Raw genomic sequence first — 144,179 nt, 5'->3', positions numbered from 1 at the left:
AGACAGCTCCCGACGATCACGTCCTCCACCAGTCCTTCTCTGTTTGTGAAGAGAAGGTCTAGCGGGGCACCTCCCCTGGTAGGCTCACTAACCAGCTGCGTCAGGAAGCTATCTTCCACGCTCTCCAGAAACCTCCTAGACTGCTTTCTCAGGGCTGTGTTGTGCTTCCAGGATATGTCAGGGAAGTTGAAGTCCCCCACGAGTACAAGAGCTTATGATTTTGCAACCTCTGTCAGCTGCCTGTAGAATTCCTCATCCGTCTCCTCATCCTGGTTCGGCGGTCTATAGCAGACCCCAACCAGGACACTAGCCTTGTTGTCCCTGCCGATCCTAACCCAAAGGGACTCGACCTTGTCATTCCCAACCTCGAGTTCTACAACCTCGAAAGACTCTTTAATATAGAGAGCCACACCACCACCCCTTCTATGCTGCCTGTCCCTTCTATAGAGCTTATAGCCAGGCATTGCAGCACTCCAGTCATGAGACTGGTCCCACCACGTCTCCGTGATGGCAACCAAGTCGTAGCCTGCCTGCCGCACGATGGCTTCCAGCTCCTCCTGTTTGTTACCCATGCTGCGTGCATTGGTGTAGATGCACTTCAGCTGGGCCATTGCCTTATCCTCCGGCCTTGCCATTGTTCCCCCTGGCACAGCCCCAACAATCCTAGCCTCAGCCCCATCCCCCTTCCTACCTAGTTTAAAGCCCTCTCAATGAGCCCTGCCAGTTCCTGGCCCAGGATCCTTTTTCCCCTAAAAGATAGGGACCCGTCTGCGGCCATCAGGCCAGGTGCTGAGTAAAGTGCCCCATGATCAAAAAACCCAAGATTTCTGCGTTGGCACCAGCCCCAGAGCCACGTGTTTAACAGGTGGGCTTTCCGTGTCCTCTCTGAACTCCTCCCTGCCACCATAGGGATGGACGAAAACACCACCTGCACTCCCGCTCCATCCACTAACCGACCCAGCCCCCTAAAGTCCCTTTTGATAGCCTTGAGGCTTCTCTCTTCGATGTTATCACTGCCCGCCTGGACTATCAAAAGGGGGTAATAGTTAGAGGGGCGTACCAGGTTAGGAAGCTTCCTGGCAACGTCCCTGACCCTGGCCCCAGGGAGACAGCAGACTTCCCTACGGGTAGGGTCCGGCCGACAAATAGGGCCCTCTGTTCCCCTAAGAATCGAGTCACCAACAACAATAACCCTCCTGTCTTTTTTGGTGGAGGCAGTCCTGAGGCGCGGAGTCGACCTCCTCGCTCCAGGCATCCTCCTGGGAACATTTGCTACCTCTTCCTCACACACCGGCCTCTCAATCTCTATTAAAATTATCAAATTAAGAACTAGAGGAAGTCTGGGGAGAAGACAACAGGAATAATACCAGTTTCTTGGACCTCTGAGTGCTGATTTCACTGATATACCATACCAGTATGCCAACCACTGGATTAGGTTGAGCTCATGCATAAATTAGACCTCTTGTCTCTTTTTTTCTCTCTTTTAGAGATTAAAAAAAAAAAAAAAAAAAAAAAATCTATTCATACAAGAGCATTTCTGCTATCATATCAGCCCAACCTGGATCTCAGAGTTGATAGTATCCTGTCCTGGGTGACTGCTGTTGCTCAGAGCCAGCCCCTTTGATGTACTACTGTGTGTCTATCTACACTTTCCATCTACTTCTTGGCACTGCACAGTTAATCTTCAAGAGTCTTTTTAGTTCAGATGTTCCCATTCTTTCTTCCCCCATTTTTTTTTCTGTACAAACAACAGATTGCATTGCATCTGACATGTTGGTTTGATCTACAAAGGGAAAAACAAACCAATAATGCTGCTTTGCTGTTCCTTCTGTCAGGCCTCCTATGCTTCTCTCTTTTGCCAGATGTTTATTCTTGGACTTCCTCCTAAAGTTTTCTGTTTCATTTTCTGTACAATTATTTAACTTGGCTTTCTAATGACTGTCTGTGTTTTAGCACTTCTGCAGTGCTTTATAAACACCCTGTTAATTCTTCCATTCTCTTTTGAGCAAAGAGATATTATTCCCATTTCATATACAGGGAAAACGAAGGAGGGAGGTTATGAAGTTCATAGAAAGTACTCTGCTTGCATCCACACCACAAAACCACAGAACAGTCTTTTACTGTTGCTGTAACCAGTTCTGTGTCAACCCCTCACTCCTAAATTTCCTCTTCTGAGTATCACAGACACAAAGACTGCAGTGACTGTATCTTGTGGTCCTGACCAACTTCCTTTGAGTCTGGCAGGCAGTGAACTTCATAGGTCAGGAGGCGCGCTATGTGAATCTCTTATTGCCTGGCAATGCAACTGCAAAATCAACTACAAGTGCTGTGCCCTGGGGAAATGAACACACTCTTTTGCTTCTCTCCGCTTTATTTATTTATTTATTGCTAGAGCAGTGCAGTCTTGGAGGCATAAAGGCATTGTTTGTTTTTATTTTTTTTTTATTTTTCTTATTTTTCATTTTTTTACCAAAAGGAAGAAGAGAGAAGTTTCAAGAAATAGAATAGGAGACAGCAGCTACTTCAGTTTAAAACACTTGATTCTAGAGCTAATTTCTGTAGAGATGATTGAAAGCACTAACACATAAAGTAGTGTGCTTTTGCTGATTAGATAATGTATCTGTTTTTTGCAAAACTGTGTTCCAAAACACTGTTACAGCTATTACAAAACTAGTTTGCTCTCATCTCTGTAACACTCTCCTCACCTAAAAATAAATAGATAAAAAAAAAAAAAAAAACTCTTACCAAATATATATATACTTATATATATATATTTATATACACGTATATAGATAGATAGATAGATAGATAGATAGATAGATTCTGATTTCATTTCAAACCTAAAACCTGTCAGTGCTTACCCATGGAGGGATTTCTCTTTATATATGTTATTCCCTTTATACTTTTATACTTTATACATGAGATTGCTTTCTGGATGCTTAACCAAAAATTGAATCTCATAATTGGTATCCATTGTGGATGCCTCATCCCTGTAAGTGTTCAAGGCTAGGTTGGATGGGGCTTGGAGCAACCTGGTCTAGTGGAAGGTATCCCTGATGATGGCAGAGGGTTGGAATCAGATGTTCATTAAGGTCCCTTCCATCCCAAACCATTCTGTGATTCTATGACTCTACGAAAGTCTTCTACAATGGAGAACAGAAACTATATTACTGCCATGACTTCACCAATTCACAACTAAATAAAATGGCTAAAATTGAACTTACTTCTATGTGATCCCTAAAGTAAATGGCACAAACTGAAACAGGCTTTTTGAGAAAGTTTGAGAAAGATCTGTTCTTGGACATTTCAGAAACAGGAACTAATTTCTCAGATTAAATTAGTTTTATTGGTCCTTTACTAATAATGCATTCTGGACAATCCTCCTATTTGTGGTAAAGCACACAATTCTTATTCCACTCACAGTCAGGTACATTCCATTCTTCTCTTAAATTATATATAGAGAAAATACTTGCCCTATTAAAATGTCATTTTTTTTAAGGATTTTTTAAATCTAAACCCTTTTCTAAACCCTGTCTGTGATGCAGTGTGATTGAAAAGGCTACTTTGTCTCCAGAAATGCTACAAACAATTTGGTTGTCAGATTTGATCTGAAGATCAGTAATGAAGTGATAAGTTATGGGAAAGCATTTTCTTTCATCAGCAGTCTCTCATTTTACCTTAATCTACAGCATCCAATTTTGTATTATTTTGCAAACAAGTTATATTTATCATATACCTAGCAATATACAATTGAATCAACTTTCTAGCAAAATCACCATTAATACTGGTAGTCATTGAAAAAAAAATCCTTCTAAATAATAATGGAGAATCATTAATTATTGAACATCTGAGCACACCGTGCCTGTTGCTGACTCATCTAGTCTTTATGAACATTTGTATCCCCGAAATACAGATCTTCTTTCTTTGTGTTTTTTAAAGTTGAATTTATAAAATAGACATGCATAAAAATAGTGTCAGGTCTGACAACCTGAAACGAGACACACATCTCTCTAACACAGTTCTACAATGCATCAATGCATAGAGAGCTCTGAGCACTCAAATTACTGCTTTTGGCAGTAGAAATGTACTGTCATGAAATCTCTGTGGCTTTCAAAGGTTTCTCAAGATTAGATAAATTGAAATAAGAAATTATTATGTTTTCTGAAAAGAACCTGTCATTTCAAAGATTCAGCTAGCAGAAGGACCTGAAAATCCCACAGTACTCTTTGTCTTTGCAGCTACTAATGCATCTAGTTTTATATCTGTTCCCAACACTATTACTGTACTCATTGTTCCAGAGGACTATATAGTTAACACATTTCCTGTTAATATTTTCTGTGGGAATAAGTTTCAATTACATTTGGCACTGAGGATTTTCCCCTGCATACAAATCTTAGCATAGTGACGGTCTGTGCTGAAAAATTGACACTGTGATTGTCATGTTCCAATAAATCTACAGCAAGAGAGCTTTCACAAATTTCTGCCAACAGTCTGACTGCACAGCAATCTCTACTATTATCTAATGTGCATGCAAATGAATGCAGTCCTCTCATGTTGTTGCCCTAGGATCTGTCGTTGCCCTGGGATCATGCTACTGCAACTCCTATTTATCCATATCCTCAGGATGCTCAAAGACATGGTGATGTTTGCCAAGACCACTAATGTCTCGAAGCTGGTACTAAAAAATGGCACAAAAGCTGTTAGGCTAGGTTATTCATGAAATGTTTATGTTGTGCTCAACAAATCCGAACTTTAATTTCTTGATAAAAATAGTTATCTTCCATGTTCAATTCCATTTAAATTTAAAGTAAAATTTCTCCCAGTTACTTGCAAATGTGACTGCTTGTACTTGGTATCCAATAGCTGCACTGTCTGGGTGTTTTTTATTCTTTTGTCTTCTTGTTTTGTCAAAGCAAGTTTTCGGCTATGTAAGGTGAACTTGCATGTAGGCCAGATGCCTCCAACTGGGAGGGTACCAGGATGGCCACAGTGCCTGTGTGGTTGATGGCTTTGTCATCACAAGATGGTGAGGCTCACAGCTCAGAGGCTGGCAGTAAAGGTGCCTACCTTCGCAGACCCTTCTCTGTAAACTTTCTACCCAGGACATCTGAAAAGGTGGCCATGAAACTTCCTCCAGTACTCCATTTCCTTCTGTTTATTTCCACAAAACCTGATGAACACAATGAGATCTGCAGCAGGACTCACATGTATAAATAACTCTCTATCTGGTGTACCTATGTTGAAGCATCCCCAGAGACCCAAGTACACAGTAGACAAAATTTTTAATTAAAGACCAACATCTACCAGGAAGGTAGCTGGAGCAAAGCTTTTCTGTGTTTTTACAAACCTCCTTTCCCTCACCATCAGTGTTCCTCTTCCCTGAGCCCTCTAGTTGTTATTTTATTTATTATTTACAAAGTGGTTAAAATATCTGAATCATCTCTCAAACAAACAAAGACATAGCTGCTCACATCAGGAATTCACAATTTAAATAATGAAGCCCTGGGGCCAAATCCATTGCTGACACAGGCAGGCAGAGCTTCACCGAGTTCAGCTGAGTTGTGCTTGCATATTCAAGCAGCAAAAGCTTAATCTTGTGTTTGCAAAATCAGATGTTGGTACTGAAATAGTTTTGATGTAGTGAATTTGATTAAGTGATTTTATAGCAAGAAGAAAAGATTGCTTTGCTTTGCAAGTGTCCTTGCCTGCTTGAATGGAGTAACAACAATGATCTAAAAACCCAAGCAATTAGATACTTGCTTCAGGATGGGCATGTAACATAAAAATCAGATTATTCATACTATTTTCTTCTTTAATTTGGAAAGTGGGGGTCAGAAATGTAAAAGGTAAAACAAAGTGAAGTTGAAATGGTGTAATCTATGTCTTCAGGTGAGTATGTGAACCAGAGCATACTGTGTGATGATTTAGACCAGTCATTTTTCTTGAATGGCACCAACCACCTTGACCCACCTTTCAGCATATCCTTCTGCCATTAACCTGACAGATGTAAAAAAGGTTTCATTCCTTATATTCCTTCTGTTGTCACTACACACTTAGTATTGCAAGCATAAGCATTAAACTTTGAAATGTGTAGACATCTGTGGAAATGAATCTCTTCTCAGTATCCACACCACTGAAAAACAATAGATTTTAGGTATTTCTTACTTGTGGTGGAAATACATAACCATAACTTTCAGGACAACTGTCTATATGTGGGAAACAGTAGAATGAAGAACATGTATTTTTCAGATCAAGTCTTCACTGTTTGATAGTTTTGGACAGTTACAGTTTGGTTCGTTTAGTGTTCACTTTTTCCTTGATAGCAGAGTTTATTTTTATTTTTGCGTCAGATTTTGTGCTACATTTATAAACAGTGATATAAAGGTTGGTCTAAGCCAGGTTTAAGCCAAGCTATGGAGCAAGCATTTAAGAAGATACATCACCATCTGCTTCATGGTACTGCAGTGACTTTGGCTGTCCAAAGAGGTATTTGGGAAATCAGGTGCAGTGAAGGAACACAACAGAGCTGTTATGACACAGACAGCTGGAACTAGATGATCTTTGAGGTCCTTTCCAATCCAAGCGATTCTATGTTTTTATGAACCCTGGCTCAGATGCTGTCCTGGGATGTCTAGGCAGGGCCATGGGCCCAGGGGTGTGCTGAGCCTAGGACGGGGTGGGGGCCTGGTTTGAGGCCATGGCTGGGTAAAGACAGCGCAGCAGGGCAAGAGCATCTCCCCACTACAAAGAGCTCCCTGAGGCCACCAGGAGCCCTCAGACCAGAGTCCTGCAGCTGTGCTGGTGCCAAACTGTCCCCAAACCCCACAGACAAAAGTCCCAGTGGGGAGACATGGTAAAGGCCCAGACAGCAAGAGCAGTGCTTATCACTGCTTAGTAATGTCAGATGCCTCAAAGTGGAGTAGAGAGGAGATCCTAGAGGACACTGTAAATGGTATTTCGCAGAACAAAGCTGTTTCCCCATCTCTTCACCATTTTTTTCTCTGCAGGGGATAAGGTGGTTCTGATTCTCAGTCCACCCAACAGAAAACCCAGCTGGAGCATGTGGCTGCACTGGCTGGAGACAGTGCCACAGGAAGTCACTTCAGTGGCGAGCAGCTCTGAACAAAGAGAAGGAGTCTTACTTACATCTCACTTTCTTATATTTAGTGCATTTAGAATAGTTTTGTTGTAGAGCAACAGTGGAATCAATGGTGAAATCTTCCCTGGTAATATGAGTTCAAGTCATAGGGGTTTCACCATAGAATTCTGAACTACAAAGACAAATTTAATCTTTCTTATACCATGTAGCATTTGCAGCTATTTTTCAGACTGTCACTATTCCTACGGGGAAAAAAATAAAAATAAAAATAAAAATTATACCAAGTCTTTTTTGAGTCCTTTCTTAAGTAGTCATATATTAAATCAAGAGTGACAAATGTAATCCCCAAGTTCTATCAGATTCTTCAGTCACTCCCACCCCTGTGGTTTTTATTACTTTTTTTTTTTTTTTTTTTACTGAGCATGAAAATATAAAACTAATTACATAATGCTGAAAAATATGCTAAATTAAATTAAAAGCACAATTATCAATGATTTTTTTGTGATTTTTTTTCTAATTAGAAAGAGCATAAATCTATTGTCCTGGGATCTACCATGCACATTTACATTCTGCCAGCTGTTACTATTGGAGACTTAAACCACATGATTTCTGAGCCTAGTGCTGGTGGAAATACTCCCAGAATCTGGAGGGCTGTGTGAGTGGCAGCTGTGTTGCCCAGCAGGCAGGCAGGCAGGCAGGCAGCACTACCTCCCAGCAGAGCTGTGCTGTGCTGGGAGGTGTGCCTTCTCACAGTCTCTGGGCGTGCAGAGCTTGTGGCATGTCGCATGTCTCACACATGTTATCCACCCATTGAACATAGTTTGAAGTCCTAAGTGGTTGTTACTCAGTATGGGCAAGACCAGCAAAACCTGGCTCTGAATGAGCAGACGAAGGACCTTTCTCTGTCTCCTGGGTGCAATTCCCCTCAGTGCAACGCCATCTGCTTAAGCCAGTCCCAGACTCCCTCACGCCAGCATGAACTTGGCCAGTGGTCAGATTAGGGTTTTGTCATAATAAAGCACAGATTTCTACATCTGCAACTGAGCACAGACTCTGTCCCATGTGCTGGTGAAATCATCACATTCCACACAAGTTTTTAGATCATTTCTCTTCAAGGGTTTAACATACTTGGCATCCCAGCAGCTAGAAATATTTTTTGTTTGTTGTTGTTTTGTTTTGTTTTGTTTGGGGGGAGGTTTTTTGTTGTTGTTCTGTTTTTGAATGCTGAATTTAGAGATTAATCTCCGCCAGCATTTGGCCAGCATGATATCATTTAGGCTAGAATCTCATCTATTGCACCATCATGTCTCCAGAGTAAATCTAAATGGGCTCAAAGAGGCTTACAACTGAGCAAAAGCATGTGTATGTAAGAATGTTTATGCATATTTTGATGAACAAGTGTTTAAATCATATTGGAATTCAATTCTCCTGTTTGCATTCTTAATGTGGCTGGTAGATACAGTATGCAATTAGAATCTTATTTCAGGTTTTGCTTTGATCTATACATCTCTTTTCCTGCAAATTAGATCAAAGCCTGAAGGATCAGGAAAAAAAAATAAAAATGAAACAATATAGAAAAGTTGGGCTGATTTTCTGAAGATTTTTCTATTATTATTTCTACAGTCGGTTCATTTGAAGAGATGGGGAGATGTGGTACGCATACACAAACAATGTATAGGTCCAATTTATAGCTAATTATGGGTAGAATCTGGCTCACAAGTCTCAGGAAAACAGCAAAACGTAAGGCCTTTCCTTTTATTTTATGAATAACATGTTGTACTTTCTGTTAACTCCAAAAGAAAACAAATACAGTTTTCCTGCAGAAATCTTGATGGACTGGAAAAACAATGGAGGGATGATCAGAAAAGCAAACAAATTCCACCAAGTGGATGTTGATTTTACCTCTCTCTGAACTGTGTCCAGGAATTAAATAACTGAACCATGATGTTATAGCAAGTAGCTGGAACTCCTTAGAGCTAGATACAATCATCTTTGTTTCCATGCATTTTCTAACCTGCAGTTAGAAATTAAAATGAATGAGTAAATGCAGTTGTTCACAGAAATAGGTTTGTGGTGTGTTTGTTTTTTTTCTAGCAATGCTTGCAATTCATGGTCTGTGGACCTGGGGGACCAGCCAGCTATTTCTAGCATTTCTGAGATAAGGAGTTTAGTTTAGTTTGGTCACTCTACAGTCAATTAGGTTTATTTTCTATTGATATCCCTGGGGAAATTCTTAGCAATCCTGAAGCTGCACCCAGTAGAACCCTAATTCTCTATATCCCTGAATGAATATATCTCAGAAAAGACACCACAAATAAACATCAAAATCGGCCATGGTTTGAGTTTTGGAGTGCTGGGAGTGTTTCCATGTTTCCTTTTCCTAAGGAACAGCACTCAAATCAACATGCTCAGCCCTAGGGCAGGTTTGTACAGCAGTATAAAATACCCAAGTCCCCATGCAACCCTTGCATGCTGCCTTCTTACTTGCCAGCAGTGCGGTGCATACTCCTGCTGCATGTGTCACAGCTCCTCTGCAAAGCCAGGGTGTAGCCCACGGACTTTCAAGGTCCCTGGTTCCTGTCTCAGACCCTCAAAGTCCTGCTGCAGCTAATGCCACTGAGGTTTTCTCCTAAGCCCAGTATCCCCTGACCTCTGGTGTCCTTCCCCTTCCAGCCCACTGGAGAGCAGAAGGTTTCAGCCTGCAGGATGTTGAGATCAAATGTCACATTAAGGGGTGTAGCAAATTAACCATTATGGGTCTGGTCGCATTTGGGGTACTGAAATATCACAATCACAAATTCGCCAATAACGCATTAACTGATATGGGTCTGGTCAGATTCAGTGAAGTGTCTCCACACTGCTCTACGCTCCATGCTATTCCTTACAGTCAGCACACCATGTTCCCCAAATTGATATCATCTAAGGTTGGAAGCCTAAGGAACACTCAGGTAATGCAGCTGTGCCCTACCCTGAAAGCCTCTTCAATGTTGTAAATTCTCTTTAAAATGTAAATATTAGTTTTATTTTCCTAGTTACTTTAGGCAATTACACCACATAATCCACCCCATGACTGTGCACTTAGTCACATGGTCTGAACTTTTGGTTAGACCTGTGTGGTGCCAGGAGCTGGACTAAATGATCTTTATGGGTCCCTTCCAACTCGGGATATTCTATGATTCTATGATTCTATAGTCACACAAGCTTCACAACATTTGGAATATGTCAGGGATATCACATACATTCCCAGGATGAGGTTTATTGAGTGTATGTACATTGTGCAGGGATGCTAAATGTTTCACTATAATCCGAAGTTTAACATACAAACTAATTGTAAGAATCTTGTTGAGGATTCTTGTGGCAACTGGCGACCATCCAGTGTCCCACCAACAGTGTTTTTCATCTCTCTTTACTCTCTCCATCACTTTGATGTATTTCTTCTATATCGTGGTGGACAGTAATCAGTCTTTCATCCATGATCTCTAACTTGTTTCATCAGCTGCTTCAAATCTTCATGTAACAGTAATTTCTTCACCAAGGTAAGGTTTATTCCAATAGGAGTAGGCAGCAGATCAGGAAGCAGAATATAATTAGACGCAATAAGCTGATGAGAGGTGGCAGGAGCTGAGTAACTAAAATCACATCCTAGAATTTTGGTAAAATTACAAACACAAACTTTATAGTGATTACTGGAATCTACAATAGTATTATTTATGACTGTAGAATCACAATAGGTTCTCATACAAACACAGTCTTTCCCGATATATACAAGTACAGTTTCAGGGGTTTCATTAGGATATATGTCAAAGTGGCAAATATTTTGTCCAGTGTCAAGTCTTGGGCTTCAGGTGTGCTACTCTCACACATAAAGCCTTTTTGTTCACACACAATACATGCATTTACATCAATTGTTTGCCACTTTCCTCTCTTTTGATGGGCTCATACTTTATTCTCCTTAGGATAAAGTATAGTTCCATCATGACTGAGTCCTAATGCAATGTTTGGATATACATTGTATATTGTGGTATTACTTATGGTAAGTATAAAGGCAATAATTATATCACTTTCTGCATAATAGGTAAAGTTGACTAATTGCCACCACGTTTGAAACTCCTTTTCAAATCTGACGCATTATCCCAAATCAATTTACAAATGTTAGTGGGTAAAGTTCCTCCTTCTCCCTCTCTAATAATAGCTGGTCCTACAGATTGTATCCATAACTGTGCTTGGATGCTGCTCAAACCAGCCGGTGTGACAGTGCATGGTTAGATGTCACGGTGAAACACCTCAGCTCCATGCACAACCACAGTAGCTAAGCTTAATTTTTCCTTCAAGGCCTGTGTTTCCAAAATTCCAGTGTATTTGACATAGCCTTCAGACCACAGCCATGCTGGGTCTCCTTGGCTATAAATCAGAAGGGATTGCATCAAGGTCAGGGTAAAGAATAGTTTTATTAACCCAAACTGTTGATTCATCATCCTCCAGCTGTTCATACGCGGTTCACTCAGGATTCCTGTGAACACAAAAGAAAATAAAATATGCTCGGTTGTATTCAATGAGCAGGGTTAGAAAGAGGGTGAAAGAGTGATCTTTGACTTCCCATGGGTAGAGATATTTGGGAGCAGTTATCACCATTGCTACTGTTAGATGCACAGAAGGCTTTCACTATCTCTGCCACATTCGGAACTGCGGCAGTCAAAGGTGTGGTGTTAGCATTTAGCTGTCTGTAATCCACTGTAAAATGCCATTGCCTGGTTTGTTTCTTTACCAGCCACACCAGTGAATTGTAAGGTGAATGAGTCCTTTTAATAATGCCTCTTTCTTCCAATTCTGTTACCACCCCCTAAATCCTCATAAGTGCTGCTGCTGGCAACAGATATTGCCGAACATTAGTGATTTTAGCGAGGGGTAAGGGTATGGGTGTTTGTAACAGATTTAGTCTCACTGTGTCCGAATCCCTTTTATGTGTTGCAAAACTCCATACTGTTCCATCAGGAGTTTCCACACACACCCATACAGTATTTCAAATCCTAAAATATTAGTATATGCAGCACCAATTAATACTTCTGCTCTAGTTTTTTGGTTTTTTGTTTTTCCCCTAGCAGCCAGAGTGAAATTTTTGCAGTGGGGCATTGTTTTTCCACACCAGTGATTCCCATGAATTTAACCCTGTGTCGACCAGGTGTTATGCCCAGGGTTTGTGCTGTCTCATCTGTAATTACTGATATTTGGGCCCTGGTGTCAATAAGAAAATTTACTAATATTTTTCAGGGTCCAATGGGAATGGCAATGATAGGGTCAGAGTGTTCATTAACGAGCCATTGAATTGTTAATACCCACTGAGCAGGGTGGCTCACAGCCTTCCCCGGGGATAGGAGTTTTTTTGATGAGATTCTGTATTGCCAATTAGGCTGGGTGCAGAAGGGGTACTTTCCTTATGGATTGGTTGTTTTTCAGTTAGGCAATTGTCCCCAGCTGGAATATTTTTCTTCCCCAGAGATCGGACTAATATATGGAGGCCCTCCAAAGAGGCACCATGCAAGAATGGTCGGGGTGCACCCAAAGCCAGGGCCTTATGCCACAACTCACCCTGTTCCCTATTGGTTTGAACCTCTCTTTGAAGTTGGAGTATCTGGGATTTTGAGTGTGGATTTGGCAGACTTGCTGAGGGTGGTCTTGGGACTTAATACTGGATGAACTAAACCAGCCCATTCAGCATTCATACTTATCTATGTCTTGTATAAATTCACTCCAGGTGGGAATGAGGGAGTTCAGATTTTGCCTATGACCACGATCACCATCCCTACAAGCAGCTTGTATACGTTCCTGGGTATTTGCTACAAACATCTTAAGACAATCAGAGTCCACTGATGAGAGGGGTTACTTGAGTTGGGTCGATAGGAGCCAACATCAGGGATTTCCTGAATTCCTCTCTTTCATATATCAACTGAATACAAGCTGCTTTCTGTACTGCTACAGCCAGATCAGAATACTTTGTGGCTCTGATTTTCAGGGGTTCCCCTCTCTCCTGGAGATCTATACCACCTGCCCAGTATGCAGCCCGTGCAGTTATAGAGTAATTATGGTCTCCTGCTATGATAGTTAAAAATAATACAAGTCCCCAAAAGTCTCCTGCCTCTTCCTCACTCAACATAATTCAATCTCCTCCTTCAAGAGAAACTTGCCACACATACTCAACTTCCAATTCCCCTGACCGCCTTGAGAACTTCTCCTGTATTTTAACCAACTCTGCTGGTGATCATGGAATCACTCACACAGTAGTGTGGATTTCATCATCATCATCATCAACAGTAGTCTCAGTTTTAACCAAAGGTCTCGAGGACATTGACTGAGGTTCAGAGTCAGCAATCTCTTTGACATCATCATCACTGTCAAACCAAAAATCACCATCCCAGCTTTCAGGGTCTGCACTATGTATCAGTCTACGAACCTGTTTACCTGGAGCAGAAGGCTGTACTTTATTTAACAGGTGATTAAACCTATTCAGTAATTGTTCAAGATAAATATTCTCATTCACAAGTTTATCGGTTTCAGTCACAAGTTCGTTATTCTCATTCAAAAGTTTATCATTTTTATTCAGAAGTTTATCACTCTGATTCCTAATATTTTTCCTGTCTCCCTTTCAAAGGCCAATGATGATTTCAGCACCTCAATCTCTGATTTCAAAGCTGTATATTCCACATCAGAAATTAGTTTGGGAGGAGGAGTTTCCTTAGCTTCTTGCTGAGCACAAGACAAACAGGCTTCTAACACAACACAAATCACAACTTTATCCTTTTGTTGTCCGATCTTTCGTGAAGTCTGACATTCTATGCATTCTACCACTTCCTCTTGATTTTTCCAAAATTTTTTGACCCACACCTTCCCCACTTGGGAAAGGACACATTTGCATTTCTGCAGCAGTTTATCCGCAGCAGTCCTGCCAACTGCACCAATTTCTCTGTCACATTAAGGGGTGTAGCTGATTAACCATTATGGGTCCGGTCAGATTCGGGATACTGAACTATCACAACCACAGCATATCACCAATAATGCATTAACCGATATGGGCCTGGTTGGTTTCAGAGCACTGAACTACCACGGTCACAGATTCACCAATAACACATCGCATCCTTACTCTAGTCACATTCAATGAGAGCTATCACAGCAAGGAACAATGCAGTTTAGTGCAATTTATTACAGCAACAGGTACAAAAGTTCCTTGGATTGCCAGCGATAATTACTGTCTGCAAAAGCAAGCTAGCATGCACAAAATACACAGGTGCACAGCCTGAAAATTAACACATTAAAAGGCACAAAGACTCCAGAGAGATTTCTAAGTTTCCACAGAGACACACAGTATAACCAAGTGTTCAAAACTCACCCAAAGGCATCCCATAGTGGGGGGAAGAGAGGCTCAGCCCATCGACTGATCCCAGGAGTCAGGAGGCCTTCATGAAGGTATATTCCCTCAAGATGGTATCTCCCCTGATGATGCTATCTTCCCTAACTTCCCTTTTCTCTTAGGCCAATGTATAGTATTTTCTATCTTTTAGGTGGAACTTGAGTGACTCTAGTCAAGCATATCTTAGTTACGACTGCTGAAAAGTTTTCCCATCTCTGTTTAAAGGAATAGGCTCTGAGAAGTTCATAGTGCATGCTCAGTGAGGGGTGGTCGCACGTTGGAGGCGGGTAGCTTTTGGGATGGAGGTGTGTTTTGGTATTATAATGATATTATAATGAGCAAAAGTACATTTGAGTACAGCATTTGTCAAAAAATGACGGGTCATTGGCTCAGGGTAGTAAATGTGCAGCTTATTGGTCTTGGTGTGAACAAGAAAAACTGAGTCCCCACCTGGTCACAGAGCCTAGCTGTGGTGTCTCCAATCCACTCTACACTACGTGCTGTTCCTTAGAGCCAGCACACCAGGTTCCTCTAGTGCGAAAGCATCTAGGGAACGCTCACGTAATGCAGCTATGCCCTACCCTGAAAGCCTCTTCAATGCTATACATTTTCTTTAAAATGTGAAAATTAGTTTTATTTTCCTAGTTACTTTAGGCAATTACACCACATAATTCGCATGCTAAGAAGGCAGCAGGATAATCAGGATGTGATTTCCGCTCTCCTTATTTATGTGGCACAGGGTTGCCAGCTAAGGAGGAGAAACCCTCTTGTACTACATGTGTCTGCAGCATATGATTTCTGTATTCCCTGCAGCCTGGAGCTGTGTGGCCCAGCCAAATGTCAGAGCAGAGTCAGTGTGTAAACAAATGCAGAGAAAATTATTTTTTCTCTTGTAAGGAAGAGCTGCAACAGCTGTGTTTGTATTTGCTCTGTACACGTATGACTGGGTTGTGGTGGCTAGATATCTGGGGAGGCTTGGGGGGTTGTTTCTTCTGCTGTTCTTCCTTTTCTTTTTTTTTTTTTTTCTTTTTTTTTTCTTTTTTTTTTTTTAATAAAGAGCAATGAATGGCTTTAACTTCCCCTTTACACTGCTGTTGACCATGCATTATCATTAGTTTTTTTTTCAAGCCTCTTTATGCATGTCATCAGATATCTAAGAAAAGAACATTATTACATTTTGCACACTTTCCCAAAACATGGAGAATTTTCACAGTGTCAAGGGATGGGATGTCTTGAAAACATGATGCCTTCAGAGTCATCATTTCTAACACGGAAAGAGAACGTACTGTTGTGCACAGCAGGATCCATGCAATGCTTATACACTGGAAATGTGACTTCACGGATAACATTTTTTTAATTACTTGCTTGTTATATTCTATTAGTATTCCTTAACATTGGAAGAGAAACCCATGCTACTCACATTCTGACCCAGAGAAATATTAAGCTGTTCCCAGAAGTCTTGTTTTCTATGTTGCTCATTTTTAGTGTATTGGTATTTATACACTAAATAGAGACTGAGAAAACATACATTGGCTGAGAAAAGTAATGGAACTAAATTAGCTTTTTCATGTTAAACCTCAGTTTCTGCAGAGGATGGTGGTGTAGAATATAACACCAGCTCAGACCCTGAGCTGTGTGGAACGTCTCCCCCATGAAGCAGGGTAAAACTGAGTTCATTAAAGGGTGCATCACCTCCCTTCCTATCACATCTTTATCTTCTCTTGAGAAAAACAAGGCTTTTGTGTGCTGAGCTGCTTCGTGGGAACCATGCATCTGGCACTAACCTCCTCCCTGGGTAGTTTTTTTACACATTGCCCATACCAAAAAGATTGTGGAATGCACAGTCCACCATTTATTTTTAAAATTATGACCTAAGCTGAACTCCAGCTGTCTTATGTTACTGAAGCATTGTCATTAACAATGTTTTTTTTTCAGCTTATGTTTACTTAGTTGGCTATAACTTTTTAATTTAAGTGAGTGTTCAGATATTTGAACCCAGCTAAGAATTAAGTTCAGGAAGAGTTAGACAGACAAGAATAATTAATATCTGTTCCTAGAATACTTCTTTGAAACATAAGTCCTGTTGTTCTGGTAATTTTATTTTTCTTTTCCTTTTTTTTTTTTTTTTTTTTCGTACTTTATGGTCAATCGGAATTTGCAGTTATGTGTTTGGAGCATTTGTCCACAGTATTTTTATTCATAACAGTCCCAGAAATAATTTAATTATGGAATATTTGAAATAGTAGCATTTACAATAACATTTTGTTATATATATAATTAGATGCATGATAACTGAATGACATAGAAACAATAGCATTAGTTCCTTGTATTCATTCCAGTGCCTGGAAGTACTGATTAGGTTTGTCCTGGCATATTACCTCGCATGACTACATCTGAAGAATGTTCATAATCTAATCCAATCTAATGGGAGATAATTTAATAGTATAGGTCCTTTAAGAAATATTTAATCCTCCCAAATATATGTGAGGCTGATAACTATTTCATTGCACATGTGCATGTTATCTGTACATAAGAATGTTCCTGAAATTACGTAATATCCATTAGATCATGTCATAGAGATTACTGAACTCCAATTATGCAAAAGGAGTGGATTAGTAATCTGAGGATTTTTTTTTTTTTTTTCACAGAAAACTTTAATTTTTGTTTGTTTGAAAAATAAAGTGTTTTGACTACAAGTTGGACTTGATGATCCTTATGGGTCCCTTCCAACTTAGGATATTCTATGATTCTATGATTCTATGACTAGAAGAGGGAAAACTTCATTCACTGTATATATGTGCAGTGAAAAAATGCAATATTTTGAAGGAAGTTTATCATCTCATGAAAAATTATGCTTGCAAAATCAAAATGTTTGATTAGAAGCTGATGATGAGTTTCTTTAAAGGACAGATTCTTTAAAGAATAGTTACACTGGCTGAGATTAGAAAATAGTTTACAAGGTGAAAGTCGTTGCTAATGTGATAGTCCAGAAAATCTAGCTCGGGGAATTGTTCTTAAGAGACTGATGCATAGCATGATCTAAAGCAGTTTTGAATTCTAGCATCTATAATTGTGATTTTTTTTTTCCTTCTTTTTTTTAGAGTTTAGACTTACATATCCATTATCAAGGAGCTCATAACAAATTTTTGTGTAATTGATTTGCATTGTCTGTACAACTCTACTTAAAATGAAAAATTATTTTATTAGTGAATTTTCTTTTAGATTATAAAGGCTATTAATAAAACCCACAGTCTGGCTGACTGATTAACTACTAACCTGCAGAAGAAATGCTTGCTCCTGCTACAACGTGGTATTTTTTACCTGGTGAAATTAGTGGGTTCCCCACTCCCCATTAGCATCCACACTCCCCATCTTCTGAGCTCCGTACAGAGTTTGCCCATAAGACTTACTAGTCTTGAGCAGTCATTGAAGCCTTTCCACAATATGAATGCTTCCCATACTCCTCTTTGGCATAGTCTTTGGCATAGTACAAGTCCTTCTCACAGTTGTCCTTGGCAGAATAAATTAAACTGCACAGTGACACTGTTGATGTAACATAAATGTGACCACAAGAGGAGCCAGAGCACAAAAACTGTTGCATTACACCCACTCTGGACAATTTTCTTTAGTAATGTGCCAGACTGAGACATACAGTGCTGTAAGAAAATGCAGAAGCTACAATGCATTTTTGCATGATGAGGGTGACCAAAAAGAGATGAGCAGAGTTCTGTAATTTTTTTTATATTATTTTTTATTTTTTTCCCTGAGCCAAAAGCATTCCCAGCTGATGAGATGAGAGTTGTAATCTGCTAGGTGAGGCAAGGGATTTACAATCCTGGCCACCTGTGAACACATTTGAAAGAGCTGCGACCTTACTGCTGGTGGCTCATGTTCCAGACTGCTTATTTTTGTAATGCTATGACATTGTGTGATTCCTGTTAGGATCTCTTGTCTAACATGTTGCACTGCTAAGGCCCCAAGATACAAGAGACTGGACCATAGGTTGTGCAGCTGCTTTTGTGCCAAACTCATGTAACCCTACAGCCCAACCTGAACTTGACATAATTGCCATTGTGGCATTTTTGTAAAGCAAGGCAAAAATTCTCACTGTCTTTCACATTTCACCCAGTGTACTTATACTGTTAAAAATATTGCAATCAAGGAAACTTTATGGAGATGGGCTCGGTGGAAGAATGGAGTGTCTGGAGGTCCCAGGATTAGTGGGAATATGAAGATGATCCAGTACCATCTTTGTCGGGGTTGCTTTAGTGATTTGTATCACTGCTTCTGCTCTTCAGCTGGGGAGGAGCTTCCACGATTAAAGCACATCGTTTTGCCTGGCTAGCACAGCCAGCCTAGCAGAGATTCTTTCATAACACTCAAATGATTTACAGCAGCAGCAGCAGCTATGACTACAACTGGACTAAATCCAGTAACCAGCTCTTAAACCACCCAGTGTAAACCACAGCCAGATTCCACATACCACTTAGAAAATTCACACAACATAGTGATCATCCAAGTGCTTAACTTGAGTGTTCCGATACCGACAAATATATTCAGTTATTCCATTTTAATTTGTTGCAAAGTTTTGGCAGAGCTTGAAATATATTCACTTCCAGACGCAGAACCACTACAGCCTGGGGTAGGCAGCAGATAAGGCTCTGTTCACACGATACCTTTCAACACCATCTATATTTTTCCTTGGGTTGTGAAGATCTAACTTGCCTATAGTCTGAGAATAGCCTGTTGTTTTTAAGTTTTAAAGTGCTATTTATTATGTTTGGAATAAGACAGATTCTCTGCCCTTGTTTCACTGTTTTCTTAACTTAGACATATATATGCATATATATGCATATTTAACATATATAACATATATATGTTATTGCTGCCGACACAAAAATATTTTCATTAGAACTTCATTTTAGATAAAACCTAAACTTTTAATTAATTGATTTCCTGACAATTTTCTTAGGTTAGAAGCACAAGATGTATATTGTGCAATGCTCATCTCTTGCAACTACAGAGAGGTCTGAGACTGTGATATACACCACTTGCTCGGCAGGAGTACTCACGGTAGCTGTTCAAGACCTGTTCTTCATTTCCTATTAGTGAGAAGGGGTTTTTTATTATTTTTGTGTCTTATAGTCCTTGCAGTGCAGTCTCTGATTCAATGTCAAAAGCACTGTAAGTTTCAAACCAGCTCTGTGCATTAGATTATTTTAAAATAGAAAAAGACATAATTTTAGTCAAATCATTATAAACTAAGAGCTTTTGTATCCCAGCTGATCCAAGGGCTCCGTGACATCTTTGTATTTGTGAAGACAGGAGCAGATGACTCTGCTGTGGACTAATGTGGTTGTGAACTAAAGCATTTAAATATTAATTCAGATATAACTATTTATCTAAACAGTCAACAAAAATACAACATGAGCATCTCATCATTCTTTTTTCTGCACAGCTGAAGATTGTCCACTTAGAGAGATTTGCAAGTCTCATTTAAGAAGAAACCTGTGTGGTATATTGGAGTCACATATTGATAGCTATGCAGATGTGACACAGGTTGTGATAGAGGGGCCTATCACATTATAACAAACTTCAGCAATGTTACTTATAGTTACATGTATATTTACATATATATATGTGTGTGTGTGTGTGCATGTATTTATAGTTTCAAACAAGAAATGTCACCTTCCTATTTTCTTGGTAAGAAACCATTAAAGCTTGATAAGGGTTACGCATTAAAGTTAAGACAGACTATTGAAATGGAAGGGATTTGCTAAAATATCAAGCAGCTTCCTGTTCTAGTTCCCTAAATGGCAACAATCACATGCTGGGCTATTTCAAAAATTGGGCTCCATTATGTAAGATCTACACTTGTAGGCTGCAAGAGTCTTTGCAGGTTTACTCTGTGCAGTGAGTGAGCACAGGGATGCTGACATTTATTTTCAAAGCCATGTGATTCACTTCAGAGATGTGAAAGGCAGGGCGCCTCTGCTGAGTCACAAACTGGTAGAAGCTGGAGGGAGCTTCTGGAGATAATCTGGTCCAACCTCCTGCTCAGGAGAGGGTCACCTACAGCAGACTGACTGCTCAGGGCCATGCACAGTCACATCTACAAAACGGAGACCCCAGATCCCCTCTGAGCAACCTGCTCACTGATCTATGTGTACCTATAGGCTTTTTCCGGAGTAGAGATTTCACTGATGTCAATAGTACATTTTCTTGTAGTCCCCATGGACCTAAGACAGCAAAAGTCATCTGAGATGACGAACAGCCAGCTAGGAAAAATTGAATAGTCCCCAGCCATGCATATTAATATCAAAACAGGGGAACCAATTTGCAACATTAAATACTTAAAATTAAAAAGGTATTTTTAGATGCTGGCTGGGAAGATTCTTTTATAATATATAAATGCAAACTACACTTTTGCTATTGCTGCATTCTGCTGCGAGTTACATTATTTTTCATCTATATCACAAGCTTTAACCCTTTAATTTCTGATCTTCTGTGTCTTTTCAAAACTGTTTCATCCCCAGTCCAGCTGGTTCTTGGTTAGAGATATACAAGACAAAACTACAAATGTTTTCTACTAAGAAGTATATAATACGCTATCTCAACATTTAGTCTGATTCTAAATCTTCAGCTACTTCAGCTTTTATGGTTATCAGGGCAATTTTCTGGATGGGACGAACAGAAATGTTGTAAAACACAATGTCTTTAAAGCTTTTTAAAACCATTTTTTTCCGTTATCATGGTCCTGGAATTTGACAGTGTTTTGCAACAACAGCAAGAAAACTCTACCCATATATCTCAGCCCTATACATGAAAGCTTCATAGCCCATCACTAGACTCATGATAACAGCAGCTTGGTAGAAAATACCTGCTTTCCTTCTAGATACATAGGGCTTATTGATTTAAAATGTAGCAATTTTGAAAAGTCAATAAGATCAAGATTCTGTCTTTTGTTTCAGCTTTTAATGCCAATTTCTTATGTTGTCACTTGTTACAGTCAGCTCCAGGTACAGCCAGCAACTTTTAATAAAGCTCTTTTAAAATTAAATTAAAACAAGACATTACACACTACTCTGGTGGTTTTACTCGGGTGGGCAGCCGAGCTCCACCACAACCGCTCTCTCACTCCCCCTTTCCTCAAAGAGGAAGGGGGAGAAAATACAACACAGGGAACTCGAGGTTTGAGATGAGAAAAGTTTAATTAAAGGGAAAGGGAATGGGGAGAAAAAGAAACAAAAGAAACAATAAGTCCACGTGGAAGCACAGAGAGAGGGAAAAAATATTATTCTCTACCTCCCATCAATGAGCGATGTTCGGCCATGTCCTGGGAAGTAGGGCCTCAAAACATGTAGTGGTTGTTCAGGAGGAACAGCCCCCTCCCCCATGAGAGCCCCCCCTCTTATTGCTGAGTGTGACATCAGGTGTTACGGAATATCCCTTTGGTTGGTTTAGGTCAGCTGCCCTGGCGATGTCCCCTCCCCATCACTTGCCCACCCCCATCCTGCTGGCTCTTGGGGACTTGGAAGGAGTCCTGATGCTGTGCCAGCACTACGCAGCAATAGACACAACACTGGAGTGATACAAGTGCTGTTCCAGCTACGAGTGCAGGGCACAGCACTGTGTGGGCTGCTGCAGGGAAAAGGTGACTCCAGCTCAGACAGACCCAACACAACTACAAATGACCAACAAAATGACCTATTTTGAATGAAATGGACTTTTTGTGTGTGTGTGAATCAGAAAAAAGGAATAACTCATTGCATTTTTTCATGCAAAATTGTGTGTGAGAGATGACATTTCCCAATGGGAAAAATATATATATATTATATATAAAATTATTATATATAAAAATTATATTTATATATATATATATATAAAATTCTAAGATGGATAAGCTGGCTGAAAACTCCTGCTAATGTTTTCTAAATTTGAAAAGAAAATTACAGCAAAAGAGAGAGTGACTTTCCTTTTTAGTGACAAGACATGAAAATGGTATCTACATCCATTCCAGCTGGAGATATACCTGAATATTTATACCCATATCTAGACCGCTGTTCACAGTAAAAATGACTCTACAATAAGAAAACAACTTCCATGTGAAACATTTTCAATTTTACTAAAAATAGGATCAACACTTTGTCTTCTGCTCAGTTATTCTAGCCCCCTGTAAAATGGCTGCTGATGTCTGCAGAGCTGAGCTCTCGGGAGCAGAGAGCAGCAAGACACCAAAAGCAGAAGCAATCACAGTGGCATAAGTCACGCTTGCTAAATCCTGATAGCAGGAGTTTCAGTACAACTGTATTTCAATACAAATTTTCAGCCATCAAGGGGGAAATCCAAAGTTTTGGAGCATGTTTTTATGGTGGCACAGTCATTGAACTCAGCTTTTAAACCTGAAGTTTCAGTGCTCATGTCCAATGTAATAATTTATAGGCCAATTGCTATTGCTCTAAGCAGCCTTGCAGGTCCTTTTTTTTCTTCTGGTTTTTATTATTATTTTTTTTTCTCTCTCTCTCTCTTTTTTTTTTTTTTTTTTGTCAGCTTCAGAGTATGTTGAGGTGTCAAACCTAATTTTTCTCACCGTTCCTGCATGCCAGTAGTTTGCAGTTAGAAGAGCTATCGGACTGAATCATGATGCTATTTCCAACATCAAAATGTACAAAGTGCTGTAGGGGATAGTCTCTTCTGCAAACAGGTGGCAAATGTTTCTGAGAAATGCAAAATGTAGTGCTTCAGCAGGACAGAGTACTACAGAGTTTCACAGTCATCATTGTGTTTTATGCCGGTAGTTGTGTTTTACAACAATTACTTACAAAATTTATCAAAAGTTAAAAGTCCCATCAGAATGAAAGAAGAACTTGAGTTGTGCATGACCTCATGTTGCCAATTACATGTAAACTTCAATAAACGATCTTGGCAGGTGTTCGCAACTCTATTGTGTAGGCATTTTTAGGGCTTTCATCCGAATTTTGGCACTTCAGAGCTGCATCTGGCAGAGGGCCACAGCAGTACCAGGAATTCATGATGCTTTCTGTGTGTCTGTGCATGTACATGTGCATGCAAGGAACTTGAGGTCCCAATAGCACAAGTCTGCTCCCCTAGGTTTCAGCAGAGACCTGGACATGGATCACAGTGTCAATCTCGACTGTAGGGACACATGAACTGACCCTTCCCCAGCTATATCCTCTCTTTTGCCCAGAGCTTACCACCTCTGTGTGGAGGAAGATGCAGGCATGGGGGTTACAAGTGAGAATGAACCTCCCAAACACACAACCCCACTGCCTGCATGGGGATGGCAAGCCTCTGGCATGGAGACCAGCTTAAGCAGCTGGGACAGAAACACCTGAGTGTTTTCTGCAGCTCATTCATGTGGACTACCTCTGGCAGAATCCCACTGGTCAATGTCCATCTGGAAAACAACAAATGTAGTCTAAATTTTACAGAGCAGAATAATGCCCAACTATCTCTAAAAATACAGGTCCTTGTATCCATCTCAGGGATTGCTACTGCGAAAGACATCAAAGACCAAAAGGTTTTGTGTTACAGTGGCTACATTAACAATTAGGAGTTAAATAAATACTCAAGAAAGCAAGATATTCAAATGTAAAATGCACATCCTAAGAGAGCCTGTGCACCAATAACAAATGCCAGTTCATTGGTGTCTATGTAGGCCCTTCAAAACAGGTATGTGTGCATTCACTTTTGCTCAAGCTCAGAGAGGTGTGAAGGGGAGAGGGAGAGGTTGGGATGAGCGCAGGTCATGGGGGGAGTAGAAATGTTGTTACTACTTTTGTAGGCACGTTTTAGATGCCTTTAGTGTATCAACTGACAATTTTAATTCATCTCTGTGTTTAAAAAAAAGTTTAAACTAGTTTCTTGGTCATCACGTATCAAACAGATCTCAGGTGATGGGTTGAACTGCTAGAGTTGAGGATTTCAGAACTTTTCTGCATGAAGATTGTCCATACATGCATATAGATACCTAATTTCTTTATCACTTTCAAAAGTACCAGGATGGCAGTTTCTGTACATGCCTATGTATCTTTGCAAGTGCAGTGATAAAAACTGTGCATGTAAATAACTGTAAGTATAGGGATTTAAGCCTATATATCATTGTTGAAAAAAAAAAAAATAAAATGCAAAGATCGGGTTTCTATGGAGTGGCACCAAGAAAAAAAATCTTGCTCTTAAAGTGGTACTGTTTAAAGTATTTTTGTTTGTTTGTTTGTTTACCTTTATTATTTTGCAGACAACATAAAGAGAAGTGAATTTAGTGGAACAGAAAATAGGAGATAGAAAAAGTAAAAAAGCAGTACAGTTTATTCTGAAAGGAGATAGCAAATATATTCTTGTCTCATGTGAAAGTCAATGTTCAAGGACAAACAATCTGACCTATCCAAGAAAGCTTTAAAAGTAGGGAAGTAAGTAGATATGTACCTGCATGGGCACATAGACATACATGCATATAACTTACACATAGAAACATTTTCATGTGACAAGATGCAATTTAATCTGCTTATCTTGATGGGATAATGTGATGAGGTAGACAGGATTGTAAAAGAGATTTTGGCTTTTCATTCCTGGCCCTGCTACAATGCATTTCAACATCATTCTGTTTTCTTCTTACTCTTTGTTTTCTATTTAGGTAATAATGTAAATTGTAAGCTCTTGAAAGAACTTGCTGCATATTTGCAGAATGTTTTACTCTGTGGGTTCCCAAATTAGTTGAAATCTCTTTCCTTTGATGTAATAACAATAGCAGATAAACCCACCCTATAATTTTCATAAATGCAAGTATATTTGCATGAACTAAATGTCACAGTTTCCCAGGTGCTTTGCAGATGAGCTGTGGTATACTACCCAAATTTACACTTATGTTAAATTACAGATCTTTGCAAGACTTCTCTGATGCTTATCAAAGAAAACTCTGCACAATATGCAGTAGGTGACAGGAAAGATTGAACCAGCTTGCCAAGCTCATCCCTCAAGTGACAGATTTCAGCAGCATTGTAGGACAAATAATTTGATCCATTGCCTTTTGATCTAACTTTTGCTAATTCATTTTACAAAATTTTCACTGGAACCAACAAGACCAACAAGTTGTATGGAGTGATGTATCCCTTGGAGCAACAATGGGAAGCAGAACAGAGGCCTTCATATCAGGAGAAAGATTTAACAAAGCATAACTTACATATCAATGGTGTTTCTACCACTGAGGTTAATAAGTGTAGTGATAAAACTGGTAGCCTGAACAAGCTTCTGTGACTGAGGCATTTCATTCTCTGAACTACTAATGAAGAATAATTGTCTTTTGAAGTGTTTGTTGTCCTTTAAAAAGATGCTTGCTGGGCTAAACAAGACAATGAAATTAAAATGAACCTTCAGTAAATTTGAACCAAATAAAATTAATCAATGAAATCTGGGGAAAATAAAGACAATAAGAAAAAATATTCTTTGTTTGGATCTTATAACAAAGGTGATAAATCCTTAATTGCTAATGGGTAGCAACCTGGAACTACCGAGTAGCTGGTGAAAAGCTCTGTAAAGGAGATATTCAATACTTTCAGATACAGACTGTATAAAAACAAAACCCACATGTGTAACTTACTATCTCTAGAAACTAATTGTCTTGTTTCTCAGATGCACTGAAATTTACCATAACCTTTCAGAAGACTTAGCAGCCACTGAGCTGTTTAATTATGAATGTTTGAAAAATATTTTTAGGCATCAGTGAAGGTATCTTTGCCACTGATGTCATGACATAAATCAGATTTAACATGTAATGTCCAAGTCAGACAGGGTATAAACAGTTTGCATTTGCATCATCTCTTTGCATGGACTTTCTCTGTGAACAAAGAACATACTTCACAAAATGTTCAAGACAGATTCAGTTTGTGGTTTTATGATTTGGGTGAGTGCTTGGAAACCTAAAAACTCCAGACTTCCTCAGCATTTTCACAGGCAAGGCCAATGATTACATTTTCAGAAGAAAGAGGATGAGATACTGGAGGAAATTTTCCCATATGCTATCTCTAATGTGAGCCTCTCTCACATCACTTCTTTAAAATTATTGGTCAAAAACAATGATTATCTTCACTGCACCTTACAGCTTGACACCCTATTCTTTCTCCATTATTGTGGGTAGTGCCATACCTGACTGCAGACATTGGGTGACATCTAACTTGCCACAATCCATTGTACATTATCACCTCTAATGTGCTTAGTAAGATACATTTGTTTAATTTGCACTTTGAACTAATTCAGTACACCAGTGTATCTTCACATGAATACCAACACAAGGTTGAGAGCAGACTGTCCAGACTGTCTGCAGAGCCCCAGGGTTCCCTTGGTGCTCTGTCAGCATAAGCTGGGATCTCGCCAGCACACCCAGCATTCTAGCCTCCAACCAGGACACTCTGCATGTGCCACTGCCTGAAGTGTGGGGGGAGGGAAGGGTCCTATATTTTTATATTTTTGCACAATTCATTGGAGCACAGCTTCCCACCACAGTGCTGCTCTGTTTTAATTCTTCAAGGGTTATTCCCAAGAAGTGCTGCGCTGCAAGCTGTGCCTTTCCCAGGGGACTAGGAGCACAAGGAGCTCAAACACATGAAAGGGACCCTTTACATATAGCTTGTTTCCACCTCTCTTTCTCTGAGTGGCTATCACAGATATCCACTAAATTATATGCAATGGAATTGCTCTAAGCAGTTGTTACCTGCTGAGTAACAAAGTAAAGCTCAGGCCAAGAATTAGGCTAACTGATTTATACATCTTCAGTGCAGAGAATTGCTCTGCTGGCCTCAGAAGCTCAGAGGTCTTAAGAAAGTATACAGGTAGGCAGTGGGCATTAAATTTAATTAATCCATTGGCATTTAATTTAGGCTAGTGGAGCAAGGAATTAAGGCAAATTTAGACCTGGGGAGCATGGCCAAGGTTTCTTTATCAACTTGGCTGCTGTCTGTACTAGTAATAGAACTAAACAGAGGTGAAGTGTTTTTTTCAAGTTAAGTTGTCACTAGTTGTAATTATGATAGCATCAGTGACACTGCAATACCCAATAACTGATTCGTCGTTTAGGCTAAGGGTAACTAGCTTTTTGATCCATTCATTCATATTGGCAGAAAGTCAGCTGCTTTGACAGGCATGCTGTAGACTCTAACTCCTAGATCAGCACGCCACTCTTTGAGCTTATATCTGGAATATGATGAGCACACTCTTTTTTAAATGAGCCCCAATTACAGATTACTTTTCATTAAATTTTAATGTGCAACCAGAGGAGGTTGCTTATTTATGACACCTTGTTTGGTATAAGGCTCTTTCAGTAGGCACAAACTACATATTGAGACAAAGAGAAAAAAATAAGAACTGGGTACAGCTGCACATTTTGTCTCTGAGCTGATGAAATGTGGGATATTTCCAGCCTCAGAGCTCTCCTGGGTTGTCTGTTTTCTTGATTTGTTACTGTTGAAACTGGAACAGGCTTGGTCTTCACAACAGCATAGCCCATTGCAAAATGTCAGTCTGCAGGCTGATTGTGGTGTTGGAACTGTTGAATGGCTGCCAGAGAAACTGTGTCTCTGCAAGTATTGTACACACTATAAGGCTTGGGATTGACTAGACAAACTGTTCATTCCATTCAATCACATGCTACTCAAATTAAGCAGCAGTTTATTCTGCAAGTGTTCCTAATGTTTTCAAGAGGCTAGTCATGGCGTAAGTACTACTCAGGATGAGTAACACCAGTTTGGCTTTATATACAGAGTGATATTTTGCAGCTTTAGTCTTAATAAAGGAATTTCTTACATGAAAATTATGCAGACACTCTGTAGCTGGTTTTAGCACAACTTCGCTGTGTGGGTATTAAAGAATTCAAAATTAAGGCAACAACATCCAAAATTCTGCAATAACACTTTGACTATCTGAGAACTCTGTTCATCTCACATTATAAAGCTAGAAAATTTTAAAAGACTATTCCCCAAGGATGTTTGAAAATTCCATATTTAGACAGTCTTACCACGTATGTTTTGTGAGTTTTTTTTTTTTTTTTTTTTTTTTTTTTTTTCAGCTGTTTCTTGCACAAGTTTTGACAGACATATGATGAAATTTGTATTTCTGCCCAGAATGCAAAATAAGTCCCAGTTCTTAGACTGGCTTTCTGTGACTCCTTAAACTATTTTCTCTTCATAACTGCCGTTACAGTATTATACTATAACTTCCACACATATCTGTCATATATGTTAAGAAAGGTCTTGAACAATTATAATTGCAATATTGGTCTGCGTCAAGATGTGTTCTACTGTTAGAGGGCATTTCATGTTTTTCTTTCCTCTCAAAATTTGTGTCATTGACTCTTGCTGTCATGTTGCTGGACAGTTCTTTGTAGCTCCATATAAAATGTTACCACTGTAAATTCTGTGGTATTTAAGAGCTGCCAGTAAAAGAAAACACATGAGTTCTGGCAGGAAGGAATTTGTTTTGTTGTTGAACTATAAGCAGAGTTGAAGAACTTCCTTACAGCTTCCAAACAGCACTTTAACAGATGATTAATTTCACATAATTTTATGTCTTCAAAGTAAAATGTTATACCTTTTAAAATTAATTAATTAATTTGGCCTACGGGATACTATAAACTGGCCTGCCATTGCCATAACAACAGGAGATCAGGACTTATAGTGCTGACCATTGACTTGCTGGATGTGAGCAGAAGTTGGTTGGTTGAGCCCCTAAGATGACAGCAATACAAATAGACAAGACTAGCAGCTGGCACTGTCTGTTTGCCTTGTGTTCTTTGGGAATAAATATGACATTCAGAATGCTTTTATGTGCTAGCCAGATACCTTATTGTGCCTAGAGTCAGGGAGAAAAACATATTTATCAGAAAGTCAGAGAAAATAATCAAATTGTGGCAATAGAGGGTCAATTTTATTTTCCTACCAGTTGGAGTGAGAAACAATAAGGAGGAACTTGCCCTGATGTATTCTCAACCTCTGTTGCTTCATTCTGACATGAGTATCAAAATCATAAATAACTGTTGGAGTTTCTGGGGCTTTTTTTTTTTTTTTTAAGAGTTTCATTTAAATTATCTTAAAATTTCTGGTAAATTTTCCATCTAGGCAGGGAGCCAAAAAAATTATCACCTGGCAACACTGCAGTCCAGTCCTAGACCTCAAACATAATTTCAGTATGTCCCTGGACTATACTGTGATAGGATGTGATAGGATGTTTGTGTGTGTAGACACAGTGTGGACCAGGGCACTAAGCATATGGCTGGAAGCCAGGAGGAAGAAGAGACATGGTACCTTTGAGAATGTATACACAAAATTCCCAGGACATGACTGAACCACAGTCTGGGACACAGATTTCCTGGGTGCATTAATAACTTCTGGTGTTTTCTCCACTCAAATACTTCTCATTATACTCCTATGGGGAAAAAAATAATATATATAAATAATTATACCTGAATGGAAAAAAAAGTTATAAATAACTGAATGATTTCTGCTTTGTTTATGTCATATATGTCACATGTGTTTCATAGTACTTCAGAGAGAAACCTTAGCTCTGAATTTACTTTCTAATGCATTGAGGGTTTTTTTAATCTACATTTGAACTTTCAGTCTTCTAGGCAGCCCCACCTCAGATCTCATTTGGTCTTCCCTACTCTCACATGGTGCTAACAGAGACACCAGTATATCTGACTCTTACTCTGCAGTTTTCTGTCTCTGTTTGGCCATGGTGCCTTCTTGTCCTCCCTCTATTTAGATCTTTTCCTGAGACCCAGTTTATCTGTAATCTAACAGACACATTAATCAGCCGTCTTCACCACCCACATATTTAAGATGAAGCAAGTGAAAATAAGAATGGTGACATTTTCTATGGGAGTGTCAGAACATCCTACCTTTTCTGCATTTGTTTCCTAAGTAGTTCAGACAGAGAGACTTGGATCTCTGTTTTTGCTATACAACAATAAATTAACAAAGATCATCAGTAAAAATTGAATTGCTACCTAATTCAGAATAGTCTGAAGGTGTGTTTGGTGTTGTAAACAACATGCATGTTGTATTGATATATATGTATGTTGCATGCTGTGAAAATATGAAGGAATGTTTGTTATGAAACTCCCTGCCTCAGAGAGCTTATAGTGTAAGCCTTGTGTATATACTTATTTCTTTATTTACTTATGTAAATTATTGATAGGAATAAAAATCTGTGGCTTTAACACCAACCTAACAAGTGGTGATTTTTTATTTTTTTTTTTTTTCTGGAAAATGGGACATGTTGTACTGGCTGAGGCAGCAGGGACTTCATCATCTAATTCCTTGGAGAGTCTGGGAACCTCTGAGCACTCAAAGCCTACAAATCAGAGTAACTCTCACTCCAGCAGAAGAGGGTAAAATGTGACTCTTTCCAGCAAACATTATCACAATTTCTCAACAACTGCTGGGAAGAATACTACCAGTAAATAAAGCAGTTTAATTTCAGGATAAACCATCTCCCTGTTTTCTGACTTGTTGGGGATTGCGTGCGTCCTTTGAAACCATGTGTTTCTGCTGACAGTAAGGAGGACCATTCCTTTGTAGCATCTCCTGCTGCAGCAACTCCAGGAATGACTGCAAAGGCAAGGAACCCAAAACAGCTGCACATCAAAATCTTAAATCACAAAGTTGAAAATACTGTAACTTACTTGGAAAGTTCTTTCTACTACGGCAAGGATGCAATGTTCTATTCTGGGAGATGACTGTTTCTCCAAAGTGTTCTTGTTTGTCTAATGCACTTGCTGAAGGATAGGACATTATCTGCCTACGCATAAAATGCAGGAGCGGTGTTATTTCTCCAATTTGCATTATTCATCCAGAACAAGAAAGCTTTTCTTGTCAAGAGGAAGCTGGTTGGGCTGGCTTTCACTGTCTTTTATTAATAAATACTGAAACATCATTTTAGTCATCTAAACATAGAACAATGCGTTTTGTTTGTTTAAAAGCTAGGGCCAATTGAGTAACCAAAAGTTAGTTTTGGTTAAAAAATAAAAATAAAAATAATGATTAAAAAAAAAAAAAAAACAACAATAAGGTATACAGATAAGCGAGTTGGTTGCAACACATTTTCACCTGAAGAAAGGCAAGAAAAAGAAAAAAAAAAGAGAGAGAGAAAAAGAAGAAGAAGAAGAAGAACAACAACAACAACAACAACAAGGACAACAGAGTTTTAACTCTATGTAGGGCACTGAATCAATATCGTCAGAAAATAGCCTTTGTTAAAATAGCAGGGCTTGAAAGGCAGACTGGAGAAGAACAGGATCAAGCCTGTCCAGGAACAGGGCCAGGTTATCAAGTGCAGAATGGGCTCTCAGTCATTTATTGCTACATTCCCTAATGCTGGAATCCAGCAGCAGCAGTTCAATACACCTTATAAGACTGTGACGTTTGGCACTGGCAGGTTTAACATACGAAGTGTTATTTCCACATTGTACAGAAACAGGTATCAACGATATTCCTCAGCCTGCTATGGGAACTAATTGCACAGAATTTAAATGCTTTCCTTTCTGGTGTGCTGTATTTAACACCATTTTACTATTCTGCTTTACCTAATTAATTCAGAGTTAGATTTTGAAGGTGTGGGAAGAAACCTTCAAAAATACTAAAAGCAGCTCTTCTCCAAGATTATTTAACTGTGGCTTTGCCAACAGTCAGAAGAGACTAGTAGGGCTTTTCTCCCTTTGCTTCTACCCATTCACATGGTGTAACCTCCCCAGCGTAGCTGCAGCTGTCACAGCTGTAACACAAACTTCCTGAAGTGTAGGAAGAACAAGACTATTTTTATTAGTGGTGACACTGTCTTTAGAGTTCATCACATGCTAGCCTAAATCTCCCTTCTGCCAGTCTCCCTTCTGTAGTGTTAGAATTTTTTTATTTTATTTTATATTATTTGTGCAAGTGTTTGATATTTAAAGATGTAAGAGTTATATTAAGGAAAGTATTTATAATTATTATTTGATACTTAAACATGCAAGCTTAGGATAAACTGTGTTGGCCAAGAATTTTGTTCCTAACATGTCTGTCTTCTGTATTTCTGACAATCTGGTATACATATGTGCTTTTGTAGTTATGGTTGCAGTGATATGTTGCAGTGACATTATGCCTGTTAACAAGTTGTTGTGCCAGTTTTGTGTGACACACATGACAGCAAATGATTGGATAGATGAACCGCCTGCCTGAGCCTACTTGCACCAGCTTTCCAGTGGGAAGTCCCTTCTGTTTGATATTAATGTCATACTGGTGTACTGCGGCTTTGACGGTAGCTGTGAATATTCATGTGCTATTATGTATTTGTACTTTGGAAGGTGCTGAATTCATGGTCTGTAAGGATTACAGATGACTACATTTTATTTATTTATTTCTGTGAAATCTAATAAGAGAAATGACAAATCAGGTACACTGATAGAAATTCTGCAAAGTATGACCAATTTAAGCAATGCTTTAAAACAAACAAACAAACAAAAAAACTTAAGGAGTTATGCACTTGCCCCCAACTTCCTACAAAATATATATATAGAGAGAGAGAGAGAGAGAAATACAGATATTTTCCTCAAGTTAGCATATGATGTTCAGTGCTTTTCCATAAGATGATAAAAATTGTACTTTTTTATTATTATTATTCATAGAATCATATAATATCCCAAGTTGGAAAGGAACCAAAAGGATCCTTGATTCCAAGTCCTGGCTCCACACAGGACCACCCAAAAATCAGACCACCCAGAAATCAGATCATGTGTCTCAGAGCTTTGTCCAAATGCTTCTCAAGCTCTAGTGGGCTCAGTGCCATGACCACTGCCCTGGGGAGCCTGTCCCAGTGCCCAACCACCCTCTGGGTGCAGACCCTTTCCCTAACCCCCAGCCTGACCCTCCCCTGTCCCAGCTCCATGCCGTTCCCTCGGGTCCTGTCGCTGTCCCCAGAGAGCAGAGCTCAGCGCCTGCCCCTCCGCTCCCCTCGTGAGGGAGCTGCAGGCCGCCATGAGGCCTCCCCTCAGCCTGCTCTGCTCGGGGCTGAGCAAACCAAGGGGCCTCAGCTGCTCCTCATTCTTCTTGTCCTCTAGACCCTTCACCACCTTTGTTGCCCTCTCTAATAGTTTTATGTCCTTCTTATACTGTGGCACCCCAAACTGGGCACAGTGCTCGCGGTGAGGCCGCCCAGCGCAGAGCAGAGCAGGACAATCCCTTCCCCCACCAGCTGGCAGTGCTGGGCCTGGTGCACCCCAGGGTAGGGTTGCCCCTCCTGGCTGCCAGGGCACACTGCTGGCTCCTGTTTTTGGTCAATTTGCTGTTGACCAGAAACCCCAGACCCCTTTCTGTGGGGCTGAACTCCAGCCTCTCATCCCTCACCTGTACACATAGCCAGGGTGGCCCCATCCCAGGTACAGAATCTGTCACTTGTTCTTGTTGAACTTCATGCAGTTGGTGATTGCCCAACCCTCTAACTAGTCAAGATATTGATGCAAGGTCTGTGCCCTCAAGGTAGTAAACAACGTCCTCTCAGTTTAGTGTCATCTATAAATTTACTTAGTACACCTTCAAGTCCTATATCCAAGTCATTAATGAAAATATCATAGAGATATTGAAATGAAGCTCCGGGGAACCCCATTAGTGACTTCACACCAGCCTGATGCAACCCCATTTACCATAACCCTTTGAGCCCAACACATCAACCGGTTGCTCACCCATCATATTACATGTTTGTCTAGCTGTATGGTGGACATTTTGTCCAGAAGGATACTGTAAAAAACAGTATTAAAAGCATTGCTGAAATCCAAAAAGATCATATTTGCTGGTTTCAGGCATCACATATATTTTTCAATGCATTGAGTGGAAATAAGTCAATTTATATTTCAAGAAAATGGAACAGGTACAGTGAAAACATGTTGCAGGCTTTGCGTTCCAACATGCATAGTGATTGAGGACTGTAGTGGCAGGTCTAACCCTAAGATAAACATAAGACATTAATTCTTTGAGGAAAATTAGTTAAATAAACATGGTTATGACAGAAGCCACTCTCACAACTATGTACAAGTGCTTCTGTCTCAGCAGAGAAAAACACCTGTGTGGGGGCAGTTGCTGTGTCATCCTCTTGTCAGTGCCCACCTTCCACCTAGCAATCCCAGGGAAACAGATCACAGTTACTCCAAGGAAGCATCTCTGCTCAACACATTCAAGCCACTGCAAAGGGACTGAAAAACTCTTCTGATATTGTTTTATGGCTATGGCAGGGAGTTTCTTCAATGTCTCCATCCCCAAAATTCAGCAATACCATTCATGTTTTAGACAGATATTCATGCACATCTGTGTATGAGTCTTGAGTGAGTTTCCTCACTCACATCCTCATAACTACATTTTGAATGTCCATGGAAAAACTTTGATTAAAAAAAAAAAAAAAAAAAAGAATACGTGTTTTTCAGACTCTACCTACCATATCAAAGTTGTATCACGATGTATCAGTTCTGTACATGGATTTCCTTAATTAAGGAAGCAAGTTTCTCTGCTTCCTTACCAGGTCTCACTTTGACTTATCTTTTGGCTTTGGGAGATCTGTCTTTTCCTAGAATGGCCCTATTAATTGGCCATCATTGGCCATATCTAGAATCATAGAATTACAGAATATCTTGAGTTAGAAATGACCCACAAGTATCATCAAATGCAATTCTATGACCACTTCCTGATGAGTTTTTTCCGGTGCTATTTAAATAAATATTGTCTTGCAACAGGAAACACATTATGGTGTTACGTGTGCCATGTTGAAAATACTGTGGTTAATGCTTCCACTTCTTCCCTTTTCTTATGTAAATTTCCATCCAGCTCAAGGTAGCTAACGGAGTCAGTTGCTAGAGCACCTGATATGATGTGGAATGAAATGCAAGTGTTGACAGGCCAGGAAATTGTCTGAACAGTTTTTTAACACACCTCCATACTCTTCAAGTCAGAGTGGGAGTTGAGATGCCTTTCATCACTGTGAAAGTCCTAAAATGACAGTCAGAACAGACCTTTTTCTTTGCAGCAGCTTTATTACCCTTCATTGGCTTTTCTGCTCTTTCAGATATTTTTGGTGGGAAAGAAAATGACAGAGAAAAGAATTGAACAGGGTATGGTAATTCTGAAACAAACAGAACAAATAGGTTGTTATGGTGCTATGAGCAAAAACATCATTCCCCCAGTCTGTAGAACAGAAGCAGCTTCTGAGAAGTTTCTGAAGTCAACCTTGTATACCAAGTGATCAGTCTTCTCATTTTTCTGCCTCCCAGCTCTCCCATACTCAGTTGCACGTACGTTTGTCCATCAAGCAGTGGGTTTTTAAAGCACAGGTCTAGCTGGTGTGAGGAGGTACAATGAAGATACCTTCTGCAGCATTTCATTACAGTGAGAGTAATTGTCTGGAGACTTACACATTTGGACTTCACTGAGTGCTCAAAAGAGCACAGCAAGTCCATGCCAGCACAATTTCTGGGCGCAAAATCACATTGACCCTCGGTGAACCTGGTACCTGACTAATAAGAACAGCTAGAGCAAAGGTTAAGCCAAATTTTGCTCTCTTCTTTGGAACAGATAAGGAGTCTTATAAACCCTCAAGGAGCCCTGGCAGAGGAGAAGGCTCATAAACTCAAAGAGATCCTATGATTTATTAACAGTCTTACCAAGCAATTTAGTGATGGGGATGAAGTGAAGATTTTAAAGCAAAAGTTTTCCGTTTCTGCTAGTCCTGTGTAATACATGCATATGTTCATGAAAAAGAAGAAAAAAATCCAGTCTGGCAATCCACCAAATCACCAATGTGTGTTTGCTGATATGCCCATAAAAAGAATTGTGCAATCTTAGGTGTGTCAGTGGTGAGGAAATAAAATTGAATTTACTACTCTGGTTATTACATAGAATGGTCTATGCTATCAGAAGACAGCCTCCCAAATAGCCAGTACCTGAACTGGTACCACCTTTTCTTTCACAAACCAGAGCTTTTAATGTTCTTCAGCATTCTTGTTTATGAATTCTTTGAACATCACAGGGATCAGAAACTTTGGGAAGTCTTTAGGAAGATGTTTTCCTTGGAGTTTTGCTGCATGCAGGATGGTTCAAAATTGGCACCATGAAGTTTCAAAAGATAGAAAGAAGATAGGGATAAAGTTAGAAAGTGAGTGGATGAGTGTGAGTACGAGACAAAAGAAAATAATGTGAAATAATGTTTTAGGTAATTAACTATACCTGTCACATTTATCAGCCTCTGGTACCTCATTCTCCCAGTAAAGCAAATATACATATTTTTGTTCTATTAAGTCTATGCAATTATGTACTCCTGCTTTATGGTCTATCTAATTTATTCCCAACAATTTCCTTTCAGATGGAACTTTCCATAGTTGAATGGTTTATAACTTTAAAATTTTCACTCTGTTTCCATTCAAAACCTCATCAACTCATCTTTCATTGCCCCAATGACTCACATTAATCATTCAGTACAGGGGCAGTGCAAATTTTTGAATGAATGAACTGAAAATAAAGTCAAGGCAATTTGTCTAAAACAGCTTTTTCATTCGTATGCTCAAGAGAAACTTTCACAGATGATGGTACATTACCATTTTAATAATTAACCAGTCACTCTAGTGTACAGACTTGCTTTGGTTGCCATATTAATTGCCAGAGAGCAATAAACTAGGCATAAAATGCTAGCATTTGGAATTACCGCAAGCACTTTATGATACACTGCAATTTTCTACACCCAGATTAGCAATAGGAATTCTTTATCATCTTAAGTCACAAAAGTATCATAGAATTCAGGTAAATTGAATCCTGTTTTTTAAAATTTTTATTTTATTTTATTTTATTTTATTTTATGTTATTTTATTTATCACAATATTAGTTTTCATAATAAATCTATGCATTTACAGACTATATAAACATTGTTTTAAATGTCTCAAATGCCTGTTGAAAGAATGTTTTTGAAAAAGTAAATGAACTGTTTATCCAGGAAACAAAACACAGAAGTGATCAGTAAAATTAATGATATAACTTAAATATTATTGCAACTAGCAGGAAAACAACAAATTCCTTTAAAAAATAAAAGATACTAATAAAATAAATTGAAATGTATATATATTTTAGCAAATAAAATAATGCAAATCTCTATTAACAAAATGGTGTTTCTTCTCTTCCCCTATGTTTTGTTGTTGGTATTGAGTATATTATGTTTCTAAACATTGTATAAAAAGTTAGTTTTAATAAATGACAGATATTCAATTTTTAGAGGATAGATACTATCAAAGCAATTAGGCCAATGTGTTTCTGTGTGTTTATCTGAAATGAGTGTGCTTTAAAATATATATATATATATATATATATATATATATATATATTTCTTATACTGTGGCAAACATTCTTTTCACACACTCAAAAAGTGAAAGAACCAGTAAGTAGGATAAAATGTTTTGTAGAAGTAAATATGTCATTCTTCTACCGATGTTCAAAAAATGGAGTTCAGTTGTGCTATTGTCATCCGGCCTTCATGACAGCCTACTTTTAGGATTTATTTAATTAATTTATTGTCACTGTAAATCTATTTTTATGATTGGAGAAGGAAAGGAAGCTTTGCCTTTTTATTTATAGTAAATACTGTTTTCTTAATCACACTGTTAAAAATAGCTTCATGAATGGACAAGGAGTACAGAATATAACACAGTGCACTCTGAGTGAGGGTCATCAACAGATTACTGCCAGATTATCCAGATTATGTGATTACCACTGTGAAATGTAGCTGTGTTACAAATTAAATATTAATCAGATTTTACAAAAACTATTATTAAATCAAGATAGCAACAGTTGGTGTACTGTATTTAAGTTGTGGTGCTCTTTAGTGTGGATTTCGTAATTAATACAGAAAAGTGGGAAAAGGCTAGTAAAACTCCAATTCTTAAATTCATTTGAAAAGACCTTACACTAACTGTAGCAAATATTCTTGATGAAGGAGTTTTGTTGTTACCCAGTTCAACTCCAAATGAATTTCAAATATGTCTTTATCTTGACCGCTTTCCCCTCCTCCAACATTCCACCAACAGCTTTAACAAAGCCAACTTCATTTGCATTTGGAAGCTGAAAGTCCTGTTTTTTCCTGGAAGATAGTGCAGAAATATACACATTTTCCCAGCTATATGAAATTCAGCACAATGGGTCAAAATTGCAGCAAGGAGAATTGTCTTCTCTGGATACCCTCTTGTGAACCAAGATGCCCCTTCTGTAAGACCTCATGCTCTGACCAGAGGAAGTAAGCCTAATCCACAGGATTCTCAGAGAAAGTCTGACGCATAAAATAGCTCTGCTCACCAGCAGGCAACTGCAAAACCCACCGGATTTCTTGGGAAGAAATAACTTCAGGAAATTGTAGGGAAGACAGTTCTGCAATGTGCAGATATCTCAAAATCCACACTCTCAAACATTGAAATCTTTCCTGCATCTATCACAAGACAGAAGTGAGTCTTTGACTGGGGGACTTGAAAATTAAACAAAACACTCATTCAAAATTAAACTTGAAATTTGTTTTCATTCTTCACCGGGAACACACTCCATATTATGATGGTAGTCCTAATTAGTAGTCCACTAATCTAACAAGGATATGTACAGGGATATGTAAGCACATAAGTGGCCACTGTTGCTCTGAATCCACGTTGTGGAACCCATGCCCACTAGAGGAACTAAGTTTAAATGCGGACTGAGAAAGAAAATAACAAATTCACATTAAAACAAGTGTGAAACCAATAGAACCAGTCAAAAAAGCAAAGAAAGTGGAATGTAACATAAAATAGATGAAAATGATGTCTTCCTGTTTTTAATCATTAAATAGTTGACGTGAAAGGAATTGTATTTCTCCTGCCCAAATAATGGCCTCTCATAATATGTAGGTTAGCAAGGCTAATACAGAAGCACATTAATGGATAATGATGGAGATGATTTGAAAGCTCCTCCAGGCACGGCTAATAACTACTTGCTATTTGTTACTTACCTATGGATGATTTGGGATTTCATTACTTCTAATGCACTCTGATTAATGTTTACGTATTCACCCCGAATATTCTCTCTGTTATTTGTTTTAATCTGCACAATACCTATGACTTTGGAAAATAATATTCACATTCCCAGACACGATCATTAGGAAGTACTCTGTCAAAGGTGATGGCTGTAAGAGCAACCTCAGAAGTCCTGGGAGAGACTGAGAGTGTCACAAGTGATTCAGGATGGATTTGTTCCTATAATAGCCTGGTCATTATGGTAGCACAGTAATAAAATTCTTTTTTGTTTGTTATTTTCTCTGGTCCTGGAAAGAACATCCTCAACTCTTTTTGACTCACAGCCTTGCAAAAAGCACAGAACTTCCTAGTTATTTAAGCTTGGAAGTCTTCTGTAAATTGTAATGAATTAGGAGCCTTTAATCTGCAGTGTGGTAAGCTGCCTTGAGATGTTCAGTATATACAGCCAGCTCTCAGATATACCCAAAGAGTTTAGGAATGCATGTATATTAGTGGATGTACACAGAATCTTTCAGGATTGCCTCTTTGTCCTTAAAAAAATCCAAGGACCTGGCCTTTATTGCCACAATAGCTTTTTTTTTTTTTTTTTTAGCTTTTATGGGAAGAAAGACAGTTGTATATTTTACCGTTATGAAATATTAATAACTGCAAATAAAACATCATTGTTAAATAAATATATATGTATCATATGTTACTTTGTTGTTTCTTGATTTTTATTATCATTATTATGTAAAGGAAAAAATATTGGTAGACTTCCTCTGTGATACTTTGTGACTGTGGATAGGATTACTGATACCATTTCATGGCACCAGCACATACGTCTCCAGGATTTATAACTCAGTTCATGGCTTCTCTCTCATGGATTTCATCCAAGAGATGCTTGAGCACAGAGCTCTTGAAATGTCTCCCTTGTGGTAGTTCAACTGCACTGAGCTGCATCAGCAAATAGCATTGACACTCACCACGGCAGCAACTGTTACATTCCAGCATAGTTTGATTTAGTGCAGAATCTTTATAGATGTATTCTGCTGTAACCCTTTCTTATCCATTACTTAATTTATGCTAGGCCTAAAAATCAGTTTCATGGAGTTCAAAAGCCTCTGGTATTCCTCTGGAATTTTATCTTGCAGATATGTTAAGTATCAGCACAGGTATGGACTGTCCTATGAAGAAAAATAGAAACACATTTTTTAAGTCATGCTTAGCTGTTTAGAGGAAAATAGTAAACAATTTAATCCTAACTGTCAAAATATTTTTAAAGATACTTTAAAACAAGTAAGATCAAAAATCATTTCTAGAAGGTGAAGCATGGGACATGTACACAGCTGTGCATCCATGTCTGCATATTCAGTTTCGGTGATGAAACATGGAAATTGAATAGCATTTAGTAAGCTTGCTGCATGCATGAAAATATGAGATGATTTCATTCTCTCTGTGTGTGAAAAGTTGGGTGTGGAATTACAAAAACGTCATCAAGTTTTTGGATGTAAGTTTTAAATGGGTATCTCAACATGCAGTGAAAAGAGGGTCAGTGTATAGGATAGGGCCAACATACTACTAGTTCACTAATAGGGCACTGGCCTCTTACCAAAAACAGCTCTCAAATCTCATTAAACTGCTCCTTATCTATGTGGGGGAAGAGTGTGCATCAAGCTGCCTTGTTTGAAGGACAAGTAGTATAGAAATGTCATGGTTCTCAGCAATGAAAGGGAAGAACAAAAATGTAAACACAAATAACATCTGCCAGGTATAATATTTTGATTGTTAAAATGGGCAACACTGGAAGAAGAAAAGACAATGGATGAAATCTGGTGACTAATAAGAATGAAGAATTCTGTGGTTTTATAACACAGGTCTCAGAACAGATAGCTTTAAGTGATGTTGGTGGCTCACCCAAAGACTAGATGATGTTACCAAGTCACCTAGGCATCTCTTTTCAAAATTCTTTATTTAGGTAAGTTTGAAAGAAGTAGAAGATAGAAGTGACTGGCAGCTCAGAATACCTTGTTTTAATTCTCTCAGATAAAGCCCCACAAACAGGTGGTCTGTAATGCATTAAAAGTTAATGGACACTCAGTAGAATATCTGTTACCTGAGGTTTCCCACCTGCAAATTGGATGCAGCTTCAGAACCATCTTCACCTTCTAATACTGTAGCATCATTCTTCTTGAGCCATATTATATCACCTCGTATTGCAGGCTTTTCTTAGAAATATTTATTGAAATCCCAAACAGACAGGCTTTGGTAGCCATTCTTACCTTGTAAACACCTCTCTGTCTGCAACATCACTGTAGAGGCTGATGTCTAATATGCACAGGGAGGTAATGCTCAGCTTGTTCCACTATGATCGTTTAACCTCTTGAGGGTGGTAAGGCACTGCAAGAGGCTGGCCAGAGAAGCTGTGGATGCCCCACCCCTGAAAGTGTTCAAGGCCAGGCTGGATGGGGTTTTGAGCAACCTGGCCTTGTGGAAGGTGTTCCTGCCCATGGCAGGGGGTTGGACTAGATGGTCCTTAAGGTCCCTTCCAAACCAAACCATTCTGTGATTCTGTGATACTATGATTCACTTTCTGTGCCAACTTGCAGTCTGACCGTGACCTCTTTACTGACACAGGCAGTCCTAACTGAAAGAATTGTAAGTAAAAGAACAACTTGTATCTGTAAAACTCACGCACAGAAGTGAAAATATGAAAAAATCCACTACCTGCTAGAACACCCAAGAGCATGCTGTTCCGTGAGCTCCATTTCTGTTTTCTTCCACCCCGTTTCATGGGTGATGTAACACTGTGTACTGTGGCAAAACTTTCCCAATTACAATGTCAAAACACCATATGAACTTAAAGACAATGTTAGAATGTTTGTGTACGGCGGCACTAGAGGTGGGAAATTACCTCAAGTTATATACTTCAGGTTATATACTTAAGGTTAAACAATTAAGTAAATCTTGTTATGGATGATTTTAGAAAGGTGGTTGTTATTATTATTATTATTATTATTATTATTATTATTATTATTATTATTATAAATTATATATTAATAATTATTAATAGTAATCATCATTATTAATAATATATTAATATATAATAATAATAATATTTCCCAGCACAATGTTGTTTTATTTTATTTTGTTTTGTTTTATTTTGTATTTATTACAAAAATGCTTATAATAAAAATAATGCAAGAAAACAGTTTGTTGTACAAAGCCAGCAACATGATCTTGCCACAAAGAAGGCTAGTATTATCCTTGACTGTATTGCCAGCAGGTCAAAGGAGGTGAGTTTTTTCCCTCTACTCAGCACTTTGTCCAGCTCTGGACTCCTCAGGTACAAGAGAAACATGGGCATACTGGAGAGAGTCCAGCAAATGGTCACAAAGATAGTGGAGGGGCTGGAACACCTCTCCTTTGAGGAAAGGCTGAGAGAGCTGGCACTGTTCAGCCTGGAGAAGAGAAGGCTCCATGGAAATACCATCAGTGTCTATAAATACCTGAAGGGAGGGTACAAAAAAGACAGATCCAGGCTCTTTCCAGTGGTGCCCAGTGACAGGATGAGAAGCAATAGGCACAGACTGGAATACAGGAGTTTCCCTCTGAATATCAAGAAACGCTTTTTACTGCATGGGCAACTGAGCACTGGCACATGTGCTAGACCGTAGTGTCTCCCTCCTTGGAGATCTTCAAAAGACATGTATACATGGTCCTGAGCAACCTGCTCTGTGTGTCCCTGCTTGAGCAGAGGCTTGGACCAGATGGCCTCCAGAGGGCTCTTCCAATACCAGTCGTTCTGTGTACACGAGTTGAAAAAGATCTGCAAAAGAAAATAAGTAATTTTTGAAGCTAAAATGGAATTATATTCTATCACCTATTCAGAAAAGAGATTTTTCTCACCTAGAACTGACTGTCATGTTTGTTTCCTTCACAGTAATTGATCTGTCCATCGGCTTTAAAACTCAGCATAATAAATGAATGAATGAAATAAATATAACATGATTTATTTTACTTACACACATTTTCTCTTATATATATATATCTTTTCTTTTTTTTTTTTTTTTAATTATCTTTCAGGGGTATAGCACAGTGGCAAATATCATAAGTCAGTCTTGAAGAATTATATCTAGAAAGGAATCATTAGTATAGCTCTTAAAGAAACAAAGAGAAATATTTCTGTAGCTGGGCAGTAATATAAAACATAATATAAACATAACTTTCTTTGTGGAAAGAGACTGGTAATTTTATTTTTTTTTCCCTGCTAGAGAAGTGAAGATGCTTGATGAATATAAATGTTATTTAAAGATGAAAGGCAGAAAGGACACTAACCTGCCCGTGCAGAGTTAAGAAAAAATATTTCACTTGTAAGCAAGCATTTTTTTTATGAAATTGAGTTGCTGCTCATCAAGCTCTGTTACCAGCTGCTGCTAGGGAAACAATTTCCAAACTGAAACAACTGATGATCCATGTGGGCATGATAATTGGGTATAGACATATAGGGAGCAATATAAAACAGGGAAAAAATGATTTTAAAAAGTAATACTAAACTGTGCAAAACAAGTTACAAGAAAATTTGAAGGCTGGCAGAAACCTACTAATTGAAAAGGCTGTGGTAAAAAGAACTTGCATTAATGCCAGGAATTGAAACAGAGCCTAAGGTCTGCAAAATTAGTAATAAGCTCAACAGTAATTTGATATCCATTTATGACAAAAGGAGATCAATATAAACTAAATGTACGATCTGAATATGACAACATAGGAAATTTTCCATGTAGAATGTCCTGGAACTATTAAAAACAGAGAAGAGAAATAGGGTTTCACAACCATGAAAGAAAGTTCAAATTCAAACTAGAATTGTTGGTACTTACATTTTTCTTGCTAATATTGATTGGCTTTAACAAAAAATAAACCTGAATTATAAAATTCTGCTAACTGTGGCTGTTTGTTTTTCCTTTCAACAATAAACACTACAAAATACTACTGTATAAAGATCATGGTAGTGTTTTATTGAAGGCCAGTGAAAGAGAGCCACAGGCCTTGTATAAAAATAGATTAAGAGTATAGACTTTCTCTTTGTAAATGAAAACATTAGCTAATAAGACAGTGCCACTAAGATTGAAAGATACAAACAGCTGACTTTCATCCCTTATGGGGCACATTCCTTTTCTCAACTCCCACATCTCTGAGGGAAGTCTGCTTTGTGCAGTACAAAATACCTCTTTCAGAACTCCTGTGAGCCTTTCTGGAAGTATCCTTTCTTACGTCCAAGCTTGCAGAGATAGCAGGGAGAGGACCACGGTCACCATGTCTTTCCTCCCCACTCTTCCACCTTCCAGATGGAGGAGTAACCTAGCAAACTTCCATGACTAAAGATAAGCAAAAGGACTAAGAGGGCACCATGTAGCGTCCACCCCTCCTTTTGCGTCTGCAATAGGATCAGGCACAATTTGGTCCCGAACGGAGAAAATTTTATTGCTTGCAAGCTGCAGCAGAAAGCATAAGAAAGGTTGTGCAATAAATGCCTTTAGTAATCTCTGGGATGATTCTGGCCAGCAGTCAGAATGCCTCTGGGGATCATCAAGAAATACACGCCAAAGAAAGAGATCTTTTTGCCATTCAACCAAACTAAATACCTCAAATACTGTAAATTAGCTTAGTTTGTTTTAACAACAGCTTAGAACTGTGAGTATTTTTCTGAACCACCTCTACTTACACTTTTTAGAGAAATTTAGGGGGATATGTTGTCCAGGAAAGGTCCGTTAATGCCTTTCCAAACACGTTTCCTTAGCAAGAATGTTTACAAGCTGTACTGAAACACTTTCCAGTGTTTCCAGTCCTTTGATAAATTTCCAGTATCTAAGGAAACGCAAGTCCAATTACTCATTCTTTCTTTTTCTTTTTTTTTTCTTTTTTTTTTTGAGAAAGAGTAATTTTTTCTGTCATACCTAAAATGTTCACTGTTCTATCTTCTGTTTTGAAATCAGCGCTGAATTCCCTGAGTTCAACAGCTGTTTTTATTAGGGATTAAATAGAGTGATGCTTTTTAAATTGTACTGATAATTCCCCGTTCAAAAAAAGCTATTATATTTTTCAAAAGTGGCTGTTATAGCTGTATTTTAATCACACTGAATTCCTTTGCAATATTTTTTCTAAGCTAGACATACGTATTTTACTAAATATTTGACCTCATTGTTTTATCTAAGTGGATACTTGTTAAGTATCTCTGTGCCTTTGCGAAACCTAACTCTTTGGCCTTTTAGTCTCCACAGGGCAATGAGTGAAATCCTAACACTATGTAAAATGTTACCTATGTTTTCAATAAAGTCAGAGTTAAATTAGGGATGATGTCATAATTTTATTTTTACCATACATCTTTCCTGGCTCTCCACACCTGGATATGACTTGGATATTGTAATACTTTTGAAGCTGTAACTGTAAAACACATACAACAACTTATTTGAATCTGTAAGTATAACATAAATATTCAAAACAAAAGAAAGAAGGAACCTCACCTCCTGTTCATAATACTGGAATGTTTAACAATATATTTTTTATACTTCATGTAATTTACACTTGTTGTGTTATCATTTTGGCTTTTGGTATTAAGTTACTTATAAATATAACTTGCTCAAATGCAAGAAATCAATTGTTCTATTTTTATACCATGGCTGAATGCTTTTGGACTGTGCATTCTAATGGATCAGTAATTGTATTTCTTCTTAAGCATACAGTATTAGAGGACACATAGAAATTACAGATTTGTAAAAACTGGCACAATCTAGCCAACTCAATTATAGGTGAAATTTGGTGTTTTTTCATTCCCTAAATGGAGATTTGTTGACTTGTCTTTGAGAAGAGTTCTGAGAAAGAAAAATAATTCTTTATCTAGGGCAAAATACCGCAATATGCATTTTTATCAGAACATTTTGGGGCACATACAGGTATGCCCTTGGGACTCCCTGGTGTGCATACCCTTGAAACAACCTTTCTGAAGGATTCAGTAACCACACCAGACACAACAGACAGTGCATTCTTTGTTTGGGGGACCTACAGATATTACACAATCCAATAAATAACCTCCTCAAGTACTAGTCCAGCCTACAGCAAACGCTTTTTAGGCAAAGACACCCTGAAAAATTAGAAGTCTTCCATAGATTGTTGTGTTCAGCCTCCCAGACCCATCAACACCTCTCTTTTGCAGCTGTGCTGCAGTTTCTGGCAGAACTCACACCCAGACAGGCTCACCTGGTGCAGCACTGCTGCAAACCCTGCCCTGGTTTATACCTCACTGTTTGAAAGTTGTTGTTTTATGACATAGCAATTTATAATTGTAGAAATCAAGGAGCAACAAAGAAACTTATACAATACTTTATTCTACAAAATAGATAAATTAACAGGAGGAAGAGAAGCCAGAATCATCCCAGAGATTACTAAAGGCATTTATTGCACAACCTTTCTTATGCTTTCTGCTGCAACTTGCAACATCTTGCCTCTCTCTGGGTCCTTTTTACTCGCCATTCCACCATCCCTGTAACCCGCATCTACCTGGCACCCCCACTATCTTCTTCTCTATTTTATCAAACTTCTTTTAGTTCTTTCCTAGTACTTTTTATCACCTTCTTACCAAGATTTTTCATTATTCTCAAGTAAACCAATCTCTGATTTCTCAGTACTTCTGTTCTTTCAATCTCTTCCACCAGTTCTATCTGGCAGATAAACCTTTCAATCACAGTAAAGACAGAAGTAAGGGGTCTCAATCTGTGTCTCTACTGAAGTCATAGAATCATTCGGGTTGGAAAAAAACATCTAAGATCAATTAGTCCAACATATAACCTAGCACTGACAAATCCACCACTAAACCATGTCACTAAGTTCTATGTCTACACTTTTCTGGAAGACCTCCAGGGATGGTGACTCAACCACTTCCCTGGGCCAATGCTGCACAACCCTTTCAGTAAACAAATTTCTCCTAATATCCAACCTAAACCTTCCCTAGTACAACCTGAGGCCACTTCCCCTCAACTTATCACTTGGTACTTGGGAGAAGGGCCCGATCTCTACCTCGCTACAACCTCCTTTAAGGTAATTGTAAAGTACAATAAAGTTTCCCTTGAGCCTTCTTTTCTCCAGACTAAACTGTCCCAGTTCCGTCAGCCTTTCCTCATAAGACTTGTTTCCTAGACCCTTCACCAGCTTCGTTGCCCTTCTTTTGACATGCTCTACCACCTCAATGTCTTTTTTGTTTTGAGGGGCCCAAAATTGAACACAATATTCGAGATTTGGCTTCACCAGAGCTGAATAGAAGGGTAATCACTTCCCTGCTCCTGCTGGCCACACTGTTTCTGATACAAGCCAGGATGCTGTTTGCCTTCTTGGTCACCTGAGCACACTGCTGGCTCATATTCAGCTGGCTACTGACCAATACCCTCCAAAGTCTTCCTAATTTTGTCATTCCCATCTATTAACAAGAACAAAAAAAGAAAAATATTTTCTTTGTCATCATTTACATCTTTTCTGCTGTTTCCCCTACTGTCACTTCTGCACTCAAAACAAAGGAGATGAAAACTCTTATAAAATGCAGTGCTAGTGGCAACAGGCAACCTTCTCACTGGAACTCATTCAGCTCCTTCAGGTGATCTCCAAAGATTTCTTCTCTCTATGAATCCCTACTGTTTCCAGATGGGCAGCCATAGGTTTTATGAAAGAGGAACCCAACAGGATACAGTGTTCTATTCAAAAAACTTGTCTGGCCAACAAAGAAAAATATGAACATGACAGACATAAAAAGTTCTTGAGAATTTTCTGTTAAAAATGATACCTGGGCAGATGAAAGGGGGTTGAGGGTTGGTACTAGATAATCTTTAAGGTCCCTTCCAACCCAAGCCGTTCTGTGACTAGTTTGTTTATGGTAGTTTTAACTCCTACCAGTCTTGGTTTACATGTTGATGGCCTGCTTCACACCTTTTCCCTATCTGTTTATTTAATGTACCAGCTTTTTGCCTTTGCAGTGTTCAACCTGCCCAGCAAAAATATATCCTGAACAGTGAATAGTTTGTTTTAAACACACTAATGTCAATACACTTTTACCTTTACTACAGAACATTTATATTTTAAATTCCACTTAAAATGTACTTGGCATGCTATGACTAATCTTGGAGAGATGGCTGGTGCAGATCGCTTGAGGCAATAACAACTTTAGTTGCTACTGTTAACTTTATCTTCAATTGTAAATCAAAACCTTTAGGAAGGCAGCTTATTCTTTGTAGTGATACAAAACAGAAAGTAACTTGAGACAGATCTCCAACAGCTAACACTAAACACCATCTTGCCTATACATAGTTGAAAAAACATTTTTAGTTAAGAAAAGGAAGGATGAAATTCTCTACAAGCAGCTACCTAAATGTTGAAAGTTCATGTGTCATTTCTGTTAACAGCGAGTTCATTAAAACCCTAACCTAACAGAGATAGTCTATGAATTTAACTAAAATGTAATACCCTTTAGACAGGAAAAATAGCAATGACATTTTCATATTCTTGTAGACAAGGAACTAATTAAGTCAGTCATTTTACACATATTGAAGGTCAATGGAAAATTTTGTCTATGAAATTAATTAAACTATGATACTTTCTGTCTGAGCAGCACTCCCAGTTAATCATATGATCCTCATACTTAGTGACCAGGCCTTTGCCAGGTTACTTTCTCATGTATCATGTTCTTGTGCATAGTGCTTCCAAAAGGCGTAAACTGCATATTGTTGAACAAACCTTGCTGTATTTTATTAGCATCCTTAAACCCTTCCCTTCCCTTCCCTTCCCTTCCCTTCCCTTCCCTTCCCTTCCCTTCCCTTCCCTTCCCTTCCCTTCCCTTCCCTTCCCTTCCCTTCCCTTCCCTTCCCTTCCCTTCCCTTCCCTTCCCTTCCCTTCCCTTCCCTTCCCTTCCCTTCCCTTCCCTTCCCTTCCCTTCCCTTCCCTTCCCTTCCCTTGCATTGTACTCATTTTTGTTAGATTTCTTTATCTCAGTTATTTCTTCTCTAGGGGACAGAGTAACTGCTAGTACTCTGACAGATCCACCAACACTAACCAAGAAAAAGCATCCCAGATAATAGATGTTGGAAAATTACACAATGCAATTTTGTTTTGCCCCCTTATTTGATGGCCAACAAAGAGATGATATTAACATTTAAATGTGGCTCATATACATTTGAGTTGATACCTCACTCAGTTTGAGTGATACGTCAATCAGATACCTCAATCAGTTTGAGAGTAACACATCTTCAACCTGTTGATTTGGAATTTGCAAACTCAGGCAAACTTTACAACATCTTCACATCTAATTTTAAGGTTTTCTTTGATCATAACTTTAAATGTAATTATAAATAGAAAACTTGGAGCTATCTTGGGACACTTTATCACCATTTATCGAGCACCTCAGCTTGATACCTATTTCTCTGTTGAACTGGGCAGAAATTCAGTTAAGTGAGCCAGAGAACAAATTTGCATGGGAACTGCATAGCTTCCCTTATGACTAAGAAAACTGCTCTTGCATCCAGATGACTTATCTACACTGCCTGATCCTGCCAAGGGAAAACAGATGTTCTAAAGGCAATTGACTAGGATAACAAATGACAGTGAAAAATAACCAAAGCTGTTCCTAAAAAGAGAGATCTGCAGTCATATAGAAGTTCAGCCTCTAATTAAAAGAAAAATTAAGAAACATAGAATCATTTAGGTTGGAAAAGACTTTCAAGATCAAGTCCAACCAACCACCTAACCCTACCAAGGCCACCACTAAGCCATGTCCCTAAGCTCCACATCCACACATCTCTTAAATACCTCTAGGGAGATGGACTCCACCACTGGGCAGCCTATTCCAATGCTTGACCACCCTCTCTGTGAAGAAATTGTTCCTAATGTCTGATCTAAAGCTCCCCTGGTGCAATCTGAAGCTGTTTCCTCATCTCCTGTGACTTCTTATCTGAGAGAAGAGACCAGCACACACCTTGCTACAACCTCCTTTAAGGTAGTTGTGGAGAGTGATGTATGTCTGTATAATGTACACTTTAGAGCAATGTAGAGATGAATAAGCTGGTTCCAAATAAATTTGGAAATTGTCTAACATGAAACATTAAGACTTGTTTTCTCAGGCTACCTTTTCCTGCTGGCAGGTAAATCAAATGTTTTGCATCATGATGTCATGCCTTGGCTGGTTTCGATACCCAGTTAACTCCCTACCATGATACACTACAGTGCCTGTATATTGCAAATGAACATGCAGACAAGGATCATTTTTTCAGTAAGCCACTTCCATCACGCATTCTTGACAGGATGTCAGAAGTCAGCAACATCTTAAATGGATGATAAGGGCAGAATTTTCCTGTGTATGCAAGACATCTTCATTGGACCTCTTTAGATAATGTCAAGTGTGCATGGAAAACAGAAGCCATTTAAATATATTTTGGTGCTGTTTACCATTAGAGCAAAAGAGAATATAAAATACAGTTTTGCTGGCCTTGTTTAGGTAGCAGCAGCCTGAAGTCTGAAAGTGTATTTCAATGAAGACTAGCTAGATGCTTTGCAAAATGTACTGCTTGCTTAAAAACTATTGTATTGTATTATAACAGAAAAATCTTGGGAAAGCCAACAGAAAGGTAGTACTCTGTATTTACCTCAAGTCTGACTAAAATCTGGCAAAGGTTACCCTCATCTTTCATTCCTCCCTCCTTTAGTCTCTACCCAGTGAAAGGCCCCTAAACGCAACAGCCTTGAAAAAGGCTGTGCTGACAATTGGGAATTTGAAGTACAAGGGCAGTGTGGCCACACTGGCTTCCCAGTCACTTTTAGCAGAAATACCTGAGTAGTAGATTATGCCAGTTTTGTAGCTTTCTTATACTATGGACTGGTTTAAAATACTTGTAGTAGGAACCAGAACATAACACTGTAACGAGTATTTCTAGTTCCCTCTCATATCCACTAAACCCTCTGAGTTATCACAAGCTTCTTCCCACATCTTTGCAGTGACAGCAGGGCAAGAAACAGTATTATGAGTCTGATTTTAAATTACATGTGTGGGATGGACTATCCACTGTGTTGGTACTGATGAACTGGCAGCATATCAGACAGATGGAAAATATCCCTTCCTCCCACACCTTCCAACATCATCTTGTTAGTACAGCCCTTCTCATCTACCTGGCTCTTTGCTGTCTGTCACAAGACTTGAGTTCAGTTATGTTTTCAAGACCTACACCTGTGAGTCAGATTTGATTGCAGCTGACCAACAGACTGAAAACTTTTCAGAAAAAAAATAATAGAGAATGGGACATCCAGGCAGATAATGGAATCACATAGCATTGTGTCATGAGGAAAACAGGCCTTCATTTGACTGATGCCACATGAAATTCAGATCTTTTGTGAATGGACTACTGAAGAGTGAAAGCTGTGGTTCTCTGGACTTGAATCAGCTGCTATATTTGCAGTGTCTATTTACACTTTATTTCTTGTGTTTTGTGCATTAAATGTAAGAAGTAAAAAAGCTAATGGGCCCATTTCACTTACATATATATACATCATGTAAATGTGCATCACATATCACAATATAAAGTATACAGTTTATACTGTGCAAATGTATGGTAAATGCATTTTTATTACTGTTTAGCCTCCTTTTGACTGGAATATTTGCTTTGTTTCTTTTATATAATAAAGAATTATTAAACATTTTTAACAATTTCTATCAGTAGCTTTTACTCTGAGCGATCAAGTCTCAGGACCTCTCAAGTCTCAATATGAGGCTGAAGAATTTAGCTCTTATTTCATTTTTTTTCATGGCATCTGCAACTAAGACATCTGCATCCTAGCACTATTATCCTAGCACTTGCCTGCTGTAGCTATGGCTGGCACATAGCTGGCTCGTGGCTCTGCATTCGGAAAGGCTGAACTGGAAGACACTGACGAATGTACCCACCTTCATGTTAGCTGAGAGGTTGGGTTTCATTGTGTGATCATGGATCTATACTGAGGTCATTGAGGGTATAAGTGTTGAGCTATAATTCAGGGTAGAGCAACTAAGTAGTCTATAAGGACAAGACAATCGGATCTGATTATTATGCGTTAAAATAATACCTGTGAAAAATATTAGATATTTAATTGGACTGTGTGGGCAGGGCTTTTTATAGGGGGAAGCAGACTTTTAAATGTACACAAACAGATCTTTAAGTACAAGGAGATCTAGACATAGTGCTGAAATATTAATACTCGCATGATTACTAGACACATCTCATGAAAGTAATGGAGCTGGTGTTGGAATAACAGATGATGAACTTGTTTATGTGTATAAACTTCTGGTGTTCAGCCCAGTCATGTTTTCAAGTTTTTCTCTGCAATAATGAGTATTAGAAAATGACCCTTAAAAGTAATTAATACGAAGTTTTAAAATATTGGAAGTAGCTAGGGTTGCTGTAATGAAGCCATACTGGGGCGCTGCCTTACACAGCTGTCTAGAGAAGCAGCTGTCTTTATGGATGACACCGGTGAGTGATTTTGGTAGCTGTGAAGTGATGACGGTGTGCAAGACGGGTATGTGCATGCAGGGAGCGTCATCTTGATGAGGAGAGTGTCAAAGAGAGGACTGTGCCCCATGGACTGTTGGGGAAGGAGATACACGAGAGGACCATAAACAAAGTGGCACTTTGTGTCAAGGCTCGCAATACTATTCACTTTTCTAAAAGCTCTCCAAACCTTTGGAATTGTGTGGGAACGTTTAATAGACAACAGTTCAACGGTGCCTACAGCCAAAGAGACAGGATTGCTGTGTGAGACGGCCACTGTCCCTGGGCTACACATGGCCACAGACACATGTGGAGTGGCCACCTCGCCCGGTGAGCAAGCCCAGAAGACCCCGGCTTTGTGTCACCGACTTGAGATGAAACCCATCGCGCCGCATCTTTGCAGCAGGGCCCATGTTCCTCAACTCAATGAGCAGAGCCCCTTCATGGCCATGTGGGCACGAGGGGTGGGCACCTCATCGAAGGAGGCAACGGCTCGGGAGACCCCACACCGCGTGTTGGCCTCTGAGGGGGGCACACGCCCGCCAGAGCCTAGCGTGAGGGCAAGAACACCTCAACACAGAGCTACCCGTGCCCGGGCGCTGCCGGGCGGCCATCTTGCAGCCGCCCCCAGCCGCGGGCGAGGCGAGGCGAGGCGAGGCCGCCGTCGCCACGGTTACCGGCGAGCGGCGCCCCCGCCCGCCCCCGCCCGCCTGGGCTCGCCCCGCCCCGCGGCCAATCGGAGGGGCGGCGGCGGCGGCGGAGCGGGGCCGCCTTTGTTCGGCCATTTCGGGGCCGCGGCACCTCGGGGCGCGCAGCCGCCGGGGGGAGAGGACCGGGCTGGGACCGGGACCGGGACCGGGACAGGGACGCGCCGCGCTGAGCCGCGCCGCCACGGGCCGCTCCCCGCCCCTGCCGCCGGGCTGTGGGATGCTGTGGGTAGGTGTCCGCGCTGCCAGGGGCGGGATGGGGTGGGCTGGGGTGGCGGCACACGGCCATCTCCTGGCCGAGGAAGTGAAAGCAGCCCCGGGTGGTAGCGACGTGGCAGCGGTTCCTGGCGCCGGCTCCGGGGTCGTGCCGAGCGGGCAGGGCTCGGTGGGGTCCCGCTGCGAAGTGCGGGAGGGACACGGGTGCCTCCCCTCCGGCACGCAGGGCGGCCGGTTCGGGCTCTCTCGGGAAGTAGCCGCTGCAGCTTGCGGGGCCACCGTGGGGTGAGCTGGCCCGAGTGGTTTTGGGGTGGTTTTCTGCAGGCTCCCTGCTTTCTCCCTCTATAGACAGACAGTCCGTTCACGCGAAGCTATGCCCGGGACCCGCGAGATCCTCCTGCTTGCTCTGCTGCGAGTGGTGCAGGTTCGTAAGGGGTTTGTTTGCTGTCCTGCCTGCGCCAGCAGTCCCTAACGTGGTATTTCGGCACTCCGCCGGTGCAGCCCAGTGCTCACAGCGCTCACCCAACAAAAGGTTGAGCTGTGTCGCTGCAGGACACGAGCAAATGAGCAGGGGGAAAATAATCACATGCCCCTGACCATACAAGGGCCCCTTGGTAGGGACTGGAGCCCGTGTAGCTAACCTAGAGTCTCAGCTATGCTCCAGAATGGCAGTGGATGGTCTGTTTCTAAAAGTCCTCGTCTTGCATCTGCTGTGTGAATTTCGGTTATTTTTGGGTGGTATGTGGGAGGATGGAGGGAAGGTGCCCGCAATTGGGAAGAGTTTCTGTTTGATCAGGATTACTTTAAAGTGCGTTTCTTCAAAATAGCTAGCCTGTACTCCGAGCAGCATAGTGCAAAGCAAACATTATAATTCTGGGGGGAAAATATGGTTAAAAAAGCAGTTTACTCTGCCTTGAAGTAGGAAGTCTCTCATTAGAATTAATATTGATAAAGGACCGTGTTTACTATTGCATGCAGGCTGTGACACGCATTTCAGTGACTTCAGAAATTGATATAGATGTAACAACAGCTGCTGAACTGAGCTCAGCATGCCTCGTGACGAGAAGGTGAAAATAACAATGGTGTGTTTACGAATGTAGGCTTAGATCATCCAAAATGCATTTTTTTCTGGGATATCTGTATTCATGTTCTCTTGAACATCCACGTACAAGAGTCCCTAAACCAGAACTTATACATGTGGTTAAATTTCAGGTTCATGGGGTAAATCAGCAAACTCAGGGACTGAATTACTGTATGATTAGGTGACAGGTATGTATAGAGCTGTCCAGCAGAGCGGCAGAGCTACGGTAGAGTGTAATTCAGTCAGTTTTCCTTCTAGCCCCTGCTCTGAGCACACCAAGATGCCATGGCTATAAAGGAAAGTAGCAAAAAGGCAAGGGTAATCCTCCTTCATTACAGCTGATAATCACTTCTGACATTTCATTTTTAAAATATCTCATTGGTAAAGAGATCCTTTTGTAGAACTTGTGTTTTCATCGTCATATAAAAATTTAGACCATGCATCTGTGAAAGATGTTCAGATGAAGTCAGTATGTTATTATCAGTAGAGCTTCTGCCAGCATGCAACAGGGCAGGACTTTCTTAGTTTTTGAAAGGAATAAAACTGCTTGTCCTTTATTTTTATGTCTTAACTACATTGTGACTTTGATTTATTAGTTTTAACCACAGAAATCAATTCTGTCAGTTGACTTAGTTTCAGATTCTATGAACATTGAAATACATGTAACAATATGTTTTGTTCGCCTATTCCACTTCTTACCACAGTCTCACAGCGTTGAGTTAGGTAGTTCGGATTGTTTTTCTGCATCTGTTGATAGATTTTACATGTGACAGAAAAAAAAAATATATAAAAATGGGTATTCATATATGTATAATATGCAAATGCTATAGGGGCCCAAGGTCAAGACTGCAGTTCATACTAAGATTTTATCTTTTAAATCTTTCATTGATAGATCTACTTGTGTAGACCCAATGTTGTTGGATCTATAATCTAACATACACATGAAATGATACGTGTGTGTGTGTTATGTATGTTTTGTTCACCTATTCCACTTCTTTCCACTATTTCATAGTATTGATTTAGATAATTTGGATTGGCTTTCTATACCTATTGATAGATTTCACATACATATGCATATGTATAACTTGTACGTAAACATTTGTTTGTGCATGAACATGGATACAATGGAAGGTAGCTTCTTATAGTGATACAGAAATAAACTTCTACATGTCACTTCTAGCCTTCAGAGTTTGATTTTAAACAATCAAAAAGTCTATTTCCTATGTATTTTTCCTATATATTGAATGTTTTTAAAATAAACTGGTTTTGTATTTTTTTAAATAAATCAAATCTGACACGTTACTGTTAAATTATTCCATTATTAAATAATTTAAGTAATTTAATTTTAGTTTGTATAGCGTTTTCTACAAGCTTTTGCAAAATATCCTTAAACCTTCAAAATACGATGCTTATGAAGAGGCTTGCCATGAAATGCTTTAAATTAGATAATTGACTAATGCTAAACATAAAAGCAGAGGGAAAGGCAAGACAACGTATTTGGCAGAGAATGGAAAATAGCAGCTGAGTAGGTACAAAGATTCAAGAAAACTGCTAGTGTATTAAAACATGGAAAGGAAATCCTTGCAGAAATGATGGCCAGGGCATTCCTAACCTAGTTCACGGGTATGTGGTCGTCAGATGTAACTTCTGGCATCCAGGATCATGTTTTTCCTAACCACACAAAACCAGAGCTTTTCTGCTGCATATTCCTGTGTTCCAAACTAGTGTAAGCAGTCCAGTGCTTATACTTACCTGTCCCATCCAAACATGCACCTGCAGATGTTTATGTTCATTTTAAACTTAAGCCATATAGTTTCTCCACCACACACCCAAATTGCAAATCTTCACGTCCATCAAACACAAAGTGGAACTTCAGCTTCCCCTGTGTGCTTATTATCTAACTTATCCCATTCATCCTACTTCACCATGTCTTCCTCTTTTTCCTGTGTGCTGAGCCAGAAGTGTGGACCTGCCTGGGGACAGTGGGGCTGTTCACTGGTGTTGCTGGTGTTGGATGCAGGTGGTGACAAGAGGCAAGTCTATTATCAGGGGCTAAAAACAGAAGTCTGCTTTTTTAACTAAGGAAACTTAAGTGCAAAAGTCCAAATAGATACCTGTATTTCAGTCTGTTTTTTGACTCAGGTTCAACTGATGTAATTCCTTTTAAAAAAAAAAAAAAAAATGGTGGGGGTGGAAGAGAAGAAAAGAAAAATCTTAAGCCAACATTGAATTAAAATGAAGTGTTTTGCACAGGGGTTTGCAAGCTGGTGCATAGACAAGTTTAAGCTGAATTGTTGCGATTTTCTGTAGACAAACCCTGAGCTACATGGTTCCAAGCCAGGATTGACTTCAGTGCTCTCCAAGTAAGTAGGGAGTTGGCATCAGAAGTGAAAGCTTTAGTTGTTGACTCAGTCTCATAACAAGTAGTTAAAAACAAACAAGGTGAGGTTTGAATGGAGCTTTTGAACAAATGGGAACCAGTTGTGTTGACAAGAACGTTAGAGTCATGTAATTACATTCTTGACTTACGTGTGAGAAGCCAGGCAGCAGAAGGCTTCAAGCACTGGAATCTGGAGCAGATATGCTTTTGGAGCCCCTGGGAGAACAGGTTAAAGTAGGCAAACTAATGAGAGGAAATGATTGGTTTAAAAATAAATAAATGAGTGATTGCTTCTCATTTCTCTCTAACACAGAAGTACATACACTGGTGCAGATATGTGTCGTTTCCGTATCACATCTTCAGATACCTGCTTAGTTAAATCTCTCCACCTCTAATATGCAAAAATCCAGATGGGCATTTGGTTACATTACTGAACCACTTGAGGCAGCTTCCTTTCTGATGTCTTCTTCCACCTCATCTCCGTAGAAGAGTGTAGAAAGTATTTCTTGACTAAAAACTGGGTAACACACTGTGATTTCATGCAGTATTTTGCTTCTGGTTAATACCCTATTACAGTTGTTTTCTGAACCAATGGGTATCTGTAATATACTTTACAGCTTATGACTGTGATATATCTTTAATTTACCAGGAAAGCATATTTTAGGCTAGACACTGTCTGTTCTAGTGATTGTCTTATTTTGATTCTGTCAGTGACTGCACAAATTGTGCTATATTTATTGTTTGATAATTGGCAGTATTTTCACAGCTTCCCTCACTTGTAGTGTAGATTTCAAGTTATGTTTTGTTTTGTTTATTACTTCCATTAGCAATCTTTCAAGCTGTGGGTTGGATAAGTCAATACTGATTAGGGAATTTCATGAGACAGTGGCAGTTTCATGCAAGACTCACTTCTGAGTTCTGTCTCTTTCTCCTTAATAGTTGTACAATGTGTTTGAAAGACAGGTTTCTTTTAGGTAAGAAAAAAGAGAATATATGAAACTATATGCTTTAACGTCTTCCTTATTTGTATATATATTTTTTTAATATTGGCAGTAAGAATGAGCATATACTGAGGTTGTTGCCCTTGCTTTTTGTTTTCTTTACGGTAGATAACAGGTCTAAAGGAGTACAATGAGTCTTTGATAATCTCATCTCTGCCGGGGTAAGTCTCTCCTTGTTTTAAATAAAGCAAAAAAAAAAAAAAAAAAAAAGTTAAGATATTAGAGGCTGCCTTCTGAGGATTGTCCAATAAACACATTTCAGAATGTTTCTGAATTCAGAATAATGCAGATTTAATTGGGCATAAGGATGACTTAAAGTTTCTTTAACACATATGTACACATTGTGAAGGTTTGAAGAAAAACAATGCCTGTGAAAACAAGTACAATATCTGAGGCCAAAGAGGTTGGGCTTATGTTATAACAGAGATCTTAAAAACTGGCCCATGTTATTCATATAATCAGAGTGGCTATTTTCACAACTCTCAGATGATAGTTAGAAATATTTAGTTCTAATATAAATTGTTTTCCCTGCATGTCTGATTTTATATTTTTCATACAGATCGCTTAATCCTCTTGCTTTATCAGCAGTAATAGTAGAAGCCACAAGTAAATAATAAAGAGATTTTGATATAAAGTGGTAAATAAGAAGATGAGATGTTCCTTTCAGGAGTTACCCAGTATAGAAGAACTTGGTATCTGTGAATAAAATATTACGTGCCAGTAGAAATTCTAGAAAAGATGCTATAGTGTGTGCTTTTGAACTCTCTATCATCCATTAGAGCATCTTCTACGTAGATTGTAAGACATATCCCAAATTCAGAGGAAATTCATGACAGTGGTCATATCTGGTATAATGTCCTCATCACAATTGAAATCTTGGGTCTTCCAGAAGATGTTCAATAATGAAACAACATTGTTGTGACAGTATTATATAGAAAGGATTACTTCAGCCTTGCATCTAGTTAGACCTAAATGAAGAGAAATGTATCCTTTTACTTGAGAGAAGTTCAGCTATCCTGTCTACACCTTAGGGAAAATGTATATTAGGGAAAGCTTGTTATTATGCAGGTATCCTTAAGATTATGCTAATTTAGTGGTAAGTATGCAGGTGATTGAACTCTGTGTTCCATAGTTGGGCTTTTTAAGCTCAAATTTGAAATTCTGAGGAAATTCTTTAAAGTCAGTGTTGGTCCTGTCCATGGTGAGCAATTTTGATGCTGTTAATGATGGTATGCTATGACAGTAGCACCAAGTTTTACAAAGGAATTATTAATATATATTAATAATACTATTAATATTAAAATGAGTATGTTCCACAACAGAAATGTGTATTTGATAACATAATCTGAAAGAAAAATAAATAGAAGTAGGAATTTGTCAGACATGTCATGCCATGCAGAAAATACTAAATTGCAAAAAGATTTAGGCTACAGTATTTTATATTTAAATTACAGTAGGAGCTCCACATATGAATTAAGGCTGTAACATGTTAGGCAGAAGTAACAAAATAAGTCTCTTCTGCTTATGGTTTACAACTGAATTACAATACAAAAGACAAATGTTCTGTAATGGGAAGATACAAGGAGAATGAGAACTGTGCAACAGACTCAAAGCATCTATAAACATTGCACCAAAGGAGAGCAATTTTGTTTTTGAAACCCAAATTTCTATGTAGAATCTGAGAAAGGATGGTAAATAGCTTGTAATGCCTTTTGTGTATTTTGTTAAGGGCATTACAACAGAAAAGATGCTTCCTGACAGTAAATTTTCTGTGAGGTGGAGAGCATTAGTATCGCTAGCAGGAAAAAAGAAGCCTGGATTCTGCATCCCGATGGTATATAAGAACTGTTACATAGGATAGAGATGTTAACTTCTTCTGTTAACAATTTAAACTGACTTTGGTTTCAGCTCTCTGTAGTTTTATATTTCATGTGGTGGTTACACTGTTATTGTAAGACAAAGATGGGATGCCTGCAAATTTATTTTTGGGAGGGTGGTGAAATTATTTGCAGTGTTGTGTTTTTATTTGTAATATGCTTAATGCTGGTTCAGTATTGCTTCAAAGATTAGTGGTCTTACAGATGCAGTCATGAAAATGATTTTTTTTTTTCAAAAATACAAGTAAATAAAGTAAAAATTAAGAATAAGAATTATACTGTTATATGCAACCTTTTCATAGCTTCCCACATCAGTGCCTCTTCTTGAATCAGACACTGTTCACATGGAGTTATTCAGTGATCTCTTAACACCTGTTGCCGAAAAGGGCCATGAAGATCTGTGTAGAAGTATCTAGGCTTTCCTCTGTGGTATCTGTTTGCTTCAAGGTATAGCAGCTTGAATATGTTATTTAATTGAAATTGCAAGACTTCTCTTAAACCTTAGCTTCATATTTCACATTCAAGGGCATTTAAAATATGACTGGGTAAAGTTGAATGGAAAAAGGTGAAGCATTCTTCTTTTGAAATACCAATTTGTATTACATATACAGTGTGCCTCTCTTAACTGGAATAGTCTTTACTATATAGATGGTATTCTTTTCCTTACCGGATTATCTCGTGAGTTTTATTGTTCTGGTCAGATGAAACTTAAAAATTTTCTAAAGGAATTTTTAATAACATTTTAATTTCTAAATATATTTTATATCTGGTTTACAAAATTCCTGTAGAGTTAATGTTGAAGTGCTTGGATAGTACTGTTTTCTTATATTAAACAGTAATAATTTCAACTCTGTCTTATTTACCATCTTAAAATACTGATACTTGGAGAAGGAAAAAATAATGTATTTGTAAATTTCACTCTGTATGTATATACAGGAACAATTTGGGTGGGCTATGTGTTTGTGCCTGTACTTCCACCTTTACCCTGCATTTTTACCCTCTCCTTCAAGCCTTAAAATACAAGGAATGCCTGCAGTCATTTCTTATGTCTCTCGGTGAGATCGTTTTAATTGCTTACTTGTCTTCAGAGTTTCACTTCCTTGATTAAACTGGTTAGGGCATCTTTTTTAGTTTCTTTTGCTTATATGTATGATTGTATTAGCTTATTCTCCTCACTCATGATCACATGCATGGCTTTGTCTCCTTTTGGAAGGAGATCCATTCCAAATCAGTAATTATTTGCTCATTCATCCAGGAGGATGGAATTTCAGAATATTTATCTGACTTCAGAGATTAGGGAAGGCCAGACAACTGTACTCAGGCTCACAGGGCAAAAGATTGAATTCTTGCTTTGAGCTGATGCCTTTTAAGTCTTTAAGTTCTGTTTTCGTTCTGCACATTTGAATATGACTCCAATTAGTCACTGTGTAGGACAGATACAAGCTTGCTAGAGTAACACAGAGATTAATATAAACCCTAATCATGTCATTTCCTTGAGTCAACAGCATCATAAAGACCTAAGATAAATCACTTACTGCTGTAAGGAAATTCATCAGCCACATGGGGAACAAAATATTAGTAAAACGGTTGGTGACGCTGGTTTAGCGTATGGCATTGCTGTCAGTGTTGCAAATGCCACCAAAGCACCTCCATTACCGTCACTGACAGACCTCACAGTGGTGGTAGTATTGCTGATAGTTGTATGTCTTGATGCATGAGCTGTGTGTAAATGCTTTAATAAACATTAAGTAATTAAACAGCTGGATTCTCTGCATCCCTGGCTGCAAGATACTTTGTCAAGAAGTAAAAATAAAAATAAATTCTGACAAACCACATCTTTGTGCCTAATAACATGTTTCTTCAGCCCCCTTACTGATTTCCTAATAGTGCCTGGGTTTTGACTGGAGGAGACTCCTTGCTTCTTGAAGACATCCTTTGTACTCATGCCTTTGTAGCTGGTGCCAGTGGTTAGCGCGAGAAGACAGTTTTAATCTTGTATTACATTTGTAGTTTTTCTTTTCCTCAATAAATCATTCTCATCTCCTTTATGCATCAAAACAGACTTAAAAATAAATGCACCATTTGTCTCGTCTGTTACCTCTTTCAGCTAGCAGGAGGGCCTTTGTACCTTTACATCTTTGTTAATACTTGATTAGATTCCTAATCATTGTGTTTTTATACAAGAAATATTAAAGATATTTCTACTGAATGACTTATGGTGTAGTTGTACAAAAAGTCTTAAACAATTTCGGTTAAACTGGTTTATGATAGTTATTTATACATATTTTGCATTAATATTGGCTGTTTTTTAGAGTTATGTTTTAACTGTAGTTAGAAAACTGGTGTATTTCCGTTCATCATAATATAAAGCTTAAAAACAGAGAGCCACTTACTTGGATCATCAAGTTTGTAAGTTTTATTTATTTACAATTATTTTTAATGAAGTAGTTTTAAAGAAGCAACGCACTCTTTTTCAGATCCAAAAACCTCCCCAAACCTGGCGTTACACCACAATGAGGTCTGTTACCTTTAGCATTTGCTGTGGAGTGCTTTTTCTGTACTGTCTGGGCAGGAGAGGACTTCCTTTCTATAAGTTTTTGAAAGAGCACAGAGACCTTTACCACAGGGCTAGGCCACGGGACCTCACACGAAGGCCCCATCTGGCTTGGCTGAACGTTGTTGCTCCTAGAGGAGCAACGCAGAAGTCTCTCTGACTTTCCTTCTTAGGCTTTCAGGGGTTAGGACCACTTTGTCAAACAGGCATCAGGAGGAGATAAGTATCTCATGTTTGTTTGTTTAACTAATCCCCCTCATTTGATGAGGATGAGCACAAAATTGAATAAAAGTAAATGCTAAAATTTCAGGGACCGCATCTCTTCTGTCTTCTATCATTCTCATCCACGAATGTGATTTTTTTCAGCTGTAACTTCATTTTTTAATTATTTCTGCTACTTTCCTCAAATATTTTCAAAGGTCTCAGTTCTGATCTATTAATGAAAAACAACTTCAAAAGCTATGTATAACTTTATTTTTATCTGCCTTGGGACAGTCTGAATCATCAGTTACAGATGATTAGTTTCATGTTCAACCAAAATCTTACAGCAGACACCAGCTGCTCTGTTTCCTACAGCTATGAGAAATAAACTTAACTTAAGTAGGAGGTTGAACAGGGTTCATATGTACCTGACACTAATCTCAGTATGCCTGAAAGATTTTAATCTGGTAAAAAGCACGCCCTGAACTACAGATGTGCAGTGTGGCAGGTGAAATGCAGATAAGACCCTGGAACTTCAAGGTGGGGGTGGTATTCAAAGGCTGGAGTAATTCTTGAAGTAGATTTTGCCTGTTAACAATAATGAGTGGAGCTTGTTACCCAGGACAGAGCGTTCCACTTTGACTTCCTTATTCTCAGTTATCATTTTCCATACCTTCAAAAATCCCTTTCATGTTAGGCAATTAAAGAGGCTTGTATGGTTCTTGTGTGGTTATATGAAATCTAGGTACTCTTGAAGTTAGAGAAAGAAGCTTGTGTCCGGGGGAGGGAAAAGGGGGGAAAAATATGGGGAGAGGAGGTTGCACTATATCATACTGCAGCTAATAGATCTGGCATCATCCCTCACAAATTCAGGAGGTGATGATTTTGTCAGTCATTGATTCAATTTCAGATTTTTGACTGTCAGTATTAAGAACATGTGCTACCATTTTACTGTGTAGTATGTGTGATTACAATGGGGGTATCCTTGTCCAGAAGATTAGTAAATCAAAGGCATTTCAAATCAAGAGATCTTTGCAGTTTTGCCTACCTCTTGTCCAGTCGGTTGGACTTTTTACTGAATTATAAGAGCAATGTTTTACTCTGTCAAAGTAGAATTCAAAACTTCTCTGATGATTTCCAAACTGGTGACAGCTTAACAGGTTTCTGTCTCTGCAGTTGATGATGTCGTGCATGTAATAAAACCCAACAATTGCAACAGGCTTCGTTTTTTAGCTTTCACTTGTATGTCAGCCTGTGCTGTGTGTTTATGTTTGTAAGCCTAATTTGGGTTAAGTCTTAATTAACTATTCTACAAGGTTTCAAGTGTTCATGCAAGCTGTGGCCTATCATCCATCTTGTCTGCAGTGATGTGGTGGTTTGGCCCTTCAGATATACAGAAGCTGCATTTCTCTGCACTTTATTATATGCTTGCTGAATAGGTGAGGAGCAGTCAGAGGTATCCATTAAATAAGGAACACACTTCTGTCCAAAGAGTGTAATTACGGTAGCAGGTTATTATACATACTATTTTATCTGATCAGTGGGATCCCACAGTACAGTCTTTTTTGTGGACACTATCTGCAAAAATAAATACTGCTTGTCACCTTTGGGAAAATAAAACACAGTCGTGGACAGTGATGCCACAGGATAAGCCAGAACTCTCCATTTGCCAAAAGCAACAGTCGAGCAGATTGCCTGAGCAGGTGCATTATCACAACTGGAGGTATTGTCAAAATAAGTTCATCTTCAAGTTGGTATTCCATGGAGAGCAAATCATGTTACAGACTTAGTTGCCATCCATATTGAAATGTCCAGTCTTCCAGAAAATTAAGAGTTTGGCTTCATTACAAGGTGTTTTATTATGGGATCAATAGCACGTGTACACAATTTCTAATATGTCATGCAGCATAAGACAAAATTGATTATAGCTGTAATTGTCTCAATAGGATGGGAGGCTAACATAATTTCCCTTCGCTTCTTCAGGTTCTTATTCTACTCCTGGACCTACCAGCAGCAAGGAATGAATGACAATAGCAAATTAAAGTCAAATAACTGTACTCAACTCTGAAATTGTATTATGTGAGAACCTGTGTATTTGCTGGTTTGAATATTGCTGGTAGTGTACCGTTAAGGGTCTTAAACCAATGAAAGAAGCAGATAGTTCAGTACATTCCATAACATTTTTAGTTGAGCCCAAGGCATGCCATTGTACTTGGGATCGTGTTGGACTTTTCTTACATTCCACTGGGTGGATTTCCTGTAGGTGCCGTCTTTGCTTTTTGTCATCCTCTGGCACCCAAGAACACACACAAATGTTTCCTGTGCCCTTAGTTACCAGAAAAAGTACCACTTCTGTCGTATGTGTCACACCACCCTAAATGTTTTATAATGTATTCTCCTTTGATACCTTTGATGGGAGGACTACCAGCATTTTATTATTTTTTTTTTAACTGAAAGCTTAGGAAATGCCTCCAGGCAGAAGGTATTGCAAAATGGTGTAGTGATATCTATTCTGCATGAGCTCCTTTGCAAAGACACGCTTATTCTGTGTTTTGAGAGCTTTTTTTCTGCTTAGCTTAATCCACATCACTCTTAGCCTGAAATAAGAGGGTTTATGTAGAGATCTATTATGGAATATCAGTTATCTACTCTTCCCCCTGTGCATACAAACCTATACAGAGACACACTGTAAGCAGTCTGTGTGGAAACTTGGAAGCCTGGATTGTAGCAGTGGATTGGATGATTGATTCTCGTTATTAAACATGTTATTTTACAGATAGCAGTGCCTGTACTTTGTACAAAGAAGGAAGGTAGCTATTAGAATTTGCTGTCTAACAGAAAAAAAAAATGCAACTTTTCCAATGTGGTAAAACTAAAGACAGGGAATGATTTTATAAATGTTAAAGGGACTGAAACCACAAAAATATTCTGAAATTGGGGCAAATTTGATAATTAATTTTGATTAGAGAATAGTTATTTGAAACTAGTTTCAAAACTGCTAGCAGCGAGAAGTACTTCCCAATGTTACGGCTTGGAGGCTAAGACATTTGAGGGATGGGATATCTGCCTACTAGTTCAAAACTATTTTGGCAGGGTGTCAGCAGGGTGTCACCAGTCTCTCCTCTTTCTCTTTTCAGTGCACTGAGACGGCTGGAAGGGTGGGGAGGGTGTTCTGTTAAAAATCTCCTGACTATTTTTGCTGCCTATATTTGTATTTGGAGTATTATTTCTCAATTACGAAGTAATTTTTAATCCAAGTTCCTCTTAATATCTGTTTATAACAGAAAACAAAAGAGGTTAAAAGATTTAGCACTAAGTACACTGTGATATGATAGTAAGGACACTTTCAGAAAATTTTGGCTTCATTGCCATAGGAAGAAGAAAGAGTTGAAACCTGCCTCGTGTTTGGAGCTAACGCTCTTAAGTACTGGATTTTGAATGAGGTGCGTTACGGAAGTGACTTGGGACATTCCGTAACAAGGAGGAAACAGGCAGGTTTGCAAAGTTGATACTAAAGTTTATCCAAAGTTTGCTCAAACGGGACTTCGGGTGTCTCATCACACTGTGGGTTTGCTCCTCCAGCATCCACCAACATGCTTGGACCAGATTGTGGCACTGGCAGAGACAAAGCAAGCGGTGCCAAACTCCAGGTGAAACAGGCCGCTCTTCCCTGCAGAGCAATTCACACAGAGCAGGGCAGAACAGAGCAGTTCACCTCCTCCCTGCAGTCCCCACTTCTTTGTGGGGGAAGCTCCAGGCCTGTATCTTCTTCAATACTGATGCATGAGCACTTCAAAAATGGGTCCTGCATATTCACATGTGAGCAAGCAGCACACAGAAACAGCAGGGTCATTAAATTCAACAGAACTACAACAAAATTAACAGTTACAATAGGATGTGTTGATACTATAGCTTTGGGTGAATATTTCTTAAAGATATCATAGTGGTGCTTTATAAAAATGGCTTGATTAATGAGCAATTTGGAATTGAATATCCCATCTTCAAACAGCATTTTTCACAGTGCTTTGTCAGCTCTTGATTATGGAATAATAGGAGGGTGTTTTTTGTTTTCCTAACCTAATCCAATCATTATTCTGTATTTGTTCTTACAGTCTGTCTCAGCTCACCCCTAACTGGAAAGTTGCTTTTGTTTTTGTCTGCTTCCATAAATCAGTAGCATTAATCTTTCCCTTTGCCTTTATTCTCAACGATGACTAAGAATTAACAGTAATACTGCTAGCAGTAAATACAGTCATGACATTCATCGTAATATTGTTAAGTATATTTTACTTATCTTGAACCACACATTTTTTGTTTTTGTTTTTTTTTTTCAGTCTAATTTTTAACAGATTCTTGATTTCTCCTGTCGTGACAAGTTTCACATGAGAGTGATATATCTAAGTGTTTTGCCCTATTACAAATACTGCAGAAAAGAAAGTTAACAACACCAAAAAGAGCCTTTCCCACCTTGGGCTTAACTGGCTTTTCCTTTCATGTGCTTTCACCTGCATGTAATCTGCTGGTTCACAGAGGTGCATTTTCCCTCCTGACAGCACTGGTTGCTGTAGCTGAGCTTGGTGTTGGGAGGGTTTTATCTTCTTCTGGAGCTCCACCGCACTGAGCTAACCTTTCATCCCCATCCAACAAGCTGGTCTTTGTGGCAGTGTAAGCATTCAGAACCTGCAGATTTCTCCCAAATGATACCTCAGCTGGTGTTAACACTCTCTGGTTTGGCCTCTGTCTTCTGTGCATTGAAGTGACTGGTGAGGCATCTGGCCATATCAGACTGGGTTCTGCACAAATTTTAGACACGGAACGGTTCAGGCCCTGTTTCATTCTTTCAGTTTTTCCTAACAATTACGTGTGGTAGGGTTATGCAGTTGTTGGGTGATAGCTGATGTTTCGTGTAAGCTTTTTGAAACCTGGGCTGTGAAATGGCTGCCCTGCTCGGAGTCGATGTTGTCTGGAGCTCCAGACCCGGTCATCACATCTTTTAATGGGAGCTTGACTGCCTGCCATCTGCACTGCCAGCTGGAAGAGTCTGCTCTTCACTGTGCGCTGCTGGATGCATCACGCTTTTTTGGGAGGTCTTTTCTGGGAGGCTGATAGCTTCTAACAAATCCTTGATCTGCTCAGCATTTGCTCTCCAGCCACTGCTGGAGCTCTGGAGGTCACAAACTGCCCTTGTTTCCACAACTGTCCTGTCCTGTAGCGTGGTGGATGGGTACAAGAGCATACTTCAGGTCCCTGTAGCTATTCACTTTGTTCCCTTGTGCTTCCCTGCAGGCTTCTGCCAGGGCTACCAACTCGGCTGCTGGAGCATCGTGTCTGGGAGAAACAGGCTCTGCCATTAATTAGCACCTTGTGCTGAGTCAGGATGGCGGCATACCCTGTTACTTCTGATCCCAAGGTGATCAGCCTGCAAAAGTCTGGAGTTGGCAGGGCATGTCTGTAAGGTCTGCTCTTACCTCTTCTCAATTTTGGGTGACCTCTGTGCAGTCACAATGTGGTTCCCCATCACCCAGGTTCAAGGTGTTGCTTCTCTGCTGTCAGCAACAGCAATTTGTACTGCTGGAGTCTCTGAAAACTCAACATGTGACGATTTAGTGATCCTCAGTTCGACATCATGTGGGGTGTTTACAGTCAGTGGGTGTCCTAACACAATCTTCCCCTATTTTTCTGCCATCAGTCTTCCAAGGCTATTGTTTTAATACATTCCTTTGTCACTTTAATAACTGGGTGCAACTGGGCTGGGTGGTAAGCCACTGGGGGCACATCTGGCTGCCCAGAGTCTTAGCACCAGAGGACACTCCTTTCCTTTCACACACAAGTGTGTGAAGGAACAGCTTACTATAATTTGGCATCCTAAGTGCACGTGCTGTCATCAAATGCTTTCTTCAGATCTGAAGTCCATTTCAGTGGTTCTTCAGCATCTGCTTGTGTGGACGCTATCAATGGTGTGGCTGTTTCTTCAAAGATAGGGATCTGCAAAAATCCTACGACTCCTAAAAATGTTCTAACCTGTTTCTTTGTTAGAGGCCTAAGCATATCCTGAATGGTTTTTATTCACTAATTGGATATTTTTCCACCTGTCCTGGTTTCAGTTGGGACATAGTTAATTTTCCTCCTAGTAGCTGGTAGCGTGCTATGTTTTGGCTTAGGATGAGAAGAGTGCTGATAACACCCCGATGTTTTAATTGTTGCAGAGCAGTGCTTACACCAAACCAAGGACGTTTCAGCTTCTCGCTCTGTCCTGACAGCGGGCAGGCTGTGGTGCAGCAGGAGCTGGGAGGGGACAGACCCGGGACAGCTGACCCCAACTGCCCAAAGGGGCATCCCGTACCGTATGGGGTCATGCTGAGCAATATATAGGGGTGGCTAGCAGGGTGGGGGGCCGGCTGCTCGGGGTTAGGCTGGGCATCGGTCAGTGGGTGGTGAGCAATTGCACTGTGCATCACTTGTTTCGTACACATTATCATTAGTAGTAGTATTATCATCATTACTGTTATCATAATTATTATTCTCCTGTCTTAATAAACTGTCTCTATCTCAACTCACAGGCTTTACTTTCCCGTTTCTCTCCCCCATCCCAGAGAGGGAGGAAGGAGGGTGAGCAAACGGCTGTGTGGTGTTTAGCTGCTGGCTGGGTTAAACCACACCACCACCTTTTCCAGATAATACATATCCTATATATTCTACTTCTTCCCTGTGAGATTTAGTTGGGAAAAACATGGTGGCCTTTTTTAACTGAAGAAACCAGTAAAGCCTTTCTAATGTTACAGTTTTCCTGATTAGAACTAGCAACTTGCAGATGATCAACATATTGAATCAGTGCAGAATTATTTGGTAATTCAACATTCGGCAAGTCTGTAACTAATGTCTTTGGAAATATTGGAGGTGATCCTTCAATCCCCTGCGGTAATCTCATCTATATCATTTGTTGCCCCTCCCATGTTAAAGGCAAATATATATTGATATGTGTATTGAAATGCTAAAGGAAGTGCACACAAATTACTTACAGAAAAATGTTTAGCATCTGCCATGGAGAAGGTTAGTATAATTGATGGATTATGGACTACTGGGTGGGGTATTCTACCCATTGTTACTTGCCCTTAGGTTTTGCACAAATCTGAAAACCGGCTTTCCTTCTGGGCCAAGATTGGGCTTCTTCACTGGTAATGATGGTGTGTTACAGGGAGGTTCACGAGGGAGTTAAAATTCCCTTCTTCAAAAACTCTCAGTCACTGGCCTTATTTCCTCTTTAGCCTCGTGACAACAGATGCTCCTTCAAGAACGGAGGTTTCCCTCCCTTTGTTTCCAACATAAGTGGGGTTGATGACTTTAGTAGACCCACATCCATTGAACTTCTTGCAGACAAAGATGTCAGTATGCCTTTCAGCTCCTGAGGGATGTAGTTTATTTTCTCCTGGCCTGTAACCATCATTTTTTTTGGAACATTTTTCTATCAGAAGTTTAAAAGTTATACCTTCAGGAATGCATACCAATCTTGTTTGTAATTTATGCACTGCGTCCAATAAGTCCCACCCTAACAAATCTGGAGATGCTGATTCCAATAACAACAGCAACAACAATAAAGGCCTACTGATAGGTGTAATGGTACAAATGGGCCTATCTTTCAAACACTTACTTGTTTTCCTTCTGGAACTACTATGTTTACTTTTCCTGTCACCTTTGAGTTCTCTGGGAGATTGGTTAGGGTGGAGTAAGTTCTCCCAGTATCAGCTAAACATGCATAAACCTTATTTCCAATTTTTATATCTAATATAGATTCCCAGGATCTGCCTGGGAGGTGTATTTCTGTTTTGGTGTCCACTGCTGGGGCTTGGGGGTCTGGAAACTCCTTATCGTCCTCTCTCCATCCCCTGCCCTGCAGGGCTTCCCTAAACTATGGTCTTAGGTCCCCTGCCCAGCGTAACGGGGCATTCTCGTCTCCAGTGTCCTGGTTGCTTGCAGTATCAGCAGCAATTCTCTGGTGTTCCTTGACCTCTGCCCTGATCTCTGCTTCTCTGATTTCTGTTACTTGCCTCCCCTTAGTGTCCCTCCCAAGTAAGGCTGCTGCCAGGGGGCTTGCTTTTTCATTCTGTTTCCTCTGCTGAGTTGCTTTTTCCTCCTTTAATTATATGCAAACGTGGCTATGCTTGTTACTTCTTCCATTGATATACCTTGCCATCCTGGGAAATGTTCTGCAGAATAATTACTGGTACCTGGGGCTGCTTGATCTACAAATAATGAGACAACCTGGGGCTGGTTTTGTTCTGCTTCAGGATCTGTTCCCCCAGACATCGGCGGCTGTTTCCCTAGCCTAGTTAGAAAAGCAGAGGGGTGTTCCCGTTTCTTGCTGACAGCCTGTTGCCCGTGTCCAACGTGCTGTTCTTTGTCCCGCTGCCCCCGCCGCAGTTAGTAGCCCCCTCGCTGCAGTTACTAGCCCACTCGTGCCAGCCCTGCCATGCCTGGGGCCTGCAGCCTGGCTCCCGGCCCAGACACGTGGCTGCGCCGCGCGGGGCTGCGGCCGCTCGCTCGTCTTGGGCCAAACTCGATCGTTTCATCCGTCCCCCGTCAACAAAGCCTCTGGCGGCTGAGAAGCGTCTGTCCACGTCAGATCATACGCTCTAAATATACTTCTAATCATCTGTAATGCTTTTCCAGGGCCCTCCTGTAGCTGCGGCGCTTGCTGCTGTCACGCCGCCGAGCCTGCCGCGCTAAAAGGCACACGCACACGGAGGGAGGACCAACTCCTTTAACGGAGCTCGCGGAGCACGATCGGGATCAGCAGCCGGGGGTGCAGAAGGGGAGAGAGAGGAGCAGCCCAGAGGCGTTGGCAGCACAGCGGAGCAGTGTCGGCGGCGCTAGCAGCAATTGCTTGAGCTTGCGTAGACAAAAGAGCGTAAGGCGACACCTTTTTCCTATCACCGTTTGACTTGAATTGATCATTTTGGTTCGGCTGCTCTGTTCTGCAATCTGCCCAGATGTTCCAGTAGGCCAGTTAGGCAGGGAATTGGTTCCCCAGTAACAATCACAAAAAACTTTAGGAGATCAACACTGAAACTGCCAACTTCTGGCTGCAGTACCAAATGCAATCATAGCAGACCAAGCTTTTCCATAAAATTCCACTGCCTTTTTCGTAGATAATTACAGGTACCACCACTTTTATTCAGATTTTTTGAAACTTATGCTAGCAGAGCACCTCTCACAAACACCTTGTCCCACGTCCAATTTGCAGGATTTATGTGGATTTACAGTTTTTAACACACCACCACCATGCAGTATTTATGTGGATTTACAGTTTTCACAGATCACCACCTCACCTCCTTACAGCTGTCTCCAGCACCCCTGGTGAGAGACAGAAAATGAGTAAATTCACACAGTTTGTGGTCCAGCCTATCCCGGGAAGCTCTGAAGCCGAGCAGTCAGGGTCTAACCTGGGTTACCAAATTCTGGCACAGAAGTGACTTGGGATGTTTCATGAGAAGAAGGAAACAGGGCAGGCTTGCACAATTGTTACTATAGCTTAGCTGTGATTGTGGGAGCCCTCCTCCATTAGGGAGATGGGAGGGAGAACCCCCCCAGCCTCAGTTAAAACCTGTGGTGCCTTACGTCTGATCCCCAGCCCGACACCCCACACAGCCCCAGCAGTCCCATTGTTGCCCCAGCCCCTTTCACCTTGTATGAGATATGCCTGAAAAGTGTAATTTAATCCTGATCTAATGTGACACTCTGAGAGAGAAAGCAAAGAGTTCCCAAACAAAAATTAATAAAAATTATCTTTGCGCTCTTTGTGGATGTTCAAATATAACATGACAAGGTTTGTTGAGAGAGAAATAAAGATGCAGACTAGTTCAGGAGTTTTTGTTTGTTTGCATGTTTCTCTTTTTTTTTTTTTTAATACACATTTCTGTGATACCAGTGGACGCTTGGATAATAGAGGCATCAAAGATTGGCTTCACTATGTGTTCCAGTCTCCTGTCTTCAGTGAACTTTTGTCTTTACATATGTTGATGCAGTGCTCCATAGTCATTTCTGGTGCATTCTACTGATTGAGTGGGATGAACCAGGCCATCATCTGTTTTGATGGGTAGCTTCCAGGCTTCTAACCACTGCTTAGTTTAACATTGATTCTGAATTTCTCTCTACACAAGAAGATTCTTGCTAGAGAGAAACGGTACTAGAAAACAAGGAGGCAAAGGATTTGGAAAGAAGCAATTGTCTCATCTCTTCTACAATATTCTTTACTTTCAATCGTATTTGTTTTTTTCACTCAAAGTATTTTCCCCTCTCAATTTAAAGGATAAAAGATGGGTAAAAATAAATTCAAGGTAATGGTCAAGAAAAGAAGGTATCCAGCTAATTAGTTACCTGCTTTGATTTCTGTGTATGCTGAGTAGTTTCCAGTGGTAAAGGATCCTATATAGAACCTCAGGAGGAATCTGCCCCGTAGGACAAACATATAAAGCTTTTACATGTTCTACTAACTATAGCAGTTCCCATTCATTCCCACTCTGCTTTGTATGCCTTTTTCTCTCTTTTCCACAGCAGAAAGACAGGGAATTAATTCTGGTCATGTTCATGGAAAGGAAACCTACGTCAGTCTTTCTTAGTTCCAGATCCATGGCCTGTTTCTCTTCCTGCTTCTTCCTGTTCTGCCTCTCAACCTTCCTTTCTAGTCTCGTCCCTTGTTTCCCATGTCTAATCTTATTTTTGTCTAGGTTTGGCCCTTGGTTTCCTGATCAAATTAAGCAGATGCAATCCTTGTGTCATAAATTCTGGACACTAACTTTTGAAGCTCTAAACAATTTCAACCAAATTTGACAGTGAGCCAGAAGTCTCAGTGATAATGAAGTTTCTAAAACCTTCCTGGTAAGGCAGCAGTTGGAGAAGTGAGATCCAAATGAGCACTTCCTTGGCTTGTTGGACCTCACCTTTCATCTGCTTCAGCTGTGTAAGCATCATTATGGAAAGCTCTGCTGCACATATGTTGTGAACCACAAGCATAGTTTCTGATGGTCTGAATCTGGTTAGCCGTGATTCTTTGCTTGAGACTTTTCCGTGCCCGAGGGAAACGAGTGGCAATTCCCACTGCTCATAAAACTCTTGGATAAAACTTCGTGCCCTTCCTTTCCTTGTAACTGGTGGCGAGTCTTTACTCTCCTGCCTTAGTGACTCCAATTTGTAGGCATTTCAGTGGGAAAAGCTCTGAAGAGGTGCACTGCTTTAGCAATCTCTCCCAAACAGCCCTGGGATAACCGTGGCAATTGCTTAAACAGCAGGTAGCATCAAACATCCCATTTATTTGTTTGCTTGTTTATTTTAAAAGACAGTATTTTTCTGTCCGTTGGTTTTGTTCTCTTGCTTGCTGTGCTGCATACTTCTCTGCTGTTTATCTGTTTCCTGCTTCTTATTCCAGTGTGCATGCTTTCCTGACTGACTGTCCTCATTATCCAGGAGTGTGGATATTATAGGTACACGGCCTGTCATACTTGTTGCCTGTTCCAGTTTGCTCTGCTGTTTTGCTGTGGGTACTGGTTTTGGCTCCTTCTGCAAGGCTGGTGGCTCACCTTAACAGAAGGCAAGTTGGCTAGGTACACTTCTTAGTACCAGCTGACTGTAACTTAAATACTGATTTAATTGAGAGCTTTGGGGAGGTGAGACAAAAGAGTTACACAGCAAATTACCTGGAAATCGCTATTGTTCCCTGTCCTTGATGCCTCGGTGTGAGAAAAATCTCAAATAATTTTTTTCAGACAGGATCTTCTGTGAAGCTATTTTATTCACGATTGCAGTGGCAGGCGTCCTGTCAATCAGGAGTGCATTTTAGTAAACAAATCATAGCCTCTTATTCCCTATTACCCGATGCCTGATCACCTCCCCTGTTTCCTCATTGCCCGAGTACTACAGGTTCGCAAGCTACTCGACGCTTCTCTGTACCATACATGTACAGTTTTTCTTTTTTTTTTCAACCCTTTAATTTCTCCTTTCTTATGCTTTGAGAACCTGTGATCTTTGTTTTGCTGTTCTCATGCTGCTCATCCTGCTTTTCTCAAGCTTCTGCCTTATTTTGGAACAGTGAGGCCTTCTACTGTCCACTTACCTGCTTAGCATTTCTTCTTCTTACAACTACACAACTACCTTGGAATACAGAAAATTAGTTCTCTACGGCAAAAACACAGCTTAGTTTCTCACGCTCGGCATTGCCTCAGTCCTTAGGGTTGCGATGTGCAGCGCACGTGTGGCTCAACCCCAGCGCTGTGCTGCAGCAGAGGCGGCAGAAAGCGAAACTAGTTTTCTGTTCGGCGAGCAGGCTGCTTACAAACACAGCGACTGAGATCAGGGCACTGCAGGCTTTCACGTTCATATTTTGCGGGAGTCTCACGCAGTATGTGTTTATATTTTGGCCGCTGGCGCGTGTATAATATATACAAGCAGGAATGTGTGGATACGGGGCGGATAAAAGAGGGTTGATAATGTAGAGCTGAGACGCGTGGCGCTGCATTTTGGGGTAGGATGCGCCGGGCGCTCAGGGCAGTTAGTTCCCAGCTGCCTTTTCGCAGCGCTGTTCCCTCCCCCCCCGGGGCTGCTTTCTCCCCCAAAAACCTCCCCCCCCCCCCGTGCGGTCCTGCCCTTCCCTTCCCTTCCCTTCCCTTCCCCCGGCGGCGCAGGGGGAGGCGCTGACGGCTCGCGGCGCTTTGTCGCCGGCAGGGGACGGCTGAGGGCGGCCCGGCCGGGCGCTAGGACCCAGCGGCGGCGGCGCCACCAGCACCAGCAGCAGCAGCAGAAGGAGAAGGAGGAGGAGGAGGAGGAGGAGGCGGCTCCCGGGGCCGGGCCGCCAGCCCCGCCGTGACTCAGTGCGCTCGGCCGGGCGGAGGAGGCAGCAGCAGGTCGGTGTCGGTGTCGGTCTGTCCGTCCGTCCGTCCGTCCCTCCTCACCCCCGGGGGCGGTTGGTGGGGCCGGGGAGCGGGCTGGGCGTCGCGCTGCGCCCTCCCTCCCTTCCTCCCTCCCTACTCCCTCCCTACTCCCTCCTTACTCCCTCCTCCCTCCTCCCTTCCTTCCTTTCTCCTCTCCCCTCCCTCCCTCCCTCCCTCCCCGCGGCCTGGGCCCCGCCGCGCCGCTGAGGGGCGGCCCGCGCCGTTGTCGGCGGTGTGTTCGCAGCTCAGCCAAGATGGAGTACGAGTGGAAGCCCGACGAGCAGGGGCTGCAGCAGATCCTGCAGCTGCTGAAGGAGTCGCAGTCGCCGGACACCACCACGCAGCGAGCCGTGCAACAAGTATCCTTGGGGCGAGGCCGCCACGGGGACGGGGGAGGCCGGGCGATGGGGGGGAGAAGGGGGGGAGGAGAAGCGCGGCCTGCGGGCCCCGGGGGCCGCCCGGCCCCGGCCCCAGCCCCAGCCCCAGCCGCGGCCCCGGGCACCTGTTGCGAGCCCGCCGCCAAGGGCCGCGGCTCCCCTTTCAGGCCCCTGGCTGGCGGCGGGGCCGGCCGCGTTACCGGGTTACCCCGCGCTGGGACAACGCCAGCGCACGGCCGCGGCGGGGCCCAGGCCCGCAGCGAGGCCTCCCGGGCCGCGGGGGGGCCGTGGGGGAGCCCCCGGCCCCGCTCCCGCCGCCCGCGGTCCCCGTGAGGAGGCGGCGGCGGGGAGGGGGGGTGGGGGGGGTGCGCCTCAGGGCGGCTCTGCCGGGCGGGTTTTTGTCAGCGGAGCGCGCCCGTCTTCCTCCCCCCTCCCCCTCCCCCTCCCCCCAGTCTTGAAACGATGAAATGGCGGAATAAAAATGTAAAGGGAATTTTTTTAATTTTTTTTTTTTTTGGATTGGGAGCGGTGGAGGCGTAGCTTGCCCTCGAAAAATATTCCAGCCCGCGCGGGCCTTCGGGGCGACCGCATCCGTGCTGCGAAATGCCCAGAAGCCCTCCTGAGATTCGCCCGGCGGTGCGAATTTGTCATCTCCCACCCCTTCGGGGTTATTATCTCGCTCCCTTTTTATTTAAGGTGTGTGCTCGAAGGTCTTAGCAGATGGCACCAGAATTGATCCGCATAGGTAAGAACCGTTGTAGGTAAGGTTATTTTGAGAGTTTAGCTTAAAGACAAATTTACTCAACTTCTGCACTTTGCTAACCCATACGGCCAAGCACAGAACAGCTTCTGCTATTATCTGAAAAGCAGAGTGAGTTTTGATATCAATCACCCTGCTCTCAGAGCTGTGCCTTAGACTTGTAAAACACTGTTTCTTCCTTTGGAAAATACCATACGGCATGGCTAGCTGAAGCACTCTGATAATGCCTCAAGCTTGAGCAGGCGTTCCTTAGTATTTCAAATGTGAAACTGTTTAAAGCTACTGATGTTACAGTGTAGAAAGACATTTCACAGCTCATCTTCAAAAAACCTGCTCTTTTTTTTTTTTTTTTTGAAAAGTATCAGTGTAAATGTTGGATGGGCAACATAGTAGATGTTGTCTGTCTTGAAGATGAGCAGATTTATTTATTTATTTTTTAACAGAAGTGCACTTGATAATTTGGAAAAATGTTTTAATACCTCTTGACAGGTCACGATCTGTAATTTTAAATAAATAAATAGCCTTTCAGTCCGTTTATGATGGCTGTTGTATTGTAGGGTGCTACTTATTAACACGTCCAAGCAAGATGGCGATTAATGGTTTCAAATTTGAAGGACTTTTCAGTCCATAATTTAATGTAAGATTATCAGTGTACTCACTTGTGCTTTTTCATTATGACACAGTTCTGACATTTAGGTGCTCAGAACTCAAATATAATGAAGTGGGGGAGCACAGGTCAGCCAAAATCCTTTGTTAATTTAGGTTATGAATCAGTAAGGCTTTCAAACATTTGTCAGATGAAAAAATTAACTCTTTTTTTCTTCCAAGAAAAATGTAGGTGAAGAGGATGTTGAGGAAAATCTGGCCTATTAGCTATTCTTTGATTCCTAGACTGGTGAGGTGTAATCTAATTTAATACTGCTCTTTGAGTTCTTTCTGCCTGCTTTTGCTGCTGCTTCATGTTTGAGGCATTGTGACCTGCATTCGTTAGTAATTCTCAACCCACTGCTTTGGTGGTCATGTTTCTGAATTGTGGAGAAGGGAAAAAAAATTACAAGACAACGTACCCTACTTTTTTTGACTCCTGAAAGAGCTGTTTGGCATGGCAGCTATAACAACAATCTTGAGATATGTGCTTTATCATTTCTAGGCACCACGTGGAACAGTCAGTATTACTTTCACGTGGCATGGCCATCCTTCCATTTACACTCATCTCTTGTGTTTCACGACAAAATATCTTGTAGCTGTGATAAGTGTGCATTGCTCTGTTACTGAGTGGTGAGAGGACTGGCTTCTCTAGCAAAGTTAATACTTGATGCAAACAACCTAAATATCTAAAAAGTTTCTTAAGTTTGTGTTTGAGACTAGATAAATTAGTTGTTGGTCATTAGAAGGAAAAGGATCCTTCAGAACTGTGAGGTACCTAGTGGGACATGGAGACTAAACAGATGAATTTGGTTAAGGTTTTCCCTATTTTGATTGCTTAAAGGTTCAGCTAAATTGCAAGTGAAATCAATGCAATGCATGTGAATCAAGCAGTGTTCTTCAGAAACTATTTTTTTGCTGAACTTCTTGATGGTGTGAACCTACTAGGTATCATCAGTATGTCAGTAACTTGAAGATGATGCTGCGTATTTATGACTTACAACACTATTGTTGAGCAGCATATCAATTCATAACAGGGTGCAAGAACAGGATATAAGGAGAATGCCAGATTGCTTTTCCAGACAAACAGCACAGAATACTTAGAAGTTTGAGGCGGAAGAAGCGGTAGATTTTAGAAAAACAGCTACATACTTTTGCAGCTCTTCAGAAACATAATAATTCTTCTTGTAGTTTCCCCAAGGACATACTGAAGAGGTTGATATTGCTAGTAAGACATTCAGAAAGCTGGCACTCTAGAAAATGGGTTGTATAAGGAAGAACAGTTCTCTATACTTATCCACCATCTCAAACAAGTCATAAACTTGTTACAAATATCCAGGCATTTACAATTAAATTAATTCTCATTGCTGAGATCGCAGGCTGCAGCTAGTTAGAGTCATTTTTTAAAAAAAGTTTGTCTGGTATTAAGAAAGTGAATAGCATTAAAATCAAATAGCTATTTATGATTTTGATAGGCCAAAGTGCTTTTATTTATGGCGGAGAAAAACAAGAAATGTATTGTGGGATTGTGTCTCAGTGGATTCCTTAGTTTGGCGGGCTTCTCTGATTGTAAATACTGAAATTCAAAACTATACAGAAACAGATTTATAGTGGTTTTAAAAATATTTCTTTAAGAATATTTTAACTTCTGTTTATGTCCCTGGATGTTGTTTTTTTTTCAGATTTCACCACAAGTAAAAGGTATTGCTTCATTATGAAGACTGCAGACTGTTTTCAGATTGTTCTTACTCAGAATATTTTAATTTTTATATACAACCATTTAAAATGACACAGTAGCACACAATAAATTTAATAGTAATTGTGTCTGGAAAGCTATAAAAGCTGCATATGGAAGATTTCACTTTTCCTTAACAGTCTTTCTCCTCAGAAACTAGAACAACTCAATCAGTATCCAGATTTCAACAACTACCTGATCTTCGTTCTTACGAAGTTAAAGTCTGAAGGTGAGTTCTTGAGATACAAGTTGTTTTATTCTGGTTTTATTTTTCACTTGTTTGGTTTTTGTTTTCTTTACCTTGAGAGAAATAAGAAGCTGATTCCTGCAGTCAGTTTGCTGGTGTGTGGATCTCGATAGTCTTTTGAGAACTCATCCCCTCAGGAAACTTTGTGGTAAAATATTTGCTAACTTACTGCTGCTTGTAGTTTCAAAGTTTTAGAATAGATTCCATTCTGAATTCCTATGAAATCTTATCAGAAGTGTTGGAGCATCAGAGACTGTAGTGAAAATGGAATAGACTTGCTTCATGGTGATGAATTGTGACTGTAGACAACATAAAAACATGCTGCTAGATCTAGTTACGATCATATCACTAGTAGTCAGCCTGCTAAACATTTTAAAGATCACATACTAGAGTTGTCTGAAAAGGCTGCCTGTCAGAACCTTTATCCTGAAGTCTTTCTAGTAAAATGGCATTCTAGTTAACACCTCCTTCCCCCCCCATCTCCCTGTCATTCTAGTAAAATGGAGTTAGAAATCCACTCAGTATTTACTGAGGGCTTATTCTTATGGATCTTAGTACATGCTCTGTATGGCATACTGCATAACCTCTACCTGCTGGTAAACTCATATGAAAGATTTTCTTTCCAGTGTACTACAGCTACTGATCTGTGAGGTCTTCACTAGTGAGAGAGATTTATTTCAGGACCTGTTTTAGCACACGTGGCCTTTTTATGTTTGTCGTTAATACATTGGGCTGTTTGGGATTTTTTTCCCTAGTGTCGTGCTGACAATGCTTTTTCTGTCTTTTAGTGTATTACCTCTGAGCTTTAGGTGTGCTTGCTTTTTCCACTCGGAATTATATTTTACTTACATGTGGCCTTGTAATATTTAAAACATTGGCGAGATCATTTACATTCTGTTTGAACTAGTGTTTTGTTTGTGTTTTGTCAGCATACCAAAGTAGGAAGAAGAGAGAAGGATAGCATGTTTTCACATTTGAAGGCTGGGATATGCCACAGTGCTTTTGGATTGCCCACATAGGAAGTATTCTGATAATCTTTAAGGTCTTGGAGAAATCTCTGAAATTTGAGAGAGTGCTTTCAAGACCTGAATCGGCCAAGTTAATAAATTATTGAGCAAGTTGGTAGCGTAGATATAAAGTACCCAACACTTACATGTTAATGAATGTGGTATCATACCTTAATTGCTTGTGTGCTTTAAACCAGTAACAGAAAAATAAAAACACAAATCAAGTCTGGTACTGGGATCTGGAATTTGTACAAATGATATGGTGAGGAGGTTGTTTCACATCTTTTCTCTCAGTATGTTCTCTAACACCAGTTAACCTGCTAATTTCCCCTTTATTGTTCTGCTCACCACTTGTGCTTGAGGTTCTAGGTACTGATGTATGTTTAATGATGTTAGGATCTCTCTTTCTAATGAATCTGCTTAGGTGTCCTGGTTTCAGTTAGGACAGAGTTAATTTTCCTCCTAGTAGCTGGTAGGGTGCTACATTTTGGATTAGGATGAGAAGAGTGCTGATAACACGCTGATGTTTTAGTTGTTGCAGAGCAGTGCTTACACCAAGCCAAGGACTTCTCAGCTTCTCCAATCCAATTTATCCAATAATCTTTTTACCCCTTCTTAATGTTTACACACATTAATTTATTTGGAATGGAATGAAAGGTAGGAGATGCTAATCATTATGATTGTTTTAAAGCTGTTACGTTGCAGGGAGGAAACATTTAGGATTTGGTGGGTTGAGGAAGGCAACCAAACTGAGAAGTAGCAAGTTAACTTCTAAGAAGAGCTGTCTGGGATCATCCTGCACCGATGTCTCTCAAGTACATCATGTAGTCTTCTGTGAGACTACTGAGAAGTATCTGTTGCTTCAGAGAAGATCTTGTCCTGCATCAATCATGTTTTCAGTCATAATCTTTTGTCCAAGGCTGCTGGTCTTCTTCAGCTTTGTATTTCAAGGTCAGGAAACTTTCAGATTACTGAAGGTGGGGCATGGTCCTTGGCATCCCACTTCAGGTGCCCATGCTTGAGCAAGGGAGTAGGATCAGATGATCTTCAGAGGTGCCTTCTAATCTCATCCTTTCTGTGATTCTGTGTCATAATAGAGTCCAGTGTTGGTATTTTTCATGGTGTTTGCCAAGTTCCAAATATCTTGTTACCTTGCTTAGATAGGACTAATGACAGATAACAGAGGACTGTTGGCTGGTTTTGCTTTGAATGGAGGTTTTATTTTGGTTTTATTTATGGAGGTTTTGCTTTTGATGGAGAGCCAGCAGCTCTCCATCCCTTATTAGTCTTTAGAACTGCTGTTACGTAGTTAAAATACTCTTGCATCCTCTTGGAACAGCAGGGGAAATATGATGGACCCTGTCTTCATTACAACTGGGAAGTATTCTTTCACTGTCTCTCTCCTGAGGAGTTTTCTCTTGGCAATCTGTCCTACAAGTCTATTGGCTAGAGAAGGGAAATAGCATGCATTTTAATCCACCATTACAGAATTCCCACATTCAGGAGCTGTCATCTAAGCATATTTTAAGCACCTTTATTTTACCGCAACAAAGTTTGTACCAAACTGTCGCCATTTTTTAGTACCAGAAATTTTACTTTCCTTCTGAAGAAGTCTAACTTTATTTTCCCTTCCAGCCTTAGCTTTGTCCGAATAAAGTTCCTGTATCTGAATGCTTATAACATGTAGGTTTTAGGTCTCTTGTGGTACTACTGCACATAATGTAGGCTTTGATTTGGTTTTGGTTTTAAACTTTTGTGAGTCTCTTTAAGCTGATAAAGGCTTGGATCTTCCTGAATGCAGGTGTTGCCCTGCTACAATTTATCAGTGGAAATATAAGGTCAGTCTTATAGCTAACGCATGCTCGAGCTTTTTTTTCTTGTAATGGTTTTTCCAGACTTACAATGCTATCTTCAGAAATGCAAATCCTGACATTATAAATATCTATCATAGAATGTAAAAACATAAAAATAAACAAATATCCAGGAAACAGCATGCTGTCCTGAAAGTCAGACAGTAGGCAAGCTGATGGAATAAAGTGTCCCAAATCATTGAAGGCTGAGGTATAGATCTCCAGAAGGTAATTCCAAAGAAGTATGGTGCTCAGAGGTCATCCTCAGTTGGGCAAGATGAAGCCTATATTAATTGAAAAGTGTTTGAAAGAAGTTTGTCTTTATTTGTAAATGAAAGTATCATTCAGATTTTCTGTTATTGTAGCTGTTCCTTCTTGGTTTGACAGGTATAAAGCCTGGCAGATAATGTAGTGGTGCTGTGCTGCCCTGGCATCTATCTTCTTTTTTTTTTTTTTTTTAAGGTGTCCCCTGAACTGAGCTCAGAACCCTGTAAGCCTGTCTTCTGTAAATAAGTAACTTTCTGGCTTTCTGGAATGTGTGTGTGTTATTACTACTGCTTCCCAGATCCTTGTCTTTTTTTTTTTTTTTTTTTTTTTGGTTGAGCAAAATAGTTAAGAGTGTCATGTCTGCTTCTGTTCTTTTCTTCTTACCTTTCTGGAGATTTCATTCTTTGTTCCGAGTCACATATCTAAATCCTCCTTATTTACATTTTTGCTTTTGTAGTCCCAACTCTGTTCCCTTGAAGGAAAGGACAAGAAAACATCTGAAAATTGAGCCTTCTCACTCTCTTGCTGCAGGCAGTTCCAGTCTCTAGTTATGGTGCTTTGAGGCACCTGTTCCAGACATCTGGAGCATGAGGCAGATCAGAGGAAGGATTTCTAGGTATCATAATACAGGTGGCTCAATCTGTAAGCAGAATTTCTGAGTTTTGTTTCAGACCTTACTGACCCAAATGATGGAATTCCCCAAGTTTGTCTGTATCAAAACCTTAATTGTTTTATACCTTCTGTAAGTAAATATTTGATAGATACCTTACCCCCCTCCTCCCATCAAAAACACAGTGGCAAAAATAGCATCCTTCTTAATTCGTCTGTCTTGGCTTTTGTAGAACAATCCTTACAATACCCTGTTTGTTTTTTTTATTATTATTATTTTTAACCTATAATTACATCTTTATCTTCTACAGCCTTCTGAACTTTGTGAATAAGAAGATGATCAGGCTTACACTAAATTATCAGAAGGTGATGACCGTTGTCATTCACCAATAATACTCGACTAATTTTCGTAAATTCAACTTGTCTATTAGGGAGTATTGGATGTGACAACTGTCATAATTGTGGCATGATACTTGGTGGATACAGTGTTGTATCAGCATATTCTGAGATGACAGGGTGTGCTTGCATCAGCAAAGACTACTCTGTTGCTTCCTGGCAACAGTTGTCTGTTCAACTATGTAGAGAAACTACATTGCAACTTTGTAATCTCTGTGGAGGATGCCCACTATGTCCATGCCAGAATAAGGTCTTCACAACTCCGAGACAGCAAAAAGAAAGCTGTCTTTATAATGTGTCAGAACTAATGTGGTCTTCTATTCTTCTTGAAGGCCTGATGTGGCCTTCAAGACAGTGGATGTTTTATATAAGAATTGCAGGAACTGAAGTTGTGTCAAAGCTTACCGCTTCTTAGGTAAGATTTGACGTACTTGATACCTCTTTATATTGTGAAAAAAGAACATGGCTACTAATAAAAGTTCTAGTTAAAAACAAACAAACAAATAATTATTTTTTAAAAAAATAAGTCCTTTCTCAGATCTGTCTTTTATCGTGCTTAGACAAGCAATAGAAGTCATCGTTAGTTTATGGATCTAAAGCCTTGAGTTGGGTTCCAGCTACTTCGTCCTTTAGATTCACTACTGCGCTTTTTGCCAGGACCTAGGCTAATGGCAACGTACCTTAAGAAAAACACATAATGGTCCTGACGTCATTCTGCTGGCCCATGTAGCCATAGTTATTTATCTGGTTGCCTTGCACTAGGGTATAATCTGTCCACAGAGGTAACACTAGTGACACCAAACCCACTTCAGGATGGGCTGAAGAGTCAGTCACTAAAACATGATCCAAGATCAGAATCCAGCAGACTTTGTATAGGTACAACAGGATAAATAGTTGAAAATAGAACAGTGTCTCAACCACTCTTATTTTCATATGTCACTTTGTTATTCAGAGTGCCTTACTTGCTCATGGAGCATTACTGTGGGAAGGTTTGTTAGTATTTTTCCTATCCATCCTCCCTCCCCAGCCAAAGTTTCTGTTTCAATAGAAGCTGACACACATGGTAGCTTATTTTCTATTCATAATGACACGAATGATTCACCTAGGTCTGCAGGTGAAATTTGAAATGGCTTTTCTTAAACTGTTACTGGGATCCAGAGTGGTTCTGTAGGTTTAAAGTGAATATTTTCTGATAAGTGCTGGAAATTAAATATGGTCTGGCCAGTAGTTTTCATTCCATTACAGATTGACTTGGCAAGTTGGTGTTGAAAGATCTTTGAAGCTGAGCAAAAAAAGGATCTTGTGAGCTCATGTATTGATTAACTAGCTTTCAGTTTCAGGAACGTATTTTTGATGAGCAGGATTAAACCAGAAAAAGGTGTTTTTTAAATTAAAACAACACCTCCACCCCCAAAAAATCACTCACAAAACCCGTCATCCATCATGATGTCACTTAAATATACTAAAATAGCTGTCAAAGAGTGAATCTGATATCTGATGGGATTAAAATTAAGAATTAAACTCAGATTAATATACCCTTACTTAGAATTTAAAGTGCTGCACAGAATGTATAGTGTCCTAGTGAAACAACTGAAATATTTTCCCCTTAAATTCTGATGTATTGAGAATTAAAAACAAAAAACAAAAAAACACCTCGGTATTAGAATCAATGCAAAAAGTAATTGAGGTGCATACATTTATTAAGGTCAACCAACTCATGAGATGATTAATTTTGTCAGATCAGAGCACTGAAAACTGCATGCTTTTTCACCTGTATGGCAGCTAACTCCTCCTTTCTGTGCCCCCACAGGGGTATTGTAATACAGACTTCAGTAAAATGTTTCTCCTAAGCAGTTTCATGGCATACATACCATAGGTGAGAAATGACGAATCTAAATATTTTTTTCTTTTAAGAGTCTTGAAAGAAACTTTGAAGTTACCAGTGGATTGTGTTATGGTTCAGGAATGCTTTCTCAGAAATCCTTATCGTGAGCATCCAGAATCAGAGTGTGGGATCTCTATTATTATCTCTTACCTTACTCCTAAAACCCATAGAAGGAAAATATTGAGAAAGAGCAGCTACAGTAACAAGTCTATTGAGTGCAAGTACCTGTTTTCTAACCCAGTACCCTGATCTGCTTACATTGGTGTAGGCTCTTCAAAAGCTCTGTTCACTGCAAGCAAAGTCATTTTGGGGCAGAAATCTTAGAATTTCTGTTTTCTCTGAATAGCGTTCTGAAAGGAAAGGACAGAAGTTCTCAGACTTGCCCTTGATTATTAAGGCTATCAAACTTTTTTTCTGAAGTTTAGGTGGTCTTTAGTGTATGGTCTGTTCTGGCTCCAAAGAAAGTGTGGCTTTATTTCTGGGGTAAGTGGGAGGTATTCAGCCATCTCTTTGAAGTCTTACCTTAGTATATATCTCAAAAGCTAAATGTAGTCTGCTACAACAAGGGGCATATATTTGTCTACTTTTCTTGAGTCGTACTTTCTTACCCAGTGACATTTGCTTTGTTGCTTCTCATATTGAAGTGTACTTAAAAAGCCAGTACCCACTGTCCCTGTGTGGTGTTTCCCTAGAGAAGAGGGAAGACATTGCTGGTGTGATTTCTCAGTGTACTTCTGTCCACCAAGTAGTAGAGTTTGCTTCAGTGCAGTTCTGAGGTGCTTGAGACTAGCGTGTCTTTTGCTGTGGTTTTCATCTTCTCTTTGTTAGAATATACATGTGTGGATTGCTTAAAAAAAATAAAAAGTGACTGAGATGAGAGTAGTGTTATTCACTTGTAGATGGTGATACAGTGACTATAAGCATGGCTTATGTTTTGCCCTCTTACTCCTGTAGTATTGGCAACTTTAACTGTTATGGTGTAACTTCTATTTAAAAGGAAAACTGTTCAGTGTGCTCATTTTGCTCTCAAAGCTGTTGAGGCTTTTTTAGAAATAAGCTCATGCTGTGTGTTTTAACTACTGGTGTGGATTTAATATGTGCAAATGCAAAATGTGATAAAATCATCGCAAGTGTCACTCTTGTTCCTGAAGATTTCTGATCCATTTTTGAGAAATAGGCTGTCTCATAAGAGCTAAAACCGAAAAATAAAGATCCTGACAGAGCAGTGTCATGAGACAAGATAAATGTTGTCTTCAGAGTGACAGCTACAGAAATACCTTTATGAGCTTTACAGCAGGAAAAAAATATATATATATATTTTTTCCTCCCCTGGGATTTTAAGTAACCTTAAGTATAATACTTTAAGATTAAGGTACACTATCCAGTCAGAAACAAGACTGGAGATGTTTCAAAACATTCAATGTATTTGAGTATGTTAACAACCTTGAAATGCAGTGACTGGTCTGAAATTAATCGGTGCTCAGTTGACTCATGTGAGTCATGGAAAAAAAAATTGACACAATTGCCTAAGTATAGGAATGCCTGTAAGATACCAAAACAAGGCTGGAAGTGTTCTGCTGATGCTGAGTGTTGCATATTTATTGCTTAAGTGGCAACAGCCATGCTTCTGAAGATAGTGTTGTAAATAAAGCTGAGCTGTTAAGAACATGGGAAGAGTGTTGAACTGCTGACCAAAAATTAATTTATTGGTTAGTCGTACAAGTTTTATTCATTCTAACTAATAATGGCCACAGGTCAAACAGTGCAAAAATTTGTGCATCTCTATAGGCTTACAAAACCACAAAAGTTTTAAAGAACTAATTCTCTGGTTTCACTGCTCTTTTCAGCTTCTCTATTGTATCCCCAGAAACTGGTTGTCTCAGCTCTTTATTACCATTTTATGCATCACCTCCTGATCCAGCAATTGAATTGGTGCTAGAATTCTACCAAAGAACAGAAGAATCATTAATGCCAAACGGAAATTAAGTGTAAGGAGAATAAGATTTGCTACAATATCCCAAACTCTGTAACAAATACAGGATATTGTTGCAGTTGGAGAAAAAAAGATTACAATCCTCTGTCTCTTCTGTTTGTCTGTACCTTAGCATTAATTCAAGTGCATTGGAAAAAAGAAGTGATGAGCTTTGTGATGGAAGTGACCTAGCCAGTCTTTGGCAATGAATGAATTAGGAATTAGAGTAATTAATCTCTCTGAAGAAATTGCTTGGTGAGATGAATTGAAGTTTATTCACTCTCTGAATGTATTGAAGGTGAACATGACATCTATTATATGAATAGCTGTTGGAACACAAGGATTAATTGGATGAATGAAATAAGGCCTTGTTATCAATTTGGGTAATTCAGAATACTGTTCAGACTGTGAAGTGAATATTGGGAAGTACAAAATAAAAGATACTCACCAACACTGGTGTATAGTATGCCATGCCGTGTATTGGAAGTTTTGGCCACTTTTGCTGTCTGAATTCTGTAGGTATAGCTTAACAAAAAATTGTGTTTGCAGGCACATACAGGGTTCTGTTATATAAACAAACTACTTTGTTTCCCTGAGACTTCCTTGCCAGGAAGTCTTCTTCCCCTGTAATTAGTAACTAGTTCATTAAGGCAATCTTCTGTCATTTTTATTTCTTGAACCTGCACTTGGCATATTTTTTCCTCTTCTGTTTGACTTTTCTGTACACTTGAACTCATATTTTCAGTTTTCTATTTTAGGTTACATTCTGCTAAATGGCAGCATAGGGTTTTTGCACTAGTGGGAGTGTTCTTCCTAAATAGATGTGCATCAACCTGCAGTAAGAAATTAGGGAGCAGATACATGCTTTTAATTCAGTACTCCATTATATAGTTTCTTTTGTTACTGTTATTACTTGAGAAAATTAACTTTTTTGTTTTACCTTCACAAGAGTTCTTACTATGAGCAAAGTGACTGATCTGCTATTTGGAATACTAATTAAAATGAGACGCTATCTAAGAAGCATCAATATGTGGTTGTGCAGATTCTCTTCTTCCAAGTCATTTGAAATCTATATTCAGCCTCCTTATTCTCCAGATTGTACTTCAGACTTCCACAGTCACCTTTCCTTGTGGAGGGAGGAAAATGAGGAAGAGCTTGGAGTGTCTACCATTTAGAATCAGAATATCCCGAGTTGGAAGGGACCCACAAGGATCATCGAGTCATTTAGAGCAGTTCAGTTGGAAGGGACCTACAAAGATCATCTAGCCTAACTGCCTGACCACTTTAGGGCTAACCAAAAGTTAAAGCATGTTGCTGAGGGCGTTATCCAAATGCCTCTTGAATGCTGACAGGCATGGAGCATCAACCACCTCTCTAAGAAGCCTGTTCCAGGGCTTGACCACCCTCACAGTAAAGAAATTTTTCCTCATGTCCAGTCTGACCCTCCCCTGGGTTTGTGCTGTTCCCACAAGTCCTGTCACTGGTGACCAGGGAGCAGAGGCTAACACCTCCCTCCGCACTTCCCCTCCTCAGGAAGCTGCAGAAAATAGTGAGGTTACCTCTCAGCCTCCTTTTCTCCAAACTAGACAACCCATGTGCCATGAGATATGCCTTCTAGCCATTACCATCTTCCAGCTTTTACCGTTTTTGTTGCCCTCCTCTGGACACATTCAGGTATCTTAACATTCTTTCCTTATTCTTGAACCTAGAACTGCACACAGCATTTAAGGTGAGACCACACCAATGCTAAATATAGTAGGAGAATTTGCCTGTCTTGACTGGCTGGCTATGCTATGTTTAATGCACCTAAAATGGAGTTTGCCCTCTCAACTTCTGTGGCACACTGCTGGCTCATGTTGAGATTGCTCTCGACCGTTGTGGAATGCTTAAAAATTCTCTGAGTCTTACAGCTTCCCAGTCAGAATTGCCCGTGCAGTAGTAGATCCTCTGGTTAAGAGAACATCCTTCTGATCACCTGGAGTTAGGTGAATGCTTTTTCCTTGGAGATACTGAAATAAAAATATGCTCTGTTGAATCTATACCTGCTTGAATGGTCGATGTGTGCTGTTTCAGATGAAGCAACCAATTTCACTAAGAAGGAATAGCATTGCTCAGTCAGGTGCTATAGGGCTAAGCTGTCATAAGCTGCCTGTACTGAGCTGAATGCAGACTGCAGTCATTATTGGTACTTACGACTCCGTCATGACACTCTTGTACCTGAATAACTTGCGAAAGCAGAAGGCACAGCTGAGTCAAACCTTCATTGGGTTCTGAAGTGTAAGAATTGCCATTTAAAAGGAGGAGAAAGGATTTCAGAATGCTTTGCAAAAGCAGGAGTAATTCTTGGCCAGTTATTGAAGTCAGTTTTTATTACCATCAGACATCTTGACTGTGGGATCAAGATGTACTTTTACATGGCTTTTCAGATTGCTTGCAGGAAAGATATTCAGCTCTGAGGGTAGGAAAAATACAGTGTGTACTATTATTGCTGGCATTTTTTTCTGTGTTCCTCTCCAATTAGCGTTAAAGGGATGGGATTGTTACTTGCGCGTGAACAGTGTGGGAATTGATAACTGGCATTCCTTTTATAGGGCTAGATTTGGCTTCACAAAGAGTGGTGAGTTAATCAGTTGCACCTGCCTCAGCACTGCAAGATAACCCACTGAAACTGTTCCAATGTCATCATAACATTTCACAGCAAGTCTGCTTTCTGACACTCTACAAAGAGGCGATGGTGTTGCTTCCTAGGAGCCATCACAGCCTAGGTCAGACACCAACACCTAGCCTCATGAGCAGGAGAAACCTTTTTTCATCTGTAACTCTATGAAGAATAATTTTATAAAGAATAATAACACTCTTTAATATGTATCTGCGTGACATCTTGTCCACTAAGGTAGAACACTACACTGACATCATGGCACCCATGTCTACTTCTATCAATATTTTACTGGTCAGAGTAAGAGTCTATAAATCACTTTACGTGGTCGCATATTTCATTCATTTTTCTGTATGGTAGCCTTTTTCTTAGCTCGCTTGGACTTCCAGATGAACTACAGAAGACGCACTGCTTTCCCATATATACCCAATATCATACAAGCTCTGATTAGAGGAAATGTGTTTATTTGAAGGGCACAACCTCATTCTTTAAGTACAGCAGTGCTTTTAAGTACTATTTTTTAAGTACTTACTCTGAGCCATTAAAGCATTAAACTAGTATTACAGCCTTGCAAGGGAGTTGAAAACTTACTCAAAACCACATAATATTTGAATAGCTTTAATGTGAAGTGAGGTAAGGTGAGTGGGGAATCTTCTGCTGATTAATTTGGCAGTGAAGATGACATCAAATGTTAGAGGTCTGCTTCACTTCCCTGTTTTTTGTATTGTATGTTCTTGTCCACTCTGTACTTAGGGCTGACTGAGATAGAAGGCAAGACTGCGATCTCTTTTGATGGCTGAAGCATATGGCTGACAGAACTTAGTACAAAATCTATGAAGACCAAAGAGTGTCTTACTCAGCTCTTAGGCCATCTGCTTGTAATCTTGGCATTACAGCAAAAACTCCATTGAGACCTATATTACTGTTTTCTGACGGTGTAGCTGTTAAGTTGTTGAATGCCCTGAATTCCATAAATATCTTCATGCAGTATCAGACTTTTTTTTTTCTCTAACTGAGATTCTGACTGTGGTGTGGTTTTTAAAATGCCTGATTATCAGATTCTATGTTGCTTCTGTAGCTTAAATAGTCAGGGTCTGTTTAGCAGTCTCTTTGGCCCACCTTTGTGATCTGTTTGCCACCTCTCAGCATGGTGATAATTGGCTTTGTTTTTTGTCTTTAATCTTTCTCCTTTTTTTGCTTCTAGTTCTTTGCCATTTGACAGAGATGTGACTTATGGTATGAATCCCTTGGAATCTTTGCAATTCTGTGATAAATGTTTACTATGAAAAAGAGTCTTTCTATTGGCTATCTTTATCTTGGCTAGAAGAATGGATCTGAGATACTTGATACTGCTGCACTCCATAGGATGCTCCATAAGGCAGTACTACAGCAGCATTTTTCTTAAAGACAGCCTTGATATTTATTTAAACCAGCTGGCTAATCTGAGAAATTTCTTAGTACCTGTATCTTTGCTTGGTTAAATTGAAGCTGTTGTTTTGTCACTTTTGCAATCATGTCAAGGCATTCTAAAGGACAACTGTTTTCCTTAAAGTAGTGTTTAGTATTTTCTGGCTAATATTAGTTTATACTAATAGCAGCTAACATATCATGTCTAATGAGACCTTGGATGTAACTCTGACCTCCTGCACCCCTAAGAAGATACTGCTGACAGATGAAGAATGAGCAGTTATTGTATTGTATCTAACTGGTCACTAAGATGATGTGTAAGTTGTGGCTTTCAAGGACTTTAAATCACATAGGAATTAAAGAAGGACTTTCCTGGCTTCTATCCTGGCCAAATACATAGGCACAATCTTAATTGCTTACAGAGCACTGGATTTCTTGAAGATGTGCTGTCAATGGATTGCAGTTATGTAAAACAGTCAGAGTTTGGCAGATAAAATTGGTTTAATAGTAGATGTAGAGATTTTACTTTAATTCAGTAAGTATTTCAGTCAAAACTGTAGCTGATAGTACATTCAAATGGGAACCTCTTTCTGTAGGTCACTCTCCACCAGAATTTTGTTGATGATATCTTCAAATTTTTGGGAAAAAAAAAAAAGATGGAATTTGATGGATTTGATTTGACTTGCCAAGTAGTAGTTATATGGTTTGTCACAAGTCATAACCAAGCTCTGTGGTTGTGAAAAGCTGCTCCATGCATCTATTCTCTATTTAAAATAGCAAACACTTTTTGCCCCTCCTTTTTCATTCTCCCAGAAAACTTGTTGGCCCTTGAAATGCTGCTGCACTATACAAATGAAACAATGTGTTTTTTTTGTTTGTTTGCTTGTTGTTGTTGTTTTGTTTGTTTGTTTGTTTGTGTTTTGTTTTGTTTTTTTCCACTGGTTAAAGTTTGATGGTACTTAAAATCTATGGCGTAGGTAAAGTTGCATAATTGTCTCAAATACTTATTTAGAGTGTGGCTTTCTGGTTTATAAAAATGAGTTCTATACAAAAGCTATGTTTTTGAATCAATACATTTATAGTTATGGAGCATGACAAATAATGCTTCTTCAGGAAAAATGAAATATGAACATAGAAACTAGATTAAAGACTGCCTGATGGCTTTCTGGTTTTGGAGCTCAAATAAGATAGGTTGATTAAAATGAACTTTAATTTCTAATCAACAAAGCAAAAAACCCTGTCCTGAGAAGGGCTGCTTCTGTTTTAATTAGCCATGATCATAACGAAAGTGTCTGACTGCCAGATGTTGAAGACATTGGGATGTACTGAGAGTACTATGTTATGATGCAGTAGCTTTAATGTTAAGCTACTTTATCTTTGAAAGGTGCATATCTTACTTTACTTATCTTTATTCTATTTGGATATTAATCCTCTTGAAAACCTACAATAGGTCTGTGTGAAAACTGTAATTCTTGTTGCAAAGGAAATTTGAATATCCTTATTTCTTGCCCAGGTCAGGGCTATGAACAACAGCACAAGAAATTCAAATGTGACTAAAATACTAATTAAAATTACCTTTACATGCTCTCTAGAGTTACTGCAAATGTAAAGGTTCTTACAGTATAAACTTCCTATATAGAACATCCAGATCTCACTTTCAGCGTGTTTTAGAAGTAACACTAAGGTACTCATTCTCATGAAGAACCAAGCACAAGCCTACTCCAATATAACTGAAAGGTCTCAGCTGTTCTTTTTCCGTTCTTCCTGTTGCAGTAATTTAGAGGAATACACAGGAAAAAATAGCTCAGCAAACTTGAACTGAAACTCAAGGTGGCCTTATCTTGAATTTTTACTCTGTTTAGGTCCATTCTGGTAGCTTGTTTTCTTACGGTTTTCACTATATAACACCTGTTACCAGTGGTTAAAGCCCTTTTTTTTTTTTTTTTTTTTTTTTCCCCCTCTTAGCTATTAATTTAATAGAACAGCTGGTATCTGAAGGGAGTTCAATATTCTGTAGAAAAATAAAATGCTATTTCTCAGGGAGTAGAGGTTTTTCTCTTACTCTGTAATTCAGTTCTATTCCCTGCCTATATCTCTATAAAACTATCTCAAAATGTTGAATAGGCAATGCTAATAGTCTAATTTTGAATAAATGGAAATACTGAATTCTGAAACTAGAAAGCTTTGCTACATAAATTGGTGGGTGTCATTTGAGGAAGAGATAAGATTAATATCTCACTATAAGCTTTGTTCTTGTTGCATTGTTTGGAAATCTGCCTTATCCTAAGAGCTGATTGAAGGTTGAATGTAACTTATTTTCTGTTGCAGATGAACCAACACGTTCTTTGAGTGGTCTTATCTTGAAGAATAATGTAAAAGCACACTTTCACAACTTCCCAAATGGGGTAACTGACTTCATTAAAAGTGAATGTCTGAACAACATTGGTGATTCCTCTCCCTTGATCAGAGCTACTGTAGGTGAGTTTGGTCTTACTGATATTGGTAACATTTTCAGGATGCGGAGTATACGGGTTGGAGCCTCACTAGGAGGCTAGAGTTAGTAAACTCCTGAAACTGTCTGCTTCTCATAATTGTTGCAACTTCAGAATGTTTCAATGCGGATAGTCATGTTCAGTATGAATACATGAATATGTGCAAGTTGGACTTATTTTTGCTTTCTGTTTTCTTAGTTGATTTAGGAATTCAGTTCACAGCTCTTAAAATATAACTAAAATAAGTTTACTTGAATCTATAAAAATTCAGCTTGTTGCTGTTCTTTTTTACCTGAAAATAGGAACAAAGGTCTGACTTCAGAACTATTTCAGCACTCCATTTGTTTCAATTTAATACTTTTGTAGCTGCTTTCTTTCCTTCCCTCTCCACCCATGTATGCACGTACATTCAGGGAATCATAATTACTGTACCATGCGTGACATACATTCACATAGTGAGCTTCTGCTGTTAAACACCTCTTCTAAAAAACAGTAGATAATTTGTGGTGATTAGAACATCAGCTGTAAGTGTTTTTATTATTTTTCTTTGCCACATGAAGTTCTGATTTCCTAACTATGTTTTAGTGCACCTCTTCCATAAAATGTTGCAAGTGTGCATTATTGTTATTTTTATAAGCAGAGGTTTTTTTCTGCCTGCTCTTTGAGAATATAATTTCCCTTAATTACTACAGTCACTGCAGTAATTCTCCTTGTCCACTCCAAAAAAATAGAAAAAAGGTAAAAACGCATTAATGATATAGTTGATTATAAAAGGAAGAAAGAGAGCTATGTGCCAATTCAGAAGAAATTCAGCTCATATCAACTGATTCCTGTTGGCTCAGCAAGCATATAAAATAATCTAACAGTTACTGCTCCATTAGAGTCACTTGGTTTTGTTTTTATCTTCTCTATAGGATTGCTTCCCCAGACCACTATACACTATATTATTTACTCTTAGGTTTTACTCTCTTTGTATTTTTGTTTGTTTGTTCGTTTGTTTGTTTTTTTTCGGTCTCATCACTTTTGAGGCTGATTTTTATTAATGTCCCGTTTCCTTAACAACAGTAGAAACTTTCAGGCTAGAAATTGTGCTTACTATTTGTTCATAGGACTTGTCAGTGGCCTACAATGGAACTGTCTAAAGGAGATATTCCAGCTCCATTTGGAGTGCTGTCTTAGGGCTGTTTCATGGTTTGGTGGTGGTTGCTTTTCTGTAGGGGTCGTTTATATGCTTTCAATCAGTTCTTTGATTTCTGCTAGTAAAAGTAGTGTGTGGATTAATAGTTAAATTACTATTGAGTTGTAAGTGATTGCAGGATTATTCAGTCACATACAAACTCTGAAGATGCATACCAAGTGATCAACTGTGAGCATACGTACATAAGGATTCCTATTTAGCACATGCTTTGCACCTTCCTGTGTGAAGTCATCAAAGACTTCTGTCTTAATAGTGAGCTTGGTCCAATACCCACCAGTGACTTGATATCAGCAAGGTGTAAATGTGTTACTACCTACCTACACAGCTTATTAGTATATGAGCTGGCATTAGTATATGAGCTGGCCCAAAGGGTTATGGTAAATGGAGCTGCGTCAGGCTGGCGGGCGGTCACCAGTGGGGTCCCTCAAGGCTCCATTTTAGGGCCGGTACTTTTCAATATTTTTATAAATGATCTGGATGTAGGAATAGAGGGTATTTTGAGCAAGTTTGCTGATGACACCAAACTTGGAGGAGTTGTGGACTCGAATGAGGGCGTAAAGGCCTTGCAGAGGGATCTGGACAGGTTGGAGAGCTGGGCGATCACCAACCGCATGAAGTTCAATAAGAGCAAGTGCCGGGTCCTGCACCTGGGACGGGGAAACCCTGGCTGCATGTACAGACTGGGCGATGAGACGCTGGAGAGCAGCCTAGAAGAGAGGGATCTGGGGGTCGTGGTAGACAGCAAGTTGAATATGAGCCAGCAGTGTGCCCTGGCAGCCAGGAGGGCCAATCGTATCCTGGGGTGCATCAAGAACGGCATCGCTAGTAGGTCAAGGGAGGTGATTGTCCCGCTCTACTCTGCGCTGGTGCGGCCTCACCTCGAGCACTGTGTGCAGTTCTGGGCACCACAGTATAAAAAGGACATGAAACTGTTGGAAAGTGTCCAGAGGAGGGCTACGAAGATGGTGAAAGGCCTGGAGGGGAAGACGTACGAAGAACGGCTGAGGTCACTGGGCCTTTTCAGCCTGGAGAAGAGGAGGCTGAGGGGAGACCTCATCACAGTCTACAACTTCCTCGTAAGGGGGTGTCGAGAGGCAGGAGACCTTTTCTCCATTAACACAAGTGACAGGACCCGCGGGAACGGGGTTAAGCTGAGGCAGGGGAAATTTAGGCTGGACGTCAGGAGGGGGTTCTTCACAGAGAGGGTGGTTGCACACTGGAACAGGCTCCCCAGGGAAGTGGTCACTGCACCGAGCCTGTCTGAATTTAAGAAGAGATTGGACTGTGAACTTAGGCACATGGGTAGACCTGTGCGGTGTCGAGAGTTGGACTTGATGATCCTTAAGGGTCCCTTCCAACTCAGGATATTCTATGATTCTATGATTCTATGATTTACAAGTCAGAGCTGCTCTTTGAGATGAGTAGTTCTTTGCTGTTCAAGCACAATCAATTTAATGGGACAACCATAATTAAGATCTCTGTAATTCTGAGAGGAAAACAAGCAAATACAGCAGCATCAAAATACCGCCAGAGAAGTAATGCAGCCTTTGCTCCTTTGTGGTCTCTGGTATCTGGCGCTAACCAGACAAAAGCTAATACCTTTTGATCAAGATGGAGGCAAGCTGATAAATTCTCTTGTCAGAAGTCATCTCACAGAAGAGAATGAATACAGCAATAGAGTCAGCGACTTAAGATTGAATAGTAAATGTGTTATTTTTTCCTCACTTAGTGTTATGCTTTTTTTAACCCCAACATGAGTAACTGTGCAAAACTTCTATGTTTAGTTTAGTACAGATCTTAAAAACCCTAAAGACAATGTTAAAATGTGGATTCAAATTTAAAAAGGACTGCTGCATGTGTTGAGGACCCACCAAGTTAACCAGTAAATAAATGCATCTATTTAGAAGGTGTTTGACTATTAGAACTTCCCAGGAATTCTGGTTTGGTCAGGACTGTACCTTGGTCAGGTCCTGCTTAAAAGCAAAAAGCAAGCAAGTAAAATGGTTTGACTAAGAGTAGTGGCAGGATGGAAGAGCTTCACTGTAGAAAGGAAAGGAAAGTTAATGATTATTCTGTGTGGGGCAGTTTTGTCATGAAGTTTGGCGTTTTAGAATTAAGGAGTTCAGAAATCAGATTTTTAGGAAATACAGAGGCAAAACACCACCTGGAAGAAAAAAAAAAAAGTCTTCCCCTGTTCTGTTATTGGCATGAAAGTAGTGAAGCATAGCTGCTTTTTCTTCATTCTCAAATTTTTTATGGTAGTGATGGTGCAATAAATTAGGGTTGTGTATAATTGAAATAATGAGAAAATGATGCTGTCATGACAACTGCACTTCTATTTTAACAAATTCTGACATCCCTCTGGACTTTCTCATGTGTTGGGCTAATAGAGCACCAAGCTGATGCTAATGTTATATTTCACATTGTCAAGTGAAATAGCAACAGATTCATAATGGTGATTTGAAGTTCCATTACACATCAAAGACCATCTTTTGAAGATTTTCAGTTTCAATTGATAAACTCGGAGCTTAGAATGTTGGTCAGAAGGAGAGGCCCGCTTTAACTCTCAGGTCTTACTCAAACCTGTCAAAAGTCAGAAACTACTTTGTGAAGTTCGGCTTAATTGCACAAGCCAGCAGTGTGCCCTTGCTGCAAAGACTAATGGTATCCTGAGCTGCATTACCCAGCGTATTGCCAGCAGGTCAAGGGAGGTGAGCTTTTCCCTCTGTTCAGCACTGGTGAGGCCACACCTCAAGTACTGGATTCCTCAGGTCCAGGAGAGGGATTAGCATGCTGGAGAGTCCAGCAAAGGGCCACAAAGATAGTGAAGGGACTGGAGCACCCCTCCTCTGAGGAAAGGCTGAGAGAGCTGGGACTGACTGGTCAGCCTAGGAAGAGAAGGCTCCAGGGATCTCCATGTCTGTAAGCATCTGCAAGAAGTGTGCAAGGAAGGCAGAGCCAGGTTGTTTCCAGTGGTCCCCAGTGATGGGATGAGGCGTAACTACCAGTATTAGTAGTGAATTATGCAAACTTTTAAATTTTGACTTGTATAAAGTCAGTAATAGTTCTTAAGCAGCTGTTGTGGTTCAACCCGGCCGGCAGCTAACCACCAGACAGCCGTTTGCTCACCCTCCTTCCTCCCTCTCTGGGATGGGGGAGAGAAACGGGAAAGTAAAGCCTGTGAGTTGAGATAGAGACAGTTTATTAAGACAGGAGAATAATAATTATGATAACAGTAATGATGATAATACTACTACTAATGATAATGTGTACGAAACAAGTGATGCACAGTGCAATTGCTCACCACCCACTGACCGATGCCCAGCCTAACCCCGAGCAGCCGGCCCCCCACCCCGCTGGCCATCCCTATCTATTGCTCAGCATGACCCCATACGGTACAGGATGCCCCTTTGGGCAGTTGGGGTCAGCTGTCCCAGGTCTGTCCCCTCCCAGCTCCTGCTGCACCACAGCCTGCCCGCTGGCAGGACAGAGCGAGAAGCTGAAACGTCCTTGGTTTGGTGTAAGCACTGCTCTGCAACAATTAAACCATCAGCGTGTTATCAGCACTCTTCTCATCCTAAGCCAAAACATAGCACCCTACCAGCTACTAGGAGGAAAATTAACTATGTCCCAACTGAAAGCAGGACAGCAGCCTTCCCTGTTCTGGTCCTCTGATTTGTTTTTCTTGGAATTTCTGTGTATACTGGAAATGGAATTAGTGACTCATTGGCCTGTGCTATCTGTTTGCTGGACCTGAATCAGCCAATCTCCACAGATGGTCACTGGATGACCTGCCATAGTATGAAAGCTCTTAATAGGTTTTTCGCTCTTAACATGTTTCCAGAATGGTTATATAAACATGGTTAAGTTGTGTGTTCACAACTTGACTACTAGGTTGTGAGTTTACTGAATAATGACAACCATTATAAAGCACTTCCTTTGTTCATGCTTTTGTATCATAAGAGGCAATTTAAAGTGGATTCTCTGTTTACTGGAGGTCAGGATTTTTACAGTGCTTTGTAATTTTGCAGTCAAACCTGTCTTAGTGTTTGGACGTGATTATTTCCTTAACTGGAATTACTCTCTGCCTTAGTTCTCAAGTCTGAGCCCTTCATGGTAGGAGGAAGAAACAACCAATGTTTGCATTTCGAAGCCCTCCAAATACCATTCATAATTAAATGTATTTCCTGTCTCTATGTTTGCCATTTCTTAATTCCTTTGTTCTTTGAGAAGACGGGGGATGGTTGACAGGGAGAGAGGAGAAAAGTATGAAATGTGTGAAAACGAAATCTCATTTCCTTCATTCCTCTGATTCACTTAGGCATTCTGATAACAACCATTGCCTCAAAAGGGGAATTGCAGAATTGGCCTGAACTCTTACCAAAGCTTTGCAGCTTGTTGGATTCTGAGGATTACAATACTTGTGAGGTAAGGAGACTTATTTTGAAATAGATTATCTGAAATTGATTATTTTTGTCTCTTCATAGATACTGCTTATATGTATAGTATTTTCTGTTTGTATGTACATACATATAAAATCTCTTCAGATAGCAGTGGCTCAAATTTGGTACTTCTTTTTCTACCTTCATTCTTTGTTCTCAATGTTCATTCAAATGAATGTTTTCTTTACATAAAAGCAGAATAAGGCTGCAGATGGATAGTTGTAGCATCTCAGGTGGAAAGTGTCCTTAAGTTACCGCTCTGTGGTGCCTAATCATTTAGGCATTATCAAGTTGACCTTGAATCTTCTTACTTAAATGCTTTAGTTGTTCATTTTTCATACGACTTCATCCAGAAATGTGATCTGTCATTGCTGTGTCAGGCTATTGTGAAGTGAACTCTTTCTTCAGTGTATGCAAAGAAAAATAATTAAGTGTTATAAACCAAGGAAGAAAAAAGTCTTGTCTGATTTAAGAATAAAAAATAAAATTCTGTGATCACAACTTCAGTTATTTGATACTGTCTCCATAAGTATGTGCAGCATTTTGTATAAAATAATCCTTAGAGATAGAACGATGGTCCAAGGTATCATGCTGTTACATAATGTTTTAGTGCTGTTTTCCCAACAAACAGAAAAAAGCACTTAAAAGTGAGACTCAAATAGACCATCATATCTACAGTTCTGTCTTACCCTGTAATAAAATCATATATAAACAAAATTAGATACTCCTGCACCAGGTTGTTTTTCAAATAAGAAACAGCTTTTAAGCATTTTCTAAAATAAAATTAAATAAATTAATATTGCATACTAAAATTAAAATAAGCACTTGTCAGCTATTTGCCCAGCTTGAGAGCTTACATATGAAAGTATTACAGGATGAAAGCCTTCAAGGATGTTTCAATTTTACTACGCATTTAACTTACTACATTTATTGTGGTATTGTGCTGAAATTGCCTGTCCTGACATGTAGCTTTCTTCAGAATGTGAAAGAGCAGTTGTATGGTTTGTTTGTGTTTTAAACAGGGTGCATTTGGTGCTCTTCAGAAGATATGTGAAGATTCTGCTGAAATATTAGATAGTGATGTATTGGACCGACCACTCAATATCATGATCCCTAAATTCTTGCAGTTCTTCAAGCACAGCAGTCCAAAAATAAGGTAGGTTTATATCTTATACTACAGATCTATATTAAAAATATTATTTAAATGAGCAGCAAGGTTGATGCCTTGTAGATTTGTTTAAAATAGTCTAATTTGAAAAAAAAAAAAAAAAAAAAGAAAACAAAACACAGTATATTAAGTTCTAACCACTACATTAATTTTTTCATAATAGTCAACATGACAAAAGGAACACTTTGATATGCAAAATCATAGACTGTAGATTTGGAAGATGCATAAAAGAAGAGGTTGATCTATTAACCCAACAGACAAGCATGAAAATTGTTGATGCATGGAATCTCTGTGCCATTTGCTTGTTCAGGATCATTTGAAAAAACTATCTTGCATGCCTCATTCATTCTGAAATGACTACAGCAATGAGAGGGTCAAGAAATCATTTGCTGATAATTTCTGAGTTCTTTCAGGAGAATGCTTCTGCTTTTTTCTTCTAACTGCCGTGAAACTTATAAAGCTTTTTATCTTTCAACTGGGTCAAATTAAATGGGTTCATTTTTTTCACTTGAATACTATATTAATCTCTTTTAAGTAACATAAGTACGTCAGAAAAAAAAAATCAAGAATTAACTTGTTACAGCTAGTATTTATGAACAAGAGTGGTAGCTTTTACCCTGAAATAAGCCAGCAATGTGCCCTTGCTCAAAGAAGGTTAATGGTATCCTGAGCTGCATTAGCCAAAGTATCACCATCAGGTCAAGGGAGGTGAGCCTTTCCCTCTACTCCTCACTGGTGAGGCCACAGCTCAAGTACTGTGCCCAGCTGTGGGTTTGATCTGTGTTATCACAGATCAGATACAAGAGAGATGCTCACATACTGGAAAGAGACAGCAAAGGACCACAAAGATAGTAAAGGGGCTAGAGCACCTCTCCCGTGAGGAAATGCTGAGAGATCTGGGTCTGTTTAGCCTAGGGAAGAGAAGGCTCAGTGGGAATATCACCAGTGTGTCTAAATACGTGAAGAGAAAGTGCAAAGAAGACAGAACCAGGCTCTTTCTAGTGGTGCCCAGTGACACAACAAAAGGTAATGGACAGAAACTGGAACACAGGAGGTTTTATCTGCTCATCAGGAAAAAAAAATAAATGATACTTAAAAGTGAAGAAGGGCATATTAAAATTTCACCATGTTGACTTTTATGTAATTGTTGGTAGTGGAGGAGATCAATAATCATAATACGCTCAGAAAGAACATCCTTCCATGCTGCTAGGAACAAGTGTGCCAGACATAGTCATCCTGCTCTGGTTTTTATTTACTTTACATTCTGATTTTTACATATTTATTAGGTGTATTGGAGTATAAGGTGGTACTTAGTTTTCCTTGGTAATACTGTAGATGAACAGATTTTTTTCAGTCTTGCTTCTAGGTGATCTTTGGTCAATGTGATTTGATTCTGATTTTTTTTGATGCCTACGTATGGTTTCGAAAAAGGTTTTAAATCACAAAAACGTAAATTTTGATTGTTCTAGATCTCACGCTGTTGCATGCGTCAATCAATTTATCATCAGCAGAACGCAAGCTCTTATGATGCACATAGATTCTTTTATTGAGGTGGGTATGCATTCTTGGTGGTGGGGGGGATTAAGTCAAATTGAATGCCTGTTCTTTCAAGAGCTTTGAATAATGTTTTACAACTGCCACTTACCTCTGGCTTACTGTTCTTAGTTTCTGATATAAAAAGTAGTAGTTTTAAAGGTGTTTCCTTTTCATAATTAGAGGATTTTTTTTTTGCATTACTTTTTTTGCATAAAGGTATAAAAAGTAATGAGACAAGTCTGTTACTTAACTGTGATGGAGAGAGCTCAGTACAGGGATCATCATGTCATTTAATCTGTCTGAGTGATGAGTGTCTTTTTAAGACGACTATTGAACATGAGCAAGAAGGGTGGTGCTTTAGGTTATCTGTAGTATTTCATTTGCTGCTGTTACATACAGAAGCATTGCTTTAAAAATTCATTTGTGTTTATGGAAAAATTAAAAAGCCAGGGAATAATGTTCTTGTGCCAGGGTCTAATATTGCCAAGTGTTTTCGTCATGTGTACTATGCACACTGAGAATCTGAAAATGCTATTTGCTAAAAGCAAGTATCTCTAAGAAGTAACAGGGTATTCTGAGGCGTGGGAAAGGTAACAGAATTGCATATTTGGCTACTTTAGTTTGCTATTAATATAAATTTAAATGCAACATGAACTAGGCAAATTAAGACTTTAACTGGTATTAATTTCCAACAGAATCTTTTTGCGCTGGCTACTGATGAGGAGCCTGAAGTACGCAAAAATGTTTGCCGCGCTCTGGTAATGTTGCTGGAAGTTCGAATGGATCGCCTTCTTCCTCATATGATTAGTATAGTTGAGGTGAGTCTCATTTCCTTCACTGCATGATGAAAACAATTTGGGGTTGCAGAAATAACAAATAGAAAGCATTTCCAGGGAATGCTTTTCACTGGGGAGGTGATAAAACAGATAATCCTGGAAACTATTTCCAGGCCTGTGAAGGACAAGAAAATCACCAGGATAGTCAGCATGGATTCTCCAAGGGCAATTCATGCTTTACCAGCCTGATGAACTTGTATAGTGAAATGACCAATGTGATGGATGAGGCAGCAGTAGATAGTCTTCCTGGACTTCAGTAAGGCCTTTGAAACTGTCCCAACATAAGATCCTCATAGCCAAGCTGTTGAAGTATGGGCTGGTTGAGCATACAGTGAGGTGGATCAAAAGCAGGCTGAAAGGCTGGACCCATAGGTTAATGGTCAGTGGTGCAAAGTCTACTCAGAGTCCAGTAACGAGAGGGGTACCTGGGGCATCAATACTGGGCCCAGTCCTGTCTAACATCTTCATTAATGATCTAGACAGTGGGGTAGAGTGCACCCTCAGTAAAGTTGTTGATGACACAGGACTGGGGGAAGTGGCTGACTCACAGTAGGGCCATGGTGCCATACAGAAGGACTTCTGCAGGCTAAAGAGGTAGGCTGGCAGGAACCTCATGAAGTTCATAAAGGAGAAGTGACAAGTCCTGCACCTGAGGAGGAAGAACTCCATGCACAAGTATGTGCTGGGGGCCACCCAGCTGGGAAAGTAGCTCTGCAGAAAAAGACCTGGAAGTCCTGGTCTACTCTGATTTGAACATGAACTAGTAATGTGCACTTGCCGATATGAAGCCTAACAGTATTCTTAGCTGCATTAGCCAAAATTATTTTCAGCAGGTCAAGGGAGGTGAGCTTTCCCCTCTGCTCAGCACCAATTAGGCTGCACCTCAAGTGCTGTGTCCCATTCTCGGCTCCTCAGGCACAAGAGAGACATGGACATACTTGAGAGAGTCTAGCAAAAGGCCGCAGAGATGGAGAGGTGCTGCAGTCCCTTCACTTAAGAGGGAAGGCTGAGAAATGTGGGACTGTTCAGCCTAGGGAAGAGAAAGCTCAGTGGGAATGTCTTCAACGTGTATAAATTTCTGAAGGAAAGGTGCAAAAGAGACAAGAGCCAGGCTCTTTCTAGTGATGCCCAGTGACAGGACCAGAGGCAATGGAAAGAAAATGGAACACAAGAGGTTCTGTCTGCTCATCAGGAACAACTGATGTTACAAGATCACGCTGCAAATCTTAGTTTTAGTACTGATATTGCCACAGTTTACACATTGAAGCTGTCACTCTTTTGTCTGCATGTGTTGATCATGGGATAAGGCATGTTTTGCTGTGTAGCTGAGATGCTATTTGGGCTGCTAACAAAGTTGCCTCCCATTGCATTTGGTTGTAGAAGTTAATGCTGTTTGATAGTTCCGTTACCATTCTAGATTAGTCAACTGGCAAGCAAGTCTGCACTAGTAAGCTTCTTCCCATCCGCTCCCCCTCTCAGCTGTTTGAATTGAGTAATTTCCACATTTCCGGGAAATATCGGCAGTTTCCAGGTAGCCTTCACATATGCTGCTTGCCAGACTTAAAATATAGCTAAGGTCAGTCAGCCAGATTTCATGTGAACAGTGATTCACAACCCAGTGTCATATTCCAACAGGGCTAGGTCCAGACAACATGGAATTTTTTTTTCTTGGACACCAGCTTCCACTAGGGATTAGTGAAGCAGGTGACAGCCTTGGTGTGGTGTCTAGTCATTTGGTTTGTTATCTGGAATTCCACATCACCAGTACAAGATGTGTTCTCTTGTAGTATAGGACAAGCAAAGATTATTGGCTCTTTAGATTTTTATTTTTTTTTTGACAATAAAGATGTGGTGATGAGAGCAATATTGTCTTGCTCTTCACCCTCTAAAGATTCAGGCCTTTGCAGGTAGCAATAGTGTCACCGACCAGAAGTTCAAAGATTGTATTCTCATTATACTTCATATTTTGTTATTGGGAAATCTTAACAGATTCCTCTCTGCAAAAGGCAGTTGTCATGAATTTCTGTTCTATAATGAAGTCTAGACTTTTTTCAGTGTTGAGACTACCATGTATAGTTACTGATTTCCACAGTTCTGTTTGCATCTTGATACGCCCCAAACTGTGACTACTGTTTAGTATTTAATTGAGTAGTGTTTGCCCTCTGAAGCTTGACTACCTCCAAGCTGCTGATGGTGGCTACTCTGAGTAAGTCCAGGGAGTCTTAAAAAAAAGATAAAACATGTATCCATGTGCTGTTTTTCATGCTAATGCAGAAGCAATTTTAAAATGATTAAGAATGTTAATGATCCAAAGACACGTCATCTTATGCAGTATTGTGCTTTTAAGGCTGACAAGTTTAGTAATAACTTGCATACCAAATTACTGAAGCATAAAGGAATAGCTGAGTGTGTGTTTCAGTGGGCTTTCTGAATGTGTGCTTAGAGGTGAGCAGAAGCAGATGCATGGGTTTTGGTTTTTCATTTTTTGTTTTTGTCTGAAAACTTGGTTACAGGATATATCAAGAGTAGACCTAACAGTTTTCCATGATTAGAATACACTTTGATGTTCACAGCCAATATTTATCCAAACATGTGGATCATAAGTTCTCTATCAGTAGAAATCCTGATTTTTTTTATCATACAATACATAATGAGATTGCTTGTGATGAATGAATAGTGTATGGATGATATGAAGTGATAATACAGAAACTCAGCTTGTCATAAGTCATAAGATGTGCATCCTGTTGCTTTCTTCAGATAAAGATGCATCTGTTACTTCTCAAAGGATGTGCTCTTAACGCTTTTTGTATTCTGCCATTCTTTTCTTGATGGTTTGGCTTAACAAGATTGTCATAATGCTGTTTACGTTATGAAGTACACAGAACTGTATTGAATAATCTTCCTGCACTGTTTTGTAATTTGCAGTTATGAAGCAACAATTTCCATTGCCTAAAGTCAGAATTTTATAGCTTATCGTTAAAAGTACTTGTTGAAATTTAGCATGGTAATATTAAACAAAATCTTCAGTTACCCTTCCCACATTTTGCTTTGTTACTAGAATCACTGTTCTTACTATGATTTCTAGACTGTGTATATAGTTACCTTATACCACTGAGTGTGTAAGTAGCTTTTTTAATCAACAATTATTTAACTTTAAGCAGCATGTTACAATATTTACATATACATGTAAGCAGCATGCTAGAATATATATATATATATATATAATGTATACTTAAAGGTGAAATGGCAGTGTGAGGAGTGCCTTCAAACAGATTACTACTTGTTACTTTTTTCATTTTCTTGACAAATGACTGAATGGAACAAAATAGCAGATTTTTAAGGTCTCTAGTGGAAAATCCTAAATTAGTGCAAATTTCAGTTGCACTAATGAATCCTTTCTTGTAGTAGTAGGGTTTTTTCATCTTTTCCAAGCTATAATTTGACAATAACTCAGAACAGAGTGGTATTTCTGTTAGTTCTTAGTCACAATAGCGAACCCTTAGAAAAAGCTTGCAGTTTTGTTTAATTCTGTAGAAAGGGGTGTGTCCATGGAAAATCTTGCATCCTTGAAATGCATAAGGATAAAAAAGAGTTTTCTGTATTGAGGGGGGAGAAAATGGTATTCGGAAGTAACTGAAGGATTTCTTTTGCTTGTTTTAAATTCATGTATGAGGAGAGGTAGCTGCAAGAGTTTCTGTGAGGCTTCTAAAATTAGTAGAGTTACAGAATCATTTAGGCTGGAAAAGAACTTCAAGATCATCAATTCCAACCATCCACCTAAAAGCTACCAAGGCCACGACTAAAACATGTCCCAAAACACCACATCCACACATACCACTCTTAAATACCTCTAAGGAGGAGGAACTCCACCACTGCCCCGGGCGGCCTGTTCCAATGTTTAACCTGTCTTTCCATGAAGAAATCCTTCCTGATAGTCAATCTAAACCTTTCCTAGTGCAACCTGAGGCCATTGCCTTGTGTCCTGTCACTTTCCACCTGAGAAAAGAGGCTGGTGCCCAACTTGCTACAACTTCCTTAATGTAGTTACAGAGGGCAATGTGGTCTCCTGTCAGCCTCCTCTTCTCCAGGCTAAACAACCCCAGTTCCTTCAGCCATGCCTTATGTGTCTTGTTTTCTAGTTCCTTCACCAGCCATGTTGCTCTTCTCTGAACACGTTCCAGTACCTCAGTGTCTTGTTTGTAGTGAGGCGCCCAAACTGAACACAGTGCTCAAGGTGCAGCCTCACCAGAGCGAAGTTCAGACGGACAATTGCTTCCCTGGCCCTGCTGGACCCGCTGTTTCTTATGTAAGCCAGGATGCTGTTGGTTTTCTTGGCACCTGGCCACACTGTTGGCTCATGTTCAGAGGGCTGTCAGCCAGCACCCCAAGGACCTTTTCTGCCAGGAGACTTTTCACCTGCTCTTCCTCAAGCTTAGACTCCTGCATGAGGTTGTTATGACCCAACTATAGCACCCCGCATTTAGCCCTGTTGAATGCCCTACATTTGGGTGTGGTCCATTGATCCAGCCTATCCAGATCCCGCTGCAGAGCCTTCCTACATGCAAGCAGATCGATACTCATGCCTAACATGGTGTCATCAGAGGGTACACTCGATCATCTCATCAAGATCATTAATAAAAATGTTAAACAAAACTTGCCTCAATGCCAGCATGGAGGAGCACAAAAATTACTATTTTGGTTGTTGCGTGCATCTTCCCTTCGTTGTTCTGGCAGCTGTCTGTAAGAAGCTGATGCAGCAATGGTATACTTACATTTTCTAGTTATGCAGGTATTTGATTATTTTTTATTTAAGGGGGATTAAAGGTTCATAGCAAGATTTACAGATTTGGTAATCTATGAATTACTATTCAGGCTTGAAAAATGTGAGTTTTTTTTTTTTCTTTTCCTATTAGGGTTTCTACTTATTTAAATTGTCTCATAATCAATTTTTGGAAGCTTGTTATGGCACTGGGATTAAAAGTTATTTTAAAGTGTATAGTTGTACTCTATTCAAAAGTGAAGAGGGGTCAGTTAAAAAAAATCAAAGGAAACTGTTTTTTATTATCTTTAGTCTCTGTCCATAGTTTCTTGGTAATAATCACAGAATCACAGAATTTCTAGGTTGGAAGAGACCTCAAGGTCATCGAGTCCAACCTCTGACCTAACGCTAACAGTCCCCACTAAACCATATCCCTAAGCTCTACATCTAAACGTCTTTTGAAGACTTCCAGGGATGGTGACTCCACCACTTCCCTGGGCAGCCTGTTCCAATGCCTCACAACCCTTTCAGTGAAGAAGTTCTTCCTAACATCTAACCTAAAACTCCCCTGGCTCAACTTAAGCCCATTCCCCCTCGTCCTGTCACCAGGCACGTGGGAGAACAGACCAACCCCCACCTCGCTACAGCCTCCTTTAAGGTACGTGTAGAGAGCAATAAGGTCGCCCCTGAGCCTCCTCTTCTCCAGGCTGAACAAGCCCAGCTCCCTCAGCCGCTCCTCGTAGGACTTGTTCTCCAGAGGACTTGTTCTCTCAATGTTCTTTCTTAAGCTATAAAGAAATATAGAGTGTATATCATCTAGGATTAAGAAAGAAGTCTCATTTTATTCTGAGTTTATTCTCAAATTCTCTAGCCTTATGTAGTCTTTTAACTCTCTTCCCCTCCCCACAAAGAAACAATATTACTGTGGTGACATACTCGGTTTTTGTGAACACAGTTTGCAATATTAGTAGCTTCTTCTTGTCACTTAGAACTAATACAAGTAATTTCTTTCTGTATGGTGAAGTACATGCTTCTAAGGACCCAGGACCATGATGAAAATGTTGCTTTGGAGGCTTGTGAGTTTTGGCTGACTTTGGCTGAACAACCCATTTGTAAGGATGTCTTATGTCGGCATCTTACTAAGTAAGTATAAGTATTTACAACTTGTTTTTGAAATAGTCATCTTGAAACTTCAATTGACTCTTCCTTGACTCTTATAAAGACTGTACCTATCCTACAGCATGCTTAGAAGAATTTTTCCCTAGCTTAGTTATTGTGCGGAGTAAAAATGTTTGTGTCACAGAGTTCATTGAAGAGAATTGTATGTTTCAGACGCAGCTAGTTTTAGATGCAATCTGTCACTTTGGTGCATCTGTGTACTGTGGTCACTATAAAGTTGTCTGCTAAACATCAGATGGACGCTAAGATGCACTGTTAATGCATTTAAGCTGAAACAAACATTTCCACGTGACATTGTCTAATATCTGGTGTATCATGGTATACACAAACAAGTAGCCTAGACAACTGCTAATCTGGGGGTCACAGTGCAATCCTTCTGTGTGTATAGTCATGCCAATGATTGTCTTTATAAAGAAATTGATAAAATTACACCATCACTTACACTTAGGCTGGAAGGGAATGAATATCCACATCTGAGACTTAAATGTCTACATGTCCATAACATTGATTGTAACTTTTTTCCTGATTAATTTTAAAGTAAAGTGTTCTGTGATAATTAACAAAATCTTTAGTGTTCACATTAAAAAAAAAAAAAAAAAAATCTTCACTTAATGCACCCATGGAAAGTTTTTGAAAGTACTATGGTAGTTCTGTCTGTTTTTCCAGACAAGATGTGGAGAGAAGACATGCATTCTTTTCAGTAGAAATTGTCATTTTAGATGTGAAGCAATTAAAATATACAAAGTTCAGTGAAACTTACTTTCATAAGCAATTGGAGAGACATAAGATTAAAACACTGAACAAGAATACTTCTCAGTTGTAGAATTTACATGGATTCAGTCTGTCACTAGTGCTGGCTCAGTCCATGATGATTTCATTAATAGCTTGATTGGTCTTGTAATACATGGTTTCACATATGTTAGGAGAACTTAATGCAGTTAGACTTGTATCTTCTAGGAATAGTCAGGTAGGGACTTCAGACACGAGTAAATAAATGCTCATGTGCTGTTGGTGAGAGCCAACTTAGTACTTGTTTATCAAGTACTTGCTGAAAAGTTTTAGATTTAATTTGTGAAAGGTGCTTCAGAATAAGTTTCATCTTATGACAGAAAGGTAAAACTCAGTTGTGCCATCTGGCTACCGCTAGTTAAAAAGACTGTTATTTTAAAATAACACTATTTCAGATTACAAGTACTGATTAGCATCATGAAATGCTATTTGTCTTTGTATTGTATTTGTCCTAGCTTTTGTTATCAGGCTGTTGTTTTTTGCGGATTTTTTGTTGGGGAGGAAGGATTACAAACAAAATTGTGGCCTTACTAAGTGAAATTTTTCATTCTTAATATGTGTTATTTTGACATGTATCAATACTTCTTTGTAGGTTGATACCTGTGCTGGTGAATGGTATGAAATATTCAGAGATAGATATTATTTTGCTGAAGGTGAGCACCAATTTCTTTTATTCTGTAGGAATATCTGGTTAGTTTCTGAGCTGTTAATTGGAATGATACACACTACATTCCTAAATTCCTTGAATAGTATAATGGCACTAATGAAAACATCTTGATGACAGGGGGATGTTGAAGAAGATGAAGCTATTCCAGATAGTGAACAGGACATTAGACCTCGTTTTCATCGTTCACGGACTGTGGCTCAGCAACATGAAGAGGATGGTATTGAAGATGATGATGATGACGATGATGAACTTGATGATGATGATACTATTTCTGACTGGAATTTAAGTACGTCAAAGTGATGTGTAAAATGTTTTTAAAATACAGTTACTTGCATAATACCAGAACCACAGTAAAAAGAAGACTTTGTGTATAGAAATACAGAGGCTTTACTTCAGAACAGGAAAAAAAATTCCTGTGGTTTGGACAGGAGGGATGTTGTAATTTTTTTTTTTTTCCTGGGGTAGCTCTTTTAGATGATATTTAGATTATCAGTAAGCTTATTTTTAGTTGTGAATATGGCACATGGGGCTATAAACCTGTACAGTTTAATAGATGCTTTGGACTTTAATTCTACAAAATGCAAATCATGGATCACCTATTTAGCTTAAAAAAAATGTAGATATCATAACTGGGAGAAGCTTAATAATGCTTTCTTTTAGTTCAGTCTCCACTCCAAAACTGGTATTTGTGGTTCTCCCCTCCCTCCTCCATTTGAACGTGCTACTACTGACAGCTGTTACCAGTGTTTCTTTTTACATGTGAGAAACTTGCTTCTGAGCAGAGCAGAGCACCAGAATTACAAAGAGAGCAGATAGCTGTGAGGAAATGACTGTTCTGGTGGTCTGTGCATGTGTATGTCGTAGGATCTTTAAGCCAATTGGTCATATGGTAAGGAAAGGCAATGCCACAAATTACGTATTTTTTAACATATATACATGTGCGTGTATATGTGTATAATTTGTTAGTTCGTTCATAGCAAGCAGAATTCTGTCAAATGAGGCTTAAATATACTTTTTAAAAGTAGCCTCATTCTGGAACAGGCAAGGATTTGTCTTCTGTCTGCTTCCACATGAGATAAATCTGTAGCTGCCACTCTTGTCGTTTTCTTGGTTCTGCTGCTCACCACCTTAAAAGGTGAATCCAAGAAGAAGAATCCAAGAGCTGATTTCTCGGTTATGATCCAGAAGATGTTGGATAACAAAATGAGGAAGTATAATTTCTTGGTACCATTAGAAACTTATGTTTCTTGGCGTGGATTGGTTTGATTAAAACATGTATTCTTTTTGAATCTGGACAGTCTACAAATAGATTTACTTATATAAATAGGAAATCACACTGTAGATTTTTTTTTTGACAACTTCATAACATGATTTTGAACTACTCCAATCAACTTCTCAGAAGGTATAGGAATAAAATACCTGATTTTGTTGGCTGTCTCAGATTGGGTTCAAAAACTTCTCAAGCTATACACCCTAACCTATTCTTTCCCAGTTTTGTTCTTCTTGCTGTATAATGAGATATATAAATTAGACCTTTTTTTTCCTTAATGAGCCACTTTTTCATTATTGAGACACATCCACATAAACATTTTTTCTTAAAAAGTCCTGAGTTTTTATAACAGATGAGTGTACCTTGAAGCTTAGGGATCAAAATAAAAAATTGAGACTTAACCAAATTTTTTAGAATTATGAAGAAAATATTGACATAAGCGGCTTATTTTTGTAAAGTATCTTAAAAAATACATAGTTCTAGACTCCTGGTGTTCTTGTCACTGTTGTGTGTAGAGATTTCAGTATTAAATACATATTTTCTGTTATTCTTCAGCTATGAAAAGCGTAGCTGAAATTGACAGAATACTTTGTGGTAAGACGTTTAGTTAAGACGGTGAGGAAGCTAAAGCTGACCAGGAGTGGTGGCCTGAAAGAGGAAGAACAGAACAGCTGGGGAACTGTGACTGAAATATGTCACCTGGACTTTGAGAGAATTTGGGTTATCTGAAGTTCAGAATTGTGTCCCCTATTCCTTACCAGTGTTCTATATTTGACTTTGTATTCAAACAGAGGAATCATCAGTGCAACCTGGCTATTAGCAGTATTGCTTACTAATGATACCTGTTAATTAATCATAGGAGCAGTCCTTTTTTCTCTAGTAGAAAGCTGAAACAGTCTTAGCTGATAGGTGCAAGTGCTCATCTTTGGGAGTTTGTGCTGTTTAGTATTGATTTTCACTTGAAATCTTCTCTAACTTGAAGGTTCTTCTTTGTTTCATGCTAATATTTTGACCTCATGTAAGAGCAGAGCAGAAGGTTTTATCTGTTTCAGTAGTTGCTACCTCCCAGCTGAAACTTGTATCCTATCTGGGCCCAGTAGCAGTTTAGGTCTAGCTTAGGATTTTTGCATGTTAGATATGGTATGTATGTTTTGCCTAATACTTGTCTAGTATATTCCAGTTAGAACCTTTCTGACAGATTAAGAAGGAACTGAGATCATAATAAGCAAAACAGTACAGCATAAGTTCTGTAATGCACACATTCTTCATAAAACAGCCATAGTGTTATTTTTCTAGGCATGACGACACTACAGCAGAAAAATAGAGTAAGGATTTCTGAATTGTGCTTTGAAGGTGTTCCTGATTTTTCTTTTATGAGCTTTTATTTCTACAAATGTAGGGTTAAAACTTTCAAACTAATTTCAAGTTGTTCCTGTTTAGTGCATCAAAAAATACGAGTGTGGTATACATTCAGAGCATGGGCCTGAAATTCCTTTCAGTCTGTAGGCCAATGATTTTTCTTTGAGACATGGATCATGGCTGAATTTGTTTGAATCAAACACTGATTTTTATTTGTTTGTTTTTAGGCCATTTCTCCTTAGTTTCTCAAGTATGTTACATTCATATCACAGACCTTTTCTCTTCCTTGGTGTTACGCCATCCTGGAATTACGTAGTGTATAGAGTGTTGCAATAGAATGGCATGGTTCCTGTCAGCTAGTTAATATCTGCAGAGCATGTATTTGTAGTTGGTATTTAAGAGCTGCAAAACTGGATTTTTAGGAGCTGTACCTTTACACCAGAGCAAAGTGGATCAGTGACTGGAACAAAATAGAGGTGTCCTTTCTAATGCCCTGAAACCCCACTGGTAGCTGAAAGTTAAAATGAGAATTATACTGCCTAACTGCAACTGGGATTAACGCTATTAATTTCCTTCAGGAAAATGTTCTGCTGCTGCTCTAGATGTCCTGGCCAATGTATTTCGTGATGAACTTCTGCCACACATCTTGCCTCTTTTGAAGGAATTGCTCTTCCATCCTGAATGGGTAGTTAAAGAATCTGGTATCCTTGTTCTTGGAGCAATTGCTGAAGGTAAGGCAAATAGTGCATATCAGGTTGCCAAACTTTTGACTGATTCTAAAGCAGGTCTGTGATTATTTATATTTACCTGTGCAAACAAGTATGTGTCTTCCACTGATCTTGGTTTCAGTGATTAATTTCTACATCTATTATTTGGTGGCTGTAGTTATTTCTTAAAGTTTTCATTTTCAAATTAATGCATGTTTGGGAGACTAACTTACTTAGATTATTACTTTTATTCATTCCTTAGCTCTCTTTGAGCTACTTTTTTTGGATAATTCTCTGGTTTAAATACAACAAATAAAATAACTTACATTTCTTTGTACTTAAAGGCTTAGCCTTTTGTCCAGACTTCCATCTTCTCTGTCCTTTTTGCAGATTGAATACTTTTGGGTCCATGTCTGCCTGGTTTATCTTTTTTTTTTTTTTCTTTTCCCCCACAGTGACTAGTGTATATATTTTTTCTTTGTTGCTAAGGATTTTTTTTGTTGGTTTTGATTTCAAGTCAAGCAAAGTAAAAGGTAGTACCTCTGGTAAATCTTAGTAAATTACTGCCCTTGCTGACTTGAAAGATCAGCTTTTATTGCTGGTCAGTGTTTGTGTGATATTAGGAGAAAACATGAAGAAAATTGAAATTCTGAAGTAATCCTTTTTAAGGATGTGATGATCTGTTATCAAGGCCAAATCTTTCTCTACTTGTTGCTTTGGTCACTGTCAGCAGACTGATTTAGGACCTTGAAGCCTCATAAACTCATTTTATTTGTGTGTTCCTTCTTTACCTAACAAAGCAGAATTTCTGGAGATGGGGGAAGCACTGAAATAGAAGTGCAGTTAAATAGAAATTTCACTGGGGAGGTTTAATTGTTCATGGTAATGTTTCTTTCTGGGACTTAACATAAACTAAGTAGACTTGCTTTGTATATTAAAATGTATTATTATGCGATAGAGAATGAAAAGATGTCCCTTTTAGGAAATAGGATTCTTTGTTAATTCTGGTACTGCAATAGCTATATTTTTATTTTGCAGGCTGCATGCAGGGTATGATTCCATATCTTCCTGAGCTGATCCCTCACCTTATTCAGTGCCTCTCCGACAAAAAGGCTCTTGTGCGTTCCATTACATGCTGGACTCTGAGTCGCTATGCACACTGGGTAGTTAGTCAACCCCCAGACACATACTTGAAGCCATTAATGACTGAGTTGCTAAAGCGTATCCTGGATAGCAACAAGAGAGTACAAGAAGCTGCCTGCAGGTGAGCCAAAGCTTAACCAAAAAGCACTGTCTGTGACACTGCTTTTTCATTGGAAGTCATGTTAATGCTTTTATTGATGAATGCATGACTCCATTTTTAGCACTTGATGTTGTTTTTATTTCTTTCAGGCTGGAGTAGGTGCAGCTTTGTGTGGAACAAACACAAATTACTCACAGTTCTAATAAGATTTTAAAAGTTAATTTGTATTTCTCTTGTCCAGTTTGATATCAGAGTATATGAATCATCAAACTAAATAGTACATTGCAGTAAAAGAAACCATCTTGTGACACATGTTGAAATTAAACATTTGGAGTTTCATTAACAGGCTTTTATATGATTATGAATAAGGTCAACACGGATGAAAATAGAAAACTATCCTATCATAATGTTGTTTATACTTAACCCAGTATTACCAAAACGTTTGGGTTACCATTATTATTGCAATGGATATTCCTTTTTTTCTTGCAAGGAAATCCTGAGAGATAGGATTCCCTTCTCCCACCTGTCTGCTGGTATTTTATGAACAAAATAAAATTAATGTTTCCATTAATGGATGGAATGATAATGGAATGGGAATAGGTATACCTCTTTTGCAGGAAGTTCAACAAATAAAGCTTTGCATGTCAGTTTGTACAGGGCAGGACACAGCAGACTGCCAAGAAGGTTTCTTCATAAAGCTGAATTAGATCTGCATCTGATTGCACACTTAATGCCTGAAAAAATTGTTACTTTTCAAATTTCAGTAGTGTCTCAAGGCAGAGGTCAGTGTTCTCGTGCTAAGCTTTGCACTAAAGGGGTAAATGTGTTCTTGCCTAAGATCAGAATCAAGTAATTTAATGAAATGCACTGTTTTTGCATATTTAAGCACTGTATCTTTTTTGTCTCTAAACTTTTTCAAACAATTGGCTAGCAAATTTCTTCAGCTTTAACTTCTGCTTATGTTTGCCCCTCTTTTCTTAGTAATAGCTTTCTGTTCCTTCCAGAATGAACAGGAGCATGGTGATCTGAGTTCTCACTTCACAAATTTGCAGATCCAAGGAATTATGTGTTTACAAATTCTGTTTAAAACAATAATCAAAACCAGCAAAACTGATTTCTGTCCATGCTTTCCTTGTCCAAAACATGGCTGAAATATGCGTACAGTTAAACATAGCTGTGTTGCGATTGTTGGAAAACCCTCATCGAGTGCTTACGGAGTATGCACAATAGGTGGTGGAACTATTAAAAGAGAAAAGTATCTCTACTGTTGGTAGAGATTAAATGGAAATACTAAAAAATAATGGAACACCTAATTTATTTTTTTTAAGTTCACTCAGATTTGTAGCATACTTTTGAAATGCTCTCTCTACAGCAATGACTCATAAAAATATTGTTGCAGCTAAAAATAGTCCGGGATGTTCCACTTTAAGGAAAATGTAGAGTTGTTAGGGGTCAAAATGTACTTAGTAGCTTTACAAATAGCGATACAATGATTTTTCTTGGAGAGGAGCTAAAAACCGTACCCATGCAGGGGAGAGCTGCACAGATCATTGTCTGCTATATTTCAAATTGCTCACAGGATACTATATGTTTTCATCACTGACTTACACATCATTGCAGCTGTCTGATTTCCATTGCTGTGATATTAAGAAACTGTTCCTATAGCTGAGGGTGCCCAAAAAGATTTTATTGAAACACATTTTCCTGCTCACAGTCTATGCCTTTCTGAAATAATACTTCAGAATAATGTAATAACTTATTTAAAAAGTAATGATGCTAGCCACTTAAACTGTTCACAGTTGTATTCTGTTAAGAAAAGGCATTTCTCTATTTGGCAACAGGCCAGTAGGGAATTGTTCACTTCATAATGTGATACATGCCTTCTTTTAGAGCTGGGGCAGGCTGCTAATAATCTTGTTGGCACAAGCTAGGCTAGTATCTTTTTTTTTTTTTTCCCTTTTATTGTTTTCTTGAAGCAGCATGTCCTGCTTTTTTTAATGCCATTGTTCACACACACTTGACAATTTGAGCTGAGAAGGTTCAGTGATGCTGTGATGTGTGCTTTGAGTGAGGGTGGCTAAAGTCATTCATCTCATGTTTGATTTTGTTTTCTTTGTCATTCTGTACCTGTTTTTCTATGCAGTGAGCGAGCTGATGCAAGTACAGGCTGATGTTGGTGTTGTACTGGTACAACAGCACTGGGGCTTCTGGGTGCAACTGCAGCATGTATTAAATATAATGGGCTGGTTTTAGCAGAAATAAACAATTTTATGGTTTCTACAATTTTAGTTAATACATTATAACTTCTATACAGTAATGCTTGGGGGGTGCAGAAGGGGCTTCCTGTGTGTATGTAACAGTTTTTACATGAATATTTTTGAATTTTATTCGTCATAATGCGAGACCTAAACCCTTATGTGTTCAATCAAAATAGATTGAGGTTACCTCTGGCCTGACCTGTATGCTTTCTTGGTTTGTTTTCTTTCTCAGTGCCTTTGCTACTCTAGAAGAGGAGGCTTGTACAGAGCTTGTTCCTTATCTTGCGTATATACTTGACACTTTGGTCTTCGCATTTAGTAAATACCAGCACAAAAACCTGCTCATTCTTTATGATGCCATAGGAACTCTAGCGGATTCTGTAGGTCATCATCTAAATAAACCAGTGAGTATACCTTATGTTCTGTAAACACACTTACTGAAAAATTGTTGGTTCATTGTTTTTTGTAGCATGCCTTACATGTTAAGAAAAAGAAATGCTAAATTTTCTGTGTAGGTTTCAGTGATACTGAGTATTTACATGTAGAATACATAGTGTATGTAATTTGACCACAATGTAGGTATTCATGATTTTGAATAAAAGGTTCTGTGTATTGGCTTGTGAAATGTGCTTCTTGTCATGCCTTTGTACTTCATTTTCAGATTTTTTCAGCTTAGGGGAGACATGCATGTCAATATAAATATTAAGTGGGACTTCAGAGGAATTGGTGGAATGTGTGCTGATTTCTTCTGACCAATCTTTTTTTGTAACTACTTTCAGTTTAGCTAAGCTGCTGTGTGTGTCATCTTTTTCCTATGTAGTGAAGTATATTGCCACTAGAAATTCCTTGAGAGTAGAACAGACATGCAATATATACATGTATATATAAACACCAAATTCTTTAGCCAAAGCACAGATAACGCAAAAACTGTAGGGGGTGTTTAGTGTACATTTGTTAATAGAATGTGCATATTTCACATGTTGTATGCATTTTCTTAAGCATATTTAAATTCTGTTTTTCTCTATAGTACTTCACATGACATAGACAGAGTAGAATAAATCAACTTGGGTTCTTGTAATTGTGTTTTACTTACAATCCAAAATCCCATACCATCTAAGGACCTCTTTTTTAACCTCCTTCTGGCCTTGGCCAATTTGACATTTGACAGCACCTAGAGGAAGCTAAATGGGAACTCCTGGTGATGCTGACACTTTCTTCAGTCACTTAGAATATTGCAGTTTTAGACACAGCATTAGCTGGCTTTTTGGATACCTTCTGGGAGCAGCATCACTAATAGGGATGCCTTCTCAATGTCCTTATGACTGAGTAGTGGCAGTGAAGATGCAGCAGCTTGTTTCAGAATGGGCAAGATTGTCCTAATAGATAGATTTAAAAAAAAAAAAAAAAAAAAAAACAACTTTATTTATAGATGGTTAGCTGCATGAGGAAGAGTTTGAGGTATATGGGGTGACTGGGTTTGTAACATGAGGGCAATGTCAATTGGTTGAGAAAAGCAGGTGGCAGACTGCATTGCTAGTTTAAAAAGTAAAGTATTTCGTAGGTTCTGTGGTAATCATATAGATGTGTAAAAACCTAAGCAGCTATTGACAGTTGCTATGCTGAAAACAGCCCTGGAAGAAAAGATTCACTTTCCAAATGTATTTACATGCTTCACTGAAATGATCTTAAAATATAAATTATAAACTCTAATATTAAACTGCTTCTACGTGTTACAACAAAGAGTGGTTTACAGCAAATCATTTTTTTTTTCTGCTGAAAAAAAATAAAGTGGATCTTGATATATCACTTTTCTGGCCTTGAAATAAATTAGTATGCAATGAACTGCTTCAGCAACTGATGCATTTTCATCCTGAACAGGAATATATTCAGATGCTTATGCCTCCATTAATCCAGAAGTGGAACATGTTGAAGGATGAAGATAAAGATCTCTTCCCTTTATTAGAGGTAAATGTTAAAATTTGACTATCATCTATCAACTACTTCTATGAAGAAAGTGTTTTAGTTTTTAAAGAAGCTGCTACTAGGAAGTGAGACTGCAAAATCTGATGGCATAAGGAATTTTCTATTATAGATAAAATATTCTGATTGTAGAAAGAAAATCTTGTGACTGAAGAAATGTCATTATATTTAGTACAAAGCTTAGATTATTTTCTGCCACTCTTGAGTGTTTTCTTTGGGATTCTTTTTTTTTTAAAAAAAAAAAAATACCCCTTTTTATTTTTGTCTTCTCACTTTATTTTTATACCTCCATTAAAACTACTTTTAGACAACCTGAAGGTATAAATCAAACCGTGTTGTCTGTTCTCTCTACTTTCCAGGTGTGAAGCAGGAAAACACTCATAGAAAATGAAATAATGTTAGGTAGTGTTAAGGCTTGTACACAATCAAGATATTGAAGCTTAGTGTAAGTGCTGTATGTCTTTGTATATACTTAAAAATTAACAAGAGGGAAGATACTGCTTCTGAGAAATTCTGTCAGCTGTTGTGTTTGAGAGTGTAGCAGTTAGCTGACAGTTGCTTTGGGTCAGCTAATAGATACTGCCTTTCTAGGTTGTGTTTACTTAATCAGTTGCATTGGATATGCTTTAAATACTAATGTGTTAATTTACCTCTCCCAAGTAAAAGGCTCTTGGGGGAGGTGAGGAAAGTTTGTAACTTCTTTCTCTTTTTTTGACATTTCAGTGCCTGTCGTCAGTTGCTACTGCCTTGCAATCTGGCTTTCTTCCATACTGTGAACCTGTGTACCAGCGTTGTGTAAATCTGGTGCAGAAGACCCTTGCACAAGCCATGGTATTTTTCTGTTGCTATTCCAATGTTTTCAGAATATCTCATTAAAACAACGTATGAATTATGTAAAGTTCTGACTGGCAGGGAAATCTGTAGTTTAACCATAGAATGTCTAAATGAAGCTGCAGTCATTAATGTCTAAATAAACCTTACTTTTATTTTTATGCATACTCTTGAGAAAATGTAATACTCATTCTGAAAATGCATATTTATTTGTGGCAGTTGCACAATGCTCAACCAGACCAATATGAGGCTCCAGATAAAGACTTCATGATTGTGGCTCTTGATTTACTTAGTGGTTTAGCTGAAGGACTGGGAGGCAACATTGAACAGCTAGTGGCCCGCAGCAATATCCTGACACTAATGTACCAATGCATGCAGGTGAGATGAGAAACCTGTTTAATCTAAGTATTTTCTTTAAGAGAATCAAAAACACTTCTAGAATTAATGTCTTTTTTTCTTTTCCTCTTTAGGATAAAATGCCTGAGGTACGGCAGAGTTCTTTTGCATTGTTAGGTGATCTGACAAAGGCATGTTTTCAGCATGTTAAGCCTTGCATCGGTATGTTTCTTTTGCATATTAAAGTTAGCTTGTTTACAAACTGATAAGAAACTCATTTATCTGTTATTAAGTTCCTTTTTTTGTGGCTTGCCTTGTTATGGTGGTGTAAGTTTTCATTTTCCTTTTATCAGCAAGGGGCTGTAGTCTTTTCTCCTTCAAACTATGTGTTTAAAAGATGTGTTCTTTTGTAGACAGGGTAGAAGTTCATTTTGGTGCTTGATTTTTTTGTAATGTAAAAGCTGCTTGTTCTGCAAGAATACAGAAAAATAAATAAACTTTAATTAGAACAATTGATATATTTGATAAATCACTGAATTAGTAGCTTTCATATTTTTTATTAGAATCTGTAGTTACATTAGAATTATAGAAATGGGAATTTCTATAGATGTGACTGACTTCTAAGCATTTTTTTGTTAACACAGCTATATGCATAGCTATCCAAGAGATTCAAGGACTATTCAACAATGTTATTAAACTACAAGTACTTGTTGGGTTGTTTTTGTCTTCTGCCCTCTTACCCAGCTAAAGGAAGGGATGAAAAAAGTTTTACAGAGTTGCATAAAATGTAAAGCCTATTAGAAGCATTTTAGAATCATAGTTTGAAAAGATTTACATTGATCTACTTAGGTTCCAAAATCCATGTTAATCCAATGTGTAGCAGAAATACAGCTCTTATTAATTCATGCATTACACTTTCCAAGTATTTAAGTAGGCTCATATTATTTTTATTTTATTTTTGAATGTTATTTTTCTGTAGTATTATAGTTCTGGGACAAGATGATTGTGTTGTGTGATGAGATTTCTTTAAAAATGTTGTTCTTTCTAGCTGATTTCATGCCCATCTTGGGAACCAACCTAAACCCTGAATTCATTTCTGTGTGTAACAATGCCACCTGGGCAATTGGGGAAATCTCCATCCAGATGGGTAAGATTTTTTTTTAGTTTGGATCTTTGCATATGTAGCATTGTTTGCCTGTTTTTGTTTTGTTTATTTTTAATGATTCTTTCATGTTAAAACTTAAATTTTATTTTGGGAACCTTGTCCTTGACTGTAAATTAAATGTGTCAAATATATATAGATTATATATTAACGTTCATTTTCTTCTGAATGTTTGTATTTGACTATTTCAGGTATAGAGATGCAGCCTTATATTCCGATGGTGTTGCACCAGCTTGTAGAAATAATTAACAGACCCAACACACCAAAGACGTTGTTAGAGAACACAGGTACCCAGAAACTCAACCATTTGTGGTGAAGGGAATTACAGTTTTGGTTTTTTTTTGTTGTTTTTTTTTTTTGGTTTGTTTGTTTGTTTGTTTAGTTCTTAAAATTGCATAGAGGAAACACACCAGAACTGATTATATTGATATGTATTTGGCTTTTACTCTATTTTGCAGAAGCTCTTACAAGTCTCAGCCTTGCAGCAAACCATCTATCATATATCTAGATTCTGGAAAGTTCACCTCTTTAAGAGTTACTATATTTATTTGTCATCTGTTTGATTTTGAAATATTCTTCCAATTTTATTTACTGCATATGTTTGTCATATTTAATAGGTGACACTAAAGACTTTACTGTGATTTAAATATATACACACAGTACATACATATGAAGACATGCGTATATATCTCTAGTGTTTAAAACAAATACAATTGGCATATGTATAACAAAGATTTTTTTGAATTTTCAAAAAAGTACTTTTTTTAAAAGTACTTTTATTGAATCGTGAGATCACAAAGATCTAGATCTGTGATGGCACTTTTACCACCAACATAAAAGAAATCTTGTACAATTTCTAATACCTGGTCACAATTTAAAAAAAAAAAAAAATCTAAAATTGGCACGTGTGTTCTGGCCAACAGCTTTGCCTTCCAAATTGGAACAGTCACCAAACTGAACAAGAATTTCTGAGGCTTGTTTCTTTTGCATTTATAGAGGGCACGTTCTGGTATGAAGAGCACCTTCCATACTTCAGTAGAAATTTGTTAACAATTTGATAGGTTTCTCATTTACTAATTGAGAATCTTTTCATCTTTTTTCATGTTTGAAAACTAATTATCCTGTAAGAAAATGATTGTTTAGTCATTATAACATGACACAATTGAAAATGATGCAAATTCATGTGATGTGAAGCATGAGGTAAATTGGAGAGAGATTCTCAATGTATTTTCCTTCAGTATTCTCTAACTGTAAAAACTGCAGTTTACCTCCCTCCCTCCCACCAACCCTAATTTAGTATGGAAGGTGAACGTGAAGGAAAACTATCTAGTTGTCTAGCATATTATAGGTAACATTTTGAAATAATTTTTGAGCATATACCTAGTTGTTTTGAAATAGACCATGGAATAGTGTAGCAGTATATTCCTTCTCACCCAACCCCTGGTCCCCCTTTCTCTGCACTGATGGATGTGTAATACCTGTAACTGATAGGCATCCAATACTTAAATTTTTGCTTCTGTCACTCTTAGAGAATTTTTGGAAGCATCCAAACACTGACATTTTCTTTATTCTCTTAATAGTTACTTTAAATGTGGATGCGTAACTGCAAATAAATGTTGAGTGTGGTGTACTTATTATAAGTTTGTTGTGGGATATTGTGCTGCATGCCACTGGTATGTGCAAAAATATTACTGTTTTCTGTGTTAAGTTGCTGTGTAATGATCTATGAGAACACTTCTATAGAAACGTATGACTACATTAAGTAAAAGTAGTAGCATTAAAAATAAGTACATGTGGAAAAACTTGAGCTTTGTCAGAAATTGCTATTTCTTGTACAGACTGTAGGTGTGAGAACTTAGAGGTAAAACTTATATTTTCATTTGAAACGAGTAGTTCAAATAAAATTTAGGAAGCTATATCTCCTGAAAATTGTAGACATTGTATGCTGAAATTGAGTAATATCAGGGAAGAATAGTACATAACAAGTGAGCTGCAGCTTTCATGGAATGAGTACATTTCAAACTACTACTATATCCTACACCAAACTTTTATTGGAGAAAGCATCATCTGCTTTATTGCATGTTTCATGAAACTGTTCACAAATGCCTGTTTAATTAGAGTGTTGCATAGTATGTCCCTTGAACACAGGTTTCCTTTCTCTGCTTCATATAAATCTGCTGGATTTTAGTATTATTCATGTATTTTGCTTCAAGTAATCCTGATACATTATTCCCCACCCTCTTCTTTTTCTAAAGATTAATCTTTTGTAAGTTGAGCAAACACCACTAAAACACATTTGCATAATGATATTTTATTCAGTCTGACCCTCAAAAAAAGACCAAACCACCAAATCATCTCAAGAAGCGATTTTGATTTTCATGTGTCCCTATGCCTTTGTAACATAAATCAGATTCTTACATGACTTTTGTGAGGAAGCCTGTTGTGAAAAAGAGAAATTGGGATTAAAAAATTAACATTGTAAAGTTAGTTGCTGTGACTTAGCAATCACTTTAAATTCCCTACAAGATTATGAAGAAAAATTATATATATATTTGGTACTCTTTAAGAACTGTATCACCTACTTAGTGTTTATAGGTAGACAACAGTACATTTAATGTAACCTTACTTCTAAATGCATCATTACTCACAGGTGTATTAAAATCTTGAATTCTAAATACTGAAAAAAACAAATGTTAAGAGTACTTAATACTAAAACTGAAAACGGTTGATTCCTTTTGATTAAGGGAATTTTTAATACCACATTTGATTAAAAACTCAAGTGCATGGTAGGTAAATTTAACGTATGAGAGAACTTGGAAGAGGGCAGAATGATTATTTACATCAGAAAGCCTTTGGATTTTAAATTGTGTTTTTGGTGTTCTCTCATTTACTTCTTTAATTTTTCTTTTACCCTGGAGAGTATACCATATATGTTGCTGCCTCTTATTTAGGGGGTGGTAATAAACAGCACTGGTGAAATCTTATGTTTATTATCATACACAGATTCTGTTGGTTTCTGTTTCTGAGTTATTTGTTGTTTTTTCTTTATTTTTTCTCCTCCCCCCTCATTTGCTCATGTCTTGGTTGGCGTTTGGTGGTGTATAACCGTGATTGCGTTACCTTAGCAATAACAATTGGTCGTCTTGGTTACGTTTGTCCTCAAGAGGTGGCCCCCATGCTACAGCAGTTTATAAGACCCTGGTGTGTATTATTCAATCTTTTTTTTTAATTCATTTTTCTTCACTCTCTTTCTTTCTTCTTTCTATCTCACTTTTAGATATATTTTCAGTTGGTTACAAAATCTCAATCCTTAATCATTGCCAACCATGTGACTAATCTTGTCCTATCAGGTTTGTGAGTTTTTAGTAGCACCGTCATGTATTTTTTTATGTTGTGGCTAACGACTAATTTATGCATGGGATAAGATTGTCACATGCTTGCTGTGTTAAAGCTTGATTATGAAAGAGCATTTTAAAATCCACCAGAATGATAATACAATGCATGCAAATACTGTAAAATTTAAACCGTGCATTACTTTATTTAAAAATTTAAAAAAAAAAAAAAATCAGTCTGAGGCTTGAAATGCTGTAAGGAATATATGTTTATAGACTTGTTATGTATAAATAGCTTGCTTGCTGCTGTAAAAGTTAAATAACTGTTCTGTAAGTGGTATCTGACATAATTCATACTGTGATGGTATTATATGTTCTGCTTCTAATAATGATAGTTCCTATAAATATTTCAGTTACATGTTCCTTTTGTATTTAATGGAATACAAGTCATACTTTGTATATAGTGAAACGGTAGAAAAAATTATGGATATGATGCATAATGGGAATATGCTAGTAAACACTGCAACAACTATTTTTCTAACTGTTCAAAACAGTGTTTTAGGTCATTGTATCAGTGTGACTTATTCCATCAAATACTGTCATCTAGCTCTGACTTGACTGAATGAAGGAGTAATAAAATTAGCTAAGATTTGCTCTCCAACTTACTAGGTGCACCTCTCTGCGAAACATAAGAGACAATGAGGAAAAGGATTCAGCATTCCGTGGGATATGTACCATGATCTCAGTCAACCCCAGTGGAGTAGTCCAAGTAAGATGCATGAATAGATTTTTATTGTTGTTGTTGTTTTTTTTGTTTGTTTGTTTGGTTGTTTGGTTGGTTTATGTTTTTTTTTGTTTTTTTTTCCTTGTGAAATTTAGTGAAAGCTGAATATGGAATATTAAAAAGTTTTGATGTTGATTCACTGCAGAGCATGATGTGGCTTTATTTTGAAGCCATGGAGGCCAAAATGTTTACATAGCAGTGATAAGCACTGATAATACTTCAGGACTTCAGTAATTATCATCTGTGGAAAGGAGTTGAAGTGCAAAGGTGTTAAATTCATCTTTTGGCTAAAATTAATTTGTAAATAATGCACTTTGATTAAAAATAACTATTGTGATATTTCTGTCATATATTTTGTGGTGAGGATCTGTATGAAAATATAAGACAAAATCCAACGCATTAAAACCTATTTTTCAGATGCAATCTAAACAGTTAAAGAGAGAAAGAAATAAAAATAATAAACACCTCTTCATTTTTAAAACTAGGGTAGGGAAGATTCTGTCAAAACTAGGATTATATTTCATAAATAGTCAATGTTACAAGGAAGATATTCTTTAAAATAAATGGTACATGTCAAGAATAGAAGTGACTTGCTTTTTAGTCTCCACAGCTCCAAAGTAAAGCTATACCAATGTAATATTTTGTGAGAGGAAAATCAAAGTGAATTTTCCTCTCCACTGCCTGGAATCCTTCTCCTTGAAATACAAGAATTGAGCCTCTGTCTTGATTTGAATTTTTCAGTTGGTTTCACTTACGCCTTATTCTGTTCTTATTCCCCTCTTCTGCTGTCCATTTGTTCTTTCAAACAACTGCAGGGGAAATTAAGGACTTTTCTCATTATCCTATCTCTTCTTCTCTGTAGCTGTTATCTTTGATTCCTAACCAAAAACATGAGCATTGTCAAATTAATGATTAAAGACTGGTGTTCTAATACAGTAGTAAGAGATGTAATGCATGACAGCAGATGAACTATGTGCAGGGATTATGAGGTGTCTTAGTTTTGAACATGAATGATAAACATTCTGCGTGCCCCAGAAATAATTTCTGGCTCTGCTTAAAGAAATAGAACAGCTTTTCTCCATCTGAAGATTTGAGTGAAAGTTGTGTGTGATCTGGTGTTGCATGTTTTTTAAGATGACTGATTCTTAAACTTCGTATGTGAACTGAAAGAATTCAAAGTAGCCAATTGTGTTTGTTGTTGTTTGTTACTGTGGCTTTATTTAATCAAAAACCTGATGAAACAAAACTTTTCATGGTCAGCCATTTCTACTTCTGTACACTTAGGAATAAAATAATTTACCGGAATTAACTGGAAAATAAGTACACGAAAACAGAATCAATTCTTGAGTTAGGATCAAAGACCCCTGCATAGTTTATAGAAAGAACATCAAGCATTGTTTTCAGACCTATAAATTGAGGTTTCTAACGTATGTAATTGTTTAATCTTATAGGACTTTATTTTTTTTTGTGATGCTGTTGCATCGTGGGTTAGCCCAAAAGATGATCTCCGAGACATGTTCTGTAAGGTAATGTTCTTAGTATAATAGTATATCCTAATCATGGTTGTTTTGGGTCTGCTGTTTCTTTCTTGTTTCTGTTTCCACTGTCGTCACTTCCTGTGTTTGTGGTCACGGAGGCTTCTTTGCAAAGTCATAAATTTCAGACAAAATGTCAAAACAATCTGAAGGTTTTTTGACCTATTTTTTCTTAGACACATTCCGGGTATTACAAACTTTTTTATAATGGTGCTGAGAAGTTCACTTGGGATTTTAGTTGAAAGGATAATCACCCTCAAAGAGGTTTTCATAATGCCACACTACTATGATTTGACTGCATTTTGAAGAACAGGATTATCTATACCCATGTGTCATCTCTCTGTTATAGAAAATGAGATCTGTCTGGTTCAAGACTTTTTTTTTGCCATGAAAAGGACAACTGTTTTTTTCTTTTCAGAAGTATCTAGAAGATTGCAAATGGAAAATATTATATTGCTATCCTGATATGTTTATCTTCCTTCTGCTGAAGCCTTCTTGTATGAGCAAACCTTCAAGAAATGTGCAGTGATATCCAAGAATAAATTCTATAGACACTTCGCTTAGGAATATAAGCAAAAAAACTACCTGCCTTTTATAAAATAAGAAGTGGGGGGAAAAGACACATTTATTATGTGTCTTAGGTTAAAAAGCAAAGCAACAGAAAACCCCTTCTATTTCAGATTCATGAACATATGCTGTTACTGTTCAGTAATAAGCCTTTTTTCATACATTGTAAAGTGTTATCTCTGTTTTTAGGAAGGATATGTGTCATAAGTTCACAATATTCCTTTTAAAGCTAAAATAGAATGTATTTCTAAGTATGTATTAGGATCATGGGTCAGTACTGGCACTTTCTCTTCAAGTAATGCTAAGTGTCAATATCAGAACAGAAGCTAGAGTTTTTGAATCCCATCTTGAGGAGCAAAGACAGAAATCTTACTGTACTAGAGAACTAGTCTCCTTTGAAGAAAGTTTGGGTTCAGGAAATGCATAGTTGTAAGTGTTCTAGTGTCAGTAGGAGGAAACAACAAATACTTAAAAGCTTAAAAGAAGTCCAGGATGCTGTCTGTGATGATAGTCCAAAGCAGTTTCAGTGCATGTTTCTGCACTGCTCCTTCAGCACTGAATACTCACTTCAGTAGGTTAAGCTTAACTGTCCTGGATTCTTTCCAAGATAGTCATGTGGGATCTAATGCCTCCAAACTAGATGCAGCAGTTCCTGGCTATTTTACATAAGAACATACTTGCTTTTTTTCAGTGTTATCCTTTTGTCTTCTTTCATGCAAGAAAGGAGGCAAGTTTTCATCAAGTGATGGCATACAAATTTTCAGATGAGTTCCTCATTGGAGTATGTCCTTTTGCCATCTGAAAAAATTACTACATCTTTTAGGAACAATGGGAAAAAAAACAGCTTTTCTTGTAGCCTCCTGAGGTCTTTTGCTAGTGGATTGTACAATGTGTGGTTTTCAGGCTGAATATCAGGAAAAGGTTCTTCACCCAGAGAGTGGTCAGGCACTGGGACAAGCTCCCCAGGGCAGTGGTCACAGCACCGAGCCTGCTGGAGTTAAGAACCATTTAGACAACACTCTAAGACACGGTCTTTTTGTGTGTCATAGCTGAACATCCTTGGATGTTTTTTTTTTTTCGTTGTCACTTCTTGTTAGCTGGCTGATCTGACTTGCTTGGATTAGGAAAGAGAGGTGAGCCTGTTTGGTGAAGGTCTTTTTCTAAGAGAAAAGCAGTAAATTAATTATGATAAAATTATTGTTACATCCTGTTTAAGGGCACCTTTCCCTGAGAATGTGTTGTTGGGGGTGAACTCGGCACTATGAGCTTTAACATTTTTTCTATGAGGATATTTTTGTGACCAACTGTTCTGCAATTCAGTATTCTTGAGTTTAAAAAAAGGAAAAACAGAAACATTTAGACTCTCTGCAATTTTTCTTGTGAGGAGGAGCCATTTCATCCTGCTTTTTCTTACATATGCCTTTTAACCTGCTGTTTTCACATTAAAAATACAGAGACCTTTTTGATAGTATCACTTAGTTTTCAGTTGACTTACTATATTGAAAGATCCAGACTGTAACCAGTAGCTTTTTTTATTCTTATGCTCGCTTTTAACTGCTGTGGGTCCATGTTGTTTTAATGCCCAAAACACTTTTAACAACTTCATTCTTAGTAGCAGTTGTCTACAGGTTCTGAGGAAAAAGCATAGCTTTAATAGGATGCTTTTGTAATTGTGCTAGAAATTGGCAGGCATTGAAATTGTGCTAGAAACTGGCTGGCTCAACTTTTCTTCTAGAACCCGTAACACATTTAAAAATGAAATATGAATACAGCAATCACAACGTACAACCTAGAGTTAGGTCATTTCAGAATACTAAATATTTTGTCAATTGACAGACTTTGTAAGTCATCTTACTTGATAGTTAAATATTAATATCAGTCTTTATGGGTAGCTATATTCTGTATGTCTCCACTGAATTTGTTTTCCTTTTAAGAAAGCCTTATTAATTTCCTTTGTTTAACACTTAAATCGGAGAATTTAGATAGATGAACGTTCAACAGATTGTAGGTTATTGCTAATAAATAATAATCATGTATCTATTGTTTAGTGACTATTTTTACTTTCAATTCCCCCCCATCACTTCTAGATTCTTCATGGATTTAAAAATCAAGTTGGGGATGAGAATTGGAGGCGTTTCTCTGACCAGTTTCCTCTTCCCTTAAAAGAGCGCCTTGCAGCTTACTATGGAGTTTAACCTCATGCACTGTAGCTGCAGTCCCATAATTAGAGGTAAGCATACGAATCTTCCTTGCTAAATAGAGCTGTATAGCAGACTTCATCCATACTTGCATTATTTGAAACGTGATTAATTGACTAGATTAAAGGTTTTCCTTCCTATAAGAAGGGGAAAAAAGGCAATGATGGTGTACCTAAGTGCTGGTAGTGTAGCTGTTACAAAAACTTTCTGACTCTACACTTTATTTTGTACAGAGAGAAAATGTACAATATGCACAGTAGTGTATCAAGATAAGATTGGAGGCATAGGTGTAACTAAGTGCCTGTTCAGGTTTAATAAAGTGATGAGCGTGATCCTAAAGGCATCATACTAAAGACATAAGGCTCGCTGTGCATCTTATGAATTAGTAGATAGCAGATGTAGTTTAAGAATTAGTAGATAGCAGGTGTAGTTTAAGCTGAACATTTCTCTCAGATAGAAAAGCAAGTTCAAGACACTTTAGTTATGAGAAGTCCAATACATTCCTGGCTACATACTATATGGTCTTTGCATTGAGTTAAGGATATGCTAATCTGCAGCTGTACAGTCTGTAAACCTTTACTTTTGGGGGAAGTTCATGTGTTTTGTTTTTCCAATGTTCCATTTTATGCACCAATTCAGAAATGTTGGAGTTCTGTCTCAGAATACTCAGCTTCATCAAAGAACAGTGACTGTGCATTCTACGACAGTTACAGTTATACTACCCTGCTTTGTATGCTCTTTGTGAAGACTGTATTAAAGCAAAGTACACATGTATAAAGGAGTGTGATATTGCCAAGAGTTTATTATACTGCACAAAAAAGAAGGGAGGGCAGATTAAGTTCATTCAATCAGACATATAAATCTGATAACTTGCTGGAGAATTTTAATACTGAAATTCTGGTGAGAATTGTGCAATTCTGTTTTACTGTTGAATTAACAACTATTTAAAAGTCAGCCTAATGTTTTTCAGAGTCAGTGGCATAATAATTCATTTAAATTGCATGTTTCATTTGAAAAATGGATTTAAAATGTACCAGCTTCAAAAATTTACGTATTTATCAATAAGGGCATTTTAGTTTAGACATAGTCTTTTTTTTTTTTTTTCCTTCTAAAGAAAAATCCAAAGTAGGAAAAAAAAGCTAAATTGTTCTTAGTTTGTGTTGAAGAGACAGTATGATGATCTTGTTTAATTCACATAAAAGTGAAATTCTTATATTAGTAAAGATATGTTTAATAATCTTTCTTGACACTGTAACTACCTCATAATTTTGTACTAAAAGGGCAGAATCTTGATAGAATATACAGGACTGCTTTCACCTTAAATCTAAGCTTGGCTTACAATAATAGAACTGTCAGTGTAGCTTTAAAGCATACATTGTTGCCGTGAATACTAATCTTCACTATTATAAATAGTCTATTTTCTTAAACAGACTTATAAAAGGAAAATCTATGCACAAATTCTCTTTAAGTTTATGCTTGCACCTACTGCTTTAAAAAAAAAAAATGCTCTGTTTATGCACAGCTCTGTCACTTCAGTTTAAAAGTAAGGTTTAACTATACCTCTATCTCTTCTTTTATAGGTCCTTCAGTCTGGGAGACTATGAGGGAGCCTCTGCACCCAGGGAAAATGTTACCCTTTACTGGGGGGAAGGGTGAACCAGTAGGGAATACAGTACAATCCCAACCCTACTGGGAGGGGCGGGAGGGAGGTGTTGCCGTCACTGTATTAAGTCGATGTTGGGAAATGTTTTAACATCTGGAGCCTTTGTGGGTGGAAATCTGTCTCCTATTACAACTCTGCACTGGATGTGAAGAAGAAAAAAAAGAATCTATTCATAAAACAGCACATTCTGGAATATTGTGGGGAATTGTACCAAAATAAGAACCATATAATTGAACCATGGGGATACGTAAAGAGGAAAACTATTTTGCGCACAATAAAGGAAACCTAAGAATGGGGGTCACAAACAGTAAAAGGCTTTCTTTTTTTATTTTTTTTTAAGTAAGGGTTTTCTACATTATTTCATCCTGCTTGATGGGATTCCTAGGTATTTGCATGTTAATGAAGAACTACACAAATGAAGTTAGTACAGTTAAAATGCAGCTTGTGTCTGTATTAGAAACAGACACTTGCAGTGTATGATACAGAAACCCCATCATAAATTAATAAAGGATAGCTTGGACAAAATGAAGCAACCTGCAAGCTGCCAAATGAGTCACTCCTTTCATTTTTGGGGTAAGGGGAGGGACAATTCAAAGTAGAGATTGACATCCTAATTTTTACGTTAAAAAGAATTTAAAGTAGTGGATATGATTTGATTATTGTACTTCATTAGATTTAATTTCTAGAGTAAGGCATTATTCTTAACGTGCAGTTTAAGGTTCAGGCATGTGTTCTGGCTCATAGTGATCAGAAGTAATTTAAATTAGTGGGAAAGTAGCATGCTTGCATCACATAGAGTGAAATTGGTATACATTTACCTATGTTGCGCCAGTTTTGTGTTGCAGTTTACCAATTCAGTATAGCCCTGCATTTAAAATTCCTTTTCTAAGATTCTGTGGATTTTATTTTTATTAAGAATATAGATATAAAGTACTGTAGTTAACAATTAGGCCTTGAAATACCTTTTTAGGATCTGTTAAGAATAAGATTGATATTGTATTGTGTGTAACCTGCACAATGTGGAAAGCTGATATAGCTGTGCAAAATACTTGCCTCTGTGCTGTCAGTGTGATGTGCTTTCTGCATGGTTATATACTAGTGATTTTATCAGAATCTCTAAAAATGAGTTACATGGTAAGACCCGTTAAAGGCTGCATAAATGTTAGTTGGCACGTAAAGACAATTGTAGAAGTTGATGACATGATTGCTATATTTGTGTTTATTCCCACTCAACATATTACCTTCTATGCTTTCTTTTTGTTCAAAGCATGATCTTAAAGAGATGTTTAAGTTAATGGATGTAATGCAGGGTATCTACACTGTATCGGCGCATGTTGGTGGCCCTTTGTGATGTAGTTAAATGCACAAGGGTGCAAGTTTAAAGCTACAGAGTGAAAGTTGGTTTGGATCCTCTTCATTTCATTTGTTTAGCTTTTCTGTTGTGTTTTTTTCTCTACTTACATGTATTCCTGTGAATAAATCCTTGTTAAGTTAACCCTTTACTTTTCCTTCCATGTGTATTTTCTTATGTACTGTGAATGTGAAATCCTAACTGGTACACTTGATCTTGTGTCCATCTGAAAGTGGCAAGTCTTTATTAATTTAGATTGCCTAAAGAGTATCCCATGATGATAAAGGAAAATGGAGAGATTTTTAACTCTGCTGGCCAGAGGTGAAGCCACACCTTTCCATTTTTCAAGTGCTGCATAATTAATCCGCAAAACAAAATTAAGCCATAACAGCCTTTTTATAGATTTAGTTTCTCACCTTTGCATTGCAGAATGGATACTGGATAACAGTTTTTTGTTTTTTGTTTTTTGTTTTTTTTCTTTTGTTTGTTCGTTTTTAAGAACTTGCTCTTCTTTGCATGGTTCTGTTCTTTGAGTGTTGGATGATTTAGCCATTGCACTGAAGTTTGAGCTGTGTGAGTGTGAATTTATAAATGATGTTCAAAGATAATTTTTTTTATGCATGATAGCATGCACATTTTACGTTGTCCCTGACTCCCCCCTCTGTCCTTTTTTTAATTTGGCTTTGCAAATTTAAATGGATTATGCCTGAAAAATAGTTTGGACGTGCTGTATGAAGTACACTTGGCAATGCTAGTACATAGTATTTATATGATTTTGTCAAAATTGCATGCGATAACTTGCTTTCAAATTACATTGCTTTGGTAGCAAATACAAATTCCTTCTGAACTAATAACTGAACTAAATTAGAATTAGTTTTAGTCACTAAAAACACTTAATCTGGAAAAAGAACAAAAAATTAAAATTTAGCAAGGCAGGATATTTTTTTAGACCCAAACTTGCTTTAATTTCGAGTGTGTTCAAACATTAGGTAAGAATTTCAGAGAAATTACATTAAAAAATTTGTAACATAGAATACCTACCTAAATAAAACATAGCGTTATGGCTAGAATCCAAGCTTAGTTAGACTTTTTAAATTTCAGAAAGTCCCTTTAACCAAATAAAACCACACCACCTCATCACAGATTAGCTTAGGATGCCACTTTTGTACATTCATATTTTAATAGGTATTTACACAGATGTAAATTGGTCTGGTATAACAGCAAGTGAAGTAATTAAAATAAGGCAGACATAAACATTACTGACAAAGTAGTCTTTTTGTACCAGTAAGTTCTCTCATTGTATATTTTAAAGTGAATAAACCCTTTTCCTAATGCATAATATAGTGCAGAAATTTGCAGAAGCCATTTAGGGTACAATGTGAGGTAAGAAAAGTTGTGAATCAACATTAACAGTTACAATTCAATTATTGCATCATGGGATATATAAAAAAGCATCTTGATTCTTGTGGTGTGGTCTTGACAGTCTTTGAATGTTGACTGAATGTTTATACTGGTAGAATTGTGAGTTTGTCTTTGTTACATTCCAGTGTTTCTGCCTCTTGGCATGCTGAAAGCACGGCTTACTTCATTTGCTCCTTACACACTGAATAAAGTGCTGTTAGTGTGCTAAACTACAGAAATAGCCGCTGCTAAGTAATGGTGTAGATTTTCTACTTGAATATTTTTGTTGTAGGAACCTCAGGAGGTCAGTGTTTACTGTTTTTATATATGCCTTTCTCCTGTTTTGAGTTTCCCTTTTTTGAAGGATTCTGAGAGTGAACAAAAGCTGCTGATCAACCTAAGTTGGTAACAGAAAGTGTATTTAAAATCCTTACAAATGCATCTTTTTTGGCAGTTCAAAATTGCTGTTAAATTAGTCTTAAGTGAAGTTCAATACTAAACATGTTTCATTACACATTCAGGAAACAGCTCTTTTCATTTAGGAAAAAGAAAAAAAAAATTATAATAGTTCATTACTTTAACCAGTGGAAGCAAAAATAATCAATTTTGTAATTTTTTTCCAAAGCTTGATTATTTTCTAAATCAGTGAATATGTATATATTTAAATTGTAATGAGCTAATTCTTATGCTTTAGTTTATTGCTCCTTAATGCTTATACTCAGAAGATCACTTTTAGGAGAATGGGTTTAAAATTTATAATCATTATAATTTTTAAAGGTTATGAGGTAGCATACATTTTGTAACTAACAATATTGATACACACTGTGATTATTATTTTTTTTTTTGTTAGGACTTTTATGTTAACATCAATCTTACTTAAACTGCATATATTGTATAATAGTAAAATGTATATTTTAAAACTTGGAGTGGCTTTCCTCAAGTGAAACTCATTGCTACTTAGAAATATTCAAATACTAGCTTTATCTCAGGTGAATACTCTTGTACCCTTTTTGTTCAGAACACATGCTTATGAAAATGTGTCTTAATTATATCAGTTCATGTATTTCATGGTAGGCAGCTCCTCTGTCTTGAACTTAATCTAAATTAACCTTCTACTGTGGGACAATAATGACTTTTGCTTCACCTATTTTATTCATATTGAATGTATTAATAGATAAAGGTGCAAAAACATTCTTCCCTTGAGGAGAATGCATCCATATTCAAACAACTGAACTATTTGTTGAAAAATGCTTTAAATGCAACATTGTATTGGAAACCTTCTGTTTCAGATTTTGTCATGGAAAGAAGTTGCAACTTAACACTAATTACTTCAGTACTTTCATGGGGATGATAGATGCAAAAAGCTTCTATATAGGGTCTAAAGAGTAACTTTTTATCTTAGATAAAGGTTAAGCTCTACAGTGAAATGACTGCTGTAAGTTAAAAAGATAAAACTTGCAGTTATCTCACATAGATGCTGATGTAGTTTGCATACATATTTGTTATATATTACATAAGTATAAGAATTTCCAGTAACCTCATCTTGAGTAAATGAAGCTTGATCAGTAGCTGTGTATTTCACTCACCTATGCATTCTCCAGATGACTTGCATCCATCAGTCTACTAGCTATTCTTCTCCAATAGAAGCTGTTTTTTTCTTTTTTCTTTTTTTTGTCTGCCACTGATGCTTGCTCTTTGCACTTAATGGTTGGAGCAAGCCAGTTTTAGCTTATTTTAAATGGGGAAACTCTGAGGTGAGTACTCTTGTTGCTTGCCTTATGGTATATATTCTGCTAAAATAATAAGGATGCTTCACTCACTTGAATGTATTTATGTGAGGGAAGTTAAAATGGCTCTATAAAAGATGTATCCCAGTATGGTGTTAACAGTATACGTCTTAGTAAGCCAAATCCACATCTCTAAGAATTCAGCACTTATAGTATTATTTTTTGATAAGCAAGTTCTTTTGTGCTACTTTCACCTTAGGTATCTGTTTACTTACTTTGGGTGAGAAACAAAACTGAGAAGGCCTGGATGAACTTTATGGGGATCGTTATTATTTAAAAAGATTAGTACGAGCAGGTTTATTTGGCTGTTAAGTCTGTAGTGTAGTATCTTTTTTTCATGGGAAGAGATAGGTAGATACGTTGTATGCTGTCTGACTTGCTAATACTAAACACTTCCAAATTTTAAATTGAATGCAGTATATAAAACAGTTTAAAGTGAAAGATGACTAGATCTTTCTGCTGACAACTTAGGTTGTATGAGTTTTGCTTGAAAGCTTTAAATCTGATGTTTCTGTATCTGCCACAATGTTGGAATGTTTCCTTCAAACATATCCTCCTGCAACCTCTCAAACTGTACTAAATTGAGTGATTATTTCTTGAAGTCTGCCTATGTGCTAACAGAACTTCATTTTAAATAGAATATGGTTTTAATTTTTGATAAGCTGCTGAATTTTAAAGAGTTTTTGGGGCCACCAAATATTTTGGATCATGCAGAGAATATATATTGTACTGTAGTAATTTTGTATTTACATTTGTATGATGTGACATAATAGATGTGAATGTTAATCACTGCTTGACTATGTTAATAAAGTTGTTTAAATATAGATGTTGCATTCTAATTTTTAATGAAAAAAAAAAAAAAGATTCTAGCTTCATTTATGGTTTTCCTCAGCCGTTAGTGCACTCTTCTGGTTACCACATGCAAGTTCTGAAGTCTTTTCAAGAATAAGGAGGGTTTGCATTTATCTCAAAGAAAGTGATCTTTGGATTAGTTCAGGTCAATTCAATTTAAATGCTTCATGCTGCCTGGGGGCAGATCGATGTAGACATATAAGGTTTAACTGAACTTATATCAGTATTTGTTGGATCATAACTGTTAAGTGCTTTACTGAGAAATGGTATGGTGAATTCATTTTCATTTGAAATAGCTGATGTTTGCTAAAGCTCACCAGATAGGAGAAAACAGACCTCACTACTTGTGTTACCAATAATCCGAAGGAAAATAGGAGCAAACTAAAAAATGACTGAAAATTAATCAAGGCCTTAAAGGAAAAAGAAAAATAAAGGAGACCTTGCAGAGGTCTTTATCCAATTTTTGTCTAGCTTTTATGGGACTGGGATCATGCAAGCTATGTAAAGATCTGCTCTTCTCTAACTTCCTGATACAGGAGTCTGCAAAATGAAAGCATAATACTAAGAGTGGTATCTCATGGGACAAAATCCATCTAGATCAATTTGAACATTTCATGTTCAACATTTAACAGTTGGTCAGTTACATACAGACAACTTAGTTACCTGTGCTGGACAGGTGTAACTTCTATAGCGTAGTGGTAAATTTCAATAAAATGCATGAGCAAATACAAAATAAAACTTCAGTAGAAATCCATTGCTGCATACTCAGATAAAAGTCTGCTTAACCTAGAGAGATCAGCTCCTGTCAGCTGTGAGACATGAGTGCACTGGTGACTGGTGGGAGGGGTAGGAGTGTGTTTTCTTTCGAATTACCCTTCCCACTCCCTTTTCTCGTGGGGTACCTATGATAGAGTCCTGCTGTTAGCAGGGTACTTGCACAAAATTTCTAACCCTCTTGACTCAGAGCCTGATCTTTAGCTGTAACCTCTAATTTTGAGTCTGAGGTTAATGACTACTTGCTTACACATAAGAAACGAGCAGTGTAAGTACTAGCATCTTGAACAGGTGAAACGAATGTTGTGACTAAGTTTGTGGTTAGATTGCAACAGTGCAAAGGATTGTCTTTCCAACATACGCCATGCTGTTCCCTTTCATTTTACGTTTGTATCTAACTTAAAGATAAGACCTAAATGAAAAATGAAGCATTTCAATAGGAATATTGAGTGCATGCATTTTTTTATGTGCGTTAAATGATAAATGTTGGTAACTTTTTTAATCCAAATGACTCGGAATTGAAGCATATTGCTTATATAAATTATTGACATCCAAAGTCTATTTCTTTCAGAGGCGTTTGCTCTTGTTTTGCATAAAATCAGCAATACAAGCACCAATGAGACTTCCCAAAAGACCCACCAATGTTAATCTGTAAAATGGTGGACTTGGTGTTTTTTCCACTAGTCAGTCCACTTTAAGAAAAACATATGTAATTATGCTGCACACTTCTTATAGCATGTATGTATAAGTGATAACATATAAAAAAATACTTTTGAATCATACAGATTTTCAAATTTATTGACTTTGCCAGACTTGCATTTGAATTGTGAAAGTTAAAACTGGCATACTCTTTATTTTGTAGCTCCAGGTACAAATACTTTCTGTCAAATATTAATTTATGTTTAAAATCTGAAAATAAAGCTTCGAAGTCTTATGATGACAGCATTTTTACCCATTTTTCCTTTTCCTATCACCCGTTGGCAAAATGGATAGTCATGATTTTTTGCATACAGAGGAACTTAGTCTTCCCCTTTGTTTACAGCATACAGGTTAACTTGAATGTGTAACTATTGCAATAATACTAAGATTAATTAAACTGTTCAGTATTTCTATCTGCTCCCCTGGTACTTGCTGTAAATGCAAAACAATTTGTATCTCTAATACAGCACTGTACATAGTGAGAAGCAATGTAACTTGCTAATACTTCTACCTTGACATAATTGTCAAGGAACGCCCCATGTGTAGAGCAAACTTCAGGTGCAGTTTTGTCAATACACCCATTGGAGTTATATTCACATTGGCTTGTTTAGAGGATTCTGTGGCTGGCAGATAAAGAAACTGAAGGATTCTACAGTTTGAAAACTCAAATATAGTGAATGAGACCTTTAAGAATAATATAATAATAAGATTTTGATTTAAATTTTATAATTCTGTGTTGGTGTTTTTCTTCTGTGGTGGTTCTACCTTGATGGGCAGCCAAACTCCACCACAATCGCTCCCTCCTCACTCCCCTCCTTGGAAGAAGAGGGGAGAAGGAAGTATGCTGGAAAGGAAGGAAAAAAAATCTCACAGGTTGAGATGAGGATATTTTAATTAAAGGGAAAAAGAAGAGGAAGGAGGGGGAACAAGCAAGGCTGCGCAGAAGTACAGAGGAAAAAAATATTTCTACTTCCCATCAGTAAGTGATGTTTGGCCACATCCAGGAAGAAGGGCCTCAATACACGTAGCAGTTGTTCGGGAGGACAGACCTCTTCATAACAAGAGCCCGTTCTGCCCAACTCCTTCCCCTTTCCCACCCTTTATTGCTAAGTGTGACACCACGAGGTAAGGAGTGTCCCTTGGTTAGTTTAGATCAGCTGCCCTGGGGATGTCCCCTCCCCACCCCTTGCCCACCTCCTGCTGGCTCGAGGGGGTTTGGAGCTGGTTGCTGTGCCAGTGCTGCTCAGTAAGAGACACAAGGCTGGTGCCATGACTGCTCCAGATAGAGGTGCAGGCAGAGCAGCTACAGGGAAAGTTAACTCCATCCCAGCCAGACCCAATGCACCTTCTCAGAACGGTATTTTGACACAAGGTATGTTGCATTGCCTTCCTCTAACTTAATCGTACTGGAAAATAAAATTTCAGTCATTATACATATTTCCGGTCATTGTCTTGCACATACATTCCAAAAGCTGCTTGCTGAAGTAAACATTTTGAACCTGTACCCAAAATAACACCAGGTTAGTAAACTCACACACCTTTTCCTTCTAGGAGCAGATGTACTTTGGACAGACAGATGAATTGCATCACTAAGAATTCAAGTGGCTATTTTCTTTCATTCTTTACGTACCTTAGCAGAGGAGACAGAGTTGCATCACTTTCTCCAGTATTTTTCCGTAGGATAATGCATCTAATTTTAATTTTCCTTATCCCAATCCTCCTTACTGCTAAAGGTTTTACACATCAAAACCTTTGTCTGTCTTGGGCGAAAAACAGGCAGAAGCTAGCTGGAACCTATGACCACAGCTCCCACTACTTGAAAGCGTTCCTTTACTCAGTCCATAAAAAGGCAGCGTTTAAAAGGGAGTTGTGGAGACTTGAAGAGGCCACAGGTGAATTGCCCGCTGGTACAACTCAGAGTTTTGCCTAATTAAGAGCAATAGGCATCTCACATACATTTATTTCTTAATTGTACTAATTGGCAGAAATACCAGGATATTAACCTATGTGTGGAGACAGAAGGCCCTGAAAATTATTGCTAATACAAGTCTGCACATCTTCATAATGACTTAGGCTTTAACATGTTTTTTTATCAAGGTGATAAGGTCACTATGAAATTTGTCTGTCTTCCAGCTGCTCAAGTTGATGGCTGCCATTGGTAAGCACTAGTGTGTATAACTATGGGTGCTGTAAAGAATCAAAAGTTATATTTTCACATAGCATGACTTCCTCCCAAATGCAACCCACTCATTCACTGCCTATATTGTCTATTACCACCACTCAGATTTCAAACATGCAATGCTACTTCAGTACCTGTACTTTTTTGTTTTACTTCTCTCATAATATTCCCAATGATTTCTTACCTAAACAGCAAAAAATTCTGTCCAGATTAATTTTTCATCATTCTGTGAATATATCTCATAAAACTCATTCCCAAGTCTTTGCACTTCCTGTTTGTTAGTATAGTAATAATAATGAGCTGTATTTGTGTTTAATTAAAAACACAAGCAGTATTTTCTCCACTAGGCTGCATTTAGAACACTTTCCTGAGATACCGTGTGATCTTATTAGTGGATCTTCATGCCTTTCTACCACAAGCTACCGTTTCTGTTTCATATTATCAGGAAAGATCTTTGTGGTCTGGAAATCACAGTGTGGTAGGTACTCTGCGGCATTTTGGTACTAAGTGAAGTTATACCATCAGAGTTCTGTCTTCTAAACGCTTCAGGTTTGTTTGCTTTTCATTTAATTTAAATCCTTTAAACAATTCTTTTCTTTTTTTTCTTTTTCATTTAGGTTCTTTTTCATTGGTTGACCACAAATAAGAAGCTGCTTCGAGTGCATTGATTAACCTATTTTCAGGTAAGTGGCTAAAACGTTATGTATGCAATATCAAATATTGACAAAACAGCAAAGTTTAGTTAACCATTGACTCTGTACCTGACAGGATCACAGCATAATAATTCATCATATTACCTTTCAGAGAATATAGATGAGAGAACTCAGCATGGTGTATCTGTAGTAAATGCATCTCCTGAATATATTAGAAATAACACAGAATTTTTCAGGCAGGACTGAAGTGTCACTGGAGAAAGTCAACGTGAAACTTATAGCCATTAAACTACTGCATTTTATAGTTACTAATGCCAACTAACACTTCCATCTGGTTTAACTGATTTGATGAAGTCAGATTTTGGCAGCGTGAGCAGAAGGCTAATAAAGGTCGAGTATTGGTACTAAGTGACTCACTTTGAAACAATGCTGTTGAGTTCATAATTCAAGTAATTGAAGTAATGAATGGGATGTGATCAAGCTTGCTGACTAGATCAATAGAAGTGTGGTTTTACATATACAGTGAGTCAGATGATGCAGCCTAATGGAATACAGCATTTCTGGGATGTTGAAAACAGCGCAGTTGAAACTCGCTAGTGAATGGTTCAACAGAACACAAAAACCATTAGCAACTTTGAAAGAGCTTAGGTGGGGTATTATAGAAAGCTGAAAAAATTGAGCTGATCTCATACTGTAATGAATATGGTTATCTATGTGCACAATTATTTTTATCATAAACTCAGAAATAATGATAGAAACATCTATTGTGCCCAAAAGTGTAATTTGGTCATAATCTCACCTGTGATCTCTCAGTAGACCACATCTTCAGTTTGCGTGTATATCTCTGAAAAGAGCTGGGAATATTTTAAGATTGTGTTGAAGAATTGCCAGTACTCTTTGGATAAGTTATTTTAAGTTAGCTGTATTTGCTACCAACTTTTTAGTCTGTTACTCCTAGCCAGATTTTTTTCTAAAGCTTTCTAGCTTTGATTACCATGTACCAGATTTCATTGCACTTTTTGTGCCTTAAGAAAACAAAACAAAACCAACCAACCAACCAAACAAACAAACAAAACCACACACACAATACACACAAAACCTTCTCTAGTCATGAAGGTAATGTCTAGATCAGAAGCAAGTGAATGATTAGGCTTCTGGGTAATGTCTGCATCTGGTCAGGTACAACCATGTGGTTAGAACATGCTCCTGATGATCTTGAAATCCTGTAACATAACCTGATAATACTTATCACAGTTAAATGACTTTTGAAAGAAACTTCCCTAGCAATTTGCTGTCTTCCTTCTTCCTCATCTTTTGTTCTCCACTACAGCTATAAGAAAAAAATAAAGGCTTTGTATATTTTCTGGTGCTCATTGTTTTGGAATCTGTCTCAATTGGCAGTAAAAGTTCTTGTTTTCTTATCAAGGTTCATTGTATAACTATTTTAAAAAAGTAAAGTAAATGCATTTCAAGGGTGTGCCTCAATTTGGTATGTATCTGAGGAGCATAAAAAAGGTCCAACTCCATCTGCGTCTTCAGATTCTCTTTTTAAAAAAATAGCGCAGTGCAAGATTGTATTTTACCTGCATCAGTTTCTTACTCTTAAATGTATAAAGAGCTTCAAATATCAACTAGCTTTTTGGCAGTCCATTATGACAGTAATGTAATAGCAGCCAAATTTAATTCAGGTTATTTGATGTCTTCATTTTTCTCATTTCAAAGTATTAGTGCCTTCAGTTGTAGGTTCATGTACCATGGGTGTACCCCAAAATTGTATTCAGTTATTGTGCCTAAAATTCATAATCTATTTTCAAATGACTTACTCATAAAGTAGATTAACTTAGTTTCTATAGGTAGAAAGCAATATACAATCTTGTTTTTTTAATGATATTAATGTGTGTAGTCTAAAGGCACTCCATATTTCTGTATCCTACTTGACAGGTCCTCCCAATAAGAACTCACTGCATATAATGCCATGCCTCGCCTAATCTACAGTCTTTGAAAGGATTGATTTTTGAAAATAGGTTGTTATTAAAACTTACAAGATCAGAAGCTGGCAATACAGAAGGATGGGTGAATGAAACGGAGAGAGCAAACTAGAATCAAGGATGCTTTTCTGGGAGAGGAATTATGAGCTGAAGACCTCCTTTCACACATATGCAACCTACATTAGTATCAAATGGCATCATTTTTCAAAATGAGGATTGTATTCATGAGATGTTACTTAACCAGTATAGTCAAGAAATCTGTTCAGCTCTTCAAACATTTATTGTGAGGTTCTTTATTTATTGTGGTTCTTTAACCTTAAATTTGTGTACATGGCAAAAATAGGAGAGGAATTGCTTTTTAAATTCT

The 144,179-nt window shown here is 38.6% G+C and overlaps 1 protein-coding gene across 5 annotated transcripts; it reads left to right on the top strand.

The window, feature by feature from the left end:
• The first annotated feature begins 53,878 nt into the window (after positions 1–53,878).
• On the top strand, positions 53,879–137,491 carry TNPO1 (transportin 1). 5 transcript variants are annotated; one of them, XM_084505267.1, is made up of 27 exons: positions 53,879–54,023; positions 71,772–72,009; positions 75,819–75,997; positions 76,269–76,383; positions 79,695–79,770; positions 94,166–94,315; positions 99,849–99,955; positions 100,992–101,125; positions 102,607–102,688; positions 103,369–103,491; positions 109,293–109,411; positions 110,829–110,889; positions 111,021–111,189; positions 114,111–114,263; positions 115,278–115,503; positions 117,973–118,144; positions 119,619–119,705; positions 120,444–120,551; positions 120,771–120,929; positions 121,022–121,109; positions 121,936–122,034; positions 122,241–122,336; positions 125,175–125,250; positions 126,051–126,150; positions 127,617–127,691; positions 130,355–130,497; positions 132,046–137,491. In XM_084505267.1, the coding sequence occupies exons 4-26, from the start codon at positions 76,279–76,281 to the stop codon at positions 130,460–130,462; spliced, it is 2,673 nt and encodes an 890-aa protein (XP_084361393.1). In that variant the 5' UTR covers positions 53,879–54,023; positions 71,772–72,009; positions 75,819–75,997; positions 76,269–76,278; the 3' UTR covers positions 130,463–130,497; positions 132,046–137,491. The 5 variants fall into 5 exon arrangements, with proteins under 5 accessions (XP_084361393.1, XP_084361395.1, XP_084361394.1 ...); XM_084505269.1 differs by lacking the exon at positions 71,772–72,009 and having other exon boundaries at positions 53,880–54,023; XM_084505268.1 differs by lacking the exons at positions 53,879–54,023; positions 71,772–72,009; positions 75,819–75,997 and having other exon boundaries at positions 76,175–76,383.
• Positions 137,492–144,179: the final 6,688 nt, after the last annotated feature.

Source organism: Aythya ferina (genome assembly GCF_964211825.1).
Source record: "Aythya ferina genome assembly, chromosome: Z".
Lineage (NCBI taxonomy): Eukaryota > Metazoa > Chordata > Aves > Anseriformes > Anatidae > Aythya > Aythya ferina.
This window is presented reverse-complemented; position numbering and strand designations above follow the sequence as displayed.

What these genes read in the sequence shown, in the direction of transcription:
- TNPO1 (XM_084505267.1), top strand. Translation starts at nt 76,279, where the DNA reads ATGGAGTACGAGTGGAAGCCCGACGAGCAGGGGCTGCAGCAGATCCTG. An exon ending in ATATGATTAGTATAGTTGAG is followed by an intron (nt 103,492 to 109,292) that starts GTGAGTCTCATT and finishes TGTATGGTGAAG; the next exon opens with TACATGCTTCTAAGGACCCA. An exon ending in TATTTCTGACTGGAATTTAA is followed by an intron (nt 111,190 to 114,110) that starts GTACGTCAAAGT and finishes AATTTCCTTCAG; the next exon opens with GAAAATGTTCTGCTGCTGCT.